Below are 126,430 nucleotides of genomic sequence, written 5' to 3' on the forward strand. Positions count from 1 at the left end.
TCCTAGCACACCTCAAAGTCTGCCTCCCATCCACACTGGACCCACACCAATTTGCCTACCGCAGAAATAGGAGCACAGAGGATGCAGTATGCACAGTGCTGCACTCTGCACTCACACACCTGGACAATAACAACACGTATGTTAGGATGTTGTTTGTTGACTTCAGTTCAGCATTTAACACCGTCATTCCCTCCAAGCTGACCACAAAACTTGGAGACCTGGACATTAACAGCTCCCTCTGCAACTGGATTATGGACTTTCTGACCAACAGGCCTCAGCATGTTCGGTCAGGTCACACCCACTCCACCACCATCACACTTAATACTGGCGTACCACAGGGCTGTGTGCTGAGCCCATTCCTCTACTCCCTTTACACCCACGACTGCAAGCCTGTGCCTGGATCCAACTCCATCATTAAGTTTGCAGATGACACCACGGTGATTTGCCTCATCAGTGACAACGATGAGACTGCCTACAGGGAAGAGGTACAGCACCTGGCCACATGTTGCACTGACAATAACCTGCTCCTTAACACCAATAAGACCAAGGAGCTCATTGTGGACTTCAGGAAGAAGAATGGAAGCACGCATGACCCCATCCACATTAACGGGCTGGCAGTAGAACGTGTTTCCAGCTTCAAGTTCCTGGGAACCACCATCTCGGAGGAACTGTCCTGGGCCACAAACACCTCCAGCCTGGTCAAGAAGGCTCACCAGCGCCTTTTCTTCCTCAGGACACTGAAGAAGAACCAGCTGTCTTCATCCATCCTGGTGAACTTCTACCGGTGTGCGATCGAGAGCATCCTGACCAGTTGCATCACAGTCTGGTATGGGAACTGATCAGTGGCTGACCGCAAGGCACTGCAGAGGGTGGTGAAAACTGCCCAACGAATCACAGGGACACCACTTCCTGCTCTTGAGGACATCCAGAGGAAACGCTGTCTACGTCGAGCTCGCAGCATTCTCAAGGACTCCTCTCACCCTGACCACGGACTGTTTAACCTCCTGCCCTCCGGGAGGTGTTTCAGAAGCCTCCGAACAAGGACCACAAGATTCAGGAACAGCTTTTTCCCTAAAGCTGTCTCCTTGCTGAACTCTGCCCTCTGACACCCCTCAACACCCCCCACACCACACATAGACTCCTCCCCCTCTTCAACACTCTGATTTATTTATTTATTCACAACAAGCAAAAAACAGTAACTTGTTATTACTTGCACTACTGTCTGTTCATCCAGGAACACTGTATAATCCATTTGCACATTGTAATATTTTCTATGCACTTTACTGTCCATTGCAATACTGTAAATTATGTTCATAGTTCTGCCTATAGTGTACATACACTTTTACATAGCCCATCTGTATAGTATGTTCATAGTACACCTATCTGTATATCGTGCTTATAGTATTTAATATCTGTAAATTATGTCCATAATACTTACCTGTATAGTTATTGTACATATTATAGACCTTTATTCTGTACTTACTGCTTATTGCACTTCTGGTTAGATGCTAACTGCATTTCGTTGCCTTGTACCTACATGTGCATGTGACAATAAAGTTGAATCTAATCTAATCTAATCTAGTAAGGTATCACATAAGTATGACATGCTTTTACACCTTCTTTTCATATAAATATTTTAAGGAATCTACAATACAAACATCACAAGAACCCAATTAATTATTCCAAGGTAAAGACTTCAGACTTAGGGGTTCTTATGCATTCATTAACCTTAACTGAGCACCAAGTGATGATTTCATTTACATGTATGCATTATGCAGACAGAAATGACTTAGATTTTATTGTAGGTATACATTTTATCAGTTCATGCATTCCCTGGGAATCAAACCCATGACCTTGAGTTTGAGCTACAGAACACAGTTTTATGCAAAAAAAAAAAAACAAGATTACATACATACATTCCTGTTTATGTTATTCAGTTTAAATTAAGAATTATATTTTGTGCAAGAACAGAGTTTACTGTCAATGCAGTAAATGTCCTCATTGTGCCATATGACTGAATACTCCAGTTGAACTTTTCAGATGGAATGTGAGTTATATGTACAGACCATGGTAATGCCTTTATATACAGTATCTCATGGCATAATGTAATATTAAATACTCTATTTGATGCCATCTGTCTCCCTTCTTCTGATACGTCTCTGATCAATCTCTGATCAGTTCTTCTCCCTTGTATCCTGCTGAATGTTCACAAATTGCAAAGCACGTTTTACAAATCGAAGACATCCTCAAAGAGAGGTTTGGGGTGATTTTGTCAGCTTTTGCTCACTTTTTGCTCAGCTGTTGAGCTTAGGAATGCCATAGCCAATCAGAGGCATTCAGATGAGTCATCGGAAACACCAGGTTCTGTTCAGTGCGCGCGCTGGCTGACTCTCTTCTGCTCTCTGGCAAATTAACTCTGTTTCACAGCTCATTTCACAGTGTAAGCAGCTCCCCAATACTTTTACAAACATTATGGATTTTATGTGAAGTATGCAAGTTAGGTCATGTAAATGTATTTTCTAGCATCACAATTATTGCGTGTATTTATTTCAGCAGCAACGGTGGTTTGAAGCATGCATCTTGCATTGTTTACTCTTGAACGAACTGAATGATAAAAGTTCAACATTGAAAGAAGATCATACTGTTGTGTTTTGGTGATTAAATCAAATGTTCTCAATGTATATTAAAATAATCTTATGTTTTGACACAATGATATGTTGACTGAAAACATATAATTGTAATGAAAGCATGAGATTGGTTTTGAATGTTGGACTACAGATGTCACAAGTGTGATTAGTTTTTATTTTTTAATAAAAAAAGATACACCTTACTTGTGAAAATAGTACCAAAGTGAATGTATATTGAAAAAAAAACCCTGTAAAACCAGAGTGGTGTAAATGATGAAAAGATCTGATCTAATTTTGGTCTTCATCCAGACCTATTCCAAGGATTTGCATGTACAAGATGCACTAAAACTATCCATATTTGTATTTTGTCATGTTTTCTTTTCACATCTCCCAAGTGAGCTACATGCGCCAGTTCTTGGCAAGCAGTCCCTACAACACAGAATATGGGTAGAGTGCTTTCTTTTGCTCAGTGTTTGCAAACACCCAGGTACCGAATCTGGCATGGCCACTACAGTCGCCAAAAGGGACAGAGAGACCAGTCGAGGGGATTTGATGTGACACTGACACAGATTGGAGGAAGCGAGCAAGCTGGCAAGATCAGCCAACATTCTGCCAGTGTTGAGCCAACATAATGCCCTCCTGGCACCGGTCCTTCACCAACCTCCCTTGGAGTGGACAGATGTGCTGTTGTTGGGGGCGAAGTAACAGTTGTAATTCTGTAGTGGGAAGTGCTCGCTTCAAATTGCACATTAACCATGCCAGATGTTAATTAAGATAATTGTGTGGAACATAATGGTAATAGAATGAGCACCACGTGGATTTATTGATTGTAGGAAATGGTGTTTGTTGTGTTAGCACTTGTTTTGGTGGATTGAGGCACAGACACAAGTCACAGTCGCTCAGGAGCTCAAAGCACCCATGGGAAATCGGCCGTTATGTGAAAGTGAATTTATTTCAGCACCATTCATCAATTTGTGTGCTGTTAACACCAGCCAGCTTTGACTGCAAGACATTCAGTGAGTGTTTTCTGTCAGTAGAAACGCTGTACTCTTCTGTTCAAAAGTTTGAGGTCCTTTTTTTTGGGGGGGGGGGGGGGGGGGGGGTTGAAATTAGTCTCTTATGATTACTGAGGCTGCATACATTTGATATTTAAAAAAAGAAGTAATGCAGTCATTTTAAATAGCTGTTTGCTATTTAAGTTTATTTTGAATATAGTTTATGCCTGTATTTATTATTCCAGTCTTCATTATTCCAGAATACTTTAAAATTGCAAAATATTTAGATATAAGATTAGCATGTGCAGAAGGATAATAAATAGAAACATTTGCTAATTTAGTTGTTATAGGCATAAAATATAAGGTAGTGGTAATAAATAAAAGGAATTGTAAGACCAGTGATGGACAAAGAAGAATAACGGTAAAAGAGATTCTTAGAAAAGGTAAAATTACCTCTTGACTTATATACAGGCAAATGAATATTTACATATTTTAATGAAGATATGTCATGAAAGCAACACTATGACAGCTAATGTAATGATTTTACTCAAATAGCCTATATGCTTAATGAAAGTGAAGATGTGTGAAATGTACATTGAATTAATGAAAATATTAAATAATAACCCCATCAATTGCAATAAGTATTATATTTAAAAATCACTTGTAACAACATGCCACTTGGGTCCCTTTGAGCCAACTTTCCTATCAAAACTACTCCACAGATCTAAAAATACTGTGTCCACAACAAAAGGATAATAATAAACTTTGATATTTGACATAATACAATGTCATAGGTCACTATATTCTAATTTATTTCATTTAATTTACTCAAGAAAAAAAAGAAAAAAGAAGAAGAAAACACGTCTTACAGTGTTTGTTGTGTTGCCGCTAGATGATATTTGTTGTAATAGCACCTCAACTCAGTACAATGTAGTACATAATATTTGGCTATATTTGAGTATTTTTTTATTTGCATATGTCCTTTTTCATAAAGATTGTGTGAGTTTTATTTTTGAGAAAGTCGTTATGCAAGGTGAACAATTTAAAGTGCATTGTTTAAACACAGCACTCTCAGTAGGACTAAAATAGTCATTGTCGGCAGTGTTTCGGTGGTATGGGTGCACGTTTGGCATCAAGAGATTCAGGGTAATAGTGTGCATTACTGAACAAGAGAGGAGATTGAGTCCAGAGAAAATTGGCTGTGCTCACAATTAGGTCTTTAAAAACGGAGACTGAAGGATTGTCAATCTCTAATGGCCTTGGGAAATGAATGGTCTGGTCTCAAGTGACCGGAGACTTTTCTGCAATCAGTATTAAAGGATTTAGAAGTTGGTGCCTCATTCAGTGTTCTGTAATAAGTGTGATTTGGTAGGTTGATATTCCTTTTGGTCAGATATCACTCATATTGGATTGAATCCATTGTCTAATTCCATTGTTTTCATTCAACTTTGTTGCATTTGGTTGCGCCGTAAAGTAATAGAAAAGGTTTTTTCTATCCCAACATGTCCATTATCCATATAATGAAAGGCTTCTTGAATCAAAAGCATCTTGGCTGCTCTGTATTTATGGTTATTTGGAGGCCAAATACAGTAGCAAATGACAGTGAACCATCATTTGAAAATGCACAATGACAGATGCTGTTTTAGACCAAACGGTGTGTGTATATATATATATATATATATATATATATTAGCTGATGTGCTTATGTACAGCCCATTATATTTGGATTCTAGACCACTGAAATGAGGAAACGGAAAAGAAGATTGCTTATGGGAGCTCGCACTGAATTTCAAAGAGATTCAAAGGAATTATAATGTGCAAGTATCCTCTTTGAAAAAGAGGGAATATGTGGAGCTTGTGTTTGTCTGTTCCGCTGCAACTGGTCCTATTGGCTGCACAGTTCATAGTAGCTGGCTTCCTTTACACTCACCCCAGTAAACCTCACTCCCAACTGGGTCACGGCACCACTGCAATGGTCCTACTTGCTCTCTGTGTACACTTGTCTGTTCCAATCACATTGTCTTCAGATTATGTAAAAATCTATTAGATATTTACTAACATTGAAAGACTTTACAGCAATTATCATGCCTGCAACAACAGTAATTATATTGTTTCTTACACTTGTTTCTTACAAATTATCAGCCTTTAGACCAAGAGAGAATGGGTCGATCAAGTTCACTCTCCTCCTTTGCACTATACCCTTAACATGACTTTGGTTCCAGGGATGTAGTGGAGGCTAAACGCACGTAAACACGTTTACGCACCTCCCAAAATTCGGAAATAGCATTTACCCACCTCCAAAGTGCGTTTATCCACCTCTAAATTGAGTTTATCCACCTCCAAATAGCCTACAGTTCCTATGACATTTTAAATTAAGCTTATGCCGTTTTAGTTTCATATTGTTCATTATTAGTTTCATAGGTTGTTTGTTGTTAAAGATGAAGTCTTTCATATTGCGCTGCAACTTGTCAGTGTTGACCAATCGCTTGTGGTGTTGCCAGTAGTGAGAAGTTCGGATCATTTTACTAGGGGTGCTCCGATCACGATCGGCCGATCGTTATGCGCATCTCGTCAGTAAAGCCGGTTCTCTAATCAGCGGTGATTTCACATAGAGCAGCTGTTACTACACAGAGTCGTTGTTAATAGAGAAGATGCGCAAATCCACTTCATTTTCAGCGTTTTTTGGCGTATCTTCTCAGTTAACAACGGCTCTGTGTAGTAACAGCTGCTCTATGTGAAATCACGCACCTGATGGAATTAACCGCTGATTAGAGAACCGGCTTTACTGACGAGATGCGCATTAACGATCGGCCAATTGTGATCGGAGCACCCCTACATTTTACTGACTCGGATCTTTGAGTCTCGTTCAGCAAAATGAACTAATCTTTTCTCTTCCCGTCTCTATGGGACTGACAGGAAGAATAAAAGACTCAGACCTCACCTGTTGATTCAGAACCCATATGTTGTGTAATGCGCATGTGCGGCCAACACAAAATGAACAATTCACTCTCTAAGACAACTCGGTAGTACTAAGTCATATTAAAGATTCGTTCAAAATGAACGACACGCAACAGACTGCATCAAGATTCAAAAATGGACATCCGGCAATTAATAATAATAATAATAATAACGTTCGTTATTTTAAATAGAAATCATCACTCATACAGCAGCCATTCATCTCATCTCCGATTTATTTGTGTTCGTATACATACAATATCCACGATCCGCCAGGGCTATAGTCCAATGGTGCGCACATTTGAATAGATAATAATTTTATGAAATTTTTGTAAAATACTTTGGCATACAGAATAACATTTCTATTCATTTTACACTTATTTATGCTATCTGAAGAGCTAAAACAGCTACCAGAGCTAGCGATTACTCTCCTCTTATTGATTCGCGTCAGCTATGACATCAGTGTAATATCATTAGTTTGTAAAGCTGTTAATCATCTCACGTGAACCACGTGACCAAAAGGATGTCCTTCTGCACAGACTGCAAGTTGTCTGTGTCATTGATAAAATATATAAAAGACAAAAGTAAAAAAAAAAAAATTGATTCCAGTTAGTTAAATGTGAATATGTTCTAGTGTCTTCTCTCCTCTGTGACAGTCAACTGAATATCTTTGAGTTGTGGACAAAACGAGAGGACCATTTGAGGACCATTCCTGGGCATTTGGGGAAACACTGATCAACATTTTTCTATTATAGACCAAACAACTAACCGTTTAATTGAGAAAATATTTAACAGATTAATCGACTATGAAAATAATCCCAAATCCCTAATCATTACGTACAAGTGCATTGCATTGGAACCCCTGGATTTAAGCCTCCCTCTCTATTCCTCTTTTTTTTTTAAATGGTTCTCTCTGTTTTATCATTTAGTAAACTTTATAGATCTCAACCTTATTATTCCTTCTTGAATCTCTTTAACAAGAACTTAGATTAATGTATGAACTGAATAGTGATTGTGTGACCTATATGAGGGAATAACCAGTGATATCCTTGGTAGTAATATCAGATGATAGCCTATAGTGATGTCATCAGGATACACATACACTGGTAGGCAGTGGCCTACCTTACCGTGACCACGATGTGGTCACCCAGAATTTATAGTTTACCCATCTCTTTTTTTACCTCTGTTTAGTTCCCAGCATGACAAGTTGCCAACAACCCAGTGGATGCCCTATAGGCTCACAGATGGAGTGACATTCTGGTTCTCTGGAGTGATTCAGATACTCACTATGTCATGGTGTAGAAGAAAGCAAACTAGATAGCCTTCGTTAATTGTCATTTGGTCACTTCACCAAACATTTGTGTGAGGCAACTCCTACATTAGGGCTATATCTAAGAAAAGCCTGTGAAAGAGAGGATCAGTAGCGCCCAGATATGCAGAGAGCTGTGTACGTGTGTGATTCACATACAGAAAACACTGTGAGCATGCGGTGGTGTGTAATTCTGGGCTAAATTCTAAATCCACCCCACCTAGATTACCAGATACATTTCTCTCCTGCATGTTTCAAAGTAAAGACACAGGAAGTCTTCTTTATACAGACACCCACCACTCCTCTGAATTATATATCAGTGGCTCATCCATAATAATGCCCACCACACCCTGTGTGCAATCTGTGTGATAGAGTGGCTAAGCCTGATGGATTGCTTAGATTTATTTCACTGGCAGAATAATATTATTTTTTATATAATTTTGTATCTACTTTTTCTTTTCAAAAGATATTTTTAAGGTTAGGGAAAATGATGAAATACATTTTAAGATACTGTTTATTATATATTATTAATCCATAATTTAATAAACTAATAGAAGGACAATGTTGAGAGAATTACATTTACTATAGATTGCGTCATTATGAATCCATTAAGACAGATTTATTTAAACTTCAATGATTTAATATTAGCAAAATGAAAAACACTGTTACATTTGGTTGTTTATTTTTCTGTATTTCAATACATTTCTTAACATTCATATGAAATGTATTAGTAAAAAATGTATGTATCATATCATTTAGTTAAATATATTTTATATATACTAATACTGTGTATTGTGATATTGGTAAGCAAAAATGAAAATTATTATGAAGTAAGATATCTTGTATTTATTGATTGAAAACAATTTAGGAAAACAGGCCTTATTTTTTGTTTGTTTGTTTGTTTGTTTTTTTTAATACCTTTTTGATTAATTAAAAATTGTAATCAAATTATTACTCTGTTTAAAAAACAATCTAATACTGAAACGTAAATAAAAAATTATATGCAAATATAAAATAATATAAAAATAATGGCTACAGAGTTCAAACCATAAATTAAATAATATTACAGTATAATAGTAAATAAATAATACTTTTTTTTTACTGTAATAGAAATGACAAAAACACACAAAAATAAATTACTAATACTGAAACGGAAATAAAAAATAATATGCAAGTATTAAAAATAATAGCTACAGAATTCAAATTATAATAATATTACAGTTTAATAGTATATAAATAATACTGAAGTACAATTGCCCAGCCCTAAGCATCCCAGTGTGGCGCTTAACCTCTCCTTCTAGGGGTATTGTTACTGTAATAAGTGTACTTTGTACTTTGGTTTAGATAAAAGCATCCATGAAACTGCCGTGGTTGACCAGACGTACAGTCCTGTGCCTCAATAGCTTGTGTATCCATTTTAGCCCAAGGCCATTAGGAGAGAAGTGATGATGATGATGAGTAACCACCACTGAAAAATTGATAAGCAACATATGTCTCCCTTATCGTGCACTATAAATGCGATCACAGCGTATGATACATCATGCTAGAGCAGGATAAATTAGTGTATATGCCCAAATTTATATTGCTCCACTGTAACATAATGTAAAAACAGCACCTGCAGAAGGTATTCATTAGCACTTCATAATGAGAGACATAGCTTGAGAAAGCCAACTTACTGAAATGTGATTTAAACAACTTAGTTTAAACTTCTTCTTCTTCTTCTTCTTCTTCTTCTTCTTCTTCTTCTTCTTCTTCTTCTTCTTCTTCTTCTTCTTCTTCTGCTTCTGAGACCAAATTTTTAAATGTATCTCCTCTTAAAGTTTTAAAGCTACAACCACCAAACTTTTGCTTAAGACCTTCAGACTGGTCTGACACGGGTTACTATATATTTTCTGATCCGGCTTACATTTTTCGTAAACCAGATTATCAAAACCACCTAAAATCCTATAGACTTTCATTGAGGGCGTGAAAACTTTTACACAGTAAGACTTATGCCATGTTTCCACTGAAATTACCTGGCACAATTGTACCAGGAACTTTTTTTTTTTCCCAGGAACTATTTTCCCCCCAGACCTGTTGCTTTCTGCATTTCCACTGCGGTCTTAAGTACTGGGAAGATTAGGCAAATAGTCTGGTGATGTAGTTCTGTGCGCGTTTCTCAATACAAAGTACGCTGATTTCGGACTTGCATCCTCGGTAGTTTGGACTTTGCGAGTTTGACTCTGGAGTGTGATCTCCTGTAGATGGGACGACAAAAACAGCAGTGTGCTTGATAACATCAGTCAGCTCGACTTTAAGTACATCTCCAGCACGTGCGTTCTAGCCCAATCGCGTTACCAGGAGGGCAGCCTGCTCTCAGCTGCTGTCGAATCACAGCACAGGAACCGCTTGCCCAATCAGAACTCGTTACGTATTTCTGAAGGAGAGGCTTCATAGAACAAGGAAGACATCAGCCCGTTTTTGTGACAGCGAAAACAGCGGTGTACAGATAGGTGAATTGTGTGAAAAATACTGTGTTATTTTACACGCGAAACATGAACACATGTCATATTGCACACTGTAAACACAATCAAAGCTTCAAAAAAGCGCGTAGAACGGGACCTTTAACATGTTAATAAAGCGCTTTAGACATTGCATTTAGATCGTTAAAATAGGGCCCAGTGCATCTTAGACGGTTTATAACAAATGCCATTTATGGTATACATACCATGAGCTTTGCAGAATTAACCGCTTATTCAGTGGTTACCTCAAATGCTTCTGGCGCATGATTCCTGACATTCATTAGAGATGTTCATCTCAAATTGCAAAAGGTCGAATTGCAGAGTGGGCTCTTAATTGGCCTGCGGCAATCAAAATGTTGTTATGTTCTAAATTACTGCATTAATGGACTAGTTAAAATGCTCATTAGATAAGAAGATTCAAAAGTGAGCAAAATGTAGAGACACAACATGAGGTGCTGCAACACTGTACAATCGTCTGGTTATGTTTAAGTCTACAAAGGTCTGAAAGGTTATATCAGTAAATTGTCGTTCCTTATACATTTAGCAGGGGTTTATTTAATGCTTCTCTCTAATGGATATTTTTCAGGTGTTACTGTATCAGCACATTCTACATTGTCAATTCCATTTTGTCCCTTGTGTATTATTGAGGCCATCATGATTTATATTAGCATTCACTACTGAAATCAAAGTGTTAGAAATCAAACTGTAATTATTTACTATATCTGTGTGAGGCAAAATCCAATTCAGAAATAAGATGAAAAAGTCCAACACACATTGAAGTCACAGAATACTCAAGGACAACAAGGACATGTCTAGAATATTTTTAAAAAGTACAAAAAGTGAGATCATTTCTGAAGTTGCTCAGTTTTCTGTTATATTTATGGAGCAGGCATACATCAAGGCACATACTAATGATTATTTAAAGCAATGATCGATTCCCAGGAAATGCATGAACTGATGAAATGTCTACCTTACTTAAATGACAAAGTTGCTTTGTATAAAAGCATCTGTAGTATGCAGAAATTAAGGTATAAGTCTACAGAATTTTAGGTTTAAATTTGGCTTGAAACATTTCCTAACCTCATTTTCCTTACTTTTCCACATCTCTTCTTTGAATATCTCATCTTTTAGCGGGTTCGACAGCACCGAAACAGCTCTACTCCTGTCTAAAAGAAAATCAGACTTGAGAAGTTGCTTAAATGCATCATTCCCTTGAACACCTTTACACTTATAGACCGTAAATGTTTTGAATTTTTAAAAAGTAATTCAGTTTTTCTCTTTTTTCTGAACCACTCTTTTGACTCCAAACTCCAACACACATGAAACAAGTCATTGTCATCTAACATTTCCACACTTACTTAAATGTCATTTTTAAAGCTCAACACCTCACATAGAGCCAAATGGTCCTCTAATGGGCTCCTATCATTATAGCATTACCAGGCGATAAATGAAATGTTAAGTGCTGTGTGACATTTCAGAATGTGTCTATTTGTAGCTTAGCATTAAGGGTACTGTTAGGAAGAGATAAAGGATGGTTTCTACTATGACTGTATTAATTCCATTAGGGACTTACATTTTTGTTGTTTATGAATGTGAAGATGGGCAAAGGTTGATTGAGTTTGAAAGTATGCTTGATTATTAACTGATGACGATTTTTAGGTTGATGTTCACAGAGTGGATGATCAATGGTAAAACACCTGCTGTGACCTTCATACATCATGATCTTGAGGTCGTATGCAACTTTGTTTACCCACTATTTTAGTCGGAATTCTTTTAACAGTGTTCCTCCTCAGAAGGGTAAACAGCAACCAGTCCTATCTGATGAAACAATCTCCGCATGTTTTCATATTCTGTGAGCCGTTGCATTTCTGGATGAGCTGTGGATATTGTAGGTTCTGCGCCTCAATTTTACATGCTCTCGGTGTAATACAGCACACATGAAAGCATTGTGTTCTTCGACTGACCCAAAAATGTCTTGTCTTGTGTTTTGAAATAGCAACAAGCTCGGCGAACAAAGGCTATTTTTTTATGTGGTGCCGCGTAAGAAACGAAACCTTAGAGATTTGTCAGAGAGAATTAGGTTCTAGTTTAGCTCTTTTATGCGCGGTAGCTATTCCCCATCGTTAGCTGCGAAACGTCTAATGTCAAATTTGACCTGATATGACTCGTGTAGAAAAGTCTAGTAATTCCACAAGTGTTCAAATTTCATCACATCAGTTGTTGCCCAGGTTATCCGTTGCACCTGGTTTATAAGATCTGTTACCTCAGTTTACTGGCCACCTGCAGTAGAGCACTTTCTTGGCCCCTGAGAGCTGCTGGGAAGTAGCTTCCTGTCTGCAATGGAACTACAGGCTCACGTCCCTACAATAATTACATCCTGTCCAGATAGTGACCAATCAGAGCTGGCCGTTGGAGCAGTCTGCCAGCTGCGGGACAGTTACAGCCACGGGGGCCTGTCACTCATGCCCGTTTTCAGTCTCCTCATCAGATCGAGTGGTCTGATTATGTCAGAGTAAGCTCAGCTCTAAAGTTGGATGTTGAATGTGGTTTCAGAGCCGTTTGAGGAAAAGTGCCGGGAGTCTCTCAAAGTGCACTGCCAAATGATTGTTCACAAGTAAGGTGCGAAGACATTTTATCGGCAGCTCTCTTCCTTCCAAGAGCAACAACACCTAATATATTTAAACACACTATATATTCCAACCGAACCCGCATCCACATGCTCTTATGACCTTGAAAATAGCATTCACAATCTGCTCCATTGTTTTCTACTGCTGTCTTCTTCAATTAGAGTAATTCCTTTAGCCAAGTCTGGCCCACACTAAATCTTAAAATCTTTCAAATTGTGAGAGACAACACACATAACATAAAAAAACATCGATTTTGACAGTTTTTTTTTTTTTTTTTCAATAGTGTGTTGAAATCTCTCAAAGTCTAATGTGACTTTAGCATAAACAACTTGTGGATGGCATGGATAATTGTATTTGGATTGTTTTTTTACAGAAATTAAATTTAAGAAATTAAAAAGGTTTGGATGATGGCATGAGCGTCGACTTACACGTTACAGCACGAACTGGAGATCTTCCGTCAGATCGCTTTCTCACTGGTAATGGCTTCATTCCATGTGATCATCTACAGAGTGTGTGTTTGTGTGTCCTCAGGGGTCCCCCCACAAAACAGGATTTTCGATCATAAATATGCAACATGTTGGCTATTTTACAATTTGAGATCCATGCAGCCCTGATGTTCTTCCAGCCGATTCAATCTCTCTTAACACACCCTACACCACAGGAAAATCTGACAAGATAATATGTAGAACCATCTAGATAATCAGGACTTAATTTAGGATTAACAGAAGGGGAGACAAAATCGGCCGTTATTTTGTAGTGTGCGCCCCGCTTTATTTTTAAGCCATAAAGCTTAGATAAAATCAATACCACTATTAAAATAAAAGCACCACCTAAACATGCTAAACTGGGGTCCGCAGCATCACGCAGTTGTCAGACTGCTCCAGCTCAAGGGAATGCCTGGATATCTGTCGGGTCATCTACAAGTCAGCCTTGCAGAGTTCCCTTCTTTCTCAAAAAAGATAAAACCGAGGGATTTATGCTGCTCTCTAAGTGGAATAAACTGCATTGAAGGAGTCGGAAGGATATTGGAAACCAACCATTTCATCACGTCGAGTTCTTTAAGCTCCTGGAAAAAGAGCTTTGTCAGACGTTGGCATTTCACGGAGGTTGTGACAGATTGGAGCTAACTCTGGGCATCTGGCAGGCTTCCGATTCTTTTTTGGGAAACGTGGATGTAGAGTTTTGCCAGCCCCCGTTGGCCTGCGTTGAATTGATAACAGTTGTCTGTAGGGTTATTCAAACCTTTGTATACTTGTTTCTGTCAATGGATTTGGGATAATGTTTCGAGCTTGACACCATTGTGTCAGAATAAGATGTAGCACAAAGTCTCAGTGTTAGTGAAATGAACCAGTGCTTCACGAGACTGTCGTGTCAAGCTCTTTTTGAGAGTGCAGAGACAGATTTGACCACTGAACTAAGTCGATTTCAGACTCTCTGTGGGTCAATCTTTTTTCTTCCTTTTAGTAACTTTCTTCTCTTCTCTGTCAATCTTTTCAATGTCTACATTCCTATATGTTATCATTGTACGGCTGGAATGGAAACCACCAAGCGATTTAGAGTCTAGGCATTGTACCATCAACCCTTGGATGTGGTACAAACAGCGAATGTTCCTCACCTTGGCAGCTTATCATCCATCACCTTTGTGGTACTCTGTGTATGAGTGTGTATGTGTTTGGCTTTTCTGTAAACAACAAGGGGGCACATTCTTTTCTTCCATTCCTCCCTGTGTGTCTGAGGAAGATAGAGGGATATGGGCTGGTGGAAATGTGTCATCTGTTCCTAAGCTTTGATGGTCCTTGTCTCACTGGGTTTCGTTGGACTCTATCAGCAGGCCCATGTGTAGAGAGAGCCCAAACCTGATCACCTTTCCTCCCTTCATCCAATTCCACCATGTCTCCATGCCAAAACCCCCCTAGGCATTCGCCATCTCCACATACCCTCTATTCATAACTCAGCACCAGAGATGTATAGTAACGAAGTAGAACTACTTCACTACTGTACTTAAGTACTAAAAGGCGGTATCTGTACTTTACTAGAGTATTATTTTTTTCTCCTACTTCCACTTTTACTTCGGTACATATTTTCGCTGAGTTTAATACTTTTACTCCGATATTTTTTTTTATGTGTTGCATCGTTACTCGTTACAATTATGATGTTACGAATCATTCCATTACAAACCACTGCCAGAACTGTAGATGGCAGGTTTGATGAAGCTGGCACATCATTGAGCGAATCAAGCGATTAAGAAGACTGCGCGTGCTGACTGAACTGCTGTCTGTGAAGAGAGAAATGAACACCGAACCGAGCCAGATAATGACTCGTTCACGAGTCAAGAACCGGTTGCATCGGTTTTCGGATGACCAGTAACGTTAGTTCTTTCTGACAGTCCGATTCAATAAACCAGTTGAAGAAAACAGTTCACCGATTCTTTTGCGCTCGATGCAATGGCGTCATTGGCGTTGACTGCACATTGGCTCATTACATTAAGAATCAGTTCAGAATCAATCACCAAAAGAATCAGTTCGGTTCCAGAAGCTCTGTGTGTCGGTTTGCTTCACGCTAAATCACACATGCGCAGTATCATCAGCTCCTCGGTTCACGAATCGGACGCGTCTGACAGAAACGGTTCTTGACTCGTGAACGAGTCATTATCTGGCTCGGCTCGGTGTTCATCTTCAGTTCTCTCTTCACATCAGTTCAGTCAGTGTACTGTTTGAATTACTCCGGGATATTGGTTTGTTTTAACTCAGAGGGAGTGTCAGACGCATTAAACAAGTTAAGCTTAATTCATCTGTGGATTAATGCGTATTGGAGACGCGAACTGTTTAAAACGATTCAGTTCGATTTGGTGAACTGTTTCAAAAAGATCCGGTTACATCGAATGATTCGTTCGCGAACCAGATATCACAAACTGCTTTGTTTTTAACTGTCTTACAACAGACACGGAAGAGAGAAGACAATTTTTGACAAAAATGTATTTTCGATGCTTCAAAAAATTCTAAATGACCCTCTGATGTCTTACGGGTTTGAAACAAAATGAGGGTAAGTTATCAATGACATCATTTTGCAAATTGGGCTAACTAACCCTAGTAACCATTTTTTGTTTACAAGAAGTTACAGTCAAAGGAATTGTGATTGTCCTTTAGGTTAATCATTTGAAATAGTAAAAACAATATGTTCAAACTTTTGACTATTTTCTTTAATAGCTACATAACACAATACTTCTACTTTTACTTTCAGTACTTGAGTAGTAAATTTTAAAATAGACTACTTGCAATACTTAAGTACAAAAAATGTTGAATACTTTAGTACTTCTACTTAAGTGTGGTGCTTAAAGAGCACTTCTACTTCTACTCAAGTCACTTTTTTGATAGAGCACTTGTACTTTTACTCAAGTATGGTTCTCTAGTACTTTATACATCTCTGCTCAGCACACATTCAGAAGGAATATTTAAGCAGTCTAGAGGCATCCTCTTGAAAGATGCTGTCGTGTAGCTTCAGATCTTATTGTTTGGAAACACATTGTCTTTTTTTAACATTAATGTACATTTAAAAGGCTTTGCAAGACAAAACAATTGTCTCTGATGACGTAAGTAAATTTAGTTTTCTGATTTGACATGTCATTGTATGCATGTAACAATGTTCCCGAAAGGACAGTGAACACGTCTATGAGGAATTCCACAGTTTACAGAGACCAAAAGCATGTCAACACACTTCTGTTGAAACAAAACCATGTTGGGACACCATATACAATTTATAGAATGATATATTTAGTTAAAATGTCTAATTAACCGACTTTACTCCTGTATTTTGGCACATTTCCAAGTAAAACGGCTTGACTTTGCATATTGGAATGGATGCAGATCTGTATGCGATTGGCCTAACTGGCTTAAAAATTGGCTTACGGGCAAATAAAATGTATTAACAAAATAAAGAGTGTCAACTTTGATTTCATGCCAACTTTAAAGCAAAACATCTGTGAGATGTTAAATGAAAAGCCAGTCTCTCTTGCTTTTTTCAGGGAAACAATACAAGTGAATTTTGCCTTTTTTAGACAGTGTGGGGTGATGAGGATAAGGTGACCTAATTGTTCATCAATTCTGTTGCAAACTCTTCTTGCAAATTGCAAACATAGAAAGTGTTGAAACTCCAATTAGAGACAACAATCGGCTTCAGTATGACAGTTACAGTCAATCGCAGTGGATATTCAGAACAGTGGGAGTTTCAAAAGCATTTGTTTCACTACTGTGGGACTAAACTCATGAATAATACATACTGTCATGAATTAGTAAGCGAACATAAGTCCTAAGCTTTACCTCCAAGATATGTGTTTACAAAAAGACCCTGTGGTCCACTAACAATAATGTACCATTAATCATTTTGTTATATGTTGTGCTTTTCTCAAAAATGTGGGTTTAATAGAGGCCAGTGGACACATCTGGTCAGGGTTCAGAAGTTATTTTCAAAAGTGCAATGCCCTCAGGGTAAAAGGACCAAGATTTACCTTTTAATTTGAAGGATATTGTATTTTACTACATAGTGTCCACAAGATGCTGGGGCATTAGGACCCATGTAGATCACAGGGTGGACGCCCCCTGCTGGCCTCACGATGTCCTCCAGCTGCAGCCTTATTTTCACCAGTTCTCCAATCCAGATATTGACCAGACTCCACCCTGCTTAGCTTCAGAGGCGAAACCAGCAAGAGTTGCAGGGTAATATTGTGTGAAGTACAAGCAAATGTCATGTGACACCATGGTGCATAAACAATGGTGATAGTGTGACAGACATGTAATGCATTCCATTACATTTAAAACATTAGATGGTTCCACCAACATAGTTTTTTGTTTTTAAACAAAGAATTTCAACACATTACTTATGCGAAAACATGCACAATTTCATATTCTTTGATATGTAATGCCTGCTAATTAACTTTGAAAAATAAACCCGTCTTTCCGTTTATTTGGCCATATCTTCCCAGGAGCAGGATTTATATTTTATCTAGAGGCATACAGTAGAATCTTTTTGCCCATTTTTATGAGTTGCCTTCATTGCATCAACATTGTTATTTATTGTGTTTCTTTTTCATCTGCGATATTATGTGTGCATGCCTAACATGTATTTAAACAGACAGATATAAAATAACTTTACTTTTTTGCTTTACCTGTGTCCTGAATTAGACATGCTGAGATATTACCATCTGATATACCATCACTTCACCAATGATACCACAAAAAACACATTTTCAGCCAATGTGACTGTTGGCTGTTTCTCCAAATGTCTTTTTCAGCTTACTGATTAGTTATTGATCACTAATCTTATGCTTTATGTCTTAGCATTAAGGGACAACCGGATTGAGCTGGTTCGAGCCTCTTGGAAGGAGTTGACCATCAGCATCAGTGACGTTACCCTGTCAGATGAAGGGCAGTATACATGCTCTCTCTTTACCATGCCTGTCAAGACCACCAAGGCCTTTCTGACTGTGTTAGGTAAGACCTCTCATAGATCAGGTCCCTCTCATCCTCATCAATCTGTGCTTTTAAGGTCAACATCTGGGGTCAGTGAGTTCTCTCCCATCATGATTTTGTTTTTATACTTTGGTGGCACAGGGAGTGATGTAAATAAGAGAATCTCACACTGGCTGATGGAGCCATTAGATGTGTCACTGTGTGCTTTGGTTTATGATCAGCTTGTGCTAGACTCTGCAATGCTCTCTCTCTCTGTATGTTTATATACCACTTATCACAGTACCTGTTGTTGAAAAGTAGTTGTTTTTTAATTGTTTTTGTTTTGTTTTGTTTTGTTTTGTTTTGTTTTGCTTAGCTTTAATCATCCAACAGTGATGGGACTATTTTTTTAATTATTTTTAAATACAGCTTTTCACAATACGTATTGTTTGCAAGCACATTTACAAACATTTCACTTTTCTATTAGTTGTTTAGTTTTTTGTTTATATTTTGACCTTAGTTAGACCTTTTATTTTGCTTAGTTTTGTTTTTGTAGTGGGAGTCCTTATGCCTTTTTATCTTGTTTAATAGACAGCCTAACAGACTATTGTTTTTGTTTAGTTTTTTCTTGTTTTTCTTACTTTTACTTGTGTGTGTGTGTGTGGGTGGGTGGGTGTGTGTGTGTGTGTGTGTGTGTGTGTGTGTGATAATCCAACAGTGGTGTGACTAATTTAACTTAATATTTATATACAGGTTTTTTTATACAATATATATTGTTTGTACCTTTACACAAAATTGTTGTTGTTTTGTGTTGTTTTGATCCTCCAACAGTGGTGGAACTACTTTTACCTTTATTTTTATATACAACTTTAAAGACAAAAAAGAATCTGGATTTGTTTATTTATTTATTTTTAATCATCATTTTAGTTTTAAACCAACCAACAATGGTAGGACTAATTTGTGTTTTTATAAAGTTTGTTTTATATACAATTCATATTGTTTATAAGTACATTTACAGAAAATATTTTTTTGTTGTTTGTTTGTTATATATGTAAAACCTGTGTTTTTTTTTTCTGTGTAGAGTCTGTGTTATAAATTCTTTGACAATTTTAGACTTTAGCATCTTTACATCTTTACATTGTAACTGGATGCATGACATTTTACAGACACGATTAATAAGCAATTTAAAAATGTTCAGTACACGACTTCATGAACAGATTTTAAAACACTACGCATCATACACTTACCAACTTTTGTAAATGATGACAAAGGAAAACTGGCTCATACACTACACAACTGAAGATCACACACAACCTGACTTTGAAGTTTTTCCAATCAAACAAACTCAAGCAGAAATGTGTGCCTTGTTGCTAGGAGATGCATGACAAATGTAAACAATATGTTCAAAAATCAATTGAAAATATAAAAAAGATGTTCGATATCCTCCGACACCATAGAGCAGAATAGGTCACTGTATTGATTGATATATATATATATATATATATATATATATATATATATATATATATATATATATATATATATATATATATATATACTGACAAACTTATATATCTACTGACAAACTTATATATAAACTGACAAACAGTTTTCTATTTAAAAAATAAATAAATGTCAGTTGAGCAACATTTGAACTACAGGAAAGTAATATTCCTCTGAACCACTGCATGTGCAGGACTGAAATCATAGAATCACATGTGTTTCCATCAGTGCTGCCTGTAATCCTCCTCTTCTGTTTGTATATCAGGTGTTCCAGCGAAACCAGAAATCACAGGCCTCTCGAGACCTGCCCAGGAGGGGGAGGACGTCACACTGACATGCACCACATCTGGCAGCAAACCGGCTGCTGACATCCGATGGTTCAGAAACGACAAGGAGGTGCAAGGTAAACAAATCCCCCCGGATTGCCTAGAGCTGATTGTGTGCAATGAACAGTTTCACATTTTGTCAGTGTGCAAGTGGTACATGGTGCGTGACGTACAGCTTTACACCAGCATCTTCATGAACTGTGCAGCTCATTACAAAGCATTCCGCAGCAGTATCATTTAGTATCCTGTTATTCTGGGATTTAAAGGTGAGGTGTGTAATTTTGTTTAAATGATTTCTCCTATCCTAGTTTAATGTGCACGGACAGAACTAGTTTTAGAAGCATTGTTTGATTTACAGTTTTAACAAAGGATGTGATTTTGTGTACTGATTCAAATAGGGCTAAAATCTTTCTAGTTATTTCTAAGGTGGTAATGTCTTTATATTCATGATGGTTTCATATGGTTTTGAAAAACTTACTGCATACATTTTTTTTTATATAAAAAAAAAGTTTGCATTAAGCGTAAAACATTTCATGTGATGTTACTATTAAGTAAAAAGTATTTTACTTGTATTTTAAATGTTTTTTTATTTATTATTATTATACTTTTTTAATAAATAGAATTAATTATTGATTTTTATATACCATTTACAAACCAAAAAAAACATAAAAGAGCTTTTGAGGAGCTGGACCAAGAGACATTTTGAGAAATAATAATAATAATAATAATAATAATAATAATAATAATAATAATAATAATAATAATAAAGAAATAACAATTAGTATAATAATATATACATTTATATAATTTTTTCATGTGATATTACAATTACAGTGTTATTACAATATTTGTGTCACATGATCCTTCAGAATCCTACAGTTCTCAAGAAACGTTTGTTGTGCTGATAATTATTATTATCATTTTTTTTTTTTTTTTTGGGGGGGAAACTGAGGTTTTGACAATTTTGAGTCTTTGATAAATGGAAAGATTGATTTAGAAATCTTTTGAAACAGTGAAAAAAGTTTTACTGACACAAATGCATTAATTTATTTAATATTAAAATTTGTTACATAAATGATATACTTTATGTAACAGAAACAGGTCAGTTTAGCTCAAAGGGAATCATTTAAGATTTTAAAGGGAATTTTAACAGAATCACTGTTTCACGGCTGATCACTGAGACGCCCTGTGATTCAGTGAATGAGCCGTTTAACATCAAATCTGCGCTGGATACTAATATCCAAACTATAGTGAAACACTATCAATTAGCACAGTAACAAGATCGGCAGTTTAAGACATTAACTTGTAAGCACAAAACACAAGATACTTCTCTTTTCAATATGAATAAGGCTTTATTAGATAAATCTAAGACATATAAACTAATCTAACACATAAACGCACGCACACACACATTCACACAAGTTGCAGGAAGGTCGAAAGTTAGGGAAAGATGAGTTTAAGAGAATGGAAATATGGAATCCCAAGTTTACAGCAATGCGTGAAATTGCATAAACATGAACAACCATCAATCACTTAATTAACCCTCGCATTGAGTTCCTCAATGAGGTTAAAATTATATTAGATACACCAGCACAAATGTCTGAAGGTACATTGCCTGAAGGTGTCCCTTTGTTGTCGCTGATTGTCTGGAAGTTCAGTAGTCGCTGAAGTGACGTCTTGGGGAGCCCGTGGTTGGACGTTGGCTGAAGATGGAGTTGTGTGGCTGGTTGAAGTTGAACTCGACGTTACAAACTTAACTCAGAACACGAAACTCTCAAATGGAAAAGAAAAGAGGTAAAGGTTGTGTTCTAGGTTGTGTTCCTTCTCATCGTGGCTAAGTAGCACGCTGGAACCACGCTCAAAGAACAGTGATGACTAAAAGCTAAAGCTAGAAAGCAAAGCTACAAGCTAAAAGCTAAGAGCAGGCATCACTAGTAGCAGAAGCACAGCTAGAGACTAAAAGCAAAGATTTTATGGTGTCCTAAGTTTTTAAACTCGTCTGTTGGCCACACCTCAAATGTTGTCTTCACCAATCAGATATTGTCTTGGCTCGGGGGTATCATAAATCATATGTTTATCTTACGAAGCATGTGGTCCGGATTTTCCCACTCTTGCAGGGTCTAATTTTGGACATGATTCCTATAACCTATGACCAATAATTGATTGTCAGGACAATATCAAGCAAGCAGATTGAAGAATTTGGCTCCGTGTTTCAAACACAGTCCTGATAGAATCTTTCATTTGTCTGGTTCGAGTCATTTCCGTTACATTTACTTATACTGGCTTGATCAATGAGGTAAAACACGACTACATATTTGTTCAAACAATGTACCTTATCAGACAGAAATTAATTTTCGAAATGGAATTGCATTTCTCATCAGTCCACAGTCCATCAGCACTACATAGCATAACACATCATTTCAGATTTAACCAACATGTTACCCCAGACATCCCTCTGAGAGCTGAGACACACACATCTCGGGCACAAGCCCAAGTCGGCTGATCTGGTGCTGGTGATTGATGGCATGAGACTCCGTCAGACAAGCCTGACTCAGAGATGGCATTCACGCAGAGGCCACACTTAAAGGCCAGTGGCACGTGGGAACAGAGCATCACAGCCGGACTGCCTGTCACTCACTCCAGTTCAAAGGAATCTCGCTCTGTGATCTGATCTGGTGAGATGGACTAGATGTGCTTCTTGAGACCAATGCGCAGACCCAAACAGAATATGTAACATGGTGAGGTACCGCTCACTTTAGGATGGTCAAGGCAATACAAAGCCTTGTGGAATGCGTCACGTTGATGGATACCCTGGCTGCTGCCAAAAGAAATTTCAGTGTGGGATGTGCTTGCAACTCTTGAAACTTCAGCACAAATCCAGGATCTCCTGAGAGCTTATTAACCACGAGGGATTTTCTTAGATGCAGTTTACTATATCTACTGTATATATGTGCTAAATATACTACACAAATGTCCTCTGGGCCAATCTTTCACTTGCTTTTCATGCTGTTTTACCAGATCTGGATGGGATTACATCAGCCATTCCTAAGGACTTTCTTAAACTGGGACATGAAGTTCACAGCAGGGGCTTAGTAACTACTTGTTCATTTGTACCTAAATGTGTAGCTACTTAATTTGATTGGACTGTTTGTTCTTAAAGGGACAGTTCAACAAAATTCTTTCTACAGCAGAACACACAGGATATTTTGAAGAATGTTGGTAACCATTAAGACTATATATATGTATGTAGGTATGTGTGTATATTTATATATATATATATATATATATATATATATATATATATATATATATATATATATATATATATATATATATATATATATTTACATATATAACCCAATTCCCAAAAAGTTGGCACACTGAACAAATTGTGAGTAAAAAAGGGATGGAATAATTTACATATTTCAGAAACTTATATTTTATTCAATAAGAGGCCAGAAAAGTTAAATGCTCATATAAGGAACAGCTGGAGGACTAATTTGCAACTTATTAGGTCAAGTGACAACATGATTGGGTATAAAAAGAGCCTCTCAGAGTGGCAGTGTCTCTCAGAAGTCAAGAAGGGCAGAGGATCACCAATCCCCCCCCCCCCCCCCCCAATGCTGCAGCAAAAAATAGTGGAGCAATATCAGCAAGGAGTTTATCAGTGAAAAATTGCAAAGAGTTTGAAGTTATCATCATCTACAGTGCGTAATATCATCCAAAGATTCAGAGAATCTGGAACAATCTCTGTATGTGAGGGTCAAGGCCATACGCCCGTGATCTTCTGGCCCTGCACTGCATCACATACAGGAATGCTACTGTAATGGAAATCACAACATGGGCTCAGGAATACTTCCAGAAAACATTGTCGGTGAACACAATACACCGTGCCATTCGCTGTTGCCGGCTAAAACTCTATAGATCAAAAAAGAAGCAATATTTAAAAATGATCCAGAAGCGCAGGAGTTTTCTCTGGGCCAAGGCTCATTTAAAATTGACTTTGACAAAGTGGAAAACTGTTCTGAGGTCAGACAAATAAAAATGTGAAGTTCTATTTGGAAAACTGGGACGCCATCTCATCCAGACTAAAGAGGACAAGGGAAACCCTACTGTAGTTGTTATCAGCGCTCAGTTCAGAAGCCTGCATCTCTGATGGTATGGGGTTGCATGAGTGTGTGTGACATGAGCAGCTTACACATCTGGAAAGGCACCATCAATGCTGAAAGGTAAATCCAAGTTCTAGAACAACATATGCTCCCATCCAGACGTCATCTCTTTCAGGGAAGACCTTGCATTTTCCAACATGACAGTGCCAGTCCACATACTGCATCAATTACAACATCATGGCTGCGTTGAAGAAGGATCCGGGTACTGAAATGGCCAGCCTGCAGTCCAGATCTTTCACCCATAGAAAACAATTGGCACATCATAAAGAGGAAGATGTAACAAAGAAGACCTAAGACAGTTGAGCAAGAAGCCTGTATTAGACAAGAATGGGACAACATTCCTATTCCTAAACTTGAGCAACTTGTCTCCTCAGTCCCCAGACGTTTGCAGACTGTTATAAAAAGAAGAGGGGATGCCACACAGTGGTAAACATGGCCTTGTCCCAACTTTTTTGAGATGTGGTGATGCCATGAAATTTAAAATCAACTTATTTTCCCTTAAAATTATACATTTTCTCAGTTTAAACATTTAATATGTCATTTATGTTGTATTCTGAATAAAATATTGAAATTTGAAACTTCACCATCATTGCATTCTGTTTTTATTCACAATTTGTACAGTGTCCCAACTTTTTGGGAATCCGGTTTGTATGTATATATATATATGTATCATATAAATAATATTATGGAATGTTAATATGATGGGAGATTTGAAAACTAATGCTTTTGAATCTTAGCATCACACATATCCAGCTTCATATCTATGGGTTTTCATAGATGGTAGGTTCATTCGGTAGCTCACAGAGTATGGAAACATACTTGAGAAGTGAGGAGCTCCGGTTCGAATCATGTGTAACTACGGTTAAAACAAAACTCATCAAATCTGCATGTAAGGAAGTTCAAATGGCACGGTCACATCAACAAATGCATTTTGTATTTGTTAACACTATCAGGTAGGTTTAGGGTTGGGTTTGGTGTAGGGCATATTTCCAACATGATAGACCATTAACTTTTAGTGACAGTGCCCAGATATTTGAATTCTGAACCGCCGCAATACTTGTACGTACCTGAAGCAACATAATAAAAGCAAAGCAATACGTATCTATATCAACGTAACAAAAATGTGCCAGGGTTTATGTACTGAACTGCAGCGAAATGTGCAGTAAGTTATGTAAAAACAGTGTTGCAGAAAAGTACTCAGAGGTACATATTTTATGAGACCAGGTTGGGATAAATAGTAATAATTATCCCTAATAAAATAATACTAAATAAACATGATTACAAACTATAAAAAATATATAAATATATTATATTATTTTTTATTACTTTTTAAAGGACAGTGACAAAACCTTAATATTTATTAAGTTTTACTGTGTATATATTGTGGGTTGGTGTTTTTGCTAGTATGCAACAATTCAGAATACCCTAGCAACCATCTGCAATGAAACTCAGAACACCCTAGCAACCGATTCGGAATGCATAAAAAGAACTAAGAACACCTTATTAACACATAGCAGCTCCTTGGCAGCACTGGCAACATCAACATGCAATAAAAATAATAATAATTATAATAATAAGAATAATAAACTCTACTTACAATATATCATTTTGGTTCCCCTTCTCTGAGAAATGTAAGAGATTTTGACCGCTAGAGTTTTACCTCAACCCCAGAAGCGTTACAGAGGTCTGTTTTGGAGGAGGGTGAGAAATAGCAGACTGGACTTGTCTGCAGTTTATCTGAGTGGATGAGATAAACAACATACACTCATTAGAGTGTTTAAACAAATTTAATGGCATTTACACCACTATATTATTGGTATCACTGTTATAGAGACACTATGATAAGGACTCTGATACAGCTATGTTAAAAGGATTGGTTCACCTTAAAATAAAATAAATAAAAAAATCATTATTTACTCACCCTCAAATCGTTACAATGATAATAATAGTAATTAAATAAACTAATATTTTTCAAAACAACCTGTTTCACAGGTTAGAATTGACATGAGGGTGAGTAAATGATAATATATGATAATAATGATAATAAATATCATCCTTAGAGGAAAGGCAGATAAGACTTTTTTTAATGTTGCAGTGAACCAAAAAAAAATGGGGATCTGGCAACATTTCTTTGCAGTTTAGTTCAACTTCAAAAAAAGGTGATCAATCTTCCTGAAGCAACAAATGATAGCACACATATAAAGGAATGCAATAAGAGTGTTTGACTGACTAACGCTAGTGTTGAGAGAGAGAGAGAGAGAGAGAGAGAGGTGATTTCAGCTGCTTAGTTACTCACAACACTGACCAGATATCACACTACACCATATTCCACAGCAATTAGAGTCAAAGGTTTTTTTTTTCTTTTTTTATCACCAGATGCTGTATATGAAATTACATACCAGTCATTTATCATACTGAGTAACAAAATCATACAAAAACACACAGCTCTTACATATGTTTTAATAATAACATGTTATGACCTCTATTAATAAACTGTACCATGATATTACCATGAGGGTTTTGGACATGGTCAAATACAGTACCACATACAGTACCTGTTCAAAAGCTTGAGGTCATTTATGTATGAATGTATTTATTCATTTAGAAATTCATACTTAAAATACAATACTACTTTTCAATACTTGTCCTGAGCACGAATGTGTAAAACGGATCAAAAATGAGAGTAAAACCGTATCACTGTATCCACAAAAATATACAGCACAGCTGTTTTCAACATTAATAATAATGTTTCTTGAACACCAAATCAGCATATTAGAATTAGTTATTATTATTATTATTATTATTATTATTATTATTTCTAGTGTGCCATGTAAGTACTAATGTATGCAGATGTATGAAATATAGTATGACATATATAATATATTTCTACGATACATAGTTATTTCATTATTCTTTAAATGTGTATTTAACATTTTAATGAAACAAAATGATCAAAATTCAAAAGTATGCCAAATAAAAAAAATTAAAAAGTTTTGACACTTTTGATCTATTCAATGTTTTCATCTGCCACAATATGTAATGTATCTGAATTATACTTGTTTGGCTTTTCAGCTAATATTGATATGTTCAGTCAGTTAATCAGCATATGATTTAATATACTTATTATAAAAATGTAAATAATTGACTTCCATAGTTATGATCTTATGTGAATGAATACAAGAAGCACATTCCATCCAACACATATCTTTTGTATCAAAAGGTAATAGTCTAAAATGACTTTCCTCTTCAGCTCACATCATCCTGTTTCACACAGAAATGCATTACATTACATGTGGCAGGTGCTAAGTCCAAAGTGACTTACAGCACATCCAGGGGATGCATTATATTAATGATAGTGTTTTCTGGGAATTGAACCTTCAACCTTTGTGTTCGCAATCCAATGCTCAACCAGTTGATCACATTATGGAAGTAAAATGGGTTTGCCATTTCGGTGCTTTTCTTCAGTGTTCCATCAGTGTTTTGAATAGACAACTAAGATGAGATTTGGAGGACAACAAAACAACAAAGAAGCTTTGAACATTTCACTGTGTGTGCTTCAAGGGAAAGAGAGATACTCTTGTGTACTTTCTGGGCAGGTCATGCATGTATATCTTTAGTAAAATGTTTGCTAGAGGCAATCCTTCAGGGTGATGTTTTACTTAGCCATTCATGACGGTGTTGATCCAGGGCTTTAGCGGTATGAAGATATGGCTCTGACTCCTATTGTCTCTGGTTACTGATTCTCAATCGCTTTCTGACCCACAAGATGTTATAAGGATTCCTTGCAAGCTCAGATCTTCGCATTTCCACGGTGCTTTCCAATAAATTCAAGGCTGAAAGGGACAATGTTTTGAGCTGTATAATATTAGAACATTTTCTATTGGTGGATTGCTGTTCTTCTGTGTGACTGCAAACTAAAACTTTTATGCAAACTGAAGAATTTCATGTTTGTGCTGCTGTCGATGTATAAACAACGATTAAGGATAATTCCTGTACGATCACAAATAGTATGAGGGAACCAAATATAAATAATGTAAATTAGAAAAGAAAAAATATTAGACAACACCTTAAATATCATTGGCCAGCAGCGTTCCAGGATGAACAGATTTCGGTCTTTGTGTCCATGTATGTTTGCATGCTCCAATGCTCAGTTATTTATTTAGTGGAGACTTTTATCCAATGTTACTCATAAATGTATAATACAACAAGCAATTCATCCTAAGAGACAGGAAAATGAAATGTATTAAGGAGCGGAATGAGTGTCTTTGAGCTGTTGAATCATTAACTCAACTGATTAGTTCAAATATATACATTCATTCAGGAAAGATTCACTGTTGTTAACAAGTTGTTTACTTTGATTTAATTTGGATCTATTTTCATTGGCAGAATGGTAACTCAATATTGTGTCTGAAATGTAAGTTTCTTAATATTAAAGTGATCGAAATTTTGTGTAAAAGCAGTCATACTGACAGCAGCTTTCTTGTGTGGTGTTTCTTATGCTGTTTATACTGTAAGTGCAGTCATCTGAAATCTATAAAATTAATTATTATCCAACATGCTTAGGCTGTATATGTTTAAGTTTAGGGCCCTGTTTTAACGATCTAAACGCAAAGTGTAAAGGGCGTGTCCAAATCAACTTTTGCTATTTTAACGATGGAAAAACGGTTGTCCCTATTCTCTTAATGAGTAATAGATGTTATTTTTGTTGTAACTTGCAATAATCCAATCAGAGTCTCATCTTCCATTCCCTTTAAGAGTCAGTTGCGCTCGTGCCATGACGGATGTGTTATTTACACGTGAGCCTTGCATCGCATTGCACTGGGTGTATTATAGGGCCTATAATATACTAATATATTACATATACTATTACAGTCTTGAGTACAGCAGAACTAATAATCATAATGCATGATATACTACATGAAATACCTGTGTAACATTAGCTTGACAGGTTTTCTTGTGACCATGTTCTGGCAGGTCAGAAGGAGGTAAACGCCATTGGGAGGTCATTCTCGGTCAGGAGCACCATACAACTCAAGGTGGACAGGACAGATGATGGAGCAGCATACACCTGCGTGGTGGAGCACATAGCTCTGGGCACCTTGCCACACCAGGTTACAGAAGTACTGGAGGTCCACTGTGAGTCATATTTTTGGATCAGTTTCCCTCCTGACTTAGTTTGATGGAAACTGCTCTCAGATCAGCTGAAACGGCACCAATTTGAGACAGTGTTGAGTACAGTAACTGCAGTTTAGCAATGTTTAGCAGAAATTTTCAAAACAGTTAAACTTTTCCAAATATTTTTGTCCAAATAAATAAAGAAAAAAATACAAATAGTGGTGTAGCGTGACAAATTTTTGTAGTTTACAAAGTTCGATTGTATGTTTATAATATTTATAATGAAGATCCTTTTTCTTCATATATTTTTACATTTTGTGTTTTGTTTTGTTGTTGTTGTTTTGCTTTATTTTGTGTTTTGTTTTGTGCTTTTGTTTTGCTTTGTGATTTTTGTTTTATTTTGATTTTTTTGTTTTGCTTTTTGTTTTTGTTTTGCTTTGTGTTATATGTTTTATTTTGTTTTGCTTTGTTATTTTTGTTTGTTTTGTTTTTGTTTTCTTTTGTTTCTTCAATCCAGATCCTCCTCAGGTAGAGATTGTGCGCTCAGTAATAGTACCTCAGGAAGGACAATACTTCAAACTGGAGTGTGTATCCAAAGGCAACCCACTGTGAGTGCAGCTTTCTTTTAATCACCTACGAGAACATTGTTTGAATATGGTTCGTCTTATGAAGTTGAACTTGCAGAATCATCACATCTCAAGGCGGCCCTTATCTGCATGCAGAGAACCAAAAGCAATAATACTAAATCAAATTGTGATATTTGGGAGAGATATTGTGAGTCATATAATCGTCTAGAGACATGTGCCCCTTTCAGAGGTAGAGGACAAAACCGTAAAATGTTCCTTCAGCAGAAAAAATAACAAAATGAGAGGCAAATCTTTTCAGCCACCAGACTACTAAACCTATGCCCTAAACAGATTACAGATTGTTTTTTCCCTTTCATATATTTACAGTCAAAGTATAATAGGGGGCATTTATGTTCTTGTGTGTTTTCTTGTGTTCAAAGTAGCTTGTCAGAGTTCAACAAAATGAACAAATTAAAAAAAATAATAATTTATTAAAACTAAAAAATTTAATAAATAAAAAATAATAAAACTAGCATAGCAGCCCATTTTCTGGCACTGCATCCTAAATTCAGTATTTAAATAAAATATATAAATAAAATAACAGCTTTCTTATTGTTTTGGGAATTTGTGTATCCTTTGTTACATTACATAGTTTCGTGCAGTGGCATGAATGAAGGCAAAATAAAGCTTAAAAAGTCCCAGTAAAAATAAAATAAAATAATTGTTCTAAATATATATGTACACATAACAATTAAATAACATGTTTGTGTACCTTTACAACATTACAAGCATTTTGATATTCTTGTGTTCAGACAAACCAGTGTTTTCAGAGTTTTTTGACCTGTACATCTCTGAGGCCTCAAGCTAAACTACTCTGTTGTTTTCAGACCTGAGCCAGTTTTGTGGACAAAAGATGGAGGTGAGCTTCCTGATGTTGAGCGAATGATTGTGGAGGGTAGAGATCTAATCATAACAACACTGAACAAAACAGACAACGGCACATATCGCTGTGAGGCCAGCAACAACCTCGGCACCAACCGGGATGAGTTTACACTCTATGTGTACGGTAAGTACTTCTGGGTCAGAATAACCTCTGGAGGGCAATAAATCTATTCGTTTATTCTCTTGTATTCTCATGTGTTCTCATTATTTATTTTATTTGTGGAAGTTTATGTTAATATCCATCGTAATCTGCATCAAAACACACATACGCACTCAATAAACTCCTCCTGGCCTAGTTTACCATTGGTTTTGTGCGTTGAGGGTATACAGTAGAAACTGCTGGTGGCTGCAGTATTTGCCACCAAAGTGAGATGGAGCCAGAAATGATAAGTTGGTTCTCCAAAACAGGAAGTAAAGCAAGAGAAGAACGCACAATTAAGGGTCCGCTGCTAATGCAGAAAACATTTGTCAAGCTATAATTGGAAAGGAAGATTCAGAGCGCTTGGGACAGAGACGGATTTGTAGCATTGCTTTTTAATGGGCCCAACAGCAATCTTTGAGAGAAATCATTTGGATGGTACATTTGTTGTACTAAAAACAAGGACACGGGATTTGTCTCAACAGGAGGGGCCTTTGTGGACGAATGTCTTTTGAAAGTCAAGCCCACAGCTCTCCATGCCTTTCCGTTGCCCCAGATTTATTTGGACACATTAACAATAAGACTAAAAGAAAAACTAGTGTAGAAGCTCTACAGATGAATCAGGCTAAAGCAAGAAAGCTATCTGTTAGCATAATGATATATCGGCAACATGTGAACTACTTTTGAATAGTCATAAACTGAAAATAACACATTTTGTTGCAGCATTTATTAGCAAACACTAACCAGGCCATGCTAACCAATCAAACCCTGACCCCCAGGTTAATTATGATCATCTAGATGTCTGACTTCACCCCACTGATATTTATTAAGCCCTTCCTCTCAGGATGAGTTATCTTGGCTCTCGAATGAACCTAATTTGCTAGTGGTACGACTGCCAAGTGGCAATAAATGTCAGCTGAAATCACACACTCCCTATTCATCTCCAGTTACCGTTTTAATTTCCGTTTATTAATGTGTCTGCTGGTAGGTACACTTTATTTTGCAGAGGACAGATAGAAATGGGAATGGGAATACAAAGTAGAATGGCCAAATTGTGTAATGTTTGTATTCTGTTTCAGTAGGATGTCAAACTGGGCTGTGCTATGCATACTCAGTTTTGTTTTATGTGTTTTAGAAAGGGGTATGATAAGGAATTTGAAACATGAAACATTTTAAATCGTTATTTTAATAATATTTTGTTGTGCTTTAATAAAATACACTATTTGTGACTATGCTACAGCACGTACTGTAGAGTACTTGATTTTAACCGTAGTGTGTTATTCCATATCACATTTAAAGTTAATATATTTTACTTCATCGTTATTTGCAAATGTGTAGTTACAAGTTATACAGGTGCTTCTCAATGAATTAGAATGTCATAAAAAAGTTCATTTATTTCAGTAATTCAACTCAAATTGTGACACTTGTGTATTAAATAAATTCAGAAGAATCACAAAGAAACACAACATTACAAACTTAGATTTAAAACAAAAAATTATTTGAAATATAGTTTTCACCACAGATTCCACTGTTAAACATCATTTCAAAAATAAGTTGCAATAATGCAAGCTGGTGGCTTCAATAAAAATATATGTCAATCCCTTAATGAACTTGCAGTTCACAACATGGGTAGCTCAATATGTAGTTTATTTATTAGAGTGGTGGACTAGGTAGTATCAATATGACACACAGAACTTTGCACTCTCAGGGTTTCCCCGGGGCTCGAAAGTTTAGGCACCCTTTGCAGAATCTGTGAAAATGCAAGTAATTAAAAAAAAAAAAAAAAGAGATATCATACTAAATGCATGTTATATTTTATTTAGTACTGTCCTGAGTAAAACTTTTGGAATTTGAAGATCAAGGTAAATTGTACTTAATTTGTGTACCGGGAAACATACAAGTATCTTCTGTTGCTTACGAAGGGCAGAACTAAATGGAAAAAAATCATATTTCAATAAAATAAGACAAATTTGGCCATCTTCATCATGTTCAAAAGTTTTCACCCCCAGCTCTTAATGCATCTTGTTTCCTTCTGGAGCATCAGTGAATGTTTGAATCTTTTTAAATAGTTGTGTTTGAGTCCCTCAAATGTCCTCAGTCTGAAAAGATGCATCTCAAAATCATAAAGTCACTGCTTGAAAGGGTTCAAATATGCAAAGATGCTGGAAAACTGAAGAATCTGCAGGACCTTAAAGATTTTTCTGAAGAACGCTGCTCAGTTTAACTGTTCAGAAAAAACAAGGGACTCATGCACAACCATCACAAAACAAAAAGACAGTCGAGGATCATCAGGTAACAGAACACAGTACTAAGAACCAAGGGTTCCCAAACTTTTGAGTGGGGTTATTTTAATAATTTCAGCATTTTTTTTTTGTCTTGTGGACTAAATGTTCATAAAATATCTTTTATGTGCAATATCTTACTCAGGACAGTACTAAATAAAAATAACATGCATTTAGTATGATCTCTCTTATTTTTTGAAAATTACTCATATTTTCACAGATTCTGCAAAGGGTGCCCAAACTTTCGAGCCCCACTGTATTCATAAGGCCAGCCTGCCGCAGCAGAGAATTTACAGAAAGACATGCATGAGCTAGAAAACAGTAGCATAGCCAATCCGATTGCCCTGGAGGCTGTGAAAATCCATGCATTGGTCTGCACGCTCTTATGTGAGTGTTATTGAGTCGGTGAGAGACCTATGACATCGCTCCTGCAGGTGTAATGTATGGTCTAATTGTACCCAGCAGTAGGTCTGAGCAGATGAGACTCCCTCTAACCACTCCAAACCCCGAGTTCTCCTCTGACTTATAAATTAGCGTCAGCATCTACATCTCGTGGGTTTAATCCAGCGCTTGCTTGGAACTGTAAAATATGTATTGCTTGCTTCTTATAATCAGCATGTGTTCGCTCCCAACCCCTCCTCAATTAAAACCATGAGAACAGATGAAAAAGAGTTTTGTTTACTTGCTCGGAAAAGCATGCAAACATCCATAAAATTGACGTCTTTTCAGAAGCATGTCCTGATGCCGGCGCAAGCGATGAAATACTTCCAGAGGAACTTGTGAGGCAATTTGACCCTAAATTTGTGATCAGTTTGGGAGGAAGGGTGCAGGAGGCCCACGCCATGCAGAGACTGATCGAAACAACCTGCGTTTGAAGTCCAGGCCGAGGAAACGAGCAAACAGTCACATTTCTGATGTAGAAGTAAAGCATTAGGGAACCAAAAGAGAATCCTTGACCAACAAGAAGAACAGAAAATCAACTTGTAAATAAAGCTGTTATGCATAGTTTGGGGCGAGGTGATTCGTAAAACAGGGCTAATGGGTGAATCGCACAAAACATTTTCAGGTCAAATTACCCTAAAATCAAAAGAAAACTTTTCTTCAGTTCTTCAGGAACTTGAAGATGTGAGCCAAATCTTATAAATTGTGTCCCAAAATGAGTCTAGCTATAAAAATTATTTTCAAATTTTATTGGATGTTTAGATGAGGTCAAGCTTGAAAAGAGGTTTAAGTGAAAACAAAACGAAACAAAATTACACTAAATGTACAATGCCTTGCTACTGAGAAGAAACCAAGATGCAAAATGAACATATGATTGAATTATTGATTGATTGATTGATTGATTGATTGATTGATGTTTCACAACAAAATAGCATCTGCATAAATACATATAAATGTTATCTGCAATTTTTTCCCTACATACCGAAGTGCACTTGAAAGCAAAAACATGAAAATATACTCCAAATGTTTTAATCAATATATATATATGCAACATATACTTTAATTAAACATAAATATTGCAATATATTTAACATATGTTACAAACTGTTACCAAAATATGCTGTTCTTTTGAACATTTATCCATCAAAGAATACTGAAAAGAAAAAAAAGACTTGTAATATTTCACAATATTATTGTTTTTGCTTAGCATAGGAGACTTCTAAAAAAATAAACCTACTGTAAATAATGCTAAACGGTAGTGTGATTTGTAGCAGAGAAATCCCCATCAACAACACTAAAAACAGGCTTAATCTCTTTACCCAGAATATAATTGTGTGTCTCGTTTGACACGGCCTGGACATGATCTTGACAGGTTTGTGAGATTCACCCAGATCAGAAACCCACTCAGCCCGCAGCAGAAATGAGGCAGAAACACTCACTCAAGTGTTTGAACTACAGCGTCAATGTTGATCTTTTCCTCTCTTCCCATGTCTGACTTTCTCCATCTCTCTCGTTGGCTCTTTACGTCACCTCCACCTTTATACATCAGATGTTCTTTTTTTCCTCACTGTGAAAATTTGACTAAAAGGTTTTTGGCTCTAGCAGTGAGGGGGAAAACAGCTAGCTAAAGATGAAATTCTGGTTGTCAGTCTGTCAAAGAGTTGAGCGGTAAAAGGCATTTCTATTCAGACATCTGCTCTGTTTCAGTAAATCGAAGGGCAGATGTAATTCTCCACTGTGGACAAACAAGCACATGGGAAACAAGCAACATTGACATCATGTACCTTTAAAAATCTCCAAAGATGTCGCTAGTTGTCACTAAAACATTGGGTCTCATTCACTAATAATTGCTTGGATGCATGAATCTGTTCTTATATTAACGACTTTTAAGTATTCTAAATGAGAACCCACTGTGCGGCATCCTTGAAACCAGTTCGAACTCGTTCACCTGATAAACAGACAGAGATAACAGGCTTTTCTAAAGCTAAAGCTACTTCGTACACTTTCATTGTATGTGATCAAACCCATGCATTTAAGGTGAAATATTTATGAGTAAAATTTAATCTTAACATGATTATAAGGCCACCCAGAGTATAAGATTTTTATTTCTGTTAGAAAGAAGTTAGAAATATATTTTACATTGTAGAACGGTCAAGTATATATTTGGCATGTTTAAAATGCATGTGTTCTTAGAAATGTACAGGAGTTTTTGTATTTGTGTTAGTCTCAGTCGTTTCAATCGTTTTCTTCCGTTCTTTTTTTTTCAATTTCAAGTGGTATAACTAAGTAAATCTCAATGTTTTTTTTTTCTTTCTTCCACCTACAATGGACAACCAATATTTATTTATTTATTGATTTATTAAGTAATTAAATGTAATAAATGCTGTATCCAAGGGAATATATCATTTCCAAATAAATAAATGCAGGGAGGAAGGGTAAAAAAATGCCAAGTGGTGTAACCAGGTAAATCTTTTCTTACACAAATGGCAATCATTAGATAGTCATCATTAAATAAAAAAAAAATAGTAATAAAACTGTATAAGATAACACATTTGTAAAAAAAAAAAACATTTACAAATATCATGCATTTTTATATATGTGTTCCAACATTTTTTAAATATACATTTAGAATAAATATGAGTATGAAAGTTGATGGTGAATCATGATTTTATTTTTTATATTTTATTTTTTTTTAAAAAAGTCTGTATACAGATTTTATGCACAAATTAAGATGTATGTACAGGGAATGAGAACCAATGTCCCAATATGTCATGCCGTTCTCTCAGTCTGCATAAGATAAAGAGGCTAGTGACTCAAAAGACTAAACTGGCATTAATATAGTAAAAATAACTTCAGCTCAGTGTTTTACAGGATGTGTATGTTCATACATTGAATTTGTACTTGAAACCATCTTGTCGTCCATGTTCCATCATTCTGACTGCAGGTTAATGCGGTCAGTTGGCGTCTTCATTAATGGTTCTGAGTTTTGTGGCCAGTTCTTTTTTTTTTTTTTTTACTTCTTCTTCTCTCCCCTTGTGAAGTCCTCACTTTTGTCTTCCCTTACTGCCCCTTTCTGTCTGCGTCCATGGCAACAGCTAAAGATTTCCCAGGTACAACCACAGGTAAATATTTTTTGCTGGTGTGCTGACATCATCATTGCGAGACAGGGCGCTGTAATGTGGCTTGTGGAGTGGTGGGCCGGGTTACGCCAATTAACCTCCTGCATAGCATGAGCTGGGAAATAGCATTGCCTTGCATGGGAGCACTGCTGATCTTTGTGAAATGTCATGGTGCTCCATGGTGCTGTCATTCACATGAGGGATGCTTAAGCCTTTGGCTCACTTACTGTTATCAGTGAAAGGAAATTAATCTTATTACGGTTAGGAAGAGTCTGGAAGAGTTCGAAATACGGTTTATATAAGAGTCAGTGGAAAAAAGGATAAAATAAAGAGCATTTTGTACAAATTTGTGTCACTTTCATTCATTTTTGAAAAACTTTTAGGCCATTTTCAGCATCAAATGTCAAGTGGTGTAACCACGTAAATCTTAAAATATTTTTTCTTATACCTACGATGGAAAGAAAAAGTAATACATAAAAAAATATTTAAAAAAATTCTGTATAAGTTTGTCATTATCTATCTAAATTTTTACAATCTGCAGCCATTTTTTAATCTTGAATATTATTACGTTTTTTTTAGGGTTCCACCAGTTAATATTTGACAACTAAACCATGTTTTGGATTAGAATATATGCTATTTAAATGCTACTTAATTATTGTATCATCACAGGATGATTATACCACTTTGAGATTTTTTAAAATATTACCCTTATTGAGAAATCAAAATGAATTCAAAAATTCAGAAATGTTAAAAAAAAGGATTAAAAAAGAATTTACATTCCATTTATTATATTAATTAATTAAAAAAAAATGTTTTTATTATTATGATTATTGTTATTATTTTAAAAAAGTAAGAAAATAAGTCGCACAAGACATCATTGACCCAGAAAAGATTTGAGCAAAAGTAAAAAATGAATCTTTTAAAGTTCTGATGAAACATTATGTTTGGGAGATAAAAAAGAGAGAGAAAAAAACTCTATTCAAAGTCTGCCTCTAATCATTAGTTCTCTTTTATTTTATTATCCTCCGTAGCCACACAGAATGAATATTAAGAAACAAAGACCAAGTTGAAGTTAGCTCAGTGTCCTTGTAGACCAGTTGAAAGGCATAACCACAAAGCTGTTAGTTTCTGTTTTGCTCACTAGAACTGTTGCAGTTGCTGTTGAATCGCTGGCATAAAAACATTATTACAAGTCATCAGTCTATGCATGGAATGGCCTTTTAAAAACATGTTTTGTTTTGTATGTGCAGTTCCTGTCCTGTTTTGTTTTATGTGAACCATTGATTTTTAAGCTTGATCGTCTCTTTCACTGCGTTCTCTGTGCTGAATGTTCCACCTTGATGTGTTCTAACTATTTATCTTAGGTCAGTTTTTTTTTTTTTGCCTGCTCTCCCATGAGGAAATTGATTTTAAGGGGACCTATTATGCCTCTTTACACAAGATGTAAAATAAGTCTCTGATGTCCCCAGAGTGTGTATGTGAAGTTTTAACTAAAAATACTTTACAGATAATTTTTTATAGCTTGTTAAAATTGCCACCTGAAGGGTATGAGCCTAAACGCATCATTTTCATGTCTTCCCCTTTAAATGCAAATGAGCTGGTGCTCCGGGGAAGAGGGCGGAGCTTCAAGAGCTCAAGAACCCCACAATACCGGGGTCTTTCAGAAAGGCAATTTGGAAAACTAACGAGTGATACTTACTTCTTCTGGAGGTGCAGCTGGATCACGAACAGTTGGAACTGCTCCGTCCTTCAGGAGAAACTTTTGTGTGAAAGCTGCTTTATACTGACCCTCATTCACAAAGCAGTCCGGTGTAAATGACTCGCGCAGAAATAAACTGTGTGTTTGAGAGACATTCTCATCAGTGCAGCAATGGAGGACTGTGTTCATCTCGCTGTGAACTCACTCGGGGCGGTTCTGTGTATAAACAACAGTGTCCGTCTTCTTTCGTGGGCGAAGTCTGTGGCTAATGTGACGTCACATTAGCAGCAATGCTGAAAACAGTTAGTTGGGAGACGCTGCTTTTTACTTACAGGGATTAACAAAACAAGGAGTGGGTGGATTTTTATTTTATAGGGTGGCTGTGTACACACACTGCCAACACACATTTATGTCTAAGCAAGATGTGAAATAGATCCCTTTTAATAATTAGCAACTGTGATTTGTTTTTAAAACCTAGTCATATTTTTTGCCACCCACACCATATTTTTACAGTGGACATGAACTGCGAAATGAGTGTGTGGAGATGATAGCATACAGCATGTAAACAGTATCTCAGTTTTCGTCTGTATTTAGAACACGTTACCAGTTCAAAGCAAGATTTATGTTGTTTATTAAATCAATGCATGCATAGAAACGCACAGCATGTAACGTCCAGTAATGTTAACGGCGTTGTAAAGACGTGAAAAGTAATTAGTTACATTACCCCGTTACTGAAAAAATAACAACATTACCTAACACCGTTCTTTTCAAAGGCATTATTCCAAACACTTAGTAGAAGTCATTATAATCAGTAATTGTGTCCACTCTGAATGCAACAAATGCCTCATTTGTAATGTGTTGAATTGTTTTTGTCTCGTCACGCTGGGACACGTGGCATCACAGTATGGTAAAGGTCATAACATTTCTGACACGCTTGATGTATTCAGCCAATCACAACACACTGGATAGCTGGCCAATCAGAGCACACCTCGCTTTTCAGAACGATGACTTTTGTAAAAATCGATGCGTTTCAGAAAGGTTGGGTATAGAGGAGAAAAACTAATGTACAGTATGTGGAAAATAATCTGTTTTTCTAACCTTAAACCACATCAACACATTGCATTACACCAAATACACAAAATAATGTTCTTTTTAGCAACGTCATATGACCCCTTTTTAAAGAATGATTTAAAGCATAAAGCTGGATCAAATCATTTTTAAACATCACTATAATAGCCTTGCATTATACAATTTATACTTGTTTTTACAAACTGAGAGACTGTATTCTGTTTTAACCAACAGCAACCCTCAGAATCTGTCAATAGGGCTTAGATTGTTTTGAACCTGAAACGTTCAAATGATCATTTAAATGAAACGCGCTGCCTGTATCTTTACACACTTCTCTATGCATAATGTCCTAGAGTCAGTGCCACAAATTGTAAAGCAATAAGTCAACATTAATTAATTCCCTAGTGATTTATTTTGATGCATATGTTCATTTAAAACTTTCTGATTGGGTATGTGAGTGCCATAAAACACATCCGTTCTGTGCCTCCGGCCTTTCACATGCGAGATCTTAATGGAATTCATTAACGCTCAAGCGAAATGACGTACGTCGTTGGCCACATGTCACCATCCTTGAATGAGACTGATGATCTCTGATGGAATTTCTAGATACGTTTGGAGATATCAAAGCGTTTTCTATTCTGTCATGTCTGCTCAAAGGAATGAACCCTCTGCTTAAGTTCTGCCACCTTTAGTTACAGATGCTCATCTTATAGAATGTTTTTCAGTAAAAATATATAATATATAATATGATTTCTGAGGATTATGTAGCACTAAAGACTGGAGTAATGATGCTGAAAATTCAGTTTGACATCGCAGTAATAATATATATATATATATATCCTATCTAATAATCAGCCTCTCTTTCTTAGCAAAGAAAGCTCTAGAAATAAATACAGTCATTTATTTTCTAGCTCGAGACACCCCAGGTCAAATACAGTACATTCCCACACACACGGTTATGAAAATAAACATTAAAAGATCTTCAATGGGAATAATCAAAGCAATCCGCGTACTGTCTGTGAATAAATTAGATATTACAGTAGCTCACAATTTCAGAATGTGAAGATTAAAGATTGTAATTAAAGATGATATACTGCACAACAAGACAGACGTCATTATTCTTCTCCCTGCTTTGAAACTATTCATTCACAAGATACCATAATGAACAAGCAATATCCTTGTTATCAAGGGATATGCAAAACTCTGCATTTCTAAGCAACAGCCAACTCCAACGCCAAAATGAGAAATATAGCAATACAATATATGTTCTGAATTGTAAATTTATATAATTCCTGGGGCTCATTTAAATGAGGAAAATAAGATTGGAAGAGCAGCTTGAAATCAAGTAACCGCTACACAGCTCTTTCACTTAGAGCTGGAGGCACTTAATGCAGTCCATAAATTGAACAATATTATCAAACTGCATATTCAGGAGAAAATGAAAGACATCTGCAGCAATAATGGCTTTGCTGTGTAGACCTGCTATTATTTTTGGAAGCTAAAACCCATTTTGTAGCCCATGTTTGTGTTTATACTACAACCCAAGTACAGTGGTGGCATTAAATTGTAAAAATAGAAAGTTGAGTCCATTTTAAAAGACAAAGCAACAACCTCAAATATATATATATGTGTGTGTGTGTGTTTCACTTTTAGACTCTTCAGCCCAAATCAAATTTTTTGATAAAAGCATTGAAGCAATCTTCCTAAATGCAAGCACATTTAGACAAAATGTAAATAAGGAGTTGAATAAACTACTGTACTATAGCTGAATTCAGTTGAACAAACCTAACCAGATGGTTATAATATAAACCATCATCAAAAACACTACAATGATTTATCTTTTAATTCTAGAGACCTATTAAAATGTACACATCCTCATAATTCCTCAAGTTTTGACAAAGAACACAAAATTAGATGTACATTTATAAATTAGATAATTCAGTCAGTCTTTAAAATAGTGTGTCTGACAAAATAGAAACAGGATTATTTACAGTATAAAGTACAGTCATGATATCAAGCAGTGATAATGTAATGATAAAACCTTAAACCCATATACATCCGGAAGAAGGAGGCGGGAACCGGCGGACAATCAAAATGAAACTTTAATTACAAAATAAACACAATTCAGCACATCAGCCCCTCACGGACGACTGATGTGCAGAAATAAAAACCAAAACGCAACTAAAGCCCAGGCCTGGTCCTCTCTCGTCCTTCACGGTCGTCGCTCCAGTTTTATATCCTTCCATCTCCTACGTGGGACTCGAGACCGATTTCCCCAATCACTCCACAGGCCTCGCTCCTGTTCCCACGGCCCTCGGCCCCGCCCTACTCATCACATACCCCCATCGCCCCTCGCAGGCCGGGGGGTATTCCGGAGACAGCGCTCTACTCCCCATCTGGGGGGGGAGCGATCACTGGGACCTGCGGGAACCTGGGGGTAGGACAGACGAGGCGAGAGAAAAGGAGATGGAAGGAGGAGCGACATAGACAAGAGAGGGGAGAGAGGAGAAAATAATAAATAAATTCCGGTTCCCTCCGCGGAAACGGAGATGATCTCCTCTGCGGTTCCTGGCGGGGGCTCTGTACGGCCCCCGGTGGACGGCGACCGCTCCTTCGGTTTTGGGCAGCCGGCAGGAGTCCCCCGTTCCCTGCTCCTCCCTGTTCAGGTGGGAGGCAGCAGGCTCCGGCTCTCTGGCGAACGGCGCCGACTCCTCGCCGGTACTCATGGTACACTTTCCTTCACAACACCGTAGAAAAAAAGAAAATAAAATGGCTTTTTTTAGCTTTATATACAGTATGAGCTTTGTATATTTGGTAACATTTTAGTTGAGATGAACTTACAATGAAAAACATTTATTAATCTCAGTTAATTTCAACATTTATTCATTATTAAAATCCGAAGTTGTATCATATAATAGTATTTAACAGACGTGAGCTAACCTAGACTAGCAATAAACAGTTATATTTTGAACATCTTGCTTACTGCTAATTAATGCATTAACCAATATTAACTACTGAATCTATATGACCATATATTCTAAATAGTCTTTGCTAACTCCATAGCAAGTTATATCTAATCTGATATCTGACTGTATATGTGTAAAAGTGACAAATACAACACACCTAAGGCTGTCAAAATTGGAGTGGTTTATAGCATTATCTTCTAAAAGATTAGCGTACGCCATTCTGAACAGCCTCCCATAAAACGTACCATTCTTTGAACTTAATTTCTACAGGGCTTTTATTTTTGCCTCAAAACAAAGCACAATGTTAATTGAACTAAATGGGTTCATTTACGTGTTAGAAATGGGTCTACAGAAGTCCCTGTTCTACACATCTCCGAGGGTCACTTTGCCAAGCGCAGCAGAAGCGAGAGCCATTCATCACTATGAGCTAATGAGAGCAAGTTTGAAGTGCAATAAAGGCACATAGTTAAAGTTTACACCCTTGCAGAAGCACTGAAATGGCGCCCAACGTAAGGCCAAAGCTGTCAGGACACTATCGCTACAGGTCAAACACGCGAGGTTAAAGGGACAGTTCGCAAAATTGAAACTCCTATCCACCCCTGTGTTGTCCCAAACCTGAATGAATGACTTTCTTCTTTGGAAAACACTTTCTTCTGTGGTGCCCCATGATATATTTTATTTTCCCCTAAATTCTGTTTTCCATTTATTAAATTTTTTTATTGTTTCTGTGTCACTCATTTCAAAAAATGGTGTCTAATTAAATTAATTATTAACATTTTAACAACTGAATCAGTCTTTTAATATGTAGCGAAATTAAAACATAATTTACAATAAACATTGCATTTTTTTATCAAATGCTGCACAATAGTACTGTACAGCTGTAACATACCAAATATAGCTTGGTTTTAATAAATTCATTAGAAATATTATGATTATTACTAATTACATTTTAGTATAAAATAGTGATGATAGATTTCTGTCATAATTTCTTCAAGTTAAACAAGACTTTTATTTTGACAGTTTGCTCTGAAGGTCTTTAAGTTTAAGTTACTTTGAGTTTCAGCGTGTATTTGACAGTTGTTTTTCTCAAATGAAATGGAGTAAAGCAGTGAAGGGACTCTCAGAGCAGCTCTGGAGATGAAGTTCATGTGTTCATGTCCTCATATATGGAGTTGATATTGAGTCACGTGTGTTTGAGTTTGTGTAGCAGACGAAACCACCGCATTCATTTACACAGAGACACACAGAACATGCTTAGCCTATTATCGACAGACTTAGCCTATTATCAACAAACACTGACTGGCTGTTATCACATTTATTTCTGCTGTTAGATTAATCCATATTGAGTAAAAATGTCCAGAGCTTATCAGCGTTTTCGACACAAATTGTATTGCCACTCAAAATGTGAATCATTTTGACAGAGTTGTTATCTGTACACAAATAAACACAAAGGAAAAACGTCTCAGTTTTTAGCATGTTGGTGTAAACGTACTCTGAATAATTTGTTTGCTAATCTTACTTATCTCTTTTAACTCACTGATAAAACAGCATGCAAGGGACCCAATTTTCAGTGAATTACAACATAACGTTCGTTCCCAGTCTACTAATCCTTCTACGCATTTGACGCAGGCAGTGGCAGCACTATCTGTCTAGCTTACTACGCTATCCGCAGTGGAGGCTTAAGATTCACGACTCTAGACGGCGATTTATTCAGTAGAAGTTCAGAGGCGACTGAATTCACCCGAGCCTGCGCTCACTCTCTCAAAGTTAAACCCAGGAAATAAATCAGCCTGCCGCAACCCCTGCCGTTTTTAAACTTGTTGTATATCGACAAGGATTGAGTCACTTTGGTCCTCACAGGGCTGTGTGAGATATGACAGTTCTTCGGTAGCTGCTCAGCATTCGTTTGTAATGATAAATCCCCCTCCCTCCTGCTGCCTATTGAAAATCAGTATAGAACATTGGATTTGAATTGATGTTTCTGTGATACGGTACTGCATAAACACCAGTTTGCAATTCATTGATTTGACTGCATTGATGGCATATGACAGTAATATTTAAAACACACTCACACACATACAGTATTTTATATATATATATATATATATATATATATATATATATATATATATATATATATATATATATATATATATATATATATATATATATATATATATATATATATATATATATGGAATGCTTGACACAATATTCACTGTATATTCAGCTGCTACAGAAAATGCATTCTAAAAGCTTTTTCTGTGACAGTTTATTATTAATAATTTTTCTTAATATGATTCAGAAGTTGTTGTTTTTTTTTTTTTTTAAGTGAAGCACAAGTAATAGCATTATAAGTCATAGAAAGAAATGAAGCAGCAGCAGTAAACCATAAGGTACTGGGTTGTTTAACCTACAACCTATAATATGTTTCAAAAAAAATTTCTCCTGTCTTGTTTTTTAAACTTAATTTATGTATTTTCTGAATAAAACGTGATTTACAAAGGTGCTTTACATGCAAAACTTCAGCAAAGCTCTGGGAGGCTTTAGGGTGTTTCTAGAGGGCTGTTAAGGTTTTTTAGGATGTTGATAGGGTGTTGTGGTTGGTTGCTAGAGGATATTCTATTAGTCTCTATAGCTGTTTTCATCCAAGTTGCAAAAAACAAAAAAAGTTGTTTTTGAAGTGCATCCATGGCCCTGTTTACACCTGTTATTAAAATACATTTTTGTCATTCCGATCACAACAAGACAATGCTAAATGGGTGTAAATAGGGTCTGAAACGTTTTGAGCTTGTCCACTTTCGACCTCTTCCAGAGGTAGTCGAAAACACCTTCAAACGGACTGCTTTTGTAGTCTAAATGCTCATGTGGTTAAACACTTTCAAACAGCCACTAAAGACCACCTCCTCTCTGCCTGCTGACCTAATTCTTAAACAGTACTGGAAGTGTTATTGAAGCATGCTAGTAAGATGGGATTTAAACTTTCATAAGTTTGATTTGAAGTAGTGCTGTAAAAAATTAACACGTTAATGCATGACATTATTTATTTTTTTAGTTTAATGCATTAAAACGTTTTAACACAATTAAAGCGGGGCACATCTAATTTGGCAACCCCACTTACAACTGCTGCTTCAGTCTCTAGTCTCAGCCCCAGACGTCACACCCACGGACCGTTGGCTAAATGTCTGATGCATATGGGACAAAAAAGTGGAAACGCTTCAGGAATGTTGAAGTCGTCATCGGATTGGTTGAATTCTACAGGATTTCCGTGAGACGTCAACTAAACAGTTTTTCAAAAGTATGTCAAATATTTAAAGTTCACGGCATATAATCTTTAAAATACGTACAATAGTTTTACACACCGGTCTGTTATTGCGGCGACATTTCTACACCTGAAAACATGACAGTGAACGAAACGAACTGTGATTGGGTGGGCCTTGGCCAATGAAAGCTGAAATAAATTCCAGACCTTCAGTTTGGCTACGTGAGACTAGGGTGTCCATACTTCACTGAGTGTTTGAAAACTTTATAAAATTTGTGTATATTTCCTACTTGCTGAAGGGCACAGGTAGCTAAATGTGACATTTATTATAATGGGTTTATGTGAAGATTGTTTTAAGTGAACTTAAAACAATCTTCACATAAACCCATTATAATAAATGTCATTATAATAAATGTCAAATGTTATTTTTTTAAAGTGTAATGTTAAAATGGATAGCTCTCAATTATACTGTAACGTTGAAAGTATGTTGTCAATGGTTAAATAATAGGAAAAAAAGAATAATTAAATAAATAAATAATAAATAAGGTACATCAGTAGTATTGGTATCTGTGATACTCGCCAGCATTTTTTTTAACATGCCATTAAACTTATATTAAAAACGTTAATTTTAGGTGTGATTAACTGCGAGTAATTTCAGAAGAAAAACATTTTTCAGAAATTTTTTTTTTTTTTTTTTCAATCTTTTGTCAGCACTAGTCTGAAAGTAAAAATGTAAAAAGCACAATATGTAGTAGAAATGAAAACCGCTGCTCTACGTATGGTTTTCCATTGTCTTCTTTAATGTTAATATGTAAACTGCGCAAGCTTATTTTGCATATCGCTTATTTCACTATCACGACATCAGAACATCAGACAAAGCCCATAGACTCTCCCCTCACAGAAATCAGGAAAGTGGTTGAAAGTGGCGGGAATGTGTCTCCATCGTCTACTTGTGATTCAATCTTAATAGCAGTTGTAAACCAGGGCTTGGATTTTTTTCTCAAAAGCAATGTTGTGAAAGATCTAAATGGTTTCAAATCGGCAAAACTGTGAATGCTACCAACTGAGAAATGAAATGACTTCCTGCTCAAGCTGAGATGCTTACCACTGTATTAAGTTAACTGTGGGAAGTAATGAGTCTGTGCGTCTCTTATATTAACACACCGACCCATAATTGGCTAATTACAGCAACTGTTCCACTGGTGTTTAAAGCGCAAATCCAAAGCATCTTCTCATGCCTTGCTCTCCATCTCCTCCTCCAGATCCCAACGCTCTGATGCAGCCCAGCCCCGACCACGCGCTCATCGGTGGAGTGGTGGCCGTGGTGGTCTTCATCACCCTGTGCTTCATCATCGTTCTGGGCCGATATCTGGCCAGGCACAAAGGTACGGCTTCCCTCCCCTCTCTCCTCTCGCCCCCTCAACCTATAGTGTGCAAAATGCTTGAACATGTCCACTGTTGTACCTTATGTGTCTATGTGACCTATGTGGGACTGTGTGGACAGGGACATACTTAACCAATGAGGCCAAAGGAGCGGAGGACGCCCCTGACGCAGACACTGCCATCATCAATGCGGAGGGGAACCACGCACATGCAGAGGAAAAGAAAGAGTACTTCATTTAGCACCTCTGTTTTTTCTGTTCAGTATTTTCACGGCAACACTGCGAGCCAGCAGAGGAGGCGTTATAGTCCCTCATAGCACTAGTCTGGTCTGGCTTTACTCCCTCTTTGTCTCCTCGACTCTAGTCTGAGTCGTTTCGCAAACCTCTTTAAGGCCAAATTTGACACGCAACTAGCTGCAAAAAAATGTTGCCTTTGGTTAAACCAATCGTAACCGTCCAAAAAATTTAAAAAATCGAAAACAAATAATCCGTTGAGTTTGTAACTGTAACACCAGGTCCATTTAGGCCAGAAAACCCTATCCCACCCTTTCAAAATAACCCCCGTTTGATTTGCCAAGTGCCAAAATATACAGACATGTGCCTGTCATGTTTGTTGCTGTGTTTATTCATTTAATTTCCCAGTGAATACTGATTTCTCAACTACCCTCACTTGTGCCTGTTATATACCTTTTTACAGATATTACCAGGGAGCGGCAAGAAATGTGGTTCATCTCAAGTCGGAAAACCTTGGCTTTGCCAATAATTACGCTTTAAGACAAGAATACGTGAGATGTATAATGTAAATATCATGTACTGTCTTTGTTTGTGTGTGCGTGTCTGTTGTTTTCCATTTTGAAAGTGGGTGTTTTTTTGGTATTTCTTATTATTTTTTTTTTAAAGTACGCCCTGTAATAAAGAATGTGCCCAAGAGATACAGACAATTATGTAATGTACATACACCCAAACAAGCCGACGGATTGAAAGTGGCAGGAACTCGATGAAGCACAAATGAGAATTGGTGTGTAGCCATTAGAAGCGAGATTATTTTCTATCTCCATCATACCTGTCTGTATATTCTTGCACTGTTAATACCCCCCCGCCCACCTCCGAGCGTTTATTTCAAACCTGAAAATGTATCAAACGTAAGCACAAAGTCATTGTAAAATGTCACTGGTTTTAGACAGTCTCAGGATGAAAAGAAGAGCCTAATTGAATTTGTCTTTTATCACTGGAGTGAATGCGTTTTTGTTCTTGCTTTGTGAATCGAGCCATTTGTTCGACGTTTGAATGGAAGTTCAGCATTGTTTCATTGCGATTCGCTGACCGACCCTTGTTAATAATGCTGTATATTACTTTGCTAAAGTGATTATTGGTGGAATATTGTTCAACTATAGGATCCCATATATATATATATATATAGGAGAAAACAAATGTCACAATATCTATTTCAAGTGTCCCATTATTTAAATTTATATTAGTGGAGTAAATATTTGTTTGTTAGTTTGTATTGTCCCAACCCAGGGAATGTATATAATGTGTATACTTCAGCATTTAGTAAGCGGTTTATTTAACTGAATTTGAATTCTTTATTGCTCTGTTTTATGCTTCATGTGTGCGATTCCATTTTAGCCTCTCTATACTAAGTTTGTCCCGAGGGATAATTGTCATTAATACTAATTTATTGGGTAAATCTGATGGACAAACACAACACATTACTATTAGTGTTTTTTCTAAGCTTGTGAACAGATAGGACCGTTTGTTCATGAGAAGGTCAGATCAACAATCACCATTATTGCCTTTGTGTTTGCAACAAAACATACGACCACACATTGAAGCTCTGGAGAAGCGTGATCTTCGGTGTACGTTTTTACGAAACATTTCCAGTGTTCATACTTTATTTCACTCTTTTTAACATCGACTAGGACGAAGACATTTTTCTAAGAGCTCTTGATTTGCTTTATTGTTTTCTTGCTGTATGGGAAAATGTGTGAGGTTGCTTTTACATTAAATATCTGACTTTTTCAAACTATGCCTCTGTAAGAAAAGAAAAAACTCAAGATTACTGAGTAAAATATGCACAAACTCAGATTTGTGTTTTCTTCTTCATGCAACACATAAGTCTGTCTGAACACTAAACACACACACACATATTATATATATATATATATATATATATATATATATATATATATATATATATATATATATATATATATATATATATATGTGCATATATCACATTTGTAACAATATTTTATATTTTATATTATATATACACACACACACACACACATACATATACATACATATAATTCATACAATTATGCAATATGCAAATAATGTTGAAAAAAAATCAAAAAATGTAACTGTATTATTATATTATATTAAACATATTTTATATTATATTATAGTATTTAGGTGCTTAATATGTGAGTAAATCAGATCCTTGAGTTGAAATAATGGAACAATCTTTCAAACATTCTGGGCTTGTGTTGTGGCTACATGCTGCCCCCAAGAGCCAGAAGCTCTCTTCTTCTCTCAAAGCTTTGTTTATTGTCTCCAACTTTAAGTGGCTTTCTGCCGAAAATTTCAAATCCTGTCCTTCTTTCCACTGTACCAACACACCGACAGCTTTACGTAATCCATAGTGCGAGTTTGGCAGAGAAATTACAGGAAAGGATTTGAGGAGATCAAAAAAAAGAAAAGAAAAAAAAAATTTGGGAAGGAGCAATGCAGTGTGTTCAGCCTTAAATCTAGACTGAGGCTTAACTGAATAGCCTTCACAAAACCATTACATTTCTCTGCACTCGCAAAGATTGTGTGCTGTGTGTTTAAATGTTAGTTAATGCTTGTTAGTTGATGGAATTAACCATTGAAAATGGATAGACTTTACAGCACAACAATGGAAACTTATTTATTTTCAAATGGGTTTTTACATGTAAGGACAAGTTTGGAATTAATGGTCATTTAGGGCTCTGGGTAAATAAAATAAAATAAATAAAAATAATCTTGCCATTTTTCTCAAAGCAAGGAGGATTTAGTTACTAGTGGTTTCTAGAACTATACTGGTTAAATGGTCAATATCCTTCAGTAGAAATGAACTAATTCATAAAATAAACCCCACCCTGAGAAATATACACTGCAGTAAAAAGTGTGACAACTAACCCCCAGTCTCCCATGTGTGATATCCTGTGCCTCTAATCAATGTTACTTATAATTACAGTACACGAATTTGGGTTTTTAAATGAATAAATAACCCCAATTAGGGCAACAACATCAAACTTTCGAGTCAAAGACATACTGATACAAAATGCACATGGAGCTCGAAGCACTGAATCTTTTCAGAACATGTTTATACAATAACCATCTAAATATGTGATAACAGTTTAAAACAAACTGATTCACTAAAATGAATCTGACTTTCCGAAGCTACATATGATAACAGTTTAAAACAAACTGATTCACTAAAATGAATCTGAATTTCCAAAGCTACATGTGATAAATGTTTAAAACAAACTGATTCACTAAAATGAATCTGACTTTCCAAAGCTACATATGAAAACAGTTTAAAACAAACTGATTCACTAAAATGAATCTGAATTTCCAAAGATACATGTAATAATGGTTTAAAACAAACTGATTCACTAAAATGAATCTGACTTTCCAAAGCTACATATTGTCACGGGGTGAAGAACCACTCGACAAGAGGTACGTGAAATCAAAAGCCCCGGAGGGTGGGTTTATTGAAAAGTGAAGGGTGCCTGGTGAAGTGTCCTGATCTGCTTTCCGCTGGTTGGTGCTCCCCGTGTGCTCTCCGTGCTCCTCTGTGCCAATCAAGAAGAAAGTGGGTGTCCAGACGTGCTCCAAAGGGTGTGGGCTGTCGGTCACTCGCTGCTTTCTGTGGGGATAGGAGAGAGGGGTTAGTCCAGCTTTGCGTTCTGTTTGAGAACCTCTTCTCAGTGCAACATGTGCTGCTTTTCAATGTGCTGGCTGATGGGGAGCAGCTGTGACCGATCAGCCGGTGACGAGGACGTGCAGGTGTTTTGGTTTGGTTTCCAGGGCGACGCTGATTCCTCTGGGAGTGCTCGTCACATCCCCCCCCCCCCTAAGCGTCGTTCTGGTCCTGCGAAGACATGTAGAAAGTAGGGGTGAGATTAGGGGAGGGAGGGGAATGACCCCTGACAGACCTGCATAAGCTGTCCAGATCCGGGAGAGGCCATCGGCGTTCGCGTTGGCGGCCCCAGCTCGATGGCGGACTTCGAAGTGGAAGTCCTGGAGCGCTAGGAACCAGCGAGTCACCCTGGCGTTGGTGTCCTTGGCGCGGGCCATCCACTGTAGGGGCGCGTGGTCGGTTACCAGGGTGAACTTGCGGCCCAGGAGGTAGTACCGGAGCTCCAGGACTGCCCACCTGATGGCCAGGGCTTCCTTCTCCACAGCGGCGTATTTCCTCTCGGCGGGGGACAGCTTCCTGCTGATGTAGATGATCGGATGCTCCTCACCTTCCTGAATTTGGGAGAGGACCGCTCCTAGTCCTGTGTCGGAAGCATCCGTCTGCAGCAGGAAGGGGCAGCTAAAGTCCGGGGCGTGGAGTACCGGCGAGGACGTGAGTGCTGCTTTCACCTGGGAGAAGGCTTCTTCCGCCGACGGGGTCCAGCATACTTTCTCCGGCTGCCCCTTCCTGGTCAGGTCTGTCAGGGGGGCGGCTAAAGAGGAGAAGTTGGGGATAAAACAACGATAATAACCAGCCAACCCCAAGAAGGCTCGTACCTGGGTCTTTGTCTCCGGTCTTGGTGCGGCGTGGATGGCCTCCACTTTCTTGTCTTGCGGCCGGATGAGTCCTCGGCCGACTTGATAGCCCAGGTACTTGGCCTCAGAGAGGGCTAGGTGGCATTTTCGGGGGTTGGCGGTAAGTCCAGCCCGCCGGAGCTCCGAGAGCACCCTCCGCAGACGATCCAGATGTCCGTCCCACGCCTCGGAGTGGACCACGACGTCATCCAGGTAGGCGGCCGCGTAAGCTTGGTGAGGCCGCAGGAGGATGTCCATCATCCGCTGGAACGTCGCGGGGGCCCCATGTAGGCCGAAGGGAAGGGTCCGGTACTGCCAGTGGCCACTGGGGGTGGAGAAGGCGGTTTTCGGCTTGGCGGCCTCGGAGAGCGGTACCTGCCAATAGCCCTTGGTTAGGTCTAGGGTGCTGATATACCGGGCCCTTCCTAGCCGGTCCAGCAGTTCGTCCACCTGAGGCATGGGGTACCCGTCGAATTCGGAGACTTCGTTCAGGCGGCGGAAGTCGTTACAAAAGCGGAGGGTGCCATCCGGCTTTGGGACCATCACAATGGGGCTGGACCACGGACTCTGGGATGGTTCTATTACCCCCAACTTTAGCATCTGTTGGACCTCTTCCTCAATAGCCTGCCGACGAGCCTCCGGGACTCGGTAGGGCCGTTGCCTAACGACGACTCCTGGGGGCGTCCGGATATGGTGTTGAAGCACGTTGGTCTGCCCGGGCTGAGAGGAGAACACATCCTGGAACTGACTGACCAGGTGCTGCAGCTCCGTCTTCTGGGCAGCCGAAAGGTGGGGGTTGATATCCACAACCACGGGCTCGGTGAGGCTTAGGGCAGCTACTTGGTCCCGGGTCCCCACCCATTTCTTTAGGAGGTTGACGTGGTAGAGTTGCTCCGCCTGCCTTCGTCCCGGCTGTCTCAGGCGGTAAGTGACCGGTCCAACCCTCTCGACGACCGAGTAGGGCCCCTTCCAGGAGGCCAGAAATTTGCAGGCGGAGCTGGGGACCAGGACCATGACGCGGTCTCCCGGTTGGAACTCCCGTGGCTGGGCTGTCCGGTCATAATGACGTTGCTGCGCTTGTTGGGCCCTGGTGAGGTGTTCCCGGACTAACGGCATCACTCGGTCGATCCGTTCCCTCATTTGCCGGACATGTTCGATGACGGTACGATGCGGGGCCGGCTGCTGCTCCCACGCTTCCCGGGCCACGTCCAAGAGGCCCCGGGGTTGACGGCCAAACAGGAGCTCGAAGGGGGTGAAGCCAGTTGAGGCCTGGGGAACTTCGCGGATCCCGAAGAGCACGTAGGGGATCATGAGGTCCCAATCCCGCTTGTCCTCCGCCGCCACACGTCTGAGCATTTGCTTGAGGGTCTGGTTAAATCTCTCTACGAGGCCATCAGTCTGGGGGTGATAAACAGTGGTCCTCAACTGCTTCACTCGCAGCAGCCGGCAGAGGTCAGCCATTAGCCGGGACATAAAGGGGGTTCCCTGGTCAGTCAGGATCTCTGAGGGGAGGCCGACTCGGCTGGCCAGCAGAAACAGCTCCTGGGCGATGGACTTTGCGGTGGCCTTCCGCAGGGGGACTGCTTCTGGGTACTGGGTGGCATAGTCGACGATGACCAGGATGTGCTCATGCCCTCGGGCAGACTTCGGCAACGGCCCCACTATGTCCATTCCAATCCGCTCGAAGGGCACCTCGATGATAGGCAGCGGGATGAGCGGGCTGGGGGGAGGAGTCCGGGGCTACGTGGCCTGACAGGTCGGGCAGGCCTGGCAGAACCGCTTTACCTCGGCGTCCAGGCCCGGCCAATGGAAACGGTCGCGGATGCGTTGGGCAGTATTGGCTGCCGCGAGGTGTCCTGCCATGGGGTGGGAATGGGCCAGCTCCAGAATGGTCTCGGTCTTGGCACGAGGCACAACTAGTAACTTTTTCTCCTCCCCCCTACGCTGGGCGACACAATACAGCAGGCCATTCTCTACGACAAAATGTGGGAGAGGGTGGGGCCGGGGGAGGACGTCCTCTCCATCCACGACTCGCACCTGGCTCCAACAGTGCTTGAGTCGGTCGTCCTCCCGCTGTTCCTTGGCGAAAGAGCCCCCTCCAGCGGCCTGTTGGTAGACATCATAAAACAGATTAGTAGATTGGGAGGGGGCCTCACCTTCTCTCCCACTGTCGGAGACGAGCAGGGCCGGTCGGCGGCGGGGTCCAGGCGGCCGCCTCGGTCTTCGACGGTTCCCCTTGGGGCTGGCAGGCTGGGTAGCGGCGGACAGCAGCTTCTCGAAGCCGGGCCAATCCCTTCCAAGCAGTACGGCCACCGGCAGGTCCTTCACCAGGCCTACCTCCACTGGCCAGGTGCCTTGGGGGGACGAAATGACCATCTCACGGGCCGGTACTTGACGAGTGTCTCCGTGCACACAGGTAATCGGTAGGAAGTTTTTCCGGCCGCTTCGCGGGGCGCACAGCCGCGCCTGGATGAGGGTGACCGCACTGCCTGAGTCCAACAGGGCCCGGAACCGTCTTCCATCCACCTTCACATCTGCTTCGGGGGCTCCCGCCGGCACCCGTTGGTGAAGGATGCAGCCTGCCAGCCAGGCTCGCGGAGGCGACGGTGGTTCGGCACTTGGCATGGGCTCATCTCGCGGTGGGGGAACCGTCGGCCTGCTGACGGGTCGCGCGGTGCCTTCGAGCGGGCGTCGCTCCTGGACCACCCTCCGGGGGAATGGCGGCAGCCGGTCCCCTGCCCCGCTGGGATGAACGGCATCCGCCAGCTCGATCGCCTCCACTAGTTCCCGGACGTCACGTGGGTCCCTCATGCCGACGGCCTGTCGGTGGGCGCGAGGTAGTGCGCGCAGGAGGCGATCGACCACCACTCGTTCCGCTACCTGTGTTGGTGTGGGGTTTCCTGCCAACAGCCAGTGCTGGGCGAGGCGGCTGAGTTCGGCTGCCTGGGCACGGGCTGGCACCCGGGGCTTGTATTCCCACTCGTGGAACTGCTGGGCGGCACTTACAGGGGAGAGGCCCAGCCTAGCCAGGATCTCTCGCTTCACTTCGACATAACTGTCGGCACTCGTCAGGGGGAGCGAGAAGTAAGCCCTCTGTGCTTCACCGGTGAGTAGGGGTGCCAGCGCACGTGCCCACTCGTCCTCTGGCCATCCCTCTCGGTGGGCAGTGTTTTCGAAGACCTGAAGGAAGGCTTCCACATCGTCATCGGCCGTCATCTTGGGCAACAGACGGGTGGCTTGTGCCCGAGGCTCAGGTAGCGGAACGCGCTGGGCCGCGGCCGCCCAGACGGCGGCGAGTTCATCCTCCGTCCTGCCCAGGCGAGTGGCGAGGTGTTCCGCTATTTGCTGCTGGCGGATGCTAACCTCAGCGAGGCGTTGTAAGACGTCCTCCATCGTGGGGCCGCGCGTGCCGCCTTCCGTGGTGCTGCTGACAGAAAGCAAAAAAAAAATTAGGAGTTGGGGCGGTGACCTTGTCGGTGATTCCTCACTGTTCTGCCCGCATTCTCCACCACTGTCACGGGGTGAAGAACCACTCGACAAGAGGTACGTGAAATCAAAAGCCCCGGAGGGTGGGTTTATTGAAAAGTGAAGGGTGCCTGGTGAAGTGTCCTGATCTGCTTTCCGCTGGTTGGTGCTCCCCGTGTGCTCTCCGTGCTCCTCTGTGCCAATCAAGGGGAAAGTGGGTGTCCAGACGTGCTCCAAAGGGTGTGGGCTGTCGGTCACTCGCTGCTTTCTGTGGGGATAGGAGAGAGGGGTTAGTCCAGCTTTGCGTTCTGTTTGAGAACCTCTTCTCAGTGCAACATGTGCTGCTTTTCAATGTGCTGGCTGATGGGGAGCAGCTGTGACCGATCAGCCGGTGACGAGGACGTGCAGGTGTTTTGGTTTGGTTTCCAGGGCGACGCTGATTCCTCTGGGAGTGCTCGTCACAATATGAAAACAGTTTAAAACAAACTGATTCACTAAAATGAATCTGGCTTTCCAAAGCTACGTGATAACTGATTAAAACAAACTGATTCACTAAAATGAATCTGAATTTCCAAAGCTACATGTGATAATAGTTTAAAACAAACTGATTCACTAAAATGAATCTGACTTTCCAAAGCTACATGATAACTATTTAAAACAGATAAACTAAAATGATTCTGACTTTCCAAAGCTACATGTGATAATAGTTTAAAACAAACTGATTCACTAAGATGAATCTGACTTTCCAAAGCCACGTGATAACTGTTTAAAACAAACTGATTCACTAAAATGATTCTGACTTTCCAAAGCTACATGTGATAATAGTTTAAAACAAACTGAGTCACTAAAATGAATCTGACTTTCCAAAGATACATGTGATAACGGTTTAAAACAAACTGATTCACTAAAATGAATCTGACTTTCCAAAGCTACATATGAAAACAGTTTTAAATAAACTGATTCACTAAAACGAATCTGACTTTCCAAAGCTACATAATAACTGTTTAAAACAAACTGATTCACTAAAATTAATCTGACTTTCCAAAGCTACATATGAAAACAGTTTAAAACAAACTGATTCACTAAAATTAATCTGACTTTCCAAAGCTAAGTGATAACTATTTAAAACAAACTGATAAAGTAAAATGATTTTGACTTTCCAAAGCTACATGTGATAATGGTTTAAAACAACCTGATTCAGTAAAATGAATCTGACTTTCCAAAGCTACATGATAACTGTTTAAAACAAACTGATTCACTAAAATGATTCTGACTTTCTAAAGCTACATATGAAAACAGTTTAAAACAAACTGATTCACTAAAATGAATCTGAATTTCCAAAGCTACTTGATAACGGTTTAAAACAAACTGATTCACTAAAGTGATTCTGACTTTCCAAAGCTACATGTGATAACCGTTTAAAACAAACTGATTCACTAAAATGAATCTGACTTTCCAAAGCTACATATGAAAACAGTTTAAAACAAACTGATTCACTAAAATTAATCTGACTTTCCAAAGCTATGTGATAACTTTTTAAAACTAACTGATTCACTAAAATGATTCTGACTTTCCAAAGCTACTTGATAACTGCTTAAAACAAACTGATTCACTAAAATGATTCAGACTTTCCAAAGCTACATGTGATAACCTTTTAAAACAAACTGATTCACTAAAATGATTCTGACTTTCCAAAGCTACATGTGATAATAGTTTAAAACAAACTGATTAACTAAAATGAATCTGACTTTCCAAAGCTATGTGATAACTGTTTAAAACAAACAGATTCACTAAAATGATTCTGACTTTCCCAAGCTACATGTGATAGCGGTTTAAAACAAACTTATTTACTAAAATTAATCTGACTTTCCAAATCTACAAGTGGTAACTGTTAAAAACAAACTGATTCAGTTAAAAGATTCTAACTATCCAAAGCTACCCAAAGCTACATGCTGTAGAATAGAGAGGTTTGTCCATTTAGGATGATCCAATTCATTCACCAAAATGAATCTAAGCTAAGTACTATAGAGATCCATTAAGGATAAATTGATTGATTCACTAGAATCAAGCTACATATGAGAGAAGGAGGGCTGTTTAAGACTAAATGATTCACTAGAATGAATATGACTTTTCAAAGCTGCATACTGTATGAGAGTTATAAATGAGAAAGAGATATGTTTAGGACTAACCGATTCACTAGAACGTATTAAACTTTCTAAAGCTTCATAAGAGAGAATTTTGTACAGATGAATTGGATTTTCCTAAGCTACATATGAGAAAAAGGTTTGTTTAGGATGAACCGATTCACTAGAATAAATCAGATTTTCATAGGTTAAATATGAGAAAGAGGTGCATTTAGGAAAAACCAATTCACTGGAATGAATTTCATTGGAATATTTCTAAGCACATACCTCATTAAAGACCTTTGAGAGGAAAAACCAAACTAAATAAGTAATTTGGAGACCTTAAGTATGCATGGAGGAGGTAAACAAGTGAGATCACCTTGAAAGGACAATTAAGAACCAAGCTAAGAGCCTGTCGGGCCGCACAGAGTAATTACAATTTAAAAGATAAATGATTAAGTTTTGAATCTAGTTAGTTTTAACAAAACAAGGAACAATCGATACACTCGCAGAAGACCACGAAGGTACCCGATTGTCAGTGTTTAGCTTAATGACGGACACTGAAATGGCCCAGTGACCTTGAGCAGACAGATGGACCAACAGAAAAAGGGTTTTTCTACTGATAAAATTCAATGTTCCTTAGACATGGAAGAATATTTAAATTCGGAGCAGGAGGGCAAACCAAACACAACTTTTATCTTAATATGTATATTTAAAATACATTTACTTTTCAGATTTTCCCTCTTGCAGATAATAAGGTTTGGTTCTGTTGTACTTTTATTTTGAATACATCAAGATTCAGATATTTATGATGAGGGCTTCATTCTGAATAGAGAAACAGAAAAACATGCAATTCTGAAAATTATATATATACATATACATATACATTCTATATGTATATATACATATACATATAGAATGAATATTCTATATTGCAATTCTATAATGTAAAAAAAAAAAAAAAAAAAAATTCGAAATTACAAGGAACAAAGTCAATTTATTCTATATCAGAGTTTATATCTGGAAGTGCAAACTTTCTCCCAGAATTCTGAGTTTACACATTTTTTTACTTTTTATCTCTCCGACCTCAGAATTGTGACTATTTTTTCTTTCTTTTTTTTTCTCAGAATTGCCAGTTTATAGCTCTCTTTGCTACATTTTATGAACTGTGAAAAAAAAAAAAAAAAAAAAAACTCAGAACTGTGATATATAAACTCTGAATTATAAGATTTGATGGTGGAAACAAGCTACAATTCTGACTTTTCTTCTTAGAATTAGAGTTTATATCTATACAATTCTGACCTTTGACCTCAGAACTGCAAGTAAAAAGTGTGAATTGTGAAATAAAAAGTCCCAATTACCCTATTATATTTTTCATAGACCATGGTTCAAGCAATATGACAGTGAAGCAGAGACAACTGCTAATGCACAATTAAATATATATCTATATATCCCCCTTCTTTTGAACAGATTTCTTATTTTTCTGATGTTTTCATCTCCTCCCTGTAAATAACAAATTATAAAACACTGTCTATTTGTGTTGTATATGAAATCCTGTGGAAGATTACTAACCTGGACTCTAATACCACTTGATGATGCCAAAAATCCCTGCACGTATAACTGCACGTGGTCTTCCCATGTTGATCGCCTTGTGATGCTGGTGATGCTGGACCGCCGAGGACAGATGGTAAAGGGTCTCCAGTCACGTTTCCTCTGGTCACAGAATTTACTGCATTTCTATTGTTAGGAAATGCAACATATTTCGGTCTCCCCTTCATGCACCTAGATGGAGGCTAGAAGACGGGCCAGGCAGGGAAGGTATGAATGGAGGTAACTGGATCTGGAAAGAGCTCTCGAAAGTAGGAGTAATGGTTGGCCTTGTATAAAATATATGCTTAATCCATTAAAATGAAATAAATGTAGCCTATAAAATAACTTAGTATGTGCGTGCATGCGTGCGTGAACGTGCTACATGAATAATAAATGTTTATTGTCACCAAACTACTCACCTCTAAACCAGATGCCCAATAAAAAAAATAAAAAAAAGATGTTGCCTTACACTTAGGACACTTAGACAATGTTGTGTGCTTAAATTTGTATTATCATAAATTAAAAAAAGAACTGATTTATTTGTTTATTATGTGGTAGCACCTTCCTGTTAGCAGGCACCACTTCACAAATTGAGTGGCAAAAATATATATATTGAAATTTTATTTGCTACTATTTGTTAAATCTGAATCCAATAGTGAATTATACAGTGCATTCTATGTCTACATGACAGTATTTTGGTTACAGGGTTAAAACAAAACAAAAACAACAACAACAACAACAACAAAAGGCAGGAAAAGGTAAGAAAAGAACAGTCCATTGATGTTACATTGATGCTATGAAAATTGTACTGGAATAAACATTAGTTTCTCTAAGCATTTGCAGCCCATTTTACTTCCATAATATGATGTATTTTCTGAGCTATTTTGCTAGAAAAAAGTAAGTTAGAAACTAATGAAAAGTACCACAACAAGAGTTAAAATAAAACAATGCCTTAATCTCTATTTGTGTTCCAATAGCCAACAGACTGCATGGCCTTGATGACATCAGTTGAAAAGGAAAGTCATTTCAGAAGATTACATTTTAAATTACATTTTGATGAAATAATACTAGACAACATTTCATTGTAATAAAGTGTAATGAAGAATCATGCACAATAAGACCAGAAACATGTTTTAAGAATGGAAATACGATCAATTCTGATTTATGTTGACCTTGAAATTGATCTTTTTCCAAACACATTCCACATTCGCAAGCAAAAAGTGAACAGTATCTAAATGTTCACATTTGATTTTTTGTTTTACCTTAGAAAGCCTATGGATTCAATGTATTTTTCATAATGATATACATGATAAGACGCTTAGAAAAATGACCATATCGCCTAACACTACATGAAATCTTACTTGGCAGTTATTTAAATGTCACTATAACTATGACCTATGCATATATTAATACTTCAAGGGGTCATATGATGCTATTTCAATGTATTTTTTCTCTCTTTGGAGTGCTCTCCAAGCTCTTGGTGCATGAAGAAGATCTGTAAAGTTGCAAAGACTAAAGTCTCAAATCCAAAGAGATATTCTTTATCAAAGTTAAGAATCTGCCACGCCCCTAAAACTGCTCATTCAAACACACCCCCACATATCTATGTCATTATGTGGAAACATGTGTGTAATGCGGCCCAAATGTTCACGCAAAGAAAGAAAGTTTGTGTTGAAGCAGCTAAGTCCCGGAGATGCTGTGTGAAGCTAGCACTTTATCTGGCCTTCCGAAAGTAGATGTATTTAGGAACCTTTGAGATTACTTACAACAGAACAGCAATGCATTTTATGGACGACTGTTTCGTGAACCTAGGAGGTCATTCTGACTTTGCTATGACAATCTGATGTCTCTGAATCAGCCACTGGAAGTATGTTTTGTTATTTGTTTCAGTAGTTGCTATTGAATGTTCAAATGCTGACTTTTGCGTGTCGTGTCGCGTCGTGTGTGTATGTGTGTGTGTGTGTGTGTGAGAGACAGAGAGAGAGAGAGAGAGAGAGAGAGACAGGGTCACACAGTGGAGTCAGCTGTCTTAACCATTCGTGGCTAAAAAAGCATCATATGACCCCTTTAAAAAAAAAAAAAGACGGTAATTCATGCCGGTAATGCAAAGACGTATTAGGCTACACTGGAATGTACTTCTTCATATGATCTACACAGCATAACAAAATCATCCCTTGACATAATAAAGAGTTACAATGATTGTCCTTCGTGGCAGTTTACATGACGTTAATGCTAGGACTGGAAATTAATCCAAGGGTCATTCCTGTTATGTAGTACATTTTCAGTATAATGTATATATACAAGTCTATATTTGAATAAAAATATAAAATTGACAATTGCTGCAAATTAAAGTCATATTAGTTTTCTTTCATGACAATATTACAATTAATGCACTAAAAAGCATAAAAAGTCCATTTATTAAGAAATATTCCAAGTGCTTTTAAAAATAATAAATAATTATTAAAAAAAATAATTATTTGATGTCTTGTGCTATTAGTTTGTTTTTAAAATATTCATCCCTGTTGGACAAGATTTAAAAAAAAGAAAATGGGTATGATAGAATCAACATATCAAAACATGGTTAAAAATATCAAAAATAACGAGATAATTATCAGTCTGTAATTAAACAATTATTTACAATTATGTAATTAACACTTTAAGAGCCGGAGCTTAGCAGAACATATTTCTGAAATACTTAATTACAACACAAGCATGTTCGTAGTTTTTTTTTTTTTTTTTTTTTTTTAAGTTTCAGAGTTCAAAATGTGTGACATAACAGGAATGACCTCTATGGCGCAACAGTTAAACAAGGAATAAAAAAAAAGGAAAATATCCGTAAGCATCAACATAGCATTTCCATATGAAACTACTATTAATAGTGCAAATTTAGTCAACGTCCATACTTGGAAACATTACGAAAGTGCTCCTAATAAGAAAGTCATGCTCAAAAGTGTAAGCAGAAAGGTAAGCTCCTGAGTAAAAGTGAAATATCAGACCATTCCCAAGCTGCTTTGCTCTGTTGAACATCATGGAGCTGGATCTGTAACAGTGCTCTGAACGCTGTCCTGCAGGAAGGCAGCAGGCAACCTGAGTGCTACGGTGTCTCCTTCAGGATATGTGTCTGCAAGAAAGGTGTCCAGGGAGGAGTTCCCATGGGTGTCCTGGTCTGGGCCAGCCAGGCTAGGAGAGGCCATGGGGGTGAGGAGGACGGAGGTGGGACAGTCGGAGGAGACGTACCTGGCCATTGCTTGCACCTGTTCCGACTGTGGCGAGGCGTCCATACAGAGGCTCTGACAAAGGCCTGAGAGGCTCTGACGTACATCCTCTATGCTGAGCTTCAGCTGGTTGTGATCTTGCAGTAATTTCTCCTTCACACTCCTCTGATAAACGTGGAAACAAAAGAAGATCCGTTTTAAGATTACATTTGTTTGTGTTTGACAGACATTGCGTTCTAATGAAGTCAACTGCATGAAGTCATTAACCACAGATTAGACCATAGAGCATCTCGCTCAAAAATGACCAAATAGTTTAGATATTTTTTTCTATTTAACCCTTTCACACGTGAGTTTAAAATATCCGAGACCCCGGCGTGAGTTTTTTTAGACGATCGTTATTTTAGAATGTGTCGCCTTACTGTTTCCATAGCAACGCGTCATGCTTGTCATGGCTGCAACTCCGCAACTACACAAACTTAGTGGCGTTCACATTGGAAGTTACCTAGCTGGACTATTTTCAGGCACTGTGTAATAAATATCACTGCACCCCGGAGATCGGCTGAATGGATTCGAAAACAGTAAAACTCAACTGTTTAACTCTAGGGGAGTTGGAAAATTAGCCTATTTTCAAAAATAGTGGAGTGTTCCTTTAACCTTATACCGGCTAAGTCAATTGCAATTAATGGGTTAAATGGGGCTTAAACTGTCAAGACCACTATAAAATACTAAATGTTATTTTAGAATCAGTAGATATGACAAACAGATCTACCAGTTTCTTGATTTCTCCCTCCAGCCTGTAGATGCAGTCCAACTTTCTCTTGCGGCAGCGCTGTGCAGCCATGCGGTTCTTACTGCGCCGTCTCACATCCTGAACAAACTCCAGCTGTTCTGGGGTCAGTTCCTCGCGTTTTAACATCTGCAGGAATGCTCTCCGGGTCATGCTGGAAATTTGCTCCACAGGGAATGGCAAATCCACCTGGGAAGAAAACAGAGACGTCAACACTGCACTATGGAGGATTGCAGCCGTGTTCGGCATCAAGTTTGGATACATTTTTCAGTAGGAACTGACACTTTTAATTAAAGCATGCCAGGGAATCGCAACGGAGTACAAAATAAAGCAGAAGTCTGCAATTTGGCACCAAACTTCAGCTCTAAGTAAATGAAGTTCACCTCTAATCAATCCTCACCTCTTGCACTTGTTCACTGTTACTGCACTGCGTGCAGTCTCCATCCGATTCACACTCAGAGTTTTCCCTTGAGTTAATGGGGGACATGCAGGGACTGTCTCCGGTGTCCTCTTTGGACAGAGTGTCCCTTCCAGACGTCTGTGTATTGTTGGAGCTCAGGTCTCTCAGGAAGGGACAATCATCAGGCGCAGCTCCCAAATCCAGATGCTTTAACCAGTGGAAGTCTGAGCCATTTCCTGCAGATGGCTGGTCGATGGAGTCCAAAGGTAGCTGCTCATTTAACGTGGAGCTCAAATCCGGCCAAAAACCCTTTGCAAGATGCTCAGCCACTTCCCTTTCCTCCATGCTTCGTTCTGTGCAGCAATCTTTGGGGGTCAGTTCAGAGAACGTTTGTTCGTTGGAATCAAACACCCGGTTGTCTTCAGTGCCAATGTTGCTTAGATCTGGAGTGCCAGAAATGCCGTCCAAAACCCCGCTTGACTGCGCAGAATTCAGAGGACATAGTTGGGTACAGTCGGTGGACGGCATTACAGGCCCTTCACATTGGTCAAAGTGGCCCTTGGTGATACTGGCTATGTTCAGGTCTTTATCAGTTGGCGGTTCACAATGCATATCCACCGCTAGTTCCTTCTGGAATTCGTCCTCCATTGCTAAAATGTCCCCACCACAGTCAGCTGCAGAAGAATGCAGTTTCTCATTGTCACTGGTGCTCGAAATAGACAGGAAAGGACAAACTTCTGCGGCCGCCAAGGAAGACGAAGGCAACTGCGGGCCGCAGTTCTGCAGGCAAAACTGATCCTGTCCATCATCCATGTGGTATGAAGTGCTTCTGGTGTAAAGCGGGGACAAATCTAACTGCATTTCTTTGTCATTCGAGATCGGGGGACAATCTTTAGGACTTTCTGCAGAGGATGTTACAGATGCAGCTTGCATGGCAGCGCTTGCATCTTGAGGTACACAATCTTCATCAGTTTCCGGGTTTGGGCCATTTGGACTGCAGATGGCTTGTGATTCGTCATGGGACGCTTGGTTCTTGCTTTTACTCGTCACTTTTTTTGAGGCTCCACCGCCATCAGATAACTTTGGGACGAGGAACTCAAAGCAGGCTTTATCGAGGTTTTGAAATCCGAGGAATTGGGCACATCTGTGGATCTCCAGGATGTTTTCTTTGGTGAAGTGAAGTTTTGCAGTGTAGGCAAACTGCAGGAGAGGCTCAAATCCTTCCACCGTGACCTTGGGACATTAATGATCTAGTCAGGATTACCGCATGAATAAATCATTTGCAAATTGCATATCTGGGTTATTCCTGTTACTTCGTTTACCCAAGTTAATTTTTAAGGTTTAATTTGCCAGCACTGCAATGTAACATTTTTTTAAAGGAATACTTCACACAATGTCATTATTTACTCATATTCATAATTTACTCAATTACATCATATGGTGTAACCAAGTAAAAAGAACATATTTAATACATGTGTTTTTGATCATATATATATATATATATATATGTGTGTGTGTGTGTGTGTGTGTGTGTGTGTGTGTGTGTGTGTGTGTGTGTGTGTGTGTGTGTGTGTGTGTGTTTACAAATATTAAACTTATTAATTCATAAATATCATAATGTTGATATTTAACCTTGCCATGTCATGGAAAGGTCTAATTATCAAGTATTTTAAGAACCTTAGACTGTGACACAAGTATGTGGGTTTGCAGAAATCCATATCAATATTTCAATATTTCACAATAATTCAATAAATCAATATTTGTACAAATATTTTTTCCAAACAAACAATATTAATAATAAATTAATTTCCTAATAAGCTTAGTTTGAAACATTCTATTCATTTGATGTCTTTTTCTTAATTATGATATCTGACTACCATAATCACAATCACATTATATTAAATAATTGATCCTCATAATAACATTCATGGATTTACTCATGAAGACAGATTTACTATGAAGACAGAATTGTGTTGAACCATATATTGTTTGCTCAATCTATATACTTTTTTTGGTGGTGGGGGGTGTATGGGTGTTAAATATGGGTTAAAAATAACAATAAATCATACACGGATGAAAGCTTAACCACTGTTTTCTCAAAACCTCCAGATTCAGCTCATCCAGCATTTCAGGCATTACCTCATCCGGTAACCTGACGGTGAGGTTCGCTTGACTGTGGTTTGTCAGTCTGGTGTAAAAATAGCCGCTGCAGGAAGCCAGCACTGAAGAGTGCGCCCGAAAGCTCCTGCGCTCCACTTCAACGGTCACATCGCACAAGAGCTCCTTCTCTCTCAGCTCCTCCAGCGAGCGGAGAACGTGATGGCTGTGAACAGCGGACTGAAAGGTGAAAACAGACGTCCGGGGGCCATCCACAGACATGACGCAGGGCTTTAGCTACAAAATAACAGATACATAGATGCAACTGTGTAACAAAAAGTGGAAACACAGAAATAGATGCATCAAGTTACACTCGGGTGGAGTGATGTCCAGCTTAATACATGATAATGATGATGACACATACCGTATTCAGATACATTTACAATTACATCATGAAGAATATATATATATATATATATATATATATATATATATATATATATATATATATATATATATATATATATATATATATGTGTGTGTGTGTGTGTGTGTGTGTGTGTGTGTGTGTGTGTGTGTGTGCAAATAAAAGCACCAGTATAATAAGTTTCATTGTTTAAACATTTAAAACTGTTAGAATAAGTAAATAGAGTGACTGAGCATGACTGTGCAAAACATTAAAAACATGTATTCAGCTAACGTTAACTGATAGAAAAAAAGATTATTCTTTCAGTACGTGTGTCCATCATATTGTTCTCTTAAAATTAACAGATTAGTTCTGGACATGTCAACCTTAGCCAAAACGAGTGTTAAGCAACTGTGTAAATATTTGGTATAAATAAACATTGCTTAACTTACTCATTTCTCAATATGGCATAACCTTTGAGATGACACAACGAAAGCAGCAGCTAGCTGAGTTAACGTTACGTTATTAGTTGTTGACAGTGAAACTGAAATTTTACATTTTAACACACTCGGGTTTAAACTTTTGTATGTTTGTAGAGGAATAGAACACCGACCTGACATATCACTGGAGATCGGAAACCGTCGAAAATCCCATTCCGTCCATCACTTTTGCAGGCTAACAGTGAAATCGTGTTAAAGTTTGACAGCGAGAGAGCTCCATAACGTCCGTTTGCGCGTCACGTGACTGTCCAGTGCGGCAGTGAGTGCGTGCGTCACACAGCACGCACAGAACGTGCTGCGTCATGCGTCTGCTAGCCACGCCAGTAGCTTCCACTACTAGCTGGCTAATTATTGATATCAACACTGATATTCCATCAATAAATTAGTTTCAAGTATTGTTTTTTGCTGATGTATATGGTCTTTCGAAAAATATGTCATTGATGTTAAATATTATTATTACAATGGGTAAATATCATATACACAAACAGTAATCCCTTTTTAAACTTCTTTAAAAATGAATTTTAAAAAATACTTAGAATCTTTGAAACACTTATCCAAAGATAATCAATCCCGTGCGGAATTTTATAAAACCATGCATGAGTCTCTTTCCTTTTAAGACTGGTAAAAAAAAAAAAAAAAAAAAAATGTGCCTTTTTTTTCTTGCAACCCCCTGAAATGTTTAAAGAATGTTTGTTTTGTTTATTGTTATTGTATGTAGTGATATATATACACAGACATTTATGTAGGATGTATTTATGTATTTATTGTAAAAGTGTATATTTTGTCATATGCAAGTTATTGTCCCCCATTTTTTCTTTCTTTCTTTCTTTTTCTTCATTTATAAAAGCACAATAAAACAACGATAGTTGACCATTGTGCTGAACAATTTAACTTAAAAAATAAAATAAAAAAATACATAGAAACGATAAAGAAAAGACAAACAAATAATAATTATACATAATAAACTCCCGTTGGCTCATACACTAAAAGCCTTCGCAAAGAGGCTTGTTTAAAAAAGAGATTCTGTTGCAATTGTTCTAATAGAGATTGGAAGACTATTCCACAATTTAGGGCCGTGTGTAGTTAATGTGTAGTTATGTGAAACTATTAATGAAATTATTTTATGATTTGAATAATATAAAATAATTAATGATATTAATATACAGAGTACTGTTGTTGATATATATATATATATATATATATATATATATATATATATATATATATATATATATATATATATATATATATATATATATATATATTAAGGAATCAAGATTGTATATTATTATTAGTAGTATCCAGAAAACTCTCGCTAAATCATATAATTGCGGAGATTATTGTTCAGATAATAGTTGAACCTTTATTTTGAAATACAAAAATAATTCGCTTATATTCACTTTCGATTCAAACAAGAGATGGTTTAAACTCACCGTAACATATTTGAACATCTTGTGAATAATTGTATCAACTGAACTGTCTCAATTAAACACATTTTAGCGTTCCTAAAGAGTGAAATATAATTTGCAGAAATTCTCACGAATTTATTTCCGTGTCGAAAGTGCTGCTGTAAAATCAATATTCTCACTGTCATTGGAAGGAGCATGGCGTGCGTCTTTTCTTAATCCCCCGTGAAGTTGCGTTTTACTCCGTAACAGTTTGTTCAGTCTAGGTAATTCAGTGGTCGGTGAATGTTGAGGTCAGTGCAGTAATGTCCGTGTACAGACCGCTGGTGTGTGTGCTCCGGCACGGGACAGCAGCGCGCGCCTGGAGGACAGTCACCACCTGGTCACCTGTAGGTGCTGCTTTCAATGCCAGAGTCCACAGGAGACTAGACCTCTTCCACCAAAACGTAGTACGTGCCTGTCTGGATCTGTGTCAGTGTAATGATTGTCCTTTATCAGAGTATTATACACACATGTGTCTGTCTGTCAGGGTCTGTTTGGAGTCCCGGAGCTCAGCTCTGCGGGGGGCTTCGAGCTGGTCCAGGACAGAGCTCTGCAGGAGACTCAGCAGCTGCTGGAGAAGGTCTGTCGCTGTCCTCCAGGAGCCCAGACCGTGGAGATATTTGACAAACTGTCAGACAGCCTGTGCCGAGTGGCAGACATGGTAAACCAGTTCAACATGCTGCATTTACATTAATGCATTCATTAATTCATAGAAGGGTATAGAAAACAAGAGCTTTAGAAGACTGATCTTCTCATTTGACAGTCAAAGCTATGACAGATTGAAGGATATGTGGTGTGTGTGTGTGTAGAAAGATCGATAGATAGATAGATAGATAGATAGATAGATAGATAGATAGATTTATATTTATGCATTTTTATAAACAAAATACAATAAAAACAGTAATATTGTGAATTATTATTGCAGTTTAAAATAGCTGTTTTCTATTTGAATATATTTCAGAATATTTATTAGTGTGATGGCTAAGATGAATTAAATAAAAGTTGTGCTGCTTAATCATTTTGTGGAAACTGTGATACGTTTTTTTCAGAATTTGATGAATATTTAAGTAAACAATTTTTAAAAAGCACTATTTGAAGTAGATTTCATCTGTAACATTATAAATGGCTTTGCTGTCAATCAATTCAATGCATCCTTGCTGAATAAAAGCAACAACAACAAAAAAACATTTGACTGGCAGGCAGCATGTTACATTTCAACATTGATGATAATAACAAATGTTTCTCCATCACTAAATCATCAAATTAGAAAGATTTCAGTGAAGACTGACTAAATTACATTTTAAAATAGTCAAATAGTAAACCATTTAAATATGATTTAAATTGTAAAACCTTCACAATATTATTGTCTTGCTGTATTTTGATCAATAAATCCAGCTTTGATGAGCAAAAGAGACTTCTTTCAAAAACATTAATAGCGTATATATCTAAATACAGTACATAAAAAATATCCTTTATATTTTCATTATATATATATATATATATATATATATATATATATATATATATATATATATATATATATATGTGTAAGATTTTTTAAATGTTAATCTTTTCTTTCTTTCTTTCTTTTTTGTAGGCAGACTTCATTAAAGTAGCACATCCCGACCCGTCATACCGGGAGGCTGCAGAAAAGACTTGTATAAACATTGGCACTATGGTGGAGAGGTGGGCATTGAATTTATATCCTCTTAATTAATTAATTAATTAATTTATTTATTTTCTGATATTTTTAATTTCTCTTATAGACTCAATACCAATGTTGATCTGTGTAAGAGCTTAAAGGACCTGCTGGATAACCAAGAGATCGTTTCCAAGCTGGACCCAGAAACCAGGTATAAATCAGACCTCTTATTTTATTTGAATATATCCACCTTATTTTTCCCATTAGAGCGTGCACGGACATTTGTAAAATTGAATGTGTCTGGCTTCCGGTGTCATCCACTTCCAGCTAATGTGCGCGGTACAAATCGGCTCGTTTTGCTGCTTGTTATTGCAAACTGGTGTTTTTTTTACTATATTATTTCAATGTTTTTTTCTTATTTATAAACACACTGGTTTGAAGCATAAACTATTTTGTTGCTTACAGCACCTATATATGTGACCTTGGACCACAAAACCAGTCTTAAGTGTCAATTTAAATAAGCTTTCCATTGATGTATGATTTGTTAGGATCGGATGATATTTGGCCGAGACACAACTAAAAAAAACCTGGAATCTGTGGGTGCAAAAAAAAAATCACCTTTAAAATTGTCCAAATGAATTCTTATCAATGCATATTACTAATCTAAAATTACGTTTTGTTATATTTACGGTAGGAAATGTATAAAATATCTTCATGATACATCCTTTCTTATCCTAAGATCCTTTCTTAATGTCCTAATGATTTTTGGCATAAAAGAAAAATGGATAATTTTGACCCATACAAGGTTTTTTTTGGCTATTGCTAAAAATATACCCCGAGACTGCTTTTGTGGTCCAGGGTCACATATAAGCTTTAACCACAGGCGTAGTAGATGAAACTTAAAATCGTATTTATTTTAATTTTGTTTATTTTTAAAAAAAGAATGTTTTAATATTAACACACTGTAATGTTTTATTCCTGCAGAAGAGTGGCTGAACTGTTTATGTTTGACTTCGAGATAAGTGGAATCCATCTGGATAAAAAAAAGGTCTGAACTGTTGTTTATGCTTCTGCATCTCGAGTGATCTCCGTGTGAGACCCAAAGCTATGCGTCTGACAGATTACGTTTGTTTTCCACAGAGGAAAGAGGCTGTGAACCTGAATGTGAAGCTGTTGGATCTGAGCAATCAGTTTCTGATGAGCTGCCACATGCCCAACCGAATCGAGAAGAGAGTTCTTCCTGAACACATTCACCAGCACTTCACTAAAGACGGGAATTACATTCAGATCGGAGGCCTGAACGCAGATGCGCCTGATGATCTGGTAGATCATTGTCCTTCATTAATAAAGTTGCATAAAGATTGATTCAAGTTAGGTTCAGGTTGCTCTGTTTTGGGGTGACTAGTGTTTTTGGTCCCTGCACTTGTTTTTCAGGTCAGGGAAGTTGCGTATAAAGTTTTCCTCTACCCAAATGAAAATGTGATGCACATACTTGAGGAGCTGCTGGCCTGTAGAAATAAACTGGCTCGCTTGGTTGGTTATGAATCGTATGCACACAGAGCATTGAAAGGAACCATGGCCAAAAGCCCAGGTAGACTTTATTCTTATTCTTATTTTTTTTTTTAAGTTTACTCATTTTCATTTTCTACCTTTAAACTTGAAATGTGAGAATGAGTTAATATTGTACAAACAATGTTATTATATTATATCGTATTATATTATAGGTCTGTTTCTCCACAGAGGCAGTTATGAGTTTTTTACAGCAGATCACAGACAAGCTCTCAGACAGGTTGAGTTTTCTCTCTTCTGTATTTCGTCGATCGCTTTAAGCTGCTGGTACATAATAATGAATATAATATGTGCAAAAGTTTTAATGTTTTTTTAGGAAGTGTAATATTTGATCTTATTCTAGCAGGTGCCTGTAGGTGTCACCGTCAACTGCGTTATTTATGGATAACATTGTGGCAATAATAAAGTCTAAACATTGTGTTGTGTTGGTGGCTTTGGTTCATAATTGTAAAAAACATGCACATGTAACTTTTGCGTAGGGTACATGTTTTTGCATTGTATATGTTATATAATATGTGGACTGGAATTTCTGTCAACTTTAGGACGAAAAAGGATTTTGAAATGATGAGGGAAATGAAGATGAAACTCAACCCCAGAAATCCCGTAAGCACTGCTCATTTATCTGCGATGTTTGGATGTTCATATAATCTGATTTCAGCTTGTAGAATGTTAGAAATGCACAATTTTGCAAACTGAAATCTTCCTCTGTAGGAGCTAATGCCATGGGACCATCCGTATTTCAGTGGTGTGATACGTGCAGAAAGGTAGGAGTTACATGAATCAAAAGTGAGAAGAAAGACGTTGTTGATGATGTTACAGATGTGTCCTGATTCAAATAAACGCTTTTCTTTTGTACATTCTATTAATCAAAGAACCCTAAAGAAAATGTATCAAGGTTTCCATAAAAATATTAAGCAGCACATCATTTGTGCTGCATGATTTCTACTTTTATTTTCACATTCTTGTCATTTCTCTTTTGTAGTCTGTAAAAAAAGAAAGAAAAAAAAGGTTTATTTATTTATTTATTTATTTATTTTTTTGGAAAAAAGTGTTCCTGTGGCTCAGTGGCAGAGCATTGCATTAGCAGCGCAAAAGGTTGTGGGTTCGATTCCCAGGGAACACTTGTTAGATAAAAACTGTTATAAAAACAAAGTCGCTTTGGGTAAAAACATCTGCTAAATGCATGCATTTATTTTAAAATCTGTGCATTGACGTTAAGGCTTTACTAACATGGCATGTTGTGTTTTATCTCTGCAGATTCAACATCGAGCCAAGCCTGTACAGTCCGTACTTCTCTCTGGGAGCGTGTATGGAAGGTCTGAATGGTCTTTTCACACAGCTGTATGGTGTATCTCTGCTGGCTGAGCAGCCCAGTGTTGGGGAGGTCTGGAGCGAAGATGTGCGCAAGCTGGTGCGATCACACTTTTGTGCTTGAATATCAAACCTAGTGGACTTAAATAAGAGCTCATCTACGGGTCAAGGCAACTTCGTTTCTAATGTCACATTGTGCATTGTTCCTTCAGGCTGTGGTGCATGAAACAGAGGGACTGCTGGGATACATCTACTGTGACTTCTTCTACAGACCGGACAAACCTCACCAGGTAAAGAAGGATTTTGATAGCCCATCTACTTCTAGTGCCATTGGTTTGTCCTTCAATAAGTATTTGTTACACAACATCATGCAATCATTCACTCAACTAATTCATTCAAAAACATTGATTCATTTGGGAAAACATTACTTAATGGGGAAGTCATTCATTTTTCCAAAGAACCTGCTTTGCGTGACGCTAATCTGCATTGATTGGTTGATTTAATTTCCATTTCATCACACCTGTAATGTCTGATAAAGCAGTGTTTGTAAGCGCAGTGCTGCTTTGCGTACAGCCGTACTGGAGGAAACGGCTATTTTTACCACACCAAAAACAGCACCTGGTGTTGTTTCCTAGTGGCTAAATGAATCAGTGTGCTAATTTTCCATGTTGATGTCAACATGAAACAGCTTGGGATTAGTTTTAAAAACAACTCTTTTCAATGATTCAGAGTCCACTCTTTCTTTTGAGAGACAATAATACGCTGTGTACTAGGGCTGCACGATTCTGGATAAATTGAGAATCACGATTTTTTGATCTCATATAGAGATCACGATTCTCCTACGATTCTTTATTATTATTATTACTATTAACATTATCATTATCACAAGTATATAAATTAATGATTTTATTTTGCAAGGATTCTTTAAATTGATCAAGTGTGACAAAGACATTTATAACAAAATATTTCTATTACACACAATTATTGTTCTTCTGAACTTTCTATCAAAGAAACCTGAAAAAAATCTACTCATCTGTTTTCAACATAATAATAATAATAATAATAATAATAATAATGTTTTTTTTGAACGGCAAAACAGCATATTAGAATGATTTCTGAAGATCATGTGACACTGAAGACTGGAGTAATGATGCTGAAAATACAGCTGCACACCACAGAAATAAATTACATTTTAAAATACATTCAAGTGAAAGCAGTTATTTTAAATGGTAAAAATATTTCAAAACTTTACTGTTTTTGCTGTACTTTGTATCAGATAAATATAGTTTGGTGAGCAGAAGAGACTTTAAAAAAAACATTACACATCTTATGGTTCAAAAACTTTTGACTGGTAGTGTATATATAATATATTTAAAACCCCAGTTTTTTTAATATTAGAATGATGAAAAAGTTGTTTAGATCACTGATTCAACGACTCACTCATAAACCTACTACACTTTTTTCATTTCTGGATGAATCAGCGTTTTTGAACGATTCTCTTGAATGAAAAATTAATTCATTGACAAATAAATTAAGACACTTGTCGCCACCTATTGGTGAAACAATGCAATCGACACAAACTTTATTTAAAGCGCAGTACTTTGAAAAGGGGATTTGTTATATTTTGATCGCTGCCATATAGACATCAATGTTTATATTTAAACTATAAACTTTATCCCAGTATTTCTGTGATAATATAAATGACTGTAAGACAGATATAATACTGTGTAGTTGAAAAGACTGTTTGTGAAGATGTTTCTTAACCAAACATGGTAAGAGCTCTCTCTGTGTCAGCGGCAGCGCGCGCACGGATTTGAATGATCCGGTAAGACTTTGTCAAAGGTTTAACAGACTCGGGGAATCGTTGTCTTTTAGAAATGAGATCGAGAGGGTGTCTGAATCGAGATCGCGATCTTTTAACGATTAATCGTGCAGCTTTACTGTGTACTGTCAGATTTAAAACTTTGCACAATGTTTTCATTCACTTAGAGCAGTGTTACACACTGCATGAAAGGTCATGTTCAAAAATCCATAATAGGGGCACTTTAAGGAAAAACTTGCGGTCATTATGCGGGAGTCATTGAATGATTCACTCAAGCGATTTGTTCAAAAAACACTGATTCACTCAGGAATAAAACTGATTCATTCAGGAATTAAATTAATTTTATTGCAGTCAATCAGTTTTGATCATGTGTGTGCCTCTCAGGACTGCCACTTCACTATTCGTGGTGGAAGGCAGCTGGAAGACGGACAGTATCAGCTGCCGATAGTTGTCCTGATGCTGAACCTGCCTCACCCGACTCGCTCTGCTCCCACACTGCTCAGCCCGGGCATGATGGAAAACCTCTTCCATGAGATGGGCCACGCCATGCACTCCATGCTGGGACGCACCCGCTACCAACATGTGACGGGTATGACATGATGACTACCAAAATGAGCTCTTTTTGTTTAGATTTGTGGTTCTGCTTCAGCTTTGAAATGTGCATGTAGCAGCACAATCACAGTGATCTTGTTTCTGTCTTTAGGAACACGGTGTGTCACTGATTTTGCAGAGGTTCCTTCTATTCTAATGGAATATTTTGCTGCGGACTATCGTGTGATCAGTCAGTTCGCTCGCCACTATCAGACTGGACAGGTACACTCTACGCTGCTCTGTTCATGCCGGTCGTGATCAGTATGAGCAGCATTTCAAAACTCATTTTGAATTCAACGCAAGTCACTTTTTTTCAACGAATCGTAACTGATGCTTCAAACGTTTCAGAATGTCTTCATATTACTTTCTGAAGTAACTTTGTGCTCATTTTGGGGTGAACAGTTCATGTAAATGAAAATGTGATGTATGATTATCTATATCGTTTCTCACAGCCTTTGCCTCAAAGCATGGTGGCCCGTCTTTGCGAGTCCAAGAAGGTCTGTGGTGCGGCTGACACTCAACTTCAGGTACCATACGATCTCATTCAGAACTGAGAACAAACTCCAACATTACCACATCACAATTGTGGAGAATAAAATAAAACATAAATGACCACAAGTTTCGTAGGAGAGAGAATTATTTTTAAAACTGGTGTGCACAGGGTCATACTGTAAGCATGCACTGTTTTTAAAAGTATTAGTTGGTACTGATAACTACTTTTTAACTCTGCTCTGATGTGATGACGCAAATTATTATATATATATTTTTTTCACAGTAAAGCTCCAGTATTAATTGTAAAACCAGGCATGAAAATATTTAAAGGGTACATAACACACAGTTTCACCTAATCTCATGTTAATCTTGAGGACCTATAGAGTAGTACTGCATCCTTCATATTTCCAAAAAGTCTTTAGTTTTATTATATTTATTAAAGAAAAATACAACTTTCAGATTCTTTCCGGAAAAAGCCGAGTTCCTGGAGGCGTGCCGTGGGCGGAGCTATAATACTGATGTTTTGTGTTGTTTCCATTAACATATATTCACTTATGTGCTGATTTCCAACAAAATACAGGAATCTGATGCAATTGTACTTCCATGAATGGGGTCTTTTATCACAGGGACGGCTCCATGTTTTAATAGCAAACGATGTGCAAATCCAGCGTCGACTTAGGCCTTGTTTAAAAAACATTCGTCACTCAAATGAACAAAACACACTTGATACACTCCGGAAAAACAAACTGCATCCACTGTTCATGTAACGCTGGGTTCTTGGGGAAGCTGAACACGGTAAACTTTCCCTCACATCCAAAAACGCACTTATTTGGAGGCATTCTCAAACAAATCATGCGCAGCGCTACAGATGATTTTGAAACGTGTTGATGTGCGCGGTCTCGCTCTCCTCCGGTCAATGTGTGTGCGCCGGCGTGCTTTTTCGGGAGAAATTAATGCTCATATAAGGAGTTCCACTCTCGTCTACGTCATTAGATCCACAATTGAAAAAAAAAAAAAAAAATTCTCAGTCATTCTTCTAAATTATTTTTTTAAACTTTGGCCATGTTTATTATGAGAATCCATCTCTTTAACACTGTGAACAACTCTGAATACACGAAACACCGTTGTACCCTTCCCCATTTAACTGAATTAATTTAATTAATTTTAATCAATGAAGGTAATAATTCTGTACTTTTAAAATTTAGCATTTAATAGACACCGTTAGGAAGAATCGATTTGGAAAATATACTCTCTGATATTTTCTGCTTCCAAAAATGAAATGGCTAATATTGAACAATAAATAATGTAGAAAAATTCAAGTTTATTCGTATAGCGCTTTTAAAGATACAAATCATTGCAAAGAAACTTTACAGGAAATCCAGGTTCTATGATATTTAGTAGTAGCTTGTCAGTGGTGACTGTCAGTTTTTGTGCACATGGCAGAAATTTTCTTAAATTAATAAAAGACGTAGTCAAACAGACGATGGATTCATAAATGGTTTGTTGAATGGTTTGTTGAATGGTTTCTAATCTGTAAATGGTTCTCTTCAGGTTTTCTATGCAATCATGGATCAAGTTTATCATGGAAAACCCCAGAATCGATCAACTACAGACATCATGATAGACATGCAGAAGAAGTATTACGGCCTGCCATATGTCACCAATACAGTACGTGTTTCATTTCAATCAAATGTTTCTTTTTCTGCCAATTCTTTGAATTTTCTAAATCAGTATAGGAAATCTTGTCTTAGGCATTATATATGGTCTTAAGGATAACATTGAATTATTTGATAGTTATTTAATGTTTCCTAAAACTCAGTGTTTCACAAAAAGCACATCTCCCATACTGTGTGTAGGTGGTCTGTTGCCCTGAGATGAAGTGATCCATTGCCGTTACTGAAGTTAATGAATGTTTGGGAGTCGTTCCTTGACTAATCCATAATAACATCTTATTCTTCCGCTACTGGAGTACAAAAACACATAAACACACTGAGGTAGTTTAGTCGTGGCCCCTTTCCTGCCGTGTGGTTTTCTACATCTTTCACAGACACCGCACGGTTAAAGGATTAAAATGCTTTTTTTGTGCAATAACAAAGCAGAGATATAACTTGAAGAAGCACTCCCTGGGGGAAATATTTGAAACTGTTCTCTCAGAGTCTTTTTGGAAGGGAAAAAACTGCTTTTCTCAGCTCTCAGAGAAGGCCGCCTGAGAGCTGGAGCCATCTAAAACACATTTTATTTCAGAATGGCCTTCACAAAGCGTTGATCCTGGCCTGTAATTATGTGGAGCCACTGGAAATCAGGCCTCCCCCCAACTCTAAATATTCCCCTCTCTCTTTAATTGCTTCAGCCATAATGTCTTTACCTTCCTCTAAATCACCCAGCTTCCCTCTTTTTATCCGTTATTACAGCCTCTCACGGGAACGCAGCTAATAGTATGTGTGTGTGTCTCTGGTTCCTGTGGGATGCATGTTTTATTGACTACTAAAGAACAACCGAAAGCGTTCCTCAGTCCACAAACGGCTGTTAAACTCTCCTCATGTAACTCTATTGAAGAATGAAAGCTCTTTTGAAACGCATCATTTTGTTGCGGTAAAGATATAAAACCAGAGTTTTTCATGACACACATGGGAACATTTGCATTGATCCGTCCTTCCAAGGTACACTAACCTTAAAAGGATCGGGGCAGTAATTTTCCTTCATTTCCAGCATCATTGATCCAGTCTTCAGTGTCACATGATCCACATGACACTTGTGCTTCTTAATTGGGTTCCTGTAGCTCAATTGGTAGAGCACTGCTCTATCAAGCGCAAGGTTGTGGGTTCGATTCCCCGGGAACACATGATATGTAAAAATGTGTAGCCTGAATTCACTGTAAGTCACTTTGGATAAAAGCGTCTGCTAAAAGCATAAATTTAATTCACTTTTACATTTAAAATAATATGTTGTTGTTTTTTGTTTTTGTTTTTCCCCAGGATTTATTGATGTACAGTTTATATACACTTTGTAGTTTCTGTAAAATGGTCATTATTTCAAGAGTACTGACCTGAATAAGATATTTCACACAAAAGACGTTTACATATAGTCCACAAGAGAAAATAATTGTTGAATTTATAAAAATGAACCCGTTCAAAAGTTTACTTGCCCTTGTTTTTTTAACACCGTGCCGTTTCCTGAATGATCCTCAACATCAAGCTTACCAAACTGAGGTAGCCTTTTATGTCTTGCCACAAATGGCTCAAGAGTTTCATGCTAATATGAGATATTAAAAGATTGCGGCCAATGACCGATTATGATTCACATAGAGAGCTGTATTTACAGTTGTTTGACTTCTGTTGACATTGATTCGACTGATACCACGGCATTGATTGTGTTCGGGAGGATAATGTCAGCTGTTAGAAACGTGGACCAGATGGAAGTTCTTGTCCTGTTGCTAATATTTGGGAATATTCACACACAGAGTTACATTCCTCTGGCTGCTGAGATGCATCACGGGATGCAAGGAGCAAGTCCAAAAAGCGTGGTAATGCCATGTTAGATTTGATCGTTTTTGTTCGTTCAAGGCCCATATCTAAAGTTCTGTGAATCTGAGGATCTTATAAATGTACATTTTTAATAATCTGATGGCCAGCAGCTTGACAGGACCCATCTGCAGTGGAAATATTTCCATAATGCAATACAGATTTTAGGCGGGTGTTGATAGTCAAGTAGCTGTTCTGCTTTTGCTAATGTCTAGCTTTCAGATGTTTCAGTACTGGAGGAGTGCATTTGAGCTTACTGTAGTCATTAGGGGCCATATGGGATATGTCTCACTGAGACTCTGGGGTTTAACTCTGTGTTATACAGCAGTTGCACCTTCTCCAACCATAACGTGTCTCTCATAGTGCTGTTTACACAACCCTGGCTCTCTTCAACATCTTTCAGAGGAACACTTAACACACTCATTCTGGCTCAGAAACTGTCCAACATGTCCCTTAGTAATCATTAGAGCCAGATGTCTTTGCAGGGTCCTTAATATCATGTAGCAGGATAGCAGTGCATTTATAATGTAGTCACTACAACAGTACGTAGTTATATAACACGTGTATCTGTAAGATTTTCTGCACAGATGGTTGCAACGTTTTAATGTAAATTGTGTAATAAGCAAACTTTAAATAAGCCTTGCACCCAGGTCCTGTGATAAGAGCAAATGGTCTCTAATGTATAGACGACTCATTGAGCTTTGTTTTGTTTGTTTCTTGGTTTATTGTTTTCTTAGTTTATTTATTCATTTATTTTTGTTTGTTTGTTTCCTGGTTTGTTTTTCTTTGTTTCTTGTATTGCTTTTTGTTTTGTTTGTTGGTTGATTTGTTTTGTTACTTTTTTTTTTTTTTCTTAATTTGGTTTGATTTGTTTTGTTGCATCTTAACAAATGAATGCATTCAAACCGGGAGCAGGAGCGTCTCGTGAGCAGCGTTGAAATTATGGTTTTGAGTTTTTTTTTTTCTGTGCGCTGCTCACGCTCAGTTAAAGCACAGCACACCTGTGATTGACTAAATAAATATGATTTTACACAAAAAGTGCTAAAAATGCACAGAACAAGCATGTCTAGTGTGTTTTAACAAGAATTAGAGTATGCCAGAAAAGAAAATGAAAAAACGTTAAAAACAGCAGATCCTATAATCGAATAATGACTGGAACGACATGATTGGAACAGGTTTTTTTTGTGGTTAACCAATTACATATGAATCCCCTTGTTGACAAACTTTGAAGACTTGCAAGTTGATAACTGGCCAACTTTTAAAAACAAGATGATAGTTTTTAGCTTCCAGTGTGAATACTCTCACGAGTCTGCAGCTGCAGTGACGCTGACGCGAAGCTCAAGCTTGCAGGGTGAAACAGGCGTTCGTTTGTGTTGGGATTCTTGGTTTGCGTCATTTGTTGTTGTTTTTTTGTTTGTTTGTTTTCTTTGTTTCTCTGTGTACTGTTTTGTTTTTTTTATTTATTTTTTGTTTGTGTGTGTGTGTTTTTCTTTTTTTTTTTTTTTGTTGTTTTGTTTTGTTATTCTTTGAAATGTTTATTCTTTCTCTTGGATGTCAGTTGTTTGTTTAACGTAGTAACCAATAAATCCCTTTATCTTCTGTATGATGCCACAGCTTATTTAAGTTTATTTTAATGTATTTTATTTGAAGTCTGTATTATTATATTTTATAGAATTCTATCATTTGTGACCATTATTAAAAGAAAACCAGAGAAATCATTATATATATATATATATATATATATATATATATATATATATATATATATATATATATATATTAGTGGTGGGCCATTATCGGCGTCAACGTGCTGCGTTAGTGTGAGACTCTTATCGGGTAATTAAAAAAAAATATCGCTGTTAATCTATTCTCAAAGTTGTGTTGGGAGCTGGGTCTATACTACGCAAGCTATTATGACTTTCACCTTGATTTTTTAGCGCGGATGGGTTTGTTGTGTTTTGTTTTGGGGGAGGGTTTTGGTTTGTTTTTGTATTAAAATAACATTGATATGAAAATGTAAATTTATATGCTCTTTCTTTTTTAATTTAATTTATCAGATACAGTAGAGATTCATGTGTTTTTAGGGGGATGGGGTTTTAAATCTCCTTCAGTTTAGTCAGATTCAGGCATGTGTGTCTTGCGTGAGCACCAGGGCTGTGTCGAGACGGCATGTGAGGGCCACAGAAACAGATTTGAGTGTGGTCCACTTAACATTCACTGGCTCCACACATCTGTAAAGACTGAGATGATGAATGTCTTTCTTCGTTCAGTCTCTCTCCAACCATCTTACTTGCTGATTTTTATGAACCCAGACATCCAGTTAGATTAGCCGTAGCTATAAACTGATATTATCATATACGAAAAGGTTCGTTGCCCCTATTTACTGTCATCTAGCATAGTGTGCTCGGTTCATTTCCTGCAGGGATAATGGCAACAGCGGGTGTCTAAGCACGTCTCCATCTCTCAGCGGTGCGTTTGAGCTCCTGAGCTTTCAACACAACTCTAGTCTGTGTTTTAATAGCAAAATACTTCCCCAACTTGCACCCACCCAAAACATTATCAGTCTCTTTCATTTAGCTCAGAGTAACGTATCCACTGGAATAGCCTTTGCACCATTTGTGCTCTGGGAATGTAAATATTTAGTGATGAATATGGTCCTGAAGGCATTGTGTGGCAATAGCTTGACTCTTTCATTTAGTTGAGTCACTTCTGCAGCTGAGATATTGAATGTTGTTAGCATCAGCATGTTTCCAGGTTAGGAAATAACTTGGCACGGGTTTACAGCGATGTAACGGGAGTATTCCTACGGCAGCTTGTGATTATTTCAGCTGTGTCTGTGTCTGCAGGCCTGGCAGCTGAGGTTCAGTCATCTCGTCGGCTACGGGGCGAAGTACTACTCGTACCTGATGTCACGAGCAGTGGCCTCCATGGTGTGGAAGCAGTGTTTCTATAAAGATCCCCTCAACAGGTTCGTGAAAGACACATGCATTCGTTTTAATGTCACTATAACCCTCTCAGTTTTTCACTAAAGTTTATACACTCTTTACCCTCTGGTGTTGTTCGAAAGGTTGATTGGACCTGAATAAAAATCACACTTCTACTGTTTAAAAATGTCCTGATTGGAAATGAATGGAAAGCTAACTTCATGTCGTAGAAACGTAGCTGCACCCAAACGAAATCTTACTGAAAGCTCATTTTTTGAGATATCAAACACAACTTGTTTAGATTTATGGCTTTGATTTTATTTCAGTTTTAGAGTGAATCATGAACTAATGGAACCTTATTGTATCAAATTTGTTATTTATTTAAAATGTAATTTTTATTTTATTTTATTTTTTTTTGTGCCTTTTTCATATCAATAAACTTGTTTTGTTTTTTTAAGTCGAGTTTCACTTTGTCTTCACTTCAGCAAAAATCTGCCAGTTGCCTTCTTTAAAGAGAGACCAAACTTAATAAAATAATTCTATATTTATAACAGTTTATATTCAAAAATATGCTCAGAAGGTGGTTAACAGGTTAAAAAAAATTTAATTGTAACTATTCTACAAATATAATTTTATACCATAAAGTCCCCTAAAAATACACAATATTATATTTTTAAAAAATTATATATATATATATATATATATATATATATATATATATATATATATATATATATATATATATATATATATACACAAATCTATCTATCTATATATATATGTATAAAGGAAAAAATAAAGGTTGTACAATATATTTTATCCATGGATGTTAAAACCATAGATGCCAGTTTAAATAGTGCATGCAACCATGAAATTCATCTAATGAATGAGATCTGTATGCCATACTGCATTAAATTACTTGATATATTTGTTTAGTTTCCCCCAAAACAGATAAACTGTACATTATAAATGTCCATATCTGCTACAAGTGTATTATTATTAATATTATTATTATTATTATTATTATTATTATTTTTAGGATTTAAGAGTGTACTAACTTAAAGAGGTCCACGAATTTAACATGCACAGACCGAAAACCACAAAACTCCTGATTTAATTTCATGGGGTCTTTAAAAATAGCAGGGTATCTTAACTACTCCACTGTGGTTTTGTTCTTTAGCACTTCCTTTTGTTTGGACAGTTTTGGACATGTCAGGGAACATAAGGGTTTCTGGGCTGGGTTTGTGGGAGTGATGCTGGTAGTGTAAAGTAAAGCTCTGTCTGATCACGCTGTTGCAGGGAAACCGGAGAGCGTTACCGCAGAGAGATGCTGGCTCATGGGGGAGGGAAGGAGCCCATGCTGATGGTGGAAGGTAAGAGGAGAGAATGAGCCCAGTGTCCGTTCACCAGACTCAACTTGTTCTCTCTCTTAGTGCATGTTCTTGGTCTTATACTGAATGATTCATCAGTGCATGCTTATAACTAGAAAAGTGCCCCAGTAATGTCAAAATGTATTAACTTACAATAAATTGCCAAGAGGCTATTTATATTACAGCAATAATAGAAACTAAGAATAGATTACTATTGGGATAAATGAAGATGCTCTCTGGATGACAAATTTACCAGCCCTGGTATTGTTGAAAAAAAAAAAAAAAAAAAAAAAGATCCTTTTTGATGAACTGTGATAGTTTTAACTCCTATAACTCTATAATTTATTTTTGAATATATTTTTCATTGACTGAGGTCAGATTTATTTATTTATTCATTTATTTATTTATCAAATGTAAACTTAAAAAAAAAAAATTCAAATTATTTTTATTTGTTGTTCAAATAAAATTTAGTTAATAACATTCTATTATTTTTCACTTGTTTCTTTAGTAGCTGGTATGGTGTTTATGGTATTTAATTTAATTGTAACTTTTTTATTAAGTTTACCATTTGAATTTTATTTTCCAAATTTCATTTTAAATGATACAATTATAATATTAAATATTATGATTCAGTTATTGAGCACAATAAAAATAATAAAAATAATTGCATATTGGTATCCACTGACATTTCTACACAAGTGTGTTCACGTCCTTATTTTCGGATTCCTTAGCTACTTCTGTAGTATTTGTCACTGTTAAGTGTCCGGTTCAGAGGGGTTCTCCTCCCCCCTCCTCTGTCCCGGATCTCAGTGGAACAAGAGCCACCCCTGAGAGAGCCTGTAGCCTGGGCTGTTTTCATCTGCCGGGCCCCTGCTCCTCGCTGGCCGGACCCCAGGCCTCTGGTGCTGAAAGGTCCAGGCTGGATTAGACGGCATAGCAGAGAGAGGAAAGTGACGGACTGACGGCCACGCTGACTGAAGCCCTGTGTTCTCCAGCCATTCTTCAGCCACAGAGCCGTCTTTCATGGCCCTCAGCTTTCCCAGGGACCTCTATTTTAGTGGCGAAGGACAGACTGAAAGAACAATAGCTGACTCGAGCACCTGGGCTGGGATGTGTTTTAGCACTGTGGCACACAGATGGGTGCATGCATGAGTTTCAGACCGAAGATCACAGGAGGGTAGGGTTCACCTTAGTTTCAAACATTCCTCAATAGGAAAAAAATTGCATTTATATTCATCTATAATGTGTCAAAAAGAAAATCAGATCCTATAAATAAAATCACAAACGTTAGATTTGCATTTCCTGAAAATAGAAAGGTAGAAAGAATAGCAATTTTTTTTTATATTTATGTTATGTTTGGCATAAATGCCTGAGAGGAGCTTAATCGTTGCCATGCTACTTAGTAAGTCTCTTGTTTTCAGTCAGCTGCACACAGGAATCAACATGTTGACACATAGTATTGTGTAAAGGCAAGTATAAATAGTTAAAGGGGTCATGAACTGAGAAATCTAAAATCGCTTGATGTTTTGAGGTATAAAAGGTCATTGTGCTATAAAAACATAGTGTAAATCTGAAAACAGCTTCTATTGAAGTAAATCTGCCCAAATTGACAGCTTGTGGAATGTGCCACTTCATGTGTGGTTAAACCCCGCCTCCTCAAATGAAATATGCAAATTTCATAATGACATCACTGCTGCTTGGTTTTGAATGCTGAGCATTCTATCAGTGTGAATCAATAGGAGGTGTATATACTTAAAGTACATAAAAATAAAATAAAAAAAGCACTATCCACTATTATATTTAATATATTAAATAATATTATTATATAGTACTGAAATATAGTGAGGTCCAAAATCCCAGTCTACAATTATATACAGTACATTTTATATATATATATATATATATATATATATATATATATATATATATATATATATATATATATATATATATATATATATATATATATATATATATATATATATATAAAAGAAAGATCTTTATAAAATTGGAAGAAAAAAAGTCAGAACTGTAATATTATACATTTGCAATTACTTTATATCTTTAGAAAAAATAAATATACAAATTCCATACAAATTCATACCCTCATAACATAATTTGTATTATTACAAGAAGTCAAAATTGCGAGACGCATACTCAGAAATCTGTGAAACAATAGTTATGTGATATAAACTAAATTATAAATCGTATAAATGATGTTCATGTAGATATATTATTATATCTATATGAACAATCTTTTTTCCAAAGTTCATATCTGAACAGATCTAAAGCCTCATGATTCATACGTACAGTGGCATAATCCCGAAACTTGAGCTTTCTTTGAATTTTGATAAATGTTCTTTTTTGGACCGAGCGTTGAGACCTCCAGTTTTAATTAGAGAGTCAGTGATGAAGTAATTCCAGCCTTCAGGTAGATCATGAGCTTAGTGCATTCAACTCGTGACTTGTTTCAAATAGTTCGAAACGCAGGCGTGCGTCAAAGCCGTGGAGCAAGCAGAAAATCTCTTGATCTGCTGGGAGGGAGGCTGTAATTATCTTCTTAGTCTTTAAACATTGCTCAACTGGAGTTGAAGCAGTGTTCATTAGAGACCAGGACCACTGGACCTCAGTCTGTGGGTTTCTCAGAGCACGTAACATTGAACTCAGGTCAGAAGACTTCATTTAGTGTTTAATGTCTTTGACCTGGTTTGACCTCTTGATAATCCTGTCATGTTCCACCATGTCTGTGCCCACGTAAGTGCACAAGCTCAAGGTGTGGAGGCTCACAGGAGCCAACAGGGATTAATTGAAGAGAGATGAGTCTGTGTGGCTTTGATGTGCCCTCCAATCCCAGTCAGGAGCTCTTCTGACCAATCACAGAGAGCCTCCTCATGCAGCACACAGCTGGGTTGTAGAAAGGCCCTTTGATTCGTAAGAAGACACACACAATACCCCTGCGCTGATGAATATGGCGAGTCTACCCATCCTTGCAAATGTCTGATCCTGTCAGTTTAATCATGTTCCCACATAAAAAAGATGAATTATTTCTCAGTGGTGTGGTTAAACTTTAGTAGTGGGATTGCTTGTTATAAGACCTTCGATCATATATAGCTTTTTTTTTCATATTTGTTTAATATTTTTGCTTTTTTTAAATAATCTATTTATTATAATTTTTTAACATTTCACATATATGCCATTGTTCAAAATGTTGGGGTTAGATAAGATTACGTTTTTTGGGGAGATATATATGTGTATATATATATACACACAGTACAGACCAAAAGTTTGGGGACACCTTCTCATTCAAAGAGTTTTCTTTATTTTCATGACTATGAAAATAGTAGATTCACACTGAAGGCATCATAACTATGAATTAACACATGTGGAATTATATACATAACAAAAAAGTGTGAAACAACTGAAAATATGTCATATTGTAGGTTCTTCAAAGTAGCCACCTTTTACTTTGATTACTGCTTTGCACGCTCTTGGCATTCTCTTGATGAGCTTCAAGAGGTAGTCACCTGAAATGGTCTTCCAACAGTCTTGAAGGAGTTCCCCGAGAGATGCTTAGCACTTGTTGAACCTTTTGCCTTCTGTCTGCGGTCCAGCTCACCCCTAAACCATCTCGATTGGGTTCAGGTCCAGTGACTGTATATATTGTTATTTTATTTAGTCATTATAATACATTATTTGAGAATTATAAAGTTGGATATATATGCGTTTTTTTTTTTTTTTTTTTTTACATTATACAAAGTATTTACAGTTGAAGGTATTTACATGACTCTAAACATAACTTAAACATGATCGGTTTGGCACACAAACACTGACACGTTGTAATTGCTTTAAATGATCTCTAGATCATTCCAGAGATGAAAGGAAACAATAATGCAGCCCAACTCTAAGAAATCACTCATGTAAATCTCATCCTGAACATTTATCCCATATCTTTATTCTTCCTGGATATGGCCTTCGTTTAATTTGTATATTTTTTTAGTTTTGGAAAAGGAAAAGTGAGTCTGGATTGGGTTGTCGTCTGAATCCTCTCTGGAGTGAGCTCAGGAAATGGGCATCATTATAGAAAGTGCTGTTGAAGCAGGAGACGTCTAGTCCCTGTGTGATTAAAGCATCTTCAGCTCTCTGAACAGCATCTGTGGCTGCAGCATTCAGCTTAAAAACAAACCTGTTCAGCCGGAGGAGCTAATGCTTACTTTTACCGTCATAATGCCGGCAGTCGAAGACAGACAGGTGATTATATAAGCGGCAGGTTTTAATACTACCTCCGTCTTATGGTTCATGCCCAACTCATGTCAAGTACGTCAGAATCCACCAAATCCAGAGCCCAGAGAATATAAATGGGACATGATGATGGGAAAAAAAAAAAGTGTGATGGGAGGAAAAATTATATTTCAGTGCTTTTGCATTGTCTCGCAAAACTTTTTGATTTCTTGCAAGGTAATGCAAAATTTCTCTAGGGCACAGTGTAGATTTGCAAGAGAGAAAATGATTTGTGAGTGAATGCAGAGTTTCATTATACAGATCTTGTTAAATTTGTTTCATTGTATGATTTATTAATTGGGAAAGATACATATCAGCGTTTCTTTTAACATTTGCATGAGATTTTAGTGCAACCTGTATCTGTGTGGACTTGGCCTCTTCTGTATATGTGTGTGTGTGTGTGTGTGCCTGCTTAACCATATTTTGGGGACAAATATGTACCCAAAACCTGACATAATCGCCAAAAAACACCATTTGGGGATGTAAAACTGATATAAAAATAAACTAAAAGCTTTTTTGAAATCGTAAAAATGCTGAAAGTTTTCTGTGAGTTGTGGGTTTAGGTTAAAAAAAGTGTATAACTATCTGTATATAAAAACAGTAGAAGTCTATCTAAAGTCCCCAGTTAGATGTGCGAAGTGTGTGTGTTTGTGTGTGTGTGTGTGTGTGTGTTTTAGAGGAGACCCAAGGGGGAAGGGAGGAGGGCTTATTTACATTGGCAGCTATTCAAGGGGAAATGAGCAGACTTCAAAGCAGAGAGGAACTGTAAATCGAGTGTGCACAGTTTAGCAGATATGAGCTGCACTGTAGACAGTAGATATCTCTCAACCCGTGGTTTTAAATGTCTCTGCCAGTGTAAATGCTGCTCAGATTTACAGTGCTCCTTTGAAGTTAGCATTATTTAATGCAAAGTATATATATTAAACAAGTCATTAACAGAGGAAAATGCTCCTGCTAAAGCTTGAGAGGGTGTGTGTAACTGGAATCTGCGCCTCTTGTTTCGTGTCCAGGCATGTTGCAGAAAAGACCCTCCATCGAGGACTTCGTCAGCGCCCTCGTGTCTGATCTGGACCCTGACTTTGAAACCTTCATCATGGACTCCGAGAGCTGAGCCATTTTTCATCGCAGTATCACTTTATCTTCCTCACTGTACTGAGCACCGTTAGTATTCACGTTTAGAGAGAGGACTCTATTCATGAACCAAAACTGAACGATCTCACAGCAGTGCATTGTGGGAGATATATATATCTCAGTGAATCTCAGAAAACATGTCAAGAACTTGTCCAGGTCATGTTTCACATAAAAAATCAGGAGGAAACAGAAATGCATGTGTTCTATTTGTTTGCTCATTCACCAAAATAAATCAATAAAAATAGTCATAAATGCAGAATAAATATTAAGTGTTTTATACATCACACTATATTGGTGGGACTACATGTAATAATTACAAAATGTAATTTAAGTATGAAATTTAATTATTAATAAAATGTTTAATAACACTGGTATCATTCCTTTCATTTATTTAACATTATTACCAAAAAAAAAATATTTTTACTGATTTTGCAAGGGGGAAATGTTTGTGAGTACAGGCTATAAATGTATATATAATTCATTTAATAATTCAAAAAAATGATATATCCGTGTGCGTGAGAGAGATAAAAAAAGTGGTTTAATACTGTTAATAATGAAACATATTTTTTTGTCCTCAAAAAAGGACTGATGTTAATTTACTCCTAGTGTACATCTAAAAATACAGTGCTTTGTTTATTAAAGTTTGTATCATTTGTAAATCATTTGTGCATGACATTTTCATTCAGTACTCCAGCAAAGCTTATCAAGTTTTATTTACAAATCTGACGCGCAGCAAAATTCATATCTTTTATATGAATTCGCAATACATCATTACGAAAAACAAGAGTGAAGGCACAAGATGGGCATCTACAGTATATTATAAAAATATTGTCCTTCTATTTCCTATAATACAATATCTACAGTTCAGCACACACACACACACGCACAGGTTGATCAATGGAACTGCAATGTACTGCAAAGGGCAATGCAAACCAGTTCAGGTCGACTGCAGCTGAACCTGAACTTCATCCACCTCAACAGGTAGACAGAGCTAAACATCTACTGCTTTCTTTTGTCTCGTGTGGTTTTGTTTACACATTAATAAAGTCTTTAGGCCGCTGTTGGCTGAGTGTCAAACACGACTGGAGAATGAGGAGCAGAACACACGTTTTGAGTGTGTGTGGCCTGATTTAATCTGAGGTGGGATCTTCTTTGCTCTTTCTTCATCCAGAGTGGCTCTCGGAGATCTGCAACAGGTGAGATAAGAGCAGGTCATCCTGGAACGAGACAAAAAGAGCGCAAGAACAAACTTGTTAACTACTGGCACTGAATCAGTCCAAGTCAATTAAATCAGGTCTCGTGGAGTCTTTTAATGTATGTGATTCCATCTCTTAAAGGGATAGATCACCCTTTTTTATACGGTGGAAATGAATGGGAATTAGGACATTCAAGCGTCACAAAATCAAGAATTTGTTTCTATGGCTTACATATTCATTCCCTTTGTTTAAAGTTCACCCAAACCTGTAGGAATTTCTTTCTTTCATGGAGCACAAGAGATATTTTGGTGAATGTTGGTAACCAGACAGTTGCTGCTAGCTATTGACGATGGTATTCCCAAAAATACTCTTGAAGTCGATGGGAACCAAAACATCCTTCAAGATGTGTGGTCTTTTGTGCTCAGCAGAAGAAAGTTTGTTCCGTCCCTGATTTTAAAATGTAACTATATTAATAATTATAGTAATAATAGTGCAATGTGACCATAAACTAACAGTAGTAAAGTTAATTAAATTAGTAAAACATTGTAACGGATGAAAAAGTCAAGTTCAATTCAATTCATGCATCTTATTTCAAACATTTGGTTCATCATGTTTAATTCTCATTACTATCTGGTGACAATTCGAAGGGTATCTGAAGAGGACTTCACTTGTGTTTCCCTCCAGCTCGTTGTGTGATATAGGGCCCTTCTCTGTGTTTCAAGGAAACTGAATAATTTTTTGTTTGTCTTTTCACCGTAAGGCTTTTGTCAGTTGCTCATTTGCTTTGGCTCTCATAAACGAGTTTTATCATCTCAGCTTCAATTCAGCTCATGGCTTGATTCTCTTGTGAAATCATGAGTATATTAACAGTTCAGTTTATAAATGCGTACTAATGATAATCCCTCAGTTGGAAAATTCACTTGATTTGTTTTGTTTTTTAAAACCACAATAAGGTTAAACTGGTTAACAATCGTTAATTTATTAAGCTCCATGAACTAACAGTGAACAATACTTTTACAACATTTAGCTATAAATCTTGTATAATGTGCACAGTTAAGTTTGGATTTATTCAGATTTAAAATAACTTTTTTCAATTGTAATATAATTTGTTGTATAATTTATTCCTGTAATCCAAAGCCGATTTTCAGCCTCATTACTCCAGTCTTCAGTGTCACATGATCCTTCAGAAATCATTCATATATGCTGATTTAGTGCTCAAAAAAACATGTATATCAATGGTAAAAACAGTTATGCCACTCTTTTGTGGAAATATGTTTTTTTTTTTTTTTACAGTACAAGTTTTTGAACAGAATGTTTAAAATAACATAATTTGTAACATTATTATTTTTTTTTTAAGAATTAAGATTAATAAAATTATTAATCTTAATTCTTAAATAAACATCTTACCAAAAACATTGTCATTTATAATACATTGCTACACTATGGACAAATAAGATGGATTGCATTTTGTGTAGTGCTAATTAAGCTAGTAAACTGATTTGATGCACAACTACATTGCCCATCATTTTCTGTTGCAGGATGATAATATTATATGAATTGTATATTTTATACAAAAACCATCATAATTTGAATTTCTAATCTCTTCTACATGAAGTTCCCAGGAGGAGTTTGTCCCTGTAGTGAGTTTATCCGTCAGTCGCTTTGGAGGGATAAGTTGTGCTTGACCTGTAGCTTCACTCACCTTCAGTCGCAGACAGCTGTGGCTGTAGAAGCCGAGTGTTTGACTGGTCCCAGACCTGAGCCCTGAGGTGCTCCTTCCTCATCCTCATCCTCATCACACGAGGAGCTTCTCTGGGGGGCGTCTAAGATTGCGCCGCTCTGAACGAGAGGCCAGGCCTCATCAGGTGCACATCCCATATCTGCCTGGCTGCTTCCCAGTGACAGATTCACCAAACTAAAAAATGTGCAAAAATACGATATCAAAAAATAAGAATGTGTCCTATTATTTTCACAATTTACACAATACCCACATTAATTTATTTAAATAATGATACCACTAATTATATAAAATAAATCAATCACAAGCAAGCCAAGCAAAGCATTTATACTTTAGAACAGAGAAAATGTATCATAAGCCAACTACCATGTTAATTTCAAAAAAAAAAAAAACTTTTTAATTAGAAATGATACCTACTGTTTTTTTTTTTTATATATATATATATTTACCAATAATTCTATTAATAAACTGGAACAAAATTTATATGTGTGGTACTGTTCAAAAGTTTGTGGTCAGTAAGAAATTAATGACCCCTTTTATTTAACGGATACATTTAAAGATATACATTTAGCGCAACAGTGACAGTAAAACATATTTTTTTATGTTACAAAAAATATATATTTCAAATAAACAAACCTTTAAAAAAATGATCAAGGTTCCCATCAAAATATTAAACCATTTTCAACATTGATAATCATAAATGTTTATTGAGCAGCATATTCTAATGATTTCTGAAGAATCGTGAGACACTAAAGACTGGAGTAATGATGCTGAAAATTCTAAATGTTGTAATAAGAAAAAATATAATAATAATGATAATAATTTATACTGTAATAATTTATAATATAGCTGTTTTACTGTACTTTTGATTTAATACGCACATCTTTGATAAGCTTAAGTGACTTATTTAAAAAAGTAATATTTTGTAAATTAGATCTGACAGACTAAGGCTACTTTTACACAACAACGATGTAGTCGAAAACGGAAAAGCTTTTCCCTTGCATTTTTTTTTATTTTTATGTATACACGACAATGGTTTCAAAATTATTACACATATCCGCGAAAACAGCTAAAAATGCAGTATTACGTATGCCAGGCCAGTAGTTGGCGCTGTCACCTTGTTAGTAAACAGTACCTGTAGGGAAATGAAGATTATATGCTGTATAAGATGCGTCTCCGCTATTGGTTGTAATATTGGTGAAGTAAATCCACACTTTAGCTTTAGCAAACTCTTGAGCAGCAACAACACTACCATGTACTCCGCCATTTTTGTGTATGTTTGTTCGTGCTAGCCTTTAAAATAGACAAGCACTTGTGCATGTACTACGCACGCGCATGACATCACCGTTTTTAAAGATTCATGTTTTGGGTGTTTACACGGAAACGACAAAAGTGCATTTTTCAAAAACTTGCACTTTGAAACCCATTTTCAAAAATACGCATTTTCAGTCCCCAAAACGCCTTTGTAGTGTAAACAAAGAGGCAAATAAAAACTTAAAATAAAATTAACTTAAATTAAAATAAAAACGTATAAAAACTTTCCCGTTTTTGGCTGAAAATGCTGTCGTGTAAACGGCTCCTAAAGTGGCACAGATCCAAACCCGATCCTTTAATTTCGTTTAAATGTGAACGAAGGACCCACCCTTCATTGAGACTGCTGTGAGAGTGAAAGGGACGAGTCTCTCTGCCGCGGCTCTGGATCAGGTGCACAGGACCTGGAAAACAAAGCACACATCAATCTAATGCCATGCCGATCATCATTCCTGTGACACTCCAGAACTGTGTGTGATTTAGATAATTACTGGCTAATTGACGTGTTTGGACTCGTCCAGGAGAACACACAGTAAGACTTCTGAAAGGTGTGTGGAACTCACCGCAGGCCTGTCCTGATCCGGGACGACACTGACAACAAGGCCGCTGGGAAAACTCCAGACAAGACAACTCAGACCCCACATAAGGACCCTCATGGGACCTCGGTGAAACTGAGACAATAACACACGAAACAACAGGAAATGACTGTTATGCCCTAAATCATAAAATCCTAGTAATGCATGACCTAGCAGCAACAGTAACATAATAAAAGAAAACAGTATAATAAATTTATATAAATATTATATTTCACAAATTACACTACTGTTGAAATGTTTAGATTTTTATTCAGCAAGGATATAATAAATTGATCATATATGACAGTAAAACATTTACATTGTTTCAAAACATTTCAAACAAATGCTCTGTTTTTCTTTTATTATTATTATTTTTTTTTTTTTGCATAACATGAATGCATTTTTTTTAAATATATTGTAGCATTTTCACAACATATCAAATAAATGCATCCTTGAAGAGTATGCGACTTCTTTCAAAAACATTTAACTCAAATATTAACTCAACTCAAATAATTACATTTAACTGTAATTATTAATATTAATAATCTAAACTATCCACCAAGAAATACAGTTTATTTCCTGTAGGCTGCTTTAAACTAATTTTATCATTGGAAATTAAGTCACATCTGTCAGTATCATTATAAGTTGATGGCAAAATTGTGAAAAAATGTACAATTTTACAATTTACTACAGTTTACACTAATATTTAAAAACAGTTGTGCCACTGCCATCAAATAAATGCATTTGCAAAATGATAGAAAGACTCTTATGCTTTCTTTAACTGTTTAAAGAAGCTCCCACATGAATTATGATTTTACACATATACAAAGAATTGTAGTAATTATGGATGTATGTAACTACAAAATGATGAGTACCATGGTACTGTATTTATAAGGCGTGATTAGATATACCTTAATAGCACAAATATAGATCATTCAATAGCACAAATTATACATTTATACAATTATTCAATAAGATTTATAATCATAAACCATGTTGTTTATACTATAACACTGATAAGTAATCAGGGGAGTAGCAGATGTGACTCACCTGGTTTCTTCTCCAGCAGTTGTCTCTTACAGTAGATGACGCACAGGATGAAGAGAGCGAGCAGGACGGTGGCCAACGCGCTGCAGATGACCGCTGCTAGAGCCATGTCTCTGGGGCTGGTCACCGCAGGCTGGACAGGTACAAAATCTACTCGCCCCATACCTGACAGATACACAGCAGAGAGGAAGTGATGTCACTAAGAGGCTCCAGTTCAGGTTTTACTCCTTTACTCACTCTAATACAGTAAGTTTCTTCCTTCTGTGCAACACAAAAGGAGTTATCAGACAGAATGTGTGAAATGTGCTTTTACATACAAAAACAAATGTGACCAGGACCTGTCAAGCTGCAAATAAAGATTAGAAAGTGTTGTGAACACCTATTATGATTATTCTATAAGTGCTTTTTTTTTAAGAACGTGACAGGATCATTCCTTATTTAAATTGTTGCATCGACATTCTGCTTAAAGGTACAGGTTGTAGGACCTACCACGAGAGGGCGCACTATCAAAACAATAACAGTCGCGTTGTTTGATGATGCTAAGGAGGAGCATGGAATGATGGGATTTGTTGTTCTGATTGACTGCCATCAATCAGACGGAAAGATAAATCATGGATTTAACGCGAATTCAACGATTTGCGCGAGTAGATTACATACAAAGTCAATGCAAAGACGCGATCAGACTGGATCAGACGCGTTTGGCATGTATGCCCCATTATACTAATCTTGTTGATCGTTATAATAGCATACGTTTTCTGAAAAGATCCGAATCAAAACAACTCACCTGTCGAGTAAAACACAAGCGAGATCGGCATCTCTTTCTAGTTGAAGTCTGTCGCGAAGCTACTTCCGTATTTTTCCAGGACACTGTTGTCATGTGGTTTCTACGTCAGTAAAGGCGGGAACAAAGGGAAACTAACGTCATTGACAGGCGACTGCACTGCCCCGTGTCACTGTTTACAATGGGGATTTTCTCAAGATTTACAAGTAGTTGAAAACATTAGAGATATTGTTAGTAATCAGCTGGACAAAATATATAACACTAGCCTAGTGGTTTTTGGATATTTTACTGCAAATATCTTACAAATTGTACCTTTTAAGTTCTTATTGTAGAAAAATCTTTAAAAAGGCAATTATCGTTAACTAAAAGAAGCTATTTTTGCACAGTAAATCAAATAAAAATAAAATATTAGATACAAATTTTTTAAAAATTAGAAATTATGAGTTGTCAAATTGAAGCACTAAATTTACTAAAATAACTGGAAAACAAATAGCAATTTTCAAACAAAAAACTAATAAAAAAGACAAAAGCACGTAACAAAATTGCTAAAAAAAAAAACCTTTAACTGAATTAAACTGAAAATATTAAAAATATATGTTAATTAAAAAATTTATAAAAACTATTCTATTAAATAATACTAAAATAGCGCTGCACAGAAGGCTAAGGGGCCCAATTCACTTAAGCGAAATCCAAGAACAAATGGGTGTGAGGTCATTTTAAACAAATCTGTCTGGAAAGGAAATACTTTTGGAGTTTGTTTCGGTTGGTTGAAACAGCTTGCAAGCGCAAAACTAAAGATCTGAAACAGTAAAGAGATCAGAAATAAGAAACCGTAAACCTTTGGCAACTATTTCAAATTTCTGTTTGCCTTTGAGCAAAGAACTTTTCAGTTAGAAATATATAAGGGAATTAATTCACCAAAATATCCCTCAAAATTTACCTATAGATTTTTATCATAGTGTTATAAAATCCGGTCATCATTTGAAGATAATTTTTATGTTCTACTACAGTTTCCATATTTCCACCATGTGACCCACTCTGTCTCATCTTCCACTGAACCTGCCAAAACCAAAAGCCCCAGCTTGAGTGTGAGTGCGTGTGTGTGTGTGTGTATGTATGTGTGTGTGTCTGTGAGAGAGAGAGACAAATATCCTCTCGCTGCGGTTGCGGCTGGGAATCTGCTCCAAAGAAAACATGGTTTAAATAGCAGAAAAGTCCTGAAGGTGAAGGGCACATTCCCGGCCTGCCGACACTTTTTCACCCCTTCACCCCGGGCCAGTCGGGCCTCCACTTGCCAGTCTAGCAAGCCCATTATTAAGAGGCCGATCAAGGCCGAGGGCGGTCACTACTATATGTTTGAAGTCGGATTGGGAATGTGTAATCAGCCTGAGAAAACAGCTGCCATAGTCTGAAGGCACCAAAGGAACTCTGATGTCACCGTCTGCAGAGCCTTCCCTTCCCTGAAGACAACAGCCATCTGAGAAAAGTGAGGGACTATCAAGTGACTGATCTAGCCTGAAGAAGGGGTTTTACAGTCCGTGTTCTTCTGACACCCACTATTAAGTCATTGAGATAATTGGGGTTATCATGTTATCTGGTGTGTATGTCAATGTATCCATCACTTAGGACTGGAAAAACTGTTGCGTTGCAAGCTGTAAAGTGTGTACGTTCACATAAATGGTTATTTCGATAGTAACAGTTGATCACTACCTGGTTCACTCTAGGAACCACCGTTTTGAACTTAAAAACTCATTTTCTCCATAGGGAAACTATGATATCTCACAGAGCTACAGTGATAATCAATGAATGGTATATGCTTTTGTTGAAGCATGTTTAATAGTGAGATTGCTGGTGAAAAACTACATTGCCCATGATTCTGCAAAGAAATCTCCACCAATTAGAAAGCAAATCCTAAAATAACTCTTTAGTGGCCACCCACTTTCATGGACTGTGAATGACGAGTCCCTACTCTCTCAAAATACAAAAATACGTTTATGTAATTTACAATGCTTCATGTGACAGTAGTTATCGAAACTGTTAAGTACATACTGTATAGTCTTTGACGCACCTTTTTTGCCATTTTTACACAAAACAACATAAAAAAACACATACTACACATCTTTTGGGTAAAACACTCTTAAAACGTAAGGTGCTCAAATGTTTTTGGACCCCTCTAAATCTAGCCCAGCTTGGATAGACTAGCAACTTCAAGGCATCTCACTGGAATTGCAGTGACGAGTTTTGCACACTTCGAAGACTTCTTCTTCAAAAAAGCATACATCTAATTTAATGCAAAAGAGTTTTGCATTGTTTTTCTTTTCAATACCAGCAATATGAAAGGCCAGAATACTTTAAAACATATAGTGACGGTACAGACATGGCTATTGCAAATCCTAAATGGTCAGATTTTGGAACAAAGACAACAACACATAGAGAGAAAGCCTGTGGACTTCTTTATACCCAAGTATTATTTTGGTATAATGAAGTTAAATATGAACCAGATATTTTTTAAACATATTTTCATTGGATGAACACAAGCATTTGTTATCTGCTCAATGGTAAATTAATCATTAAGTAAACGTGGGCTTGGCTTTCACAGATACAAGTGCTCTTTTGAGCCCTCAAAAGAAGTTTCTTTGTTAGAGATGTGGGCCTTTGTGCAATGCAGTTATACCTTTAGTTATCCATTTCCTAAAACCTACATCAATGAGCCCTTGTTTAAAATCAAAGATCGATTGCCACCCATCTCAGCAGTTTTATCAGATTTTTAGGTTATGCTGCTGAGTGTTGATCAAATTTTAACCATATTTCAATCATAACTACTGATATTTGATTTAGATTAATTTTAAGTCCAAATATTTTTTTCTTTATCACCTGAAAGACACTGTATAGTTAAACCCCAGTTGGCGAATTCTAGATCTTTCCATGTACATGTGTAGTAAGGGTTACACCAGCATACGCAAAGTCTAGTTTGCGCAACATAAAATATTCCAGTAGATCTGACAGGACTAATCCTTATTTGTCCTTTGCCAGCTGTAAAGTCATATTTCTTATTCAAAATTCCCAGAAAATCCCAGATAAATCAAGAAACCAACCCTGAATTTAATCTTAATCTTTAGCCGCTTTTCCACTGTCGGGCCAGTGCGAGCCAGGGCTTAAAATGGGTGGGGTGGGCTAATATAGTGATGGGTTTCCATCGTCGGGCCAGAAGCTCCGCTGCGCTTCACTAAAACCCGCCCTTTACACGCCTCTCGGGAACGTCATGCAACCCCATCATTTCACCAACAGAGAGAAGTTATCAGAAAACTAATAAGAAATAAGTCACTGGAACTAGCGCGATCACAAAATGAACACGATAAAAGTGGACGTTTGTTTGCTTTGTTGAATATTTAAATTCAAAAGCATCAATGTTTTACTATAATAAGTGATGCATTGATCATAATTAAATAATTTATCAGGATTGAAAATTAGTGACACAGAAATCGTTATGAACATAGTCTGCTCTTCAGTCGAGTCTGTTTCTGTTTATTTGAAGTCCCAATAGCCTATATAGCCTACATCACAAATAATATAGAATGATTATTTCTATATTTTTAGGAAAGCTCCCAAACAAAAAACATTAGACTATTATATTTTTATGACATTGGCTACGCGGAGCTAAACTCTCGAGGCGAGACTTGTGACAGATAAAATATGTTACTAAATAAATACACGATTGTGATCGAGGATAAGAAGCTGACGTCTGACGTGTCATAAGTAACATTTTATGCCTAGCCTGCAGTCTTTTGCATCGTTATAAATATTTCTGCCTTGTATGATGATTATAATCCACATCGGATCAAGTTATTTCGTACACTCGCTGCTGACTGAAAGTGAGTGTTGAGCTCAGCTTATTTTAAAAATCTTTAATGCTGGTGTTATAGCTGTTTTATTAAATGATCTGGAGCGCTGACAATCTATAGACGCGGAGAAACTCCACCTTTGTTCATAACCACTCCTCTAGCCCCAGCTGGCCCACTTTGGCCCAAGGTTTCCGTCGGGCCACTGGCCCCGAGGAAGCACCGACGAGGCACGATCAAGCCCCAGAGGTGACAGTGGAACTGTTTTTGTACTGTGCCCATGATGCATATTTCGTCATCAGCATAGTATGCGCATATTATATTCTCATAGCCCAGTGTTTCTAACCACGCATATGTGAGTTAAGAGATACTCGCAACTGTAGTTAAAAAGATTTCGAAGATGATTTTGATCACTCATAACTTCTGAAGAGAAATAGTGCAGACTCTGAAAAAAACTTTTGTGTGCACAAATGTTTGACAAGTGTTCAAATGTAGTATACGCTGAAGTGCTATGTATTTGGCTGTATGTAGGTTATGCATTCACATCAATACAGAAGTATAATTTAGGATAAAGTCAATGGGATCTTTTTACCAATTTATTTTCTGCCAGGAAAATGATTTGCTTAGAAGAGTAATAGCATAATACTCGGCATCAGGCCAATGTTTTGAGGTATTATTCAGGACGATTCGCTTGCCAAAGTGTAGTACTTAGGGGTAGGGGTTTTGTACAGAGCTTATAAAGGAACATGGTTATATAAAAAAATTTAAATGGGAGAAAAAATTACATTTCAATGTTTTGCATTCTCTTGGAAAATGTTAGCACACAAAACTTTTGTGATGGAAAGTTTCATGATGGAACACAATAGTTTTGCCAAAGAATGCAAATGTTTTGCAAGTGAAGAAAATTTTTTAATTGTGTGAAAAGTGCTGAAATATAGCCAATCTGATCTGATCCAATGGTCCTCAATGAGATCAAACAAGGGGGACACAATCACAATTACCTTCTTGCTGGACTTTGGCCTACCCAAAACCTGTCGGGAGTAGGGCCACAACATCACCTCCATTCAAAATGTGAAACAAACACTCTTCTTGTTTGGGCTTCAGTTGGCAAATGCCGGCTTACGCTTAGCTTAGTGTCTACATCACGGGTCTCTGCCCGCCCTCTGTTCGTTGATTGGACGGCTGGTGTGGAGCCGGAGGAAATCTGGGAGCTGGTTTACTATCTCAGACTGAGTACAGAAGCGAACTGAAATTAAGCGGAAGTTTGAAGTCTGACTTAGTCAGGCTAGCTGAAGCAGGGCTCCTCAAATCTGGCCCACAAGATCCCATTCCCTGCACTTTCCTAGAAATGACCTCGTCAGCCCTGAATGTCAGCGGAGACCAGGACAACTAGATGAACCCCAGAGACGGGTCCTAAGTGAAGACCATGTCTCCTACATGGCCAAGATGAACAAGATGAGTCCTCTGCACAATCTGACTTTGTTGCAGCCTGGAATTGAACTACTGGTTTCGTCTGGTCAGAGAACTGGCCCCCCAACTGAGCCTGGTTTCTCCCAAGGTTTTTTTCTCCATTCTGTCACCGATGGAGTTTTGGTTTCTTGCAGCTGTCGCCTCTGGCTTGCTTAGTTGGGGTCACTTCATCTACAGCGATATCATTGACTTGATTGCACAGATACGATTTAAACTGAAATGAACTGGATGATGACCACTGAATTCAATGATGAACTGCCTTTAACTGAAAATTGAGTGTTTATTATTGTCATTGTGCATTATTGACACACTATTTTCCTGTTAAAATACTGTAAAGTTGCTTTGATACAATTTGTATTGTTAAAAGTGCTATGTTAATAAAGGTGACTTGATTTGACAGTTTGGTCAGGGTTGGAGGACATTTGAGGATTTGAGGAACCCTGCCTTAGGGGCTCTTAAGATTTGCAGGCCAAGGAGCAATGGTTAGCATGCATTGTGTTTTGGTGCTCATATAAGTGAGTCCAACCTGCATTACTCCCTGAACCCATTTCCATTCTCTTTTTCCAATAATTTCCTGTTTTGAGATGATAAATTGCATATGTGTATATGCAAGAAACCTGAAAGACCCTGAGATACAGTGTGTCAATGAGTAGCAGATTAACATAAAGTACCAGAATTCTTTGCATGTATTTCACAGAGTGGCACTTCTATCTACACTGTCTTGTCTCTGGCCCAGCTGTGTGCTGTCCTCCTTCCCTTCACCTCGCCCCAAAACCAAAGCGTTTTCCTCTTATCAGCTGGCCACAGCTGCAGCAAACACAGACGAAGGGTGGCCCTTGAAAAGATCTCACCTGCTGATACTATCACTGCTTTGAGATCCGTGAGCCAAAAGCCTGTTCTCTTTGATATGTGCGCCTGTTGACTTTAGAGAATGCCACACTCAGACACATGGCCTTGAGCCCGAAAACAACTGTGTGGTGTGTAGCATAAAGAATTGTGCTGATATAGATCTCGAGATTCCAAGCGGTTTGCTGATTAAACGCTCCATATAAGAGCAACTATTATTCACTTCATTAGCTGCCAAGGTTGGGGCTTTTATTCTGGCATGGTAAATTTTTGCTCTGTTCTGAACTTCCTTGCTGTTTACAACATAGGCAGCATTAAAGCCGAAGTGACTGAACTGAAATGCTCTACATAAGCATCAACTCTGCATGTCGCACAAAAGCAAATGCACATGTTCTCATGCAAAATGAACAGGACACTTGATTTACAGTTGAGTAGAATTTAAAGCAACACTATGTAAGTTTTGGCACTCTAGTGGTTAATAAACACGACTGCACACATCCAGCGGAAGAACATTCTAACCGGAACTACTTCTCCAAGTTCAGTCTTCGGTGATTCACGCAGGTATGTGTTCCTCCGCAGCAGTGACGACACGACCAGGCTACAATAGTCCAAAAATAATCACTCATTAAAAATGTAACGTAGTGATTTGGCACAAGACAAAAGGTAGATGAATTTATGATGCTCTCACTCATTATATACATTCAGGAAATTTTGAACACAGAAAAAATTACATAAAGTGTTGCTTTAAAGTTAGCATGCTGGTAAGCTGAGACCACACTAGCCAAACACCCAAACCATACATATATTAATTATTATTAATAATCATCATTATAAATCCTTATTGATTATGGGCTATGATAATAATAGTGTATACTATTGTATAATATGCTTGTGTATATTTAATATTATTATTAATGTATTACTATTATTATTCACTTACCATTCGGTCTGTCACAATCATAAATTTTGTGTTTACAAATAATAACATTTAACGATACTGTTCATGCCCCCTACAGTATAAACCTAATACATTATTATTTGTTTATGTTTGTAATCATATCGAATACACTAATACAATTACTAATTTATAAATGCATAATATTTATGATATTTATTTAATGTATTATTTATCATATAATGTAAAATAAACACAATATATTTCTACTTTTACAGATGGCAGAATGTGATTGGATGTTCAACTGTTTAAGCAAATACATTTTTGAAAATTAGAACAAATAACCATCCAGAGACAAATAATCAACAATTGTGACAGGCCTGCTCATAATAATTATAATAATCTGTTTTATATAATAATGTACAATTTACAGTACTTGTGTATATTTGACATGTATCAAAGTACAATTATGCAGCATTTTATATAAGCTACTTGTACACTTATATGTATATGTATTATTATTATTATTATAGTCAATTTAAAAAAATGTGACAATACTTAATGATAATAATAATAGTCCAGTATAATAATCTAGTATTATATATTTCTACTTAATATACTTGTGTATAAAACATCTATTAATAATTATAATATTATATTATATACTTTTTAGAGAAATATTATTATTATAATTATTATTGTAAAAACCGGCCTAACTGGCAGATTATACATTAATATTATTATGATTTGAAACATTATTTACAGGTTTTACCAATAACTCAATGCAGGTTTTAAATCAGAGCTGTTTTTCATGTGCACTATTATATGAATTGTTTGCTTTTAATCAGATGATTGTCTTTTTTTCCCCCAGACTAATCAAATGAGTGCATCAGTGACCCACAAGTCATGAGACTCGCAGATGAAAGCAATCACTAATTATGATCTATGTGCTGATCCAATGTGATGTAATCCCCTTCAGGTCAAATACCAAAGCACTCATTTGCTTCCATACTCTTGCGGTTCAAACTTTCTTCAATATGTCACAGAGATACACTACATAAAAGATCTTCCCACGACTGAAGAGCATCCCAATGAAAAATACATCCAAGTTCAACAAGTTCAAGTCTCTTTTCATGCTGGGGGCTGCTTCTAAATTCAGTAGCTTTGGGCTTGAAAGTGAAAACAGAGGTGTTTGCAAAAGAAAAAATGCCAGCTTATATTACTCTCACCCATTAGCGACCCAGCAGCCGCCCGGCTCTCGTGTGACCCCTTCATAAACTGGCTTCACATCAGTTCAGATGCTTAGATGGGACAGCTGTGTGGGGCTTTGCCAAATATTTAGAGCTATCCCATGACAAGAAAAGACAGCAGCAGATGAAACACATTAAAGCAGCTAGAGGAACCCACAAAATGTTGTTTTCCTCCTTTCGCTCTCAGGATGGGCCAAAGAGACCAGAGTGTTTCTGGATTTATGGTCCTCTCTAAAGACAGACTTCCTGCGTGTTCGCCCCGGGCCGACGTGGGGGCCATTAAAACCATCAGGCCTATGAGTTTTCACCACCAGGACAGGAACGTTCGGGAGTCTTTCCAGCCATTTGCACACACAATGGGTCAGAACAGCTTTGAGCACTTACACTTCCCCCAGTCCAAAAAGAGCATTTATTTAAACTTGGCTGCAAAATTTCTCATTCTGATATCTACAAGTATTTTGTTAAACTTTCCTAACAAATGACAACCAAAAATTACATGTCAACTATTTGGCATTCAGACACTTGTTGGGTGCTAAAATGCACTATAATTCCCAATAGCACACTCACAATTTTATAATGTTATTATTAATTATTTTATCATTTAACGACAGTTATTAAAATAAATGATTAACGTAGTAACCAATAAATCCCTTTATCTTCTGTATGATGCCACAGCTTATTTAAGTTTATTTTAATGTATTTTATTTGAAGTCTGTATTATTATATTTTATAGAATTCTATCATTTGTGGCCATTATTAAAAGAAAACCAGAGAAATCATTATATATATATGTCAAATGATTAAAATTTTTAATCAAATTAATCAGAATTTTCAGTAGATTAATCAGGATTAATCACTATTTGCAATTACACCTGAATCCTAACCATTTTTTTTTTCTGAAATGCATACCAAAAGATAAATAACAGGAAACAGATACATAATTTTCATGTATTGATTCATCAATATGTGGTTCTTTTTTTCTGAATTTCAAAAGTTTAACATTTACTTAGATCAAATTTACCTGAGCACTATATCAAACCATGCCATTTAACTACAGATAGTGTAAGAGTTTTAGGTGAACCAGTTGTTAAATATAGCCACATATCTATGAAATTATGCATAGAGAAACTCGAAAGAATGAACTCAGAAACACAAACATGCGCCACCATCACATAAGCAGCACTCTGGGCACTCTTGTTTTTGGGAGGTGTTCATTTACTCTGCCACAATACTTTAGGATCGATATTTTCACGTTCTGAAGGCTTCAAGTGCCAGTAAAACCAAGTTAAAATGCATATGCTTTTCCAAACAGCTGTAATTTTTGCTGCATTGCATGTAGGCGTTCTGCGCATGCGCAGTGTGAAACACAGGACGCTATAAAAGGAAGAAGCTCCAGCGAATCAACTACCAAAGTCGTCTCGAGCTTGGCATGAATGTATTTGAGAGTAACTGGGGTAAAACCTTAAGCTTCTTCGGTGTTTTCGTCGCGGCGCTCGCTGCTGTTTTTTACTACTTTGAGAATTCAGAGATCGACGAGACTTTCCTGACCTGAATAATTTGTCACACTGCGCATGCGTGAAATGCGTTAAAAAATTTGACGTAATTAACGACAAACAACTAATTAACGTCGTTAACGCGCTATTTTTGACAGCCCTAATATATATACATATATATATTAGTGGTGGGCCATTATTGGCGTCAACGTGCTGCGTTAGTGTGAGACTCTTATCGGGTAATTTAAAAAAAATATCGCCGTTAATCTATTCTCAAAGTTGTGTTGGGATTTGGGTCTATACTACGCAAGCAATGATGACTTTCACCTTGATTTTTTAGCGCGGATGAATGCCTAACCTAATTGCACTGTAGAGGGCGAGAACGAGTCTTTGAACCTGTGTGTATGCCTACTGTGAAATCACCACATCAAACGTGACGTGCTAACATGGATGCAGCTAAGATGCCGCCGTTTTTTTTTTTTTTTTAAGAAGCTTCCCAATGGAAACCTCGACAAGATGCTAGCGGTTTCACACATACTCCGTCTGCAGTGCCTATGCAGTCTGTGTGTGTTACGTATGTGGTGCTGAAGCAGCACGGACTCATTGTGCTTTCACACAGGACGCGTTTGCAGTCACTACTTGGTACGTGAACGATCACTGCACTGCTGCAGACGCACAGCTACTGGAACGCACTGATGGACCGGGTGAACGCTGGAATCTTTTAACATGGGTGCGTAAGAAAAAATAAAAAAAAATTACAGATTATGTGTGTAACAAGCTTAAGGTTGTTTGCACCTTGTGCAATGTGGAATTAGTTTACCCATTTCTCAAGCAGTTTGTGATGCACCACCTGTCTTGAGAAACCCGTTCTCAGGGACTTACTTTTAGTCAATATTTTATTTGGGTAGCACACATATTCTGAATGCCTTCGGCAGAATTCAAATGAGCCATTTTAATCTAGATTAATTCTAGAGTGAGATTAATCTAAAGATTACAGTGAGATTAATCTAAATTTAAAATATTTATCTATGCCCACCACTAATATATATATATATTAGTGGTATATATATATATATATATATATATATATATATATATTCACACACACATTATAATATATAATTTAATAATTATTTAATACTTTATTATTTTATTATTACTTAATACTGTTTTTTTTTTTTTTGCATTTTTGCATTTTTAATGTTCATTAATATTTGTTGTTGTTCCAAATGAACATTTTAAAAATGCTTAAAAAAAAGACACTTTATTGCTAAAGAACATATTGGTGTCCTCTCCTCTAAAGACTACTAAAATAAATAAAAAAGTAGGACCTGATTACATAAAAATCCAGAGTTTTTCACAGAGATTGAATTCTTCACATCCAGAAGTGGAGCTGACCTGTGTGACAGGACGTCTTCTCTTTCATCTGGCGCAGGAGTCTTACACCTGGCTCAAAACCTGCTCATCTCCACATGCGAACCTCTGAAACCACTTCAGGAAGTCTCACTTAATTCTGAAGGTATAAGATCCCCAAAGACTCAGCGGCGCTCAGCGGTGGGTAAAAGAGCCCAGCTAACACCACAGACCGCTGGGGAACAATGCGCTGCTTTGTGAAACTCCACATGTTTAACAAACCCAGTGTGTGTTTGCAGAAGAAAGCCATGCAGTCTCGAACAGTCACACAGAGAGATGTTTCGTACCTATGCCTGTGTTCTGACTTGTAAAAAGAGCCATTTATTTGATTGTAAAACACTGCTGTATGAATCACCAAGACTGAGTGGGTCGTCATCTCACAGATTATTATTAATGCAACTGTTTGTATGATGACCCCTTTTAAAGGATTACACTAAAAATATCTGTCATCAAGTACTTTATTATGTATGTTTCTGATCGTACGTTTCTCATTCTAAGTGAGAGAGAACTGAGGCTACAGACCTCCAATAAAATTGACAAATAAAACACTATAAAAATCAGAAGTCATCATTCATTGATAATCTTGCCCTCCGCAATAGCTCGCACTCACATGTATTCGCTGCGACACATGAAATCTAGTGCATGGCTAATAACGCATGCTTTCACTAAACAAACCTTTTAAGGATATTATAAATGGCGTTTACCAGGTTTACCAAATCAGCTATAACTGTGCTCTGACTGAAATGAGTCCACGATGCTTGCGTACAGCAGTAATGTATAGATGTGCTCACAGTTTGGTTCATACGCTGGCGGCGGATCTCCGCACGGGATACACTCCATGTCCTGGAATCCTCTCAACTTCGTCTTTCTGTAAAATCTGAAAGAATAAAAATGCATATTAAATTGTTTGCATATGCATATTAATATTATAGATAATGCATCGTTTAATTTTGGGGACGACAATCAATTCAAAATGTAAATGAAATTAATTGCATCGCATAACAATTAATTATTTAAATAATGCACGCCCGACTATTAAATTAAATTAAATTAAATGTATGCATTTAGCAGACGCTTTTATCCAAAGCGGCTTACAGTGCATTCAGGCTATCAATTTTTTCATATCAAAGTGGTTAGACAAAAAGTGGCTTTAGAAGTCAAACACAAATTAAAGTCTACAGCAATCCACTTTACAATCGAACTGCAGGGTGTTTACAAATGACATTTATTGCCTGTGATATTTTCGATTTGTTGGTTTACGTACAAATCCATTTCATCTCCTTTTTCAATTGAATTTCTCTGATAGCAGCAAATCCCTTTGAAAATGTACACATGGATCAGGGGCAAATCATTTTCACAATAGCATTGACTGTAAAACTATGCTTTTTCAATGTGAGAAATATTCCAGCGTTAGCTACAGTAACAGCTTTAAGAACACTTTTTTTTCTTAAAATGATGCAGGTGAACTTTGAAGGTCATGTGAGGAGTTGCCTTCAGCGTGTCGTACTGTGCCGAAGCCCTTAATTATGGGTAATCAAAGGTTATTAAAAATCCTATCTGCTTCTGTGGGGAAACGAGTCACTCTTGCAGCGATAGCGGAAAGCAGGTCTTCAGAAGCCTGACATGTTTTAGCTTCGAGGGCATGTCTGGGCCTTGAGTTTATTTCCCTGACCTGGACTTTAAACGGGGAAGTCTTTGGCTTCACTTGTGGCTGGAGGGTGAACGTGCGTGTAACTCATGTCAGTCGGCTTTAAAAAGCTTTCTTGCAGAGAGCCGAGTCAACAAAAGTTATTTGTTTGCCATTGAGTGATTCCTTGATTCTGATTGGTTGAGCCACGTTCGAAGCTGTTGTAAACTACTCTACAAACATACACCTTTGTTTACTTCTGTGTGGTGCTGGTGGAAGAATACTGGTTTTATTAATATCATTACACCATATTTGCTCTGTTTAATTTTGTGGAACCTTACTACGTAATATGGAGTAACCGTTTTATAAAAGCAGTAAGCCCTGTGAAGCCATGGTTTACAGTGATTTTATAACAGCTAAGGGGATGCTAAACACCTTAGCTGTTAGAAATCGACTGTAAACTACGACTTTTTGGGACTTATTGCTTCATTAACATCCATGGAATCTTTCCATTTCCCAAAAGTAGAAACGTTCTTTAAACTTTAAAAAAAATAAAGCTCCAAAATTAGGTTTAAACAGCGATGCCTCAGAAGAAATCATTCTTGGTACTCTAAAGAACCTTTCAGGTATAGTTCCTAAAAGAGCCATCTTTTTCTCGCTGTAAAGAACATTTGAATAATCTAAAGAACTTTTTAAGTCTATAAAGAATCTTTTCTGGAATGGAAGTGAAATGGTTCTTCGTGGAACCATTAATTCTAAAAAGAACCCTTATTTTTAAGAGTGTAAGTTATTCAAATGTTCTTCACACACAAAAAAAATAAAATAAAACTGGTAAGAACTGCTCACTAAAAGGTTCTTTGAGAAAGCTAAAATGCTTCTTCTACAGCATCACTCCTATTCGAATCTTAATTCTTAAGAGTGTAATACACACCGACTTAAGCATGTGTTCTGGGAAAGCGCCCATCGTTCTGTATTCTATATAATTGTGTTCCTATGGCTGACTCACCCGGGCAGACAGTCTCCGCACACGGCGTTGCTGGTGGTGGAGCAGTTCCCCTTCTGGAAGCGGTTGAGGAGGGAACAGTCCAGACAGGGCTTGCATTTCTGCAGGCTGCGGTCCTCTTTGAAGCGACTGGCTCTGCAGGGCACACACTGGGCATCCTCCCCAAAGCCAAAGCCACATTCCTGCGAGGATTAACGCAAGATATCTCACTTCCGAGGAAGGGAAGGGCGAGGGAGAGCGGCGCTAAAGAAAAGCGCCAATGTGACTAACAAGAGACCGAGATGAAATAATGATCACAGTGTGTGTGTGTGTGTGTGATCCCCCTGCTGAACAAAGGCCAAGCTTCTTTTGAGAGAGTCTATCTTACACAGGCAATAATCTCGCTGACTCTCACGGGATCAATGAACAGCCTTGGCCCCGGGCCCCCGAAGGGCTCCACATTTGAATCAGAAAGGCCCACGGGGACGCCCACTGTTGGTTTATTGGGAGTTTATTGAAGAGGTTTTGTCTGGCCTCTCTTTCAGTTCAAGTGTGTGCAAGAGATATTGATATTAAGAGCTTGTGGTAAGAGTAACAGAAAGCGAAAGCCCTTAAAATAAAAGATTTACTAAGATTAAAGTTTTTTTTTTTTTTTTTTAAGATTTAATTATGCAAACACACAGTTTCTAACCACAGAATCAGCAATGCAACCAAACCAAAATTTTAATTTAAATAAAGATTTTTTTTAATTCAAATATATATACAGTATATATATATATATATATATATATATATATATATATATATATATATATATATATATATATATATATATATATATATATAATTTTCTTCTTTTTTTGCCATTCAATTGTATAATTTATTTTTATAATTTTTACATTTTATCAAAACATTATACATTGGGATACAATTATGATTTAAATATACTGTTAAAATGTAAAAATATATAAAATTAAGATAAAAGCTCAATAAAAAAAATCTAGAACAAATTGGTTTAGTAGTAAGTAGGGTTTTTTTTTAAGAAATAACATTTGATCCATTAAAGGGACAATAAGTAACTTTTTAGGTATTTTATTATCTAAAATCAATATTTTTATTCATAAATATGCCCTCAATGGTGTACAAATACCTATGTCAATGTTTAAACTAATCCTCGTAAATGAAGAATTTATTATCTTTGTATACATGGGACGGGTAGGTTGACGGAGGCTTCCATGTAGTTCCGCCATCTTGCAAAACTATAATAGCAGAGAGGGACAAAAAGTACTAAGCCAACGCGTTTCCACAGCGCGTTTTCGGTCAGAGCCAGAAACGCAGGTGCAGAGCAGTGAGAGGCGCTTGAAACTGCACCGGCAAGTTTAAAAGTCTGGATTGCATTCTTATTATGGACCATACATATGCCGCGCCACAGGAGAAGAAAACATCGTCGCCAAAAAAGTCAAAAATAGAACGTAAAAGGAAACGTGACCGTAGATTACAGAAAACAAGAGTTAATGTCGGGGAAGCTTTTTCTAGGTGGAAAGAGCTAATGCTTGATAAAGATTTCAAAAGAGACGCTGAAGTGGCCAGTTTTCTTCTCGACAGGTAAGTCACTGTTACAATCTATATTATAATATTTTTTTTTATATCTAACAATGCATATAATTCAGAAAATATAACGAATAAATTAGACATAACTACTAATTACAATATTTCATGTTTTCCACAGTCAGTAATTCATACTGTAACATTCGTTTGTTAGTTGTCATGTTGCAGTTTGTTTGAAATAACACACCTGTTCACCTGAAGGAAAACTCGACGAAGTGCTATTAGAAGACATCCCGTCAAAGCTTTTTGGTACATATCGCCTACCGTAGATGCAACGCGCATTTGAAAATGTGAGACGCTGGAGAGCAAAATTAGTTTGAATGCAAAATACAATTTCACCACTAGATGGGAGTAATTCCTACTTATTGTCCCTTTAAACTGATGAAAAGAGAAAGTATAAAGAATTTAAGGAATTACAAAAAAATATAATAAAAGAAAAAAAAAGTTCCACAAAAACATTAAGCAGTGGTTTTCGACGTTGATGCTAACAATAAAAAAATGTTTCTTAAGCAGCAAATTACCATATTATAATAATTTCTAAAGGATCATGTGACTCTGAAGAGTTAAGTAATGGCTGGACTAAATTAGAATAAAAGAATAAAATAAATTATATATTTTTTTAAGTGTACATTTTAAAATAATATTCAAAAAATTAGAATATTAAACTGTTGTTTTAAATTGTAATAATATTTCACAATATTACTGTTTTTACTATACTTTCATCAACCAAACATAGCCTTGATGAGTATAACAGACTTCTTATAGATAACTGTAATTGTTAAAAATAAATATTTAAAATGAAGATTACTGCACCGTGAAGAAATCTAGTATAGATGTCAGGTCCTCAATTTATTTAAGGTTCATGTTCTTCAAGAAAAATATAATTGTCTTTTTTTTTTTTTTTTTGGTGAAATACAACCCAGACATGTTCTTGACAGGTTTCCTGAGATCCACGTTGAGTAAGTACACAAATCCAGATGATGAAAGAAACTTGAGGAGAGGACTCAATGTCTAGCTGTGGGCTTGAGAAGAATTATCAGCGCTCTTGAATGATACGAGACATTGTTCCCTCAATACAGGCCTATTTCCTTTCAAAGAAAGATCGAAAACGGTGCAGTTTGTGTAATTATATGAGGCAAACTGTACCGTACACATGCAAAGTTTAAGCAAAACGTTACAAAGAGACCACAGGGAAAGCAAAATGAGCAAGCTCACTGACTGAGATTACAAGAACAGAACACAATTCAGTTGCCTTTAGCTTAGTGACTAGCAACGAAACACTAGTAGACTGTTATGCACACAAGTGAGAAGCTGTTCTAATGGGTTGTGAATGGTCTTTCCTCAAACAACATTTGCTGGGCATGTTTCTGAACAGCATGTTGGACGTTTTGCCACATTGAGTTTGACATTAAGAAGTGAAGTGTATGCAAACGTTATTTTTTTTCCATGCTCCAGAATCTAAACTGAGATCTAAAGTGTCTCTTAATTAGCATTACTCAGAACAGCTTTCCCCCTTCGCTCCACCCACTTCAATAAACAACACCAGAGTCTTTTCAAAAGTCTACAGACAGTGATCAATCTGGAATAGGCTTGTTTGTTTTTAATCCTTTCCACATTGATGTAATTCTCGGGAATCTTGTGGGCATATATTCAGCTTTCACTGAGCCAGATTTCTCAAACCATAAGTTTGGAGGGAATTCAAATAATGGCTTACGCAACCATGCAGCAGCATCCATCAGTCAAGATCAATCAAGGCAAGCATTAATGAAACCCACCAGCAACGAGACACTCATTCAAAACACAGAGTTTTGCATTTTCAGTCTAGTTCTGAGGAACAATAGTTCATGCAAAGATATTTACAAACTTAATTATGAGAACCGATGCAGAATATCTGGAACCAGCTGACACAAATGAGTCCTGACATACAGGGAGCAGCGAGATCTCTGGAGGACGTTTCTCACACAAACATATTGTGTGGCGTCTCTTTTCTGGATCCCACAGAAGAAATTAAGTCTTACAGATTTGAAACTGGAACAACATAGATGATACAATATTTATTTTGTACAAAGTATTGCTTTAAAAATGCACATTTATTTTACACAAGTTTATTTTTATTTGATCGAAACAATGAAATAATGATATTGTGAAATATTTGTACAATTTAAAATGACCATTTTCTATTTTAATATAAACTACCGGTCAAAGGCTAGAAAATATGTTATATTGTAAAATAAATAATAATAATAATAATAATAATAATAATAATAATAATAATAATAATAATATAAAAATACAATAATAATAAAAATTATATAATAAAATAATGATAATAAAATAATTTAGTATTTATAATAATATTAATAATAACAATACTGTAAATGGTAATATTGTAAAATATTGTAAAAATAAAAAATAAAAAGTCTCCGTTTGAATATCTATTTTAAAATGTCAGTTATTCCAGTGATGGCAGAGCTGAATTTTCATCACACGCTCAGTTATTATCAGTTATTATCAGTTTTTGCTGCTTAATATTTTTGTGAAAACCATGATACATTTTTCCCCCCAGATTCTTTAGTGACTATAATCTTAAAAACAGCATTTATTTGTAATTTAAATCTTTTCTAACATTATAAATGTCCTTACTGTGACTTTTAGGTCAATTTATTGTGTCCTTGTGGAATAAAAGTTTTTTTGTTTGTTTGTTTGTTTTTTTTTTACTTTTGAATGGTATAGTATCAAGGTTTCCATAAACAGCACTTCTGTTTTCAACATTGATAATAAGAACTGTTCTTGTGCACCAAATATAAATTACATTATAAAATATATTACAATAAAAACTGTATTTTAAATTGTAATAATAATAATAATAATATGAAAATGTTCACTTTATTTTTGAACAAATAAATGCAGCCTTGGTTAGCATAAGACACTTCTGTCAAAAACAAACAAATATTTATGAACTTTTTTTTGACTTTGTGACATCTTAGAAATCTAATCCTAAAATGCATCTTCAGCTTTATAACCAGCACAATCTGTAACCGTGATCCATTAAACAAACACTTCTCCTCAAACAATCACGTTCCCACCAGTCGCATTCCAGCAGAGAAGCGTCATGCGGAGAAAAGTGAGAGGACCTTTGTGGTTTGATCTCACCCTGCACTGTTGTTTCTTCCCAGCTGCCCCTTCCCAAGTCAGGTCACCGTGACCCGCCTGCATTTCCACCACACTGAGCTGGATTAGAGAAGAGGCTCGTATTTCGTTAACGTGGAGATGGGCTACAAACAGGGGCCTTCTTTCTACACCTCGATCCAGTTTCCCAGCTTGGGCACACATGGATTACTGGCCTGCATGAGAGAGCCAATGACAAGAGCTCTCCACAAAGCCTGGGATCAGACAGTTAGAGAAGGCTCTCTCAACACAGACTGCATATAGGGTGCCTGAACAGAGAGACAGCTGTTGTTGCCTGGCCACAGCCCATTTAAGACCTTCCTCTCCAGCAGGGCATGAAGAATCGGGGGGACGGTGAATTACAGTGGTATGGTCGCTCTCTTTGAAGGCATGATGCCATTCCCGGAGAGATAATCAACAAGAGAGCGAAGGGGGAAAGAGAAATCTAAGGAGCTCTGTAACCCCCTGGGGTTCGTCTGTTGGAGTGTGCTGCCGGGATCTTCCAGTGTTTCGAAGTTCAAACAGACAGCTGAACCGGAGATAAAAGCTATTCAGACTCCCAAAAACTGCTCAGAGTGTGTCTATGTGTCAGAGATGTGGCTTATTCGTTTTCACTGTGAGCTGTTGTGCTAATGTTGGCGATGAGAGTTCGAATCTGGACCGCAACATTTCCTAATCCTGCTTTCCCCAACATTTCCCATCATCACGGTGTTATAATTTCAGCAAAAATGTCATAACTAAATGTGTCTACATGTCAGGGCCGTGGCTTAGTCGTTATCACTGTGAGCTATGGTTCTCATAACAGCAAAGGGAAATCGAATCTGGCTCGCAACATGTCCTAATCCTGTTTCAGCCAACATTTTCCGTCATCTCTGTGTTATCATTTCAATAAAAATGTCATGACTGAAAGTGTCTACGTATCAGGAGCAATGGCTTAGTCTTTATCACTGTGAGCTGTGGTGCTCATAACAGCAAAGGGAGATCGAATCTGGCTCGCAACATTTCCTAATCCTGTTTCCTCCAACATTTCCGTCCTCTCTCTGTGTTATTATTTCGATAAAAAAATCTCATAAGCAGAATGTTTCTACGTGTCAAAGCTGTGTAGTTGTTCACTATGAGCTGCAGTGCTAATAACAGCAAAGGGGGATCGAATCTGGCTCGCAACATTTCCTAATCCTGTTTCCTCCAACATTTTCTGTCCTTTCCATGTTATAATTTCATAAACAGTAAGCAAAATGTGTATATGTGTCAGATACATGGCTTAGCAGTTATTGCTATGAGCTGTGTGCTCAAAAGGGCAATTGGAGTTTGAATTTGGCTCACAACATGTCCTATTCCTGTTTTCCACATACTATACGCTCTCCGTTATCATTTCAGTAAACAAATGTCAAAAGCAGAATTTCTCTTTGTGTCAAAGACATTGCTTAGTAGTTATTACTATGAGCTGTGATGCCCATGAGAGCAGAGGCAGTTCGAATCTGGCTTGCAACATGTCACAATCCTAGCTGGACATCAGATAAAAGTAAATATAGTATCCAGGCTCCCTAATATAGCTCAGAATCTGTGTCAGAGCTTTGGCTTAGTAGTTATCACCATAATCAGTGGTACTCATGAGGGCAAAAGGAGTTTGAATCTGGCTCGCAACATTTCATAATCCTAGCTAGACGTAAGAAAACAGACAATGAGGATTCAGGCTCTCAATTATATTGCTCAGAATGTGTCTATGAGTCAGAGCTGTGGCTTAGGTTCTCATAATGGTTCAAATCTGGCTTGCAACGTTTCCTAATAGTGTTTCTCCAATCATTTCCTGTCCTACTCACAACAAAACCTAATGGTTTCCCCCCAACACAACTCCCATCACCCACTGGTCAGACTAAAAGGCAGAACTGCTCCAATATAATCTATAAAAATAATGTTTTGGCAGAGCCACGTTTGCACACATGCTTAAACTGATCTGTAGTGCTCATGAGGGCAATCTGAGTTTAAATCCAACATGCAACATTTCCTAATCCTGTTTCCTACATCATTTCCTGCCTGCTTCCTGATGCGGTTTTTAAAAAAGCCAAGAGGTCAAAAGAGGTCAATACACACTATAAAGCCTGAACAGGCATGTTACAATAAGACCAGGCCAAACTTCTGTCCATGTACAGACAGTTGAGCAGTTTAAATATAGTTTAAATGTTATTTAGCCTCTAATAACAGATATGTATGATTTAGCTTTAAAATGAAAAGTTAAGAATGTCACCTCTATTATTTTCAAACGCCTGTTTTCACAGTCCAGAATCACCCAGGAACAATCTTGTCTAAGAGGACTCACCAAACCAGTACCTGCAAGTACCATTTCTCCACTATCTCCGGATCAGATTTGGGTGAGAATGCCAAGCAAAACAGCAGGATGGCTGTGTAATAGTGGAGTAAAGCAAGTTCAGACACACAAGTGTTCAAGTCGTCAAATTCAAACCCCAAAACCACTCTATTCTACTAAATTATGCTGAAGTATCTGTACTTCCTATCAAAACAATGGGTGAACTTCTTAATTCCCCGAACAGGAAAGCTTTAAGGGTAAATCTCATGAAAACTTTCACCCCAAAATAAATAAATAAAAAATCATATTTTGCTAAAATAAATTCAGCTTGGGAATATTATAGAATCTAAAAAATTATCACTGCATTTAAACAATATGTAAACTTTATTTGATCGATATATAAACGTTATATGTGCTTAATTGTCATAAAAATGATGTAACCATGCAAAATATCAATGATCCTAAAACAAACTTTAATGTGTCTATTCAAAAAACAAAAACAAGACGGGTTTCATTTAGCTGCTCAAAAAACCGAGATGCAATCCTCCATGACGCTTAGCAGTCAGGAATGCGACTGAATGTTATGAGGTTTGTTTTGGAGAAACTGCACATCTGCATAAGGATGAATTTGTTGACGGGCTGAGGTGATAATTCATAAAAAGTGCAGATTTATTTCCAGAATCCTTTAAAGCAATAGTTGAAAAGCAATTAATATCATCATCTATTCACCCTTTTGTTGTTCCGAACTCCTATCTGTCCAACTTCCTCAGATTTGTGAAGAAATCTTTTGAGTCCGATTTTTTTCAAGAGTGATGAGCAGTACAGTTGTGAAACGTATGTGTTTCTCAAGATGCCACTGAGGTGTCAGTTTGCTATGCACTGAAGATTCGAATCATTGTTTGAGTTCACAAAACCACCTGACTGATTCGTTATCAAATCAAAACTGATTCAGTTCCTGAGATCCGATGATCCAGGTGCAGTGGTTAACAGCCAACTAGATGTATCTGCATGCTAAATTTCATGCATGCATGCTTTAACAATTACAAAATGCCTATCAACACAACTTTATCTTTGGCTGTTATCGTCTTTTTAGGTGAAAAACAGTGTGTAGGTGGGGTTTTACAAGCTGTTTGACTAGTCACGGATCTCTGAAAAACAAGCAAAAGGGCGTAATGTGAACTTTTCTTCTGCTCTTACAAAACAAATCATCTGGAAGAGCTTCTGAAGTGTCAGACACTAAAACAACAAAAATCTTAAGGTGTTTCTGTCAGTCTCACAGCTATTCTAAGGTTAAGTGTGATTTCTATAGTAAAGATAATGACTCTTTTTAAACAGGTTTCCCCAGCACTCCTCCCATCTGCCATTGGTCACAACAAACAGATAGCCCCGCCCCCAAACCTGCGCCATTAGTTGAGCCATTGACCCTGTTGCTGGGCAGGTCGGGAGGTTCAATCAAACAAAGCAATGTTTAGAAAGCACAACATAGACAAAGTGTTTATACTTTTTTTCCAAAAAGAAACCAACGCCTACTAGTATTTGCATATTAAACTGAGATAAGAGAAAGTATTTTAACATCGAAACTAACCATACAATATTGTCCTTGGCTCTAAAGAATAGGGTAAACCACAAGTGCTTTAATGGAAAAAGTAGGCAATCATTCACTACCCCCTCAGGCCCCAAAGCATTAATTAGCCAAAAACATCTGAAGCATTGAAGCGCATAACCAATAAGTGTGTGTTCATGTGTACCGACATGAAATTCGTGCAGTTAAAAGTAGCATGTGCACTACATTTGTATACATCCATATACAGGCATAAACTCTTTAATGATTTCCACACTTCAAAAATACCCCAGACCTCCATTTAGATTAAGTTTGTAGTACAAAACCACTTAATTTCTTAACATGCCGTGTTTACAATGCCTTGAAATTCTCAGGGGTGGCAATGACATTAAAAGGCTTGAAGGAAAAACAGAAGATTGTGAGCAAGAGAGGAAAAGAAGTGTGGGTGTAACTGATTAAAGCGTGGCCAGCGCTCTACAAAGGAGAACAGCGGTTTACCCTCTCTCTTTATGAAAAGGAGGAAGCAATAAATAATCGGTCGGGACAAGCTATTCAAAACATTGGCATCCCCTCTTTATTGGTGAACTCTTTGCTTTTGGCCAGTTTGGTCTGGAAGTCTTTCATGAACTCTGATGGGAACGCAAACAATAAGAGGCCAGAAAAGTTAAATGTACATATAAGGAACAGATGGAGGACCAATTTGCAACTTATTAGGTCAACTGGCAACATGATTGGGTATAAAAAGAGCCTCTCAGAGTGGCAGTGTTTCTCAGAAGTCAAGAAGGGCAGAGGATCACCAATCCCCCAAATGCTGCGGCGAAAAATAGTGGAGCAATACCAGAAAGGAGTTTCTCAGTGAAAAATTGTAAAGAGTTTGAAGTTATCATCATCTACAGTGCATAATATCATAAAATCGCATACGTGGTCTTTTTTTTTTTTTTTTTTTTTTTTAACAACTCAAAGTATAAAGGTCTAAATATATCTGCATATTAATCTGTGGTAGGTGCTGTACAGAAATAATTCCAGAATTAAGCTCAATGGGAATCAATTCAAGGGAAGTGAGTGCTTTTTCTTGATTTAAGATGTAATCTTTTTAGGAAATTAAAGATACAAGTTTTATACGTGCACCAATATTTCAAATTAGGCTAAAACAAAAAATAAATAGCCTAGTGCGGAGTTGGCAAACCTTGGAAAGCTCTTGTCCAGCATCACACTGCCGGCAGGGAATACAGTTTCCAGACTTATCCTGGTATTCCTGCTCCCTGCAATCTCTTCTCTCCTCGGCCATTACTGCAAACTGTGAGGAACATGAAACTAAGATCATTACTTATTCCATAATATCATTGGAGGTTTACCAAATTGAAGTGCAAGTAAAAGATAGCATAAATGGAAGTGTACAGTCATTTAAATCAAATCTCTTTCTCTTAAAATCTCTTAAAATGTAAAAGTTAGCAAAAGCTGTTAATATGAATGAAACATACCATAACACACAGTGGAAGGACGAGTATCCTCTGAAGAGGAAAACTGGAGAGGATCAGAGCGCGGGGCATTGTGAAAGGTCTTTCTCACATACAGTACACTGTGAAAGCACAAATCCTTTGATGAATGATTAATGGAGGACGCTATTTGCATTATCTTTCAAAACAGTGTGAACTCCAAACAAACAGTGATTATTATAAATAAATACCCTTTGGTGCCTTTTTTAAATGTTCATAATAAAGCATGATAAAAAGGCATAATCTGTAGATGTATAATTTTTAAAGAGATGAAGTTAGACTGAGTTGGAAGAAAAGTCCTTCTATAGGATTGTATTAGCTGGAAGTATCAGGCATTTCAAATAATTGAATAATCTTTAAAAATATAGGCCAATAATGATTATCAGATAAATCAGACCTAATAAATTATACATACCAACATGCAAAAAAAAAAAAAAAAAAAAAAACATAAGATGATTGCAAGATTATTTATATATTATATGGAAACACCTATATTGACATATTAACATGTATATATAACTATTTATTAAAACTGGCCAAAAAAAATAAAAAATTGGCCGATAATTATTAACTTGCCAGTTATATAGGCTACTTGAGATCCGAGAGAGATCTATTACTATTGTTGTTGTTTTTATTTATGTAATACTACATTGCGTTGTGTACATATTGAAACCAGACTTCAAAACATAATAATGCATACTATAAAACATGGATTTGTAGCCCACTTTTTGACCTGAAGTGAAAAAAAAAAAAAAAAAAAAAAAAAAACATGCTTGCACTATGTGTGTGTGTGTCGTGTAGATTTCTTAAGGCACTGATTTTTGGATTCATATTAACGAGCTGAGGATCAAAGCAGCGCTGCAACTGTGTGCAAAACTTTCTTACCGGTAACGAGTCGCTCGTGAGATCGCCGTCTCCTGCGGTAAACTGATCCAGTGCGCTCGCTGCTGAGGTCTGAACCCGTCCCGTGTCCAGCTCTGAAGTAAAAGCTCAGATGAAAGCCTGCGGTCTGATGCTGATGCCTGTAATCTGATCTCGCATCAGCATGTACATCAAAGCTTCAGACACGTCCTGGATAAAGCGCTTTAAACGAGCTTGTTCATTCACTTACAGCCCTCCATCTGTTAATCCGAATATCTGCACATGCACAAACTCCGATATGGAAACAAGAACGGTCTAAACTGCACGATCCCGATGCGGGAACGGCTCGGTCTGGTGTGATGTGATCTGATCTGCTGCGCGTGTTTGACGCAGAATTCCCTTTCATCAAGTGACGTCACCTGGCGAGCAGCGATTGGCTGGATCAGAGGAATCCTTTCACATCGAGTTCGATTCTTGAAATCTATTCTCTTGCATTCAATGTTTCCAAAAAAAAAAAAAAAAAAAAAAGTGCAAGTGAGTTAGACAACAGAATACCAAACCAGTGGCATTTATTTAAATAAATAAACACACGCGTTTCAAGAAAAAAAAATAAATAAATAATAAGCTCGTGAGTTTTTTTTTAAATTATTATTTATTTAATTATTATTTTTATTTTATTTTTATTTTTATTTTTATTTTTTACTGGACGTAATGGATGTTCAATTAAATGATGTAGATTCTCATGTTCAGAGATGTACTAGTACTGGTGGCCCTCTGCTGGTCATTTCAGAGAATTACAAAATACAATTGACAATAACTTAAATACACATCAACTTAGCGTAAATAATATTTAATGCATGGTTTACATTATATCCATCCTACTATATTTAGCTATAGGCAGTAGGCTGAAAGTAACCGTCAGGTTTTGTTAAACAGATCATGTTCATAGCCAATGTCAGGCTATATCGAGAGACCATAAAGATGGAAATAACAGAAATGAACCTGCAATTAAATAGTATCCTGTCATTCAATTAATGTGCTAAAAGGCGGAAGTGTCACTATAGTGGGTTACAGTTATGCTAATATAAAGAAAATTATAACGAGTATAACAAACTCAGTTGTGAGAGGCCATATTTAATTTATTTGAAATACTGTAAAACAGTAATTTTGTGAAATATTATTACAGATTAAAAGGGCAGTTTCTAATTGAATACATTTTAAAATGTAATTTATTCCTGTGATGCAAAGCAAAATTTTCAGTTTTCAGTGTCAAATGATACAGAAACTATTCTAATATGCTGATTTGCTGCTCGAGAACTATTTATTAAACCCATGCTGAAAAAATATTTTTTGTAGAAACTGTGAAAGGTTTTTTTCTTCTTTTTTTTATGAATAAAAAGTTCAAAATACAGCATTTATTTAAATAAAAAAATCAGACACTTACAAACTTTTGTTTCCCTCAATCAACATTTTTATTAAAGCCAACATGAAATCACTTAGCAAAAGGATATTCACAATTGCTATTTTTTTTTTTTCATTTTAAACCAACTTCATCCTTTATTACAAGATTTGAATTATTAAAAGGTTACTTCACCCTAAAAGCAAAGATAACTTCACGTTATTTGTATGACTTTATTCAGCGAAACATGGAGAAGTTTAACATCATTCACTTTAACTGCATCTTTTACATGTTACTTTCTCACTTTTTGCATCCAGGTTCTTTGTTTAAAGCAGACTCTCTGAACAGCATTTGCAGGTGCTATTGAGGAACCTGCTGAAGTGCAGGTCGCTTCGGTCAAAGTGAAGGTGTCATGGGGGAGCAGGTGGGACAATATGTCAAGGCACTCACTAACAATCCCAAGAAACACCATTATGATTACTGTGACAGACTGAAATTCTTGTGAAAGTTGTGACATTTGCCAACTATATTAACCCATACTCAGAATTGGTGCTCTGCATTTAACCCATCCAAGTGCATATGCTATATATCCAGCGCCCGGGAGCAACTGGAGTTCAGTGCCTTGCTCAAGGACACTTCAGCCATGGGTATTGGGGGTGAAAGAGAGCACTGTTCATTACCTCCCCCCATCAACAACACCTGCAAGCACCGAGACTCAAACCGATGACCTTCTGGTAACTAGTCCAGCTCTCTAACCATTAGGTCATTAGAGCGAGCCAGCCAGGAGCCGAACATCTTCTGATCCGTAGTCAGACATATTATCCATTATCCTTTGTTGTCTTGATCTCATCAAAGCACATTATTTTGGTCTTCCAGTGTAGGATCCATCCAGAATCTGAGCATCATGGTACGTAACATGCGTCACCGCACTCATCTGTAAGAAATGAGACAGTTATTTGTATTATAACTGTGTTCATATTGTGTCGGCTCCCCTTTTGCAGCCAAAAAAGTTGCCAGAGTTTAGGAATAGGAATGTTGACCCATTCTTGTCTAATACAGGCTTCTTGCTCAACTGTCTTAGGTCTTCTTTGTTACATCTTCCTCTTTATGATGTGCCAATTGTTTTCTATGGGTGAAAGATCTGGACTGCAGGCTGGCCATTTCAGTACCCGGATCCTTCTTCAACGCAGCCATGGTGTTGTAATTGATGCAGTATGTGGTCTGTCATGTTGGAAAATGCAAGGTCTTCCCTGAAAGAGACGACGTCTGGATGGGAGCAATGTTGTTCTAGAACTTGAATATACCTTTTAGCATTGACGGTGCCTTTCCAGATGTGTAAGCTGCCCATGCCACACACACTCATGCAACCCCATACCATCAGAGATGTAGGCTTCTGAACTGAGCGCTGATAACAACTTGGGTTGTCCTTGTCCTCTTTAGTCTGGAAGACATGGCATCCCAGTTTTCCAAAAAGAACTTCAGATTTTGATTAAGAACAGAAAAGTTTTCCACTTTGCCACAGTCCATTTTAAATGAGGCTTGGCCCAGAGAAAACTCCTGCGCTTCTGGATCATGTTTAGATATTGCTTCTTTTTTGACCTATAGAGTTTTAGCCGAAAACAGCGAATGGCACGGTGTATTGTGTTCACCGACAATGTTTTCTGGAAGTATTCCTGAGCCCATGTTGTGATTTCCATTACTGTAGCATTCCTGTATGTGATGCAGTGCAGGGCCAGAAGATCACGGGCATGCAGTATGGTTTTTCGCCTTGACCCTTACATACAGAGATTGTTCCAGATTCTCTGAATCTTTGGATGATATTATGCACTGTAGATGATTATAACTTCAAACATTTTTTCTCTGAGAAACTCTTTTCTGGTATTGCTCCACTATTTTTTGCCGCAGCATTGGGGGAATTGGTGATCCTCTGCCCTTCTTGACTTCTGAGAGACACTGCCACTCTGAGAGGATCTTTTTAAACCCAATCATGTTGTCAATTGACCTAATAAGTTGCAAATTGGTCCTCCAGCTGTTCCTTATATGTACATTTAACTTTTCCGGTCTTTTATTGCTACCTGTCCCAACTTTTTTTGGATGTGTAGCTCTCATGAAATCCAAAATGAGCCAATATTTGGCATGACATTTAAAAATATCTCACTTTCAACATTTGATATGTTATCTATATTCTATTGTGAATAAAATATAAGTTTATGAGATTTGTAAATTATTCCATTCTTTTTTTACTCACAATTTGTACAGTGTCCCAACTTTTTTGGAATCGGGTTTGTATATGAAATTTTTCACTTTGAGTAAACCATTGCTTAACTATTGCAATACAGCTGGTGGAGTTATGCTGAAGGTTCACCTTAAAGTGGTGAAATTCAGGTCATTTTGAATGTCTTTATTTATACTCTGTGTGCAATGCTGTGCATAATTTTCACCAGTCACATAAATTGGGTTTTAACAGTGACACACTTCAACGTTTTCAAGTTACTAGTGTAAGGAATAGTCTGTTGACACAGGAGCTCCCCTGTGCATCATGTGTGCTCATCATGACAACAGTTGCATAACTAAACCATGATGTCTTCCTCAATGCAATGACTCGGCCAGAACCGTGAACTAAGAAGCCATTTAATTGCTGGAAAATGCTTAAAATCTTCAGAGTTGTAAAGATTTAAACCAAAGAGTCATTCAAATTCCATTTAAAAATATGGCTTTTTACTGTCCTCAGCTGCCAAAGAGAGAGGATTTGGTGCTTTCGAACGGATATAAGTTTTTACTTCATAATAACAGAATGTGTAAACACAAATATGCACAAGACTGTAATCTAAAATCTCCAACTAATTCCATGGGGCGAAGTAGCAGGGCTTGGCAAATGCTCCATGGGACAAGATTCCCCAGACAACTGCAGAAGAGCTGTAACTGAGCTACGAACAAATCTATAGTAACAAGCATTTGCAGTCTGGAATTAAGTGAAGGGAAGTAGTGCCCTAAAAACAAACTAAAGCCGCAGGAGCTGAGTGAAGGTATAAACTGTGACATGTCATTCTTCATGTTTGTGTCTTCAGATTTATTTTATCCACCGAATATTTGACAGACACTGAGGCATTTCTTGAAGGATCAGAAGATTATTTGAAAAAAATACAAAAGTTTGAATGAATATACGGTCAAAAATATGAAAATATAAAGAGTATTAATGTAGCAGCATCATTATAATTTGACTGAAAAATGACAAAAAGTCGCACTGGAATTTTGTGTCTTTACTGAAATGCATATGTTGTTTTATTTATCTTACAATACTGTTAAATGATTTATGCCCTGTGCTGAAATCAAGAAAATATGTTTTTATTTGTTTATTTAAGATGTCATAATTATTGTAATTCAGAGTTACCATTCAATATTTCATCTATGCACTTATTTAAAACATCATATTATTCAATTTGAAAGTTGCTGTTGCTGCCATATCTTTAATTTCCTCATAATATACTGGCAGCTAAATGCATACGTTCATATGCCTATATATGTTGCAGAATACATTTACGTTTCAGATGAATCTCTTTAACTGGGATTTTCCTTTGTCTTCTGTTTTTTTCGGTTATTTGACTAAATAAAATTACAGATTTTTTAAATTAACATTAATATGATTTTGTTCATTCCCTTTACAGTAATAACAGCTGATGCATCATCATCCTGCACATGCTAAGCTTATATATCTAAACATGTTACCATTTAAAAGTAAATGCATATTGTTCATTTCTTTACATGTACTGTCTTGAATGTGCATAACATTTATGTGTATAAAAATGACATGAAAATCAATATGGCGTAGTATAGTGTAATTCAGCTAAAAGCATAATGCTATCTGCATCTGTTAGATTTAATACTTAATACTGCCCTCTTCTGGATTTCTATGACTGTTGATGAAATGTTGCTGATATGTGCTTGTGGAGAGTGTATAAGTTCTTTTGGTGTTTCTCTGTTACTGTAAAACCACTTACTCACTTAACCTTTATTAACCATTTTTATATTGATTACATTTCTATACTGGGAAAAGGACTACACTTTCAGATTATCAAACTGTTTCACACTCTAAAAGAAACTAATAGCTAAAATATTAATATGATTATACATACTATAAGTTGAGTAGAACATGTATCCGTGCAGTCTGGCACTCTTGAGCTTGCTGAGAAACTTTCTTTTACTGTTATCTATGTTACTATGTCATATTAATGTCCTTGCCTTCATTATCTTTTTGCTTTACCATAGCCATTTCAGTTATTAAAATTAACAAGCATAAAAAACACACAGATACTTTGCCCAACACACTAAATTATAACCAATAAAGGCCTTAAGACAGTTATCCAACCACTATAAAAAGCAGTTAAGATTTCCTGATATGAGATGTCAGGAAACGCCCACATGCCATAGTTTATTTACAGAGTTATGACATTAGGTTATGACATTTTTAGCTTATAGAAGTTAAAAACACTAGGAAGCTTTGAAAAATCGCCTTTGTTTTCTCACAACCTACTTACTGTAGTCTTCATTCATTGCTTCCAGACTCTTTTATTTGTATTCTGTGCTTTAACTGTTGACCAATATTGACCGATACCGTCACAAAATTTGATTACCAAAAGGAATCATTCTTCTAGTTGTCAGATTTCA

The 126,430-nt window shown here is 37.2% G+C and overlaps 4 protein-coding genes across 11 annotated transcripts in view; 2 read left to right on the plus strand and 2 right to left on the minus strand.

Annotated features, from left to right (window-relative positions):
* The window catches only part of LOC113058745 (cell adhesion molecule 2-like), a 239,526-nt gene extending 190,003 nt beyond the window's left edge, over positions 1-49,523 (plus strand). The window contains exons 4-12 of one of the 5 annotated variants that reach the window (XM_026226928.1): positions 18,348-18,500; positions 20,227-20,364; positions 29,431-29,592; positions 30,089-30,179; positions 31,025-31,203; positions 37,037-37,063; positions 47,318-47,440; positions 47,560-47,665; positions 48,135-49,523. In XM_026226928.1, coding sequence (XP_026082713.1) covers positions 18,348-18,500; positions 20,227-20,364; positions 29,431-29,592; positions 30,089-30,179; positions 31,025-31,203; positions 37,037-37,063; positions 47,318-47,440; positions 47,560-47,665; positions 48,135-48,240 — 1,085 coding nt within the window. In that variant the 3' untranslated portion in view covers positions 48,241-49,523. The other 4 variants (XM_026226931.1, XM_026226929.1, XM_026226932.1 and 1 more) reach the window with 4 other exon arrangements.
* A 10,605-nt stretch (positions 49,524-60,128) lies between these two features.
* On the minus strand, positions 60,129-67,079 carry LOC113058746 (transcription regulator protein BACH1-like). Of its 3 annotated transcripts, none has more exons than XM_026226933.1 (5): positions 66,919-67,079; positions 65,942-66,196; positions 63,803-65,035; positions 63,385-63,591; positions 60,129-62,780 (listed from the first exon to the last, which is right to left on the minus strand). In XM_026226933.1, the coding sequence occupies exons 2-5, from the start codon at positions 66,179-66,181 to the stop codon at positions 62,427-62,429; spliced, it is 2,034 nt and encodes a 677-aa protein (XP_026082718.1). In that variant the 5' UTR covers positions 66,182-66,196; positions 66,919-67,079; the 3' UTR covers positions 60,129-62,426. The 3 variants fall into 3 exon arrangements, with proteins under 3 accessions (XP_026082718.1, XP_026082719.1, XP_026082720.1); XM_026226934.1 differs by having other exon boundaries at positions 65,942-66,224; positions 66,919-67,076; XM_026226935.1 differs by having other exon boundaries at positions 65,942-66,139; positions 66,919-67,040.
* A 1,290-nt stretch (positions 67,080-68,369) lies between these two features.
* mipepa (mitochondrial intermediate peptidase a) lies at positions 68,370-89,272 on the plus strand. Its single transcript, XM_026226936.1, has 19 exons — positions 68,370-68,660; positions 68,741-68,914; positions 69,851-69,939; positions 70,020-70,106; positions 70,880-70,943; positions 71,036-71,218; positions 71,330-71,486; positions 71,636-71,684; positions 72,007-72,067; positions 72,176-72,228; positions 72,722-72,875; positions 72,988-73,065; positions 74,982-75,186; positions 75,301-75,410; positions 75,641-75,715; positions 77,232-77,348; positions 82,048-82,169; positions 83,425-83,498; positions 88,784-89,272. The coding sequence occupies exons 1-19, from the start codon at positions 68,517-68,519 to the stop codon at positions 88,882-88,884; spliced, it is 2,097 nt and encodes a 698-aa protein (XP_026082721.1). The 5' UTR covers positions 68,370-68,516; the 3' UTR covers positions 88,885-89,272.
* Positions 89,273-89,585: 313 nt separating this feature from the next.
* On the minus strand, positions 89,586-120,752 carry LOC113058750 (tumor necrosis factor receptor superfamily member 19-like). Of its 2 annotated transcripts, none has more exons than XM_026226939.1 (10): positions 120,391-120,752; positions 119,491-119,588; positions 119,196-119,306; positions 109,392-109,570; positions 107,550-107,635; positions 94,775-94,936; positions 93,713-93,820; positions 93,481-93,553; positions 91,803-92,015; positions 89,586-90,091 (listed from the first exon to the last, which is right to left on the minus strand). In XM_026226939.1, exons 2-9 carry the CDS (start codon positions 119,557-119,559, stop codon positions 91,805-91,807), a joined length of 999 nt encoding a protein of 332 aa, XP_026082724.1. In that variant the 5' UTR covers positions 119,560-119,588; positions 120,391-120,752; the 3' UTR covers positions 89,586-90,091; positions 91,803-91,804. The 2 variants fall into 2 exon arrangements, with proteins under 2 accessions (XP_026082724.1, XP_026082722.1); XM_026226937.1 differs by having other exon boundaries at positions 89,586-90,121; positions 120,391-120,750.
* Between the last annotated feature and the right edge of the window lie 5,678 nt (positions 120,753-126,430).

Source organism: Carassius auratus, chromosome 40, assembly GCF_003368295.1.
Source record: "Carassius auratus strain Wakin chromosome 40, ASM336829v1, whole genome shotgun sequence".
Classification (NCBI taxonomy): Eukaryota; Metazoa; Chordata; class Actinopteri; order Cypriniformes; family Cyprinidae; genus Carassius; species Carassius auratus.

Excerpts from the sequence above, each read along its gene's own strand:
- LOC113058746 (XM_026226933.1), bottom strand. The coding sequence starts at position 66,181 with ATGTCTGTGGATGGCCCCCGGACGTCTGTTTTCACCTTTCAGTCCGCT. Across the intron at positions 63,592-63,802 it reads ACAGTGAACAAGTGCAAGAG|GTGGATTTGCCATTCCCTGT; the intron begins GTGAGGATTGAT and ends TTTTCTTCCCAG. Across the intron at positions 62,781-63,384 it reads AGGGAGAAATCAAGAAACTG|AGGAGTGTGAAGGAGAAATT; the intron begins GTAGATCTGTTT and ends CACGTTTATCAG.
- mipepa (XM_026226936.1), top strand. The coding sequence starts at position 68,517 with ATGTCCGTGTACAGACCGCTGGTGTGTGTGCTCCGGCACGGGACAGCA. Across the intron at positions 71,219-71,329 it reads CAGATGCGCCTGATGATCTG|GTCAGGGAAGTTGCGTATAA; the intron begins GTAGATCATTGT and ends CTTGTTTTTCAG. Across the intron at positions 75,716-77,231 it reads CGGCTGACACTCAACTTCAG|GTTTTCTATGCAATCATGGA; the intron begins GTACCATACGAT and ends GGTTCTCTTCAG.
- LOC113058750 (XM_026226939.1), bottom strand. The coding sequence starts at position 119,559 with ATGCCCCGCGCTCTGATCCTCTCCAGTTTTCCTCTTCAGAGGATACTC. Across the intron at positions 119,307-119,490 it reads TCCTTCCACTGTGTGTTATG|TTTGCAGTAATGGCCGAGGA; the intron begins GTATGTTTCATT and ends TGTTCCTCACAG. Across the intron at positions 107,636-109,391 it reads TGCGGAGACTGTCTGCCCGG|ATTTTACAGAAAGACGAAGT; the intron begins GTGAGTCAGCCA and ends TTATTCTTTCAG.